This window comes from Pseudorca crassidens, chromosome 11 (assembly GCF_039906515.1).
Source record: "Pseudorca crassidens isolate mPseCra1 chromosome 11, mPseCra1.hap1, whole genome shotgun sequence".
Taxonomy (NCBI): Eukaryota; Metazoa; Chordata; class Mammalia; order Artiodactyla; family Delphinidae; genus Pseudorca; species Pseudorca crassidens.
The window spans coordinates 59,171,476-59,293,371 of NC_090306.1; the positions used below are offsets into that span (position 1 = coordinate 59,171,476).

At 37.3% G+C, this 121,896-nt stretch overlaps 1 protein-coding gene, 1 non-coding gene and 1 pseudogene across 5 annotated transcripts; 1 reads left to right on the forward strand and 2 right to left on the reverse strand.

Annotated features, from left to right (window-relative positions):
- Nucleotides 1-25,836: 25,836 nt before the first annotated feature.
- Nucleotides 25,837-28,052, reverse strand: LOC137202926 (E3 ubiquitin-protein ligase MARCHF6 pseudogene; annotated as a pseudogene).
- A 15,055-nt stretch (nucleotides 28,053-43,107) lies between these two features.
- On the forward strand, nucleotides 43,108-121,570 carry FRS2 (fibroblast growth factor receptor substrate 2). Of its 4 annotated transcripts, none has more exons than XM_067697297.1 (9): nucleotides 43,121-43,203; nucleotides 44,092-44,134; nucleotides 47,168-47,272; nucleotides 105,896-105,990; nucleotides 111,489-111,580; nucleotides 113,112-113,298; nucleotides 114,331-114,489; nucleotides 114,850-115,013; nucleotides 116,386-121,570. In XM_067697297.1, the coding sequence occupies exons 5-9, from the start codon at nucleotides 111,515-111,517 to the stop codon at nucleotides 117,334-117,336; spliced, it is 1,527 nt and encodes a 508-aa protein (XP_067553398.1). In that variant the 5' UTR covers nucleotides 43,121-43,203; nucleotides 44,092-44,134; nucleotides 47,168-47,272; nucleotides 105,896-105,990; nucleotides 111,489-111,514; the 3' UTR covers nucleotides 117,337-121,570. The 4 variants fall into 4 exon arrangements, with proteins under 4 accessions (XP_067553395.1, XP_067553398.1, XP_067553399.1 ...); XM_067697298.1 differs by lacking the exon at nucleotides 47,168-47,272 and adding an exon at nucleotides 91,557-91,660 and having other exon boundaries at nucleotides 43,141-43,203; XM_067697295.1 differs by lacking the exon at nucleotides 47,168-47,272 and adding an exon at nucleotides 59,688-59,759 and having other exon boundaries at nucleotides 43,180-43,203.
- Nucleotides 111,914-112,040, reverse strand: LOC137203051 (small nucleolar RNA SNORA25). The gene has a single exon (XR_010932881.1). It is a non-coding gene; the product is annotated as a small nucleolar RNA SNORA25 (small nucleolar RNA).
- Nucleotides 121,571-121,896: the final 326 nt, after the last annotated feature.

A 121,896-nucleotide genomic window follows, 5' to 3' on the forward strand; every position in this document is an offset into this window, starting at 1 on the left:
AACATGTCGAAGAGTGGTAAAGGATACAGCCAGAGTTTGGGGAAACGAGGGGCCACGGGGCAGAAAGAGTTAGCGACCAGCCCGGGGGCGGACTTGCGGGAGCCCTCGGAGAAGCCCAGCCCCTCCCCGCCCCGCCCCACTTCGCTCCGCCCCGCCCCGCCCCGCCTCGGAGGCCCTGGCAGCTCCAGCCCGGGAGCAGTTCCGGTGCCAAAACCCTTCCCTCCCCCGCTCCCCCGGAAGTGCTTTTCCAGGGTTCGGGCCGGAGAGAGGCCTTGTAGGTACAGACGCTGAGGCTCGGTCGGCTCCGAGGAGGGCCTCTTTCCCGGGTGGGAGTCCGGGGTTCCGCGCCCGCCAACCCGCGCCTTGCCCCCTCCCAGCTCCCGGGCCGACGGTGAGTGGCCGGCGGAGTGAACTGCGACGGCCGCGGGCCGCGTCGGGGCTGGCGCTCTCGGGCCCCCGCTGCCCGCTCCGGGCTGCGGGCTGGGCTGTCGGGGTTCGAGAAAGGGGGTTGTCGACCGTCGCGGTCTTCGCCCAGCCCTCGGGGCGGGAAGGAGCGGGCGGTGGGGCCGTGGGGTGGGCGGGGCGGAGCCGGGGAGGGGGTTCCCGGAGCTGTTGTTGCTGTTGGGACTTGAAAGTAAGAATGGGCTGGGCCTCCGTCCATCCAACCCCCTCATTTCTGCTCCCCCAAATCGTCCCGCTGCCTCTCGGATTTGGTTTTCTCTGTCCGACCCGGGTCTGGGAATCTGGACGTCAGACCCAGTCTTGGGCTCTAGTTCCCGACTGCCGCGACCTCTGGGTCTGTCCTCGGGCTCAGTAATTAGCTGGGGTCCCAGAGGTGGTGTCTCCTTGGTCCCAGGGCGGGGCGAAGCGTGTGTAGATACCGGAGATCTTTTGCAAGGCTTTACATCTAGACCCGCTTAGGTGTTGCCTACGGTCGATTTGGACTGCGCTTGGGACGGGTTCTGGATACGTAGGTCAGTGTGGCACCACCGTGCCTCCGATGATCTTTACTCACTCGAAAGCTTACTCAAGCTGTTGTTGAAGTCACTTCTTAAAAAAACAACTTGCTTGAGGAAAATCGGGACCTCAGGTAAATTCCCTTATTTTCTTGGCAGACGTAAAAAATGATGCTTTCTCTAATCTACATTCCTAATTCTGTGGCTCTCAGAAGTCACAGTTGGTTGATGAGCTTAGTCTGCGTTTGTTGCACAAATTGACTGCAAAGGGTTGGAGAATTATTATGCCCCCTCTTTCCCGAATTTTGTATACTTGGAATTGTCATTTTCCTTAACAGTTCATATTTGGAATTGTCATTTTCCTTAACTTTTAAAGAAAAATTGTTCTCTGTAACTCCAAGGAGGTTCCTTAGACTGTTTCAGCTGTTCCTGCAATGCAGAGGTTCACACAGGTGGGCAGAGGTGTTTTGTTTTTTGTCTTTAGTTGTTGTTGTTTTTTAATTTATAGTATGAGGTGTTTACTTCGGATAAATCGAGCATTTCCTAGAGGAGAAAGTGATGTAGGTAGTTGTTTTTAGTGAACAGATTTTAGGTAATAAACTACTCCTGAAAGGTTTGTAGGAATTAGGATTTTCCACATTTAATGGTGATTTTTAAATTATGATCATAAGGGAATGCAGTTACTGCAGATTTTGACTACCAGTAGATGACCATTGTTTTTGCAGTGTAAAGTATATGCACACCATCTTTGTGAAACCAGTGACACTTGCCTGCACTTCTCATCTTGTGCTTATATTAGGACTTATGCTGTAGTTTTTTGGGGGTACTTATCTCATTTTCTCACCTCCCACAACTGGAAGGGGAGGTAGTCTCATGAATTAGGGAAAATAGACTGAAGTGACAAGTTCAGGGAACTCTCTTATGCAAAAGAAGATTTATTTCAGGGTTGTTGATCTTCAACAGGCAAAGGGTGGATGATTTTTAAAGTCCCTGGAAAAAATTGTGGAGTGAAGATTAGTTGCTCAACTTTTAGATTTAGATGAAAACTGTAGATTCTTAGCTATTTGAAATGCTCTAATTGTTTAGAGCCTATGGTTGGAATATTGGAATTGAGAGAATCTGGAAACGGAGTCAAGTTAGATACGGTTGTGGATCTGTACTGAAGGTATGATAGTTAATGTGTTTTGAAGGGAGGGATTTCAAGAATTGTAAGAACAGAAAAAGGTAATTGGGGAGAATCAGAAACCCTTAGTAAATTTAATTACGTTTAGTTCAACAGATACTGAACATTTACATTGGAGATTATATCATTCAAGTCAATTCAACAGATATTGCTATGTTAGGCATCAGGCTATGTTAGGCAACCATGTAGGAGCAAGTAAAGATACAGCCCTTACAGCTAAGCTTCATGTTTTTGGCAATAATTTTTTTAACGTTTGTCAGAAATCATGGAGAGCATATTAAATATTTAGGCATATTAAAATATTTTTCTAATTGGAGGTGAGTTCTTTGTGCTTCATGAAAATCACTGCTAGGCATTATAGGATGCAAAGATTAAATCTTGGGTCTTTAGGAATTTGAAATCTAGAAGGGGATGTCAGATATTTGTATAAAAATTTACAGCATATAGAAATATACGTTAATACTACATGAGTGGTTTGATCTAAAGTTTGGAGTTGTACGAAAGGAAAATGGATTCATTCTTAGCTAGAGTAACATGGAAAGTGGTGGAGGTATAGGTATATTATAAATATATATATAATACTTATAAAGTTAGCTCTGAAGCTCTTATTTATTGAGCATTTAGTGTATACCAGGCTCTATGCTAGTTGCTTTACATACATTTTCTAAGCCTCATAACAACATCTAAGCATATTTCTTAATAATGAGGGCACTGATACCCTGATACCTGGGTAACTTATCCAGGCTATGTAGCTAGCAGGTAACTGAGCCCCAATTTGAATCCAGGTCTGCCTGGTGCGAAAGCCTGTGTGTTTTCGCTACAGCATGCTACCTTGCAATAAACCAGCAGCTTGAGTTCAACACTGCAGAAGGTAAGACTTTTCTAAGCCAAAAGTTTAGGGGCTGGGAGTAGGTGGATGAAGAAAGCTTTTTAAATAAAGGTTATGATGTGAGCACAAATGTGGAGGTGGGAGAGTTCATTGTGTCCTCAGAGGAAAGTTAGTGGACCAGATTACCTAGAATATAGGGTTCATTTTTGGGAATAAGCGATGAGGTTTGAAATTTAAATTGGGGCTGGATTGTGGAACATGTTTAAATGCTGTATTTAGGAGTATTTGGGAAGTAATGAGAAACTACCAAGGTCTAATAGTGTAGTGTGTAGAATGATTTGTTGTAGACAGCTGACTTTCAATAGAGTATAAATAATAGGCAAGGGCAGTGGTATTGGTATGATTTACTAGGTGGATGGGAGGAGGGATTGTTGGGAATGGTTTGGAGGAAGTGGAGGTTGAAGATTACACTCATTTTAAGTGTGGGTGATGGCAATGGTGGTACTATTACTAGAAATATGGACAAGGTGGTGCATAATGAGATCAGTTTTGAATATGGTGAGTTTTTTATATACTTGCCAAACACTGGAAATGCTCAGAGATTTTTGGAAATATGGGTTTGTAGTTCATGAGAGAGGTCAGTGCTAGGCATACATTAAACGTGTGTAGAGAATAATATAAACAGATGTATTAGTTGAATCTGTATATGAAGATGAAAGAGCCAAGGGAGAGTTTAGATGGAAAGAAAGAAAAAAAACCTTTATTTTAGATGGCATTTATTTAAAACAGAAGGAAAAGACACTAAATAGATAATTTTATTCAGTGGGTAAAAACTTGATAGTCTGTGTACTGCTCACTCACACTGCAGATTCAGATGGAGTAGAAAAGAATCCGATCATTGAAAATCTAATTGGGAAACAAAACTTTCTTGCCGTTAATAGTAAGAATACTGTGCTATCATTACTCTATTTCAGAGAGGAAGAACTATTTCAGACTCATTTGGTTCAGGGTGTTAGTCTTTGGTTACTGTAGAGCTGTTTGTTTGTTCCTTTTGGACATTTGTTGGCAAGTGATATGGAAGCAATTCTCTGATATTGCTTTTTATTCTCTTTATTCTCTTTAAGTATTCTCTTTATTTATATGTATGACTTTCAATTTTGGTTTCAATATCAAGAACTTCTGATTATTCAAAGATAATTTTTGTGCCTTCTGTTACTACTGGCTGCTAATAGTGCTTTTCATAGAAAATGGTATTTAATTACATATTTTTCTTTCAACTCTCTTTTATAAGTACTTTTGATTAACATAAGTAGTTTTGTCTCTAATGTTTGGACTATTCTAGAGAGATAGAATGATAAGACACTTTTTATCCATCATATAATGATATGTATATAAAAACTATATATTTTAATTTGGAAACTAAGAACTATAGATTTATAGAACTTGGTGTGGTTTTCTGTTTAGATATTTAATTTAAGGGAACCTGTGTATCAATGTGTAAAAGATTGTAATTATTTGCAGAATGAGGCTTAGAGTTGTAACTTTTTGAGGGCAAGTTGATTATTTTTAGACTGAGTTACCATGGAAGTGTTTATTTCCTTCTTGATCATTCATACATTCCTTTTGTTTTTAGGAATATGGCTTTCACTCTGTGAAAGCCAGGCACTTGGGAACACGGAGGAGTCCTGTGTCAGTGTTGTCGGAGGCAGGGGTTTGTGTGTGCTTTGTCTCGGCTGGTTAGCTTAGTTGCCTTGAGCCTGCTATTCATGAGGCAAAGGTCAGGAGTTCCATTTAGCTTCAGTCTGAGTGATGGCCAGGGAGTACACCTCTCACTCCTGCCAGCTGTCTTGGAAATTCCTCGGTTGTCCTTGGTCACAAAGGTGACTGGGTTGGGATGGATCTTTTTACCACTGGAAGAATATTAGAGGAAATTTAGCATGATGGTTAGGAACTCTGACTCTGGAATCAGACAGACCCGTGTCAAAATTCTTGGTCTGTGACCTTGGGAGAGTCCCTAAACCCCTCCAAGCCTCGATTTCCTCGTTATTGAATAGGTTAATATTTGGTTTGGGCATGTGCTACCATTGCTTTCTTTTTCCAAGTGGGAGTTAGCAGCTTTGACCGTGGTTCCCAAATGTTGGACTGTGGAGCGGTGTCAGTCCATGATAAAGTTTTCACTTGTCTGAAGTGAAATGAGAATGAGTGAACTTCTCATAAACCTACACTTATTTAATTTAGAAGATAATATTTTTTTTCTAAAATTATCTCTTACCATTTTTGGTATAAGCATATTAGGTTTTTTTTTTAATGAAATAATGGTGATAGTAATTGGTAGTTATTTTCTTTTTAAGTGTCTTTGGCAGAATAAAAGTTGGCAACTCTGTGTTCGTTCCCCCCGCCTCCCACCTTTTTTGTCACCTAAAGATTACGACTTTGTGAAATCTGAAAATCTTGGTTTAAACAGAGCCAGGGGCTTCCCTGGTGGCGCAGTGGTTGAGAGTCGCCTGCCGATGCAGGGGACACGGGTTCGTGCCCCGGTCCGGGAAGATCCCACATGCCGCGGAGCGGCTGGGCCCGTGAGCCATGGCCGCTGAGCCTGCGCGTCCGGAGCCTGTGCTCCGCAACGGGAGAGGCCACGACAGTGAGAGGCCCGCGTACCGCAAGAAACAAAAACAAAAAAAACCAAAAAAGAAAAAACAAACAAACAGAGCCAGGAGATTTGGGGGAGAGTACTCATCCAACATATTTATGCATATTCAAGTTAGGTTTGGGGTACCTTCTACCCTTCGACTACGCTACAGGGGCTGTATTGTGATTCTCACCTCCATTGCATCTAATTTTGTAAAGTTTTACATTAATACTTATGGCACATTTCAAGGAGCAGTTCAGATTGTTTTCAGTTGAGTTCAAACAAGTTGCTCCAAATTATTTGTTTAAAGCTGTGTTTCTCAACCGGAGTCCCACGAGGAGACCAGCGAACCGTGGGGGCCGCTGCTGTAAGTCATCCTCTGTTGATGAGCCAGGGAGACAAATACCTCGCCTTTGACATAGTGAAGTAGCAGAAAGTGGCTTTCCTTTTCACCTCTCCTGCAGGATCGTTGAAGCTAGAGTGAGAAAATCTTCGTTTAATATAGCATGTAAACCTTGTACACATATTGGTATTCAGAATGCTTTCTAGAGAAAGAGAATGGTTCAGTACTTTGCATAATGGGTTATGTAAGTGAAGCCCCAGAAGTCCTCCTGGGGACACAAAACAATTATTAGCATAAGTGTTTATTGAAATTGCATTCAGCTGTTTAGATGAGAAGCTTATTGACCCCCTGGTTCACTTAGAGTTGGGGGAAAACTTAAATTGCAAACCTAGCCTAAGTGACTGTTAAATTAAGGCTTAATATTTGTTTCCTTCGAATGTTTTTGGTTAGGTAGTTTAAAAAATTCGAGTGCTATAGAAATACTTAATTTGTGTTAGAATGCCTAAAGCAAAATGTTCAGGTTCAGCTGAAACAGCTTAGGCCCTCTGTCCTTTGATTTTAAAGACAGTGGACGTTTGCTGCGTTAGGTATTAAGGATGCTATTGTTTTATAGAGTTTTGTTGTACATCATTGTTTCTGTTAAATAAAAAAATCATGTAGAATTCATTTATTTTAAGAATGCTTAAATTTCTCCTCCGAAGTGCTGCTGATGGCAGAAATGAATGGTATGTTCAGAAGTCTGGAGGTACGGCCCAGAGTGTCCCGCTATAAGTAGAAAATTTCATGATGCCTATAGCGTTTTGTTTTTAAAAATTCATATGAATTTTGCATTTTGCTATTTTATATGTATGTAAACAGTATTTTAAAGTACTGCCAACTAAAGTTGGTGCCCCCAAGAAGGGTCATGTGTTCATCCTGTGGATTTTTGTATCCTTTTGATGTGGCTTGTATTACAATTTAGTAGCACTGTGTTTAACTATTTAATTTTGGCTCATTAAAAAAAAAAATCCTGTGTTCTGATGATTTTGGTGAGACATGGGAGATGGTGAAGAGGTCCTCACACTTTCTACATATTTCTTAACAAACAGCAAACTATTTTAAAATACTACTAAGGAGCTGTAGTTTCATAGAAATAAAATGACTTTGAAAGGAGATTTAATAATTATAAAAGTAAGAACATCTGAAAATTTAAGATTATTCAATTATCAGTATATTTCTAATGTTATGAAAATATAGCAGCATTGTCTAAAACACTTACTGCAGTGATGGAAATATTCTGTATCTGCATTATTTAATATAGTGGACCTCAAATGGCTACTGAGCACTTAAAGTGTGTCTAGTGTTACAGAGGAACTGAATTTTAAATTTTATTTAATTTTAATTAACTTTAAGTGTGAACAGCCCCTTGTGGCTACTGTATTAGTGCCACTCTCTAGGGTTAGGAAGACAAGAGGGGGAAGAGAGGTTAGGAATCTTCATGCCTCCCCTCAGCTCAGTTATAGGCAACGATTAGGCACTCAATAGGTAGTTGTTAAATAAAATAATGAATCTTTTTTAATTCTTTCAATTTTAAATACCAAGGTCTGGGACATATTCTAGATTTTTAGGGAATGATGACTAACCTTTCAGTTTTTTTCTTGTGTTGATTTTTAAGATTTACTTTTATTACAAAAGCATATAGGATAATAAATGTACAACTTAAATAATTATAAAATGAACTACCATGTACCACTAACTAGCTTAAACAGTAGAACACTGCCTCTTTGAAGCCCCTTTGTACTTCTCACCACTTGTGTTCTCTGACATGGTTCCTAAGTAACCGCCATCTGAATTTTGTGTTAATCATTCCCTTGCTTTTCTTTTTAATTTTGGTGAATGTATTTTTAAAAAATCCATTTTCCTCTCTCTTCACATTTGGAAGATAAATTCTGTGTAGTTTTCCTTTATCTTAGTTCTCCCTGACTCCCAACAAATTAGATATTATTGTTGTTTTAAACTGTTGCTTTGATTTGCCTATATATTTACAAGTGTCTTTGCTCCTTTCCATTTGCATCTCAGACTTCCTGTCTGGGATCTGGGATCAGATCATTTTCTCTCTGCCTGAATATCCTTTAGAGGGTCTGTTGTTGAAAAACTTTTTATTTGTTTGAAAGTACCTTAGTCTTATTCCTGAAGGTAGCTTTTCTGAGTGTGCATTCAATGCTAGCAGTGTTTTTTTTCTTTATTATAGATCTTATTCCATTCTCTTCTGGCTTTTATTGCTGTTGAAAAATTGGTAATTCAAATGTAATTTGTCATTCCTTTAGAGATACAGTTGGCCCTCCGTATCTGCAGGTTCTGCATCCTTGGATTCAACCACCTATGGGTTGAAATATTTGGAAAAAAATTCTAGAGAGTTCCAAAAAGCAAAACTTGAATTTGTTGCATGTTGGCAACTATCTATATAGCATTTCCACTGTATTAAGTATTAGAAGAACTCTAGAGTATACACGAGGACATGCACAGGTTATATGCAAATACTCACAATTTTATATAAGGCACTTGAACATCGGAGGGGTATCCTGTGGCATCGTGGAACCGTTTCCGTTTGGATAACCGAGAGACGACTGTATCTGTTGTTTCATTGTAGCTAGTTTTAGAATCTTTTCTTTGTCCTTGGTGTTCTGCACTTTCATTTTGATATGTCTAGAAGACGGTTTCTTTTATTTATCGTGCTTGGTATTCAGTAGGCTTTGAAATCTGAAGATTGGTGTCTTTCAACAATTTTGGAGAACGGTTGGCCATTTTCTCCTCAGATTCATTTTCTATACTTTCTATCTGAAACTTGTATTTGAAGTATGTTAGATCTTTTTACTCTATCCACCAGGCCTCTTAACCTGTTTTTTATATTTTCCATTTCTGTATTTTTCTGTATTGTGTTCTGGATAATTAGTATCTCTTCTTCCCAGTTAGCTAATTCTAACTTCAGGTTTGTTCACCTGTTTTATTGCATTTTTTTCACTTTATTTTAACAATTATATCAATTTTTTTTTTATTGTGGTAAAATATACATAAATAGAATTTACCATTTTAACCATTTTAAAGGTACAGGTCAGTGACATTAAGTATATTCACATTGTTGTGCAATTATCACCACTGTCCATCTCCAGGACTTTTTTCATCATCATAAACTTCATGAAGTCGGTACCCATTCAACGATAAGTCCCTGTTCCCTCTTCACCCAGCCCCTGGCAACAACTATTTTACTTCCATGAATTTAACTATTCTAGGTACCTCATATACGTGGATCATACAATATTTGTCCTTTTGTCTGACTCATTTCACTCAGCATAATGTCTTTAGGGTTCATCTGTGTTGTACCATGTTTACTGAGTTTCTAAAAATTTCATTTACTATGTTGTCTTTATCTCTAGAAGTTCCATTCAGTTCCTTTTTAAGACTGTTTATCCTTTTTTTGTAGTTATTCCTTTTTTAGTCATGTTCTCAAGATATCTTTTATTTCTTAAAAATCTATTAAATATACTTATTTTATATTTGTCTGATAATTCCAGTATCTGAAGTCTTTTTTATTTTTTTATGAAACTTATTTATTTTTTATTTTTGGCTGCATTGGGTCTTTGTTGCCATGTGCGGGCTTTTTCTAGTTGCGACGAGTGGGGGCTGTTCTTTATTGCGGTGCGCAGGCTTCTCATTGCGGTGGCTTCTCTTGTTGCGGAGCACGGGCTCTAGGCACGCAGGCTTCAGTAGTTGTGGCACGTGGACTCAGTAGTTGTGGCTTGTGGGCTATAGAGCGCAGACTCAGTAGTTGTGGTGCATGGGCTTAGTCGCTCTGTGGCACATGGGATCTTCCCAGCCCAGGGCTCAAACCCTTGTCCCCTGCATTGGCAGGCGGATTCTTAACCACTGTGCCACCAGGGAATACAGTATCTGAAGTCTTTGCAGATGTGATTCTGCTGTTTGTTTCGCTGGCTCTTGCTCATGGTGCTGTGTTTTTCTAATTTGTTTTGTAATTGGACTGTGAAGTTCCTTAGAACTTTCTCTCTATTAATTTTGCAGAGTGATTTTTAAAATATAGTGTATAGCTTAGAGCTTATAAGTAACCCCCTGGAGATTAGTATCCTGTGTTCTTAAAACTTTTTATTTTGAAATAATTTCTAACTTACAGTAAAGTTTCAGGAGTGATATAGTAGACTCTTACACCCTTTACCCGTATTTACCAATTTTTAACATTTTGCCATATTTGTCTTACGGCACACACACACATTATTATTTATTTTTGTGAACCATTGAAGAGTATGTTGCATACCTTTTTTACTTCTTAATACCCCAGGGTGTATTTTCTAAGGATAAGGTATTCTCTTATATAATCACAGTACTGTTATCAAATTCCAAAGTTTAACATTGATAAATACTTCAGTCTGCATACACTTTATATTCCAATTCTGTAGATTTGATCATATCTTGTATTTGGTTGTCCTTTCTTTTTAGTCTCCTTTAAAGTGGAAGAGTTCCTTAGCTTCTCTTTGTCTTTTATGCAGTTAAAGAATATAGGTAAGTTATTTTATAGAAAGTTTTTCAATTTGGATTTGCCTGATTTGCCTCATGATTTCAGGTTATTTATTTTCAGCCAGACTACTGCAAAAGGTATGTGTCCCTCTCAGGATGTCACGTGGGGATATACATATGTCCGTTTGCCCCTCATTAGCGATTTTAATTTTGGTCAGGGTGTTGACTGGTTTATTCACTGTATAGTTACTGTTTTTCCCCTTACAGTTAGTAAGCAACCTGCAGGGAGATCCTAGTGTTGTGTTTTTCTTTTTCTTTTTTTCTTTTTTTTTAATTAATTTATTTTTGGCTGCTTTGGATCTTCGTTGCTGCACGTGGGCTTTTTTTTTTTTTTTTTTTTTTTGCGGTGCGCAGGCCTCTCACTGTTGTGGCCTCTCCCGTTGCGGAGCACAGGCTCCAGACGCGCAGGCTCAGCGGCCATGGTTCACGGGCCTAGCCGCTCCGCGGCATGTGGGATCTTCCCGGACCGGGGCACGAACCCGTGTCCCCTGCATCGGCAGGCGGACTCTCAACCACTGCGCCACCAGGGAAGCCCCTTGTTTGCTTTTTTAAACTTAACATTGTATTAAGTATTTCCTGTGCTATCATCATACTTAATTTTTGCTATTAAAAGAAACGTTGCAGAAAACACCCAAGAGTATATATTTTTTCATATTTTTAGTTATTTCCTTATAGCAGATTCCCAGGTGTGTGATACTGAGCCAGAGGATCTGAAGGTTTATTAATCCTGAGACATTCAGTCAAATTGCTTTTCAAAAGGGGACAGTATTACTAGTACTGTTTCACTGTATCTTTGTTAGATTGGATATTAGCGTTACTTTTCGCCCCCTAACTTAATAAGGTGAAAAGGTACTTCATTGTTCTAATTTTAGAGTGCATTTCTTTATGTAACAGTTTTTCCATGAAGAGTAAAATGGATTGTAATGTCAAAATGACATGAACTTTTAAAAAGGTGATTTTGCTTTTAAGTAATTTGGAAAAGCATTTTAATATCTGTGCCAGTGTTCAGCGGTTCTGAGCAGGAAGTTGAATCACCAGATCCTTCTCTTTACCTTGCCTGTAACCTCTTCAGTTTATAGGTTTGTTACCTACAGAATGCTTACCAGTTTCTGCTTTGCTTCCTCTCTTGTTTCTGCCGTTCACCTCCTAGTTACTCTCCTCAATCTGGGTCCTTGACCTTTTCCTCTGTTTGTTCCCTCTTCAGAGAGCTGTTGCTCCCTCCACTGGCACCACACCAGCATCTCATTGACTTTTCCTACTTTCTTGTCAGCTTTAGGTGCCAGGTCACTCTGATATGTTAATACATTACCTGCATTACTGTAATGTTATCCTTACAGTGTAACCCTGGGAGCCTGCAGTCTCAGTAGTATTGGACGTCTTCACTTTTTTTATGGCCACCACAGAGTTATATGGTTAATCATGTATGGAGTATGTATAGTGTACCCAAATAAAAAAATAACAGAATAACAAGGAAATTGTGTGCCTTTTACTTTTCTGTTTTGGAAGAAAGCATTACTGTATTCTTAGAGTAGTAGTCAGACCTTCAGGGTATTAACAAAACCCTTACAGTAAAACAGAAGTTTTAAATTGAATGTCATTAAGTGCCAGCACTGTGCTTAATTTTATTTAGTCGTCATAATATTCTTGTAAATTTTTGAGGTAGCTACATGTGAAGATCTCATATGCGATGTTGAGTAGAAAGTTGGAAAAGTTGATTAGCAGGGAATCATAAAAAATGATATATATTTTTAATTTTAACTCGAATATACATTCCTTCACCGTTTTTTTCCCGCTATAGGCTCAGGGCTTTTCTTTATGGATGGGTCCTTTCATTAGAGTTCTGAGTTGTCTTTTTAGCATAATCCATACCCATGAGGCATTTATCTATTAAGTATTGCTGTCTAATAGAACAGAGAATTTATTTTATTTTATTTTATCTTTTTAGTTTTTTTTATTGGAGTATAGTTGCTTTACAATATTGTGTTTATACTGTACAGCATGGTGAATCAGCTATACGTATACATATATCCCCCCCTTTTTGGATTTCCTTCCCATTTAGGCCACCACAGAGCATTGAGTAGAGTTCCCTGTGCTATACAGTAGATTCTCATTAGTTATCTATTTTATACATAGTATCAATAATGTATATATGTCAATGCCAGTCTCCCAATTCATTCCCCCGCCACCCCACCCCGGTATCCATATGTTTTAGAACAGAGAATTTTAATGTATTAAATAAAATCCTTCTACAGTTTTATGCTTTTTCCGCTATTCTCTTAAAGTTGTTTTACATATATACAACTATAATAACTTCCAAAAAATAAGTAGCTTTTGAATCTTCTTGAATTTTTCAACATAATTTTCGGAGAAACAACCCCTTTCACGCTCATAATTCATCAGTTTACATAATCTTAAATTACATAATTACAGTAACAAGTGCAGTTGGCATACATGGGTTTGGGAACAAACAGCTGGCTCTTGTTAAGCCTCCAGCTCATTTGGTGAGAGTAGAAGGGTGAGGACACAGTAAGAAAGTGGTTGACTTAGAGGACTACCAGGTGCAAGTGGTCAGCCTGTGATGGACATCAGGAAGTGATTTATGGAGGAATTTAAGCTCTTTATTTCTCTAAGTTGATAAAGTAGAGGTCCTGTTAGATGAGTTTCTATTGAATTATTATTCTCATTTCTGTTTTATAGAGGAGAGCACTGAGGCTTCAGAGTTAAGTAAGATTCCCAAGGTCAGGCAGGTAATAAATGATAGAGCCCTAGGACTTATGAATAAATTGGACTTAGGAACGTGCTCTCGGAATGGAACTCGTTCGTATGTAGGGGACTTACTGTACTGTAATAGGTTTATAATACTTTTTCCAAATTAATACATAAAAAACAAAAAATAAAACATTTTTAATCTTACAGTACATTACCTTGAAAAGTACAGTAGTACAGTACAACAGCTGGCATACAGGGGCTGGCATCGAGTGAACAGGTAAAAAAGAGTTACTGACTGGAGAGGGAGATGAGGAGGGAGATTGTAGAGCTGAAGGATCGTCAGCAATAGGAGACAGAGGGCAAGCTGCAATTTCACTCACATCCTGGGCTTGAAATACAGATACTGTACTACTGTACCCTGTACAGTAAAGTACACAAAAACACAACCACTTGTAGAGGATGCACGTACGTGACAATGTACGCACATGACAGTGTACGCCAGTTACATGAACTAACTTATGTGATTGGACGTGTGAACGCATGTTCATATCTTTGAACGTTTGGAGCTTGAAGGTTCGTATGTAGGGGACTTACTGGATTTGTATCTAGATCTGTATAAGGCTCAAATATAGCATGTCCTTTTGCCTCCTGTGCAGGTGCTAGATGCCTTTTAGGTCATCTTATTTACCCAGCCATTAAGTACTCTCGAGTGGTCTTTAGGTATGTTTGGGGTTGTGTTTTTGCAGTTATCCCACATCTTGGGCCCTTCTTTCATTTTCCTCCTTAGTGTTTCTTTTGTACTAACTATGTAAAGAATGAGGGTGCATCCCAAGGTGAAAATTAGGCTTACAATCATTTGTTTTTATTTTATATTGGCTATGTATATGTGAGAACAAGACTAAGATCTTGCAGTGTTTTAACTGCAAGATTGTGAAATAAAAGAATGTAAAGGGGAAAAATGGAGTGGGGAACAGACATAAACTTTGCTCTTCCTTCTGTTAAATTTCCTTCTTAGTTTGGAATCTGATCAATCTTTATCTGTCCATTACTTGTTATTTCATGAAGCATCAGTTGAGCCATTAGGATCTAAAGAAATGGATATGTATACAGTTAGTGTAAAAAGTTATATTTCAGACAGTATGTGAGGCTTTTAGGCTATTTAAATCTTGAAAATAGCTTAAAGAATTCTCAGTTCTACCTTAGGTGGTACTCGACTCAGGATTGAAAACCATTGATATGAATTTAAATGTTCATTTGTGTGGTTGTTAATCTGTAACTTTGGTATGATTATAATTAATATTATGATTAGTATTACTCTTTAGTTAAGTTTATCAAGTACCTTGGACACTCTTGAGCCATAGTAAATGGTTTACTAGTAAATATAAAATAAAATAGAATAAAAATGAAACTTATCAGTTGGTAACATTCTTCTCCTTTCCCTTTGTAAATATCAAGATATATGAACTCCACATATTAATTCTAAGGCACTTTTTCCTCCTACTTTCTTTTTTTTTTAAAATAAATTTATTTATTTATTTTTGGCTGAGTTGGGTCTTTGTTGCTGCGCGTGGGCTTTCTCTAGTTGTGCCGAGCGGGGGCTACTGTTCATTGCGGTGCGCGGGCTTCTCATTGAGGTGGCTTCTCTTGTTGCAGAGCATGGGCTCTAGGTGCGCAGGCTTCAGTAGTTGTGGCTCGTGGGCTCTAGAGCACAGGCTCAGTAGTTGTGGCTCACGGGCTGTAGAGCGCAGACTCAGTAGTTGTGGCGCCCGGGCTTAGTTGCTCCGTGGGTGGGACCTTCCTGGACTAGGGCTCAAACCTGTGTTCCCTGCATTGGTAGGCGGATTCTTAAGCACTGTGCCACCAGGGAAGCCCTCCTCCTGCTTTCTTAAGTGTAACTTTATTTCGTGATTTTTATTTCTTTTTCTTTTTTGACATTAGTCCAGGTGAATCTGGCAAAGGAATATACTAATTTTTTTTGATATGCCAGCTAGCATCTTTCACTTACTGAGATATATTCTAGCCTTCAGAATACTGTAATCGGTTATGACAACAAACCTTTGAGCTACATTTTTTAAACAAGTCATTAAGTCTGTAAAATTTAAATTGTACATAGTGATATAGCTGTGTGATTAGAGGCTAAGTCATAAATGTCATAGTGTTGTTAACAAGAGACCCCAGGGCTTCCCTGGTGGCGCAGTGGTTGAGAGTCCGCCTGCCGATGCAGGGGACGCAGGTTCGTGCCCCGGTCCGGGAAGATCCCACATGCCGAGGAGCGGCTGGGCCCGTGAGCCATGGCCGCTGAGCCTGTGCGTCCGGAGCCTGTGCTCCGCAACGGGAGAGGCCACAGCAGTGAGAGGCCCGCGTACCGAAAAAAAAAAAAAAAAAAAAGAGAGACCCCCAAAATGGTATTGTTTTTCACAAAAAATAAATACGATCCTCTTCCTAAATGTTACCATGTTATGTACCCCCCCGTCAAGATTTTTTTTCCCCTATTTTCCTGGTTTTATAATTGGACTCGAATCAGCGGAAGAGGGAACCAGATTAGTATTAGCTGCTGTTATATTAATTGTTCTCTTTAGCAGCAAAACCAAAAATCATATGAAATAGTAACATTTAAAAATAAGCTTGAAAAAGAGTTTGAATTGTTTCTTTCAATTGCTTGAGTTTTAATTACTGAGGGACTGCTACGTTCAATCTTACTTGGAATTTAAGAGATAAAGAGAAAAATTCTGATAGAAAAATACCATAAACGTTCTTTTGACATTTGAAACATTGCCCATGACTTTGTCCTCCCCCTTCCCCTTGTTTTCTAGCCTTTTGGATTTGAATGATTTTGGCCCTTCTTAGGTTCTTTACAAAATATTTCTGGTGCATGTACCCATTTGAGATCTAGACCCTAACCAGAAATTCCAGCCAGATAGTTTTTTTTTCATTTTGGCGAAGCACGGTTTTCAGAGTGCTGACAAAATTATACTGCATCCAATTTTATTTCTGTAATAAAGGTTGCTTTGGGTAAGATAAATTCTTCACCTCTTTCTTCGCATATTATACTTCGTTTTGATTGATGCAGAGTTGCCATAGTTGTACCTCTTCTTACTAAAGAGGAAATGAGCCCTCTACCCTGTATATTGGTTATTGGTAACCTCTAGTAGCCCAGATTCTCAGTCCTGATTAACGTTGCCTACAGATGAGGAAAGTAGAACTGTTTATGCATCAGAGGATTGGAGAGAATTGTCTAAATTCTTTAACAAATTTTTAGCTTACTCATTTTTAATAAAAGGGTAATATGTGTACATGATTCAAAATTCAAAGGTGCAAAAGGGTATATTGTGAAAACAAGTCTCATTTCCCATCTCCCTGTCTACTGGGTCCTCTTCCCTGAGGCAACTGCTGTTTGTAGCAAGTTTCTTCCTACATTTACAACCATATCCACTCTTTTTATTGGTTACATAGTATTCATTGTATTGAATATACTATACATTCCATTTTTGGTTGATATGTAGGTTTTTTCTTATCTTTTCCTTTTATAAATAATGCAGCAGTGAGTATTGTATACATATATCACACCTGTGTAAATGTATCAGTACTTTGAATTTTAGAAGTGGAATCTCTGTGCCAATAGATATATGCATTAAAAATTTTAATAGGTATTACCAAATTATTCTTCATGGTATATTCATTTCTAAAGTTAGAATATTGGTGTTATAATACATTCTTTGCAAAAGTGTGATCGCTGGTTGGTAATATGCTGTTTATAACCAGATTTATTTTCTTTCCTTTTATTAATTATGTGGTTGTAAGCTCGGTTCACTCATGTTGCACAAGCTACTGGCATTCACTTGTTTACTTTGTCACAAATCTATTGTTTTAATCACTAGCAGTCATTGTAATTTGACTCTTTTATATAGGTAGCCTCTATCTTGTAAATGAATTTTTTTTTTTAATGAATTGTTTTAAAAAAGATTGTGGCTAGAGGCTTGGGATGGGGGAAATGGGGAATTTAAAAAAAAAGGAATTTGGGATTAGGAGCCTGTTTTTCCAATAAGTCATAAAAATGGTATTTAGCTTATTACTAGGTCAGGCAATAAAAAATGTTGTAACTCATTATATAACAATATATTCGAATCACCCTTTATAAGACTGGTGGAAATTCATTCATCTTGTTGCATTCCTCTCTTAGGGAACTGGGTCTACCCAAAATCTAGGCCCTTGTTTGTGACTTCCATTACCTGGGACAGGAGAGTAGGGGTTAGATAGGGTGATGCTTGGGGAGCAGTGAATGAGTTAGGGCTAAAAGAAGGAGAGATAGCAATAGAATGAGCTTAAGGTGCTTTTATTCCTTCCATTTGTTGCTACTCTGCAGTGCTGGGCCAAGATAAGGGAGGGAGCCAGGAAATGGGAAAGATGGGATTTTTTTCCCTTTCTTTCGAGTATCAGTACTTTCCTCTTTTACTAGTCCCATTCACAGGATCCTGATACCTGGGATTCAGGTGAGTTGAGATGAATTATGATTTGACAGAGGTGATGGAGAGGGATGAAAGTGAAAATACCTGTACTTGTCAGGAAGGTTTATAGAGTCTGAGAATAGGGATACAGAATGTAAAAGAAGGTTTCTAGTGATAAGACAAAGAACCATCTGTATGTCAAGTATTTATAGCTTGTTTTTTTCTTTCTTTTTTTTTTTTGGAGGCAAGTGGGTGGGCAGTGTTGAGGGCATTTTAAGCATTGTTTTTGGGGGAGAGGCTCGTAACATCTTGGCTCCATGTGTATTTTTTTAAAGAGTATTCTAACCATTTTTCCCTAAAGTGAAAACATACACAAAGGCTCTGATTTAAAGAGAATGTTCTATTATATCTCAGTTGGTTTAAAGGTATCTGTGCTGGTCTCACTTGAAGTGGTAGCAATAATTCTCTTTCTATTCAGTTCCATGGTGGGGCAAACCAGAGTTGACTATACAGCTGTTGTCCTTAAGACATGTCTAAATTTCTCAGTCTATTTATGAGCATCAACAAACACTTTGTGCATACTTTGTGCCATGGGTTGAATGGGTTTATTTTCCTTTAATTTAGCTTAAAACTAGTAATGGAATTCCTGAGGTTTTGAGAGGAACAGTGTTAGCAAACTTAGTTTTGAAACTAAAGGCAAATTAAGACACCAAGCAAAACAGAAGGAGACTATTGCTTTAGAAAGGGATCTTAAAACTCTGCTGACACTTGCAAACCCAGTGTCTTATATTTATATAAGCTTTAGATAGGAACTGCTGTTTTTCTAAAATTGTTGGTTTAAAAATAATTGTTACATTAGTGCATTTAAAAAGTTGCTTCTAACACACTTTTGGTATGCTTGAGCTCAGCCTTTTCAGCAGTGTATTTCAGACATTTGAGCATCAGCCTTTTTGGTCTTATTCTGTCTCAGACCATTTAAAATAATTAAGATGGATTGTGGATGTCAGGAATTTGATAAGCTTCCATTAAAATCTAATGTATTTTTAAAAATTGCTTAAAATGGCCTTTGAACCTGTTAAAATATGCTACCATCATCTGAATTATGAAATTTAGCTGAGTACTGCTAAAATGACAAATGATAGCACTTGACATTTTGATGTTTGTTCTTTAAGTGTACTGTTTCATTGCCTTTGGAAGATATTAGCAGCATGTACTCTGAAGGATTATAGTAATTAAAAATAGAACTTTCCCTGATTAAATCTATATAATTCTAACTTTTTTTGTGCATCCCACTAATATTCATTTGTGACCTCAGCTCTTCATGTGAATTTTACCCATGAGATTTTTTTGAGTGCCTGCTATGTGTTAAATCTCTCTACATATTTTGTTTTGTTGTTAGATATCTCTTACTATTTTAAAACTTCTCCAGGACAAGAGTTACATTTTCTTACATTCTTTGGTAATTCTGTACTGTGCAATGCGATGACTGCTTTGTTATGGTGGGTAGATACTTAGAGCTTATTTACTCATTTGGCCATTTAACAGATGGTATCCTCAGCCTCTACAACTCAGTGCTTCCTTTGTTGTAGAGGCTGAGGATACCAAGTCCAATAAGAACCTGCCTTCAAGTTGGTTAGACTTTGATAGGAGATTCAGAAAATAAATCAGAGTACCATGTGTCATTCATAGTTTGAAGTTATCTTTGAGAGGTCCACAGCTCTACCTCTGATAGAGAAGATTTTTGTACTCACTCTGAAGAATGGAAACTAACATTTGTAAAGTGTCTAAAGGTTTCTATATCAATTTATACTCCTAAATCCTTCAACATGAGCATGCCATCCATTTTAAACATGAGGAAACTTAGAGAAGTTGCATAATTTGTTGAAAGTCATTTAGATAATAAGTTGTAAAGGTGGGATTCTAACTTAGTGTTCTTTCTTTTATACCAGGGTTTCTTAACTTTAGCACTATTGACATTTTGGGCCAGGTTATTCTTTGTTGTGGGTGACTGTCCTATGCATTATAGGATGTTCAGCAGTATTCCTGGCTGAACTCCGGGCCGGGAGTAGGGTAAAGAAAGGAGGCATCTGGAGCACAAAATTTAAGGAATCACTCACTCTCAGGATCTTTTAAGTGCTGACTCAGCATTTAATCCTCACAACATTTGAGAAAGTTCTCCCATACCAGCCTGTTGATTCTAGGTTTTCATTCAGTATTCTCTGGTAAGGACATGAGGACTAAATGGCATTTAGATGTTCCTTGGGAGGTGAAGAGCAGTGATGAGCTGGGGCTTTTTGCCTAATTTGTCTCTCTCATCCCAGAACATATACTCTTGGGCAAAAATGACTAATAAGAAATGGCATTCATAAGTGCTAAGTAAACACCTTCTAAGTAGTACAGAGCTTAGAATCTTTAGGTGATATGTTACAGAACAAAGAAACTAGTTGCTTCAAACTAATGAAAACTTAGAGCAAAAATTGTACATTGAATACACTCAGTCTAATTAATTTGGTGCTGGTGGTCTAGCACTTACCTGCTGGTATTGATTTTATACTGTTAGAAATTGTGTTAATTATTTTCTCATGCCTCTGCTTCAGTATAAGTATATTCTTGTTGTATGGATACATCCATTAATACCTTTTGATTAACTGGACTGTAGCTTGCATGCTAAACAATCTTGGTAGTTTGTGTAGTTCTCTAGAATGGAGTCTTTCAAAACTGAAGGATGTAATAAAAACTTGAATTTTAGGAGAACTGAGCAATAGTGCCTAACAGAATTATTAATAGTATCTAGATTTGGAGTCTTAAGTAGTTAGTTTTAACTTACATTTAACTTTCTGTTAAGCATGACTATTTGACCCATGATAATACTGTTTTTTTCTTTTCTGTTTCTTTTTTGTCTGCGTTGGGTCTTCGTTGCTGTGCATGGGCTCTCTCTAGTTGCAGCAAGCGGGGGCTACTCTTCGTTGCGGTGCACGGGCTTCTCATTGCGGTGGCTTCTCTTGTTGTGGAGCACGGGCTCTAGGTGCATGGGCCTAAGTAGTTGTGGCATGCAGGCTCAGTAGATGTGCTGTGTGGGCTCTAGAGCGCAGACTCAGTAGTTGTGGCACATGGGCTTAGTCGCTCCGTGGCATGTGGGATCTTCCCGGACCAGGGCTTGAACCTGTATCCCCTGCATTGGCAGGCGGATTCTTAACCACTGTGCCACCAGGGAAGCCCATCTTTTCTTTTTATATTGGTAAGACTGGGGCTAGATTACAGAAGTCCTTAAAAAGCTGGTAGAGTAGGCAGCTCTTGCTATTGGGTTGGCCAGAAAGTTTGTTCAGGTTTTTTGGTGCAAGGTTAGGAACTTTTTGGCCAGCGCAGTATTATAGGCAATAGAGAGCCATTAAAAAGTGTCTCTTATTTCTAGACCCAAATTTAAAGGGCTTACGTGGTTAGTTCAGGCCCACTTGGATAATTGTCCGTCATAAGTCAACTTTCTTAAAGTTAACCTAATCATGGGAGTGAAATCCCATCATATTTGCAGTCCCAAGGATTATGCAGGGTAATACACCAGGGAGCAGGGATCTTGGGTCTTTGAATTCTGCCTACCGCCGACAGTCCTCATTGTATAGCTGACAGTAAGTATTGCAGTTGCCTCTGTTGTGTCAGTCCTCCTTAATACATTTATCAGTGGCCACAGATGGTGAGCTTCTGCAGCAGTGGTAATAGATTTCCCTTTGGGCTCCTAAGAGGAGTTTGGGCAGATGTAGTTAGCAGGAAGTAGCCAAGTGGTGGAGCAGTGTCTCTACATTTTCCTTTTCAGTGCTAGGAGGGAGATGGGTAATGGTGGCTCAGATGTATTATATCAGTCATGAGCAATGTATCCCATAAGTTTTAATTTATATTTTAAAATATACAGGTAGTCTAGTTACATCTCAACAAGAATACCACTTAAAAAACTTGTAGTGGAGCATAAAAGTTATTAGACATGGAGCTACGTTTCTGCCAATAACTCGACATTTTGAGGACAGATAGCATCCCTATTCCAATTTGAGATTGGGTACAAAAATATCCTAGGGCTGAGAATAGGCATAGTAAATTGCACCAACAAAAACCTTTTGTGAATTTACAGTGGAGGAAAAGTCTTCATTGAGTGTGCATGGAAAAATGTAATATAAACTCTTCATGCTTTAGTATAGTAGGTGGGACCTCATATTTTATATTAATTACTCTATATAATTAATTTTCAATGCAGATTCCAAAAGTGTTTTTGCACATGAGTTACTTACCTTTTTTTTTTCCTGTTATCTTCATCTTTGGTTACTTAGAATCCTCCTCCCCCTTCTGTTCCAGAAGTGTTGCATTAGTTTTTCTTTTCTTATTTTTATCTTCATATTTACTTTGATTAATGCTTTTACTTTAACCTTAAAATTTCTCCTAGTGCTTTAAAAAAAATTATGAGACAGTAACGTTATCTTCAGATGTCTCTTATTTTCACTCTAGCACTGTTTGAGTTGGCCTTTAAGACATGCTTATTTTGCATAAGTTTCTCTTCATGGAGAAGAGTCACTTTATAGCATTAACATTTCTAGGAATTGTTTCAAAATTTAGTTTATTGTCTTAATGTTAATAAGACTTCCAGAAGTCTGTTTTTTGTCCTATATCCCCAAAGAATATATTTGATTTTGTTGTTTTACTTGGGTTCTGTAGCATTTGGTTTGATCCCAGATATTTCAAAAAATTATAATTAACTTTTAGTCTTCTTTCTGGTTTATCCAGTAATTTAGAATAGTACTGCAAATACAATTATGCTGATAAGTTGGGAAAGTACTGATATGTATTCTTCAGTGGAAATAATTTTAATAAGATATTAATACTGTTAACTACTAAATATATTTAAGGAGATTGCTTAATAAATGTTAATACTGTGTTCAGCTACTAGATAAAACTTTGTGGTGGAAGCAATAAAACATTGTATGAGTTAATTTTTGGTAAGTTATAGAAATTTGTATAGCCTTTTATACAGTCACCAGTGAAATGTAACTGAAGTTAATTAGTGTCTAACCCTGACTATTAGAGTATACAATTTTGATGGTCAAATATTTAACTAGTGTGATCTATAATCATTGAAACAAACTAATAATACATAAAAGTCGATGTTGTGTGTGTGTATGAACTGATACATTTTCAGAGAATTAAAAATAATAGATTCCTGAATGGCTAATAAAGTACTTTAGTGATTGTTACTATTCATTATTGATTTTCTGAATATTATTGATAAAACACTGATACCAATTTCTGTTTTACTCTTGATATCCACTACAATTATTTCCTTGGTGATAGGCTTGTATAATTAAATGTTAATCTAAGGCATAATCAAAGATGTGTGCTAAAGATCACATAACATATCCAAAGGTAAGTAGAAATAGTGATCCATCTACAAATACGTGGCTGCTTAGTGAAGTGGTTTAAGAGCCATGGATATTATCAAAGACTCTACTGAGCTGGACATGGCAGGCTGAATTGCTAAGTGAAAGAGGTCATTCAACTAAGAAATGGTTAAATGGCAGAGCTGGGCTTAAGACCCTGATCCTGCACTTCAGGTACATTGCTTTTGTACTGTGCCACAGCTGCCTTAGAGGGCTGAAGGTAGCTTTCGGCTCTTTTGTGCCTCCATTTAGAACTCCTTTTCCCTCCTCCTCTCGGTCACACATGAAAACACAGGAAAAAATATTGAAAGAAAACTTGGTTACACCCTTCTGTACACTGGATAAATTGGATCAATTAAGTTGTGGATCCTCATGGAAGGGGGAGGGAGCGCCTGGCTACTGCTCAGGGGTTTTAGATGGGAGTGTAATGGGAGAGCATGAGAGTGTTCTGTCTTTGGGTGTGGGAAAAGAGAAAGAAGTGAGAGAGGATGTAAGGAACCATGACTCTCAGGTGCTGGACCAATGAGTGTTTTTCAATTTGTGATGAATATTAATTTAGATTGGGGTACACTAGTGAACATAGTTACCATTTGTAGATGTATAAAAACTAATAGGATCTTACCAATTTAGAGAAGGAAAATTTTAGGTTAGGTGTAAAAAGTAATATAATTCCTGAGAAAGCTTATAATAAGTTTGTGACTAATAACTATATGGCATAATGACTTGTGCATTCCATGATTGTGTTTATTTTGTAGTGTTTCATTTAGATATATTATTTTTCTTTGATTTTCCATCTCTATTTAGGTAGCGATCAGCATACAATCAAAATAATTTAGATAAAACAATGAAAAATTTCTATATATAAATTCCTTGGAACCGTGACTTTAGCTTTGAAATTTGTTGCTTGGGCAGTACCCTCCCATTAGAATGGCCTATTGGCTAAAGGAATAGTCCTGGAATAGTAACATATCTCAGTTTAGTGGGAAGGCCATGGTTCTGGCTGTAAAAGTTCTGTGGTCTTAACTGAGACCCATTTGGCCGTTGTGTATTATAGCATACTTACTTTAAGATGGGCATCTTTTTTTATAGCATCCTAATGTTTTTGGTTATAGGAAATTGAGGTTGATAATGAAGTGCAGTGTAAAATACTTAATACATAAAATAGTGTATAGTGTAGTAATGCATAGATTATAGGACTGGGAATCAGAAAGTCTCAGCTGTCCTTATGTAGTTTATGTCCTTATGTAGTTTAAGTATACAGCAAAATTGAGAGAGAGAACAAGAGAGAGACAGGCAGAGACAGAGACATTGATCTTTCTCCTTTATTTCTTCAAATGTTTCTCTACTTCTTTGAGACCCAGTTCAATGCCTTCTTCCTCTCTCAAGGCAATTGTTATCTTCCTCTTCTCTAAATTTACCCTTTATATTTTGTAGTTTAGTACTTAGTCATTTAGTTTTTTATATTTTTCATGAATTGTTTTCATGTCTTGGTCTTGGCAACCCCACCACACACACTTCTTACCTCTCCTCTTGCACTGCTAAATCTCAAACTCTTTGAGCAGGAGTCTTGTCACATAGGAATTTCTCCGTCATGTTCTATGACACGTGGGCACTCAGTGACAAATACTTGAGGTTTTCTTTGGTTGCTCTATCTCTGACTCTATTTCTTGTTTGATTATATGAGTGTGCAGTATAAACAGTATAACACATATGATTTTAATGCTCTTAAACCTTTGTGATAGTTATTTAAGTATTTATAAATTTGTTATGTAGTTGATACATGAAAATGAACAACTATATGTTGTAGATCAGCATAGGCCATTAGTACTGCTGGAAAAACTAACCAAGGCTCATAGTTTTTATATGAAAAGAACTTTATTAATTAAAAAAAATTCAATAGATTCTGATGTAGTTGCTCATGGTTTTAATCTTGTGCTTTGAAGTATTTTCTTTTTCTGGAATGAAGTTCTTGGTTGCGACTGTGTAGAAGAAGTATGTTAATTAGATTATATTTAGTTGGTGAATTTGTGCCCACAAGAATGTGACTTTTAAAAAGTTGTAAGTTGTGCTGGGTTTGGCAGCACATATACTAAAAAGTTGCAAGTTGTACAGTTCTTGCAGATAAGATTGTTTCCTGTTTTCTTTTGCATGTTTAGTACTTTTATATATTTTTCCATGAGTAGCCTTTCAGTTTGTCCATTTGTATCATTTGACACTCAGACTTTATTTAAGTTCAGCTCTACCATCACTGGGGCTTACAAATGTTAGTCGTTTGAAATGTCAAAATTTGGATTTGATCCAAGAGTTACAAATAATATAAGCCTTTATATAAATATATCCAAATATATATTCTTAGGGGGAAAGGAATAAATAAAATACTGTGTTTATAGAGTGGTTTTAAACAGTTAGGCTTTAGAATTGCTATACGCCCAAAGTATTTCTCCAGTGAATTGCATACTGTATCAGTTCATGAATTGTGCTATAAGAAAGGTGTTTTTTTTTTAAAGTGACAACTAGATTTAATAAATTAATATACGTTTTGTTTAAAGATGTACAGTGCACATTCTGTTTAATCCAGGGTTTTAGGGTATCCAGAAACTTCTGTTTACGCATATACAGACCTCAGACAGCAGTGATGTCAGAAGATGCAGGAAGGGCAGCAGAGCCTTGCACTGCTGCTCTCTGAATGCTGAGAACACAAGTCAGATACATTTAACTTAAAAATAATACTGAGAGATCACTGGGGAAAACCTCCGAAGAGAGAAGTCCACAAAAAAGGACACATAAAGGCAAGGGGAAGCTCAAGGTAGTTGATACAACCACTTTATTCTTGGGATGAATGTGGAGGTGGTGGAGACGTGCTTTGTTTGCCAGATTTCCATTCATAGTTCATGAGGCGTTGGCCCACAGGGTACTTGTCATTTTTAATATGTTCACAAAGGGACTTAAACTGGCAGACCTGGAAGGACAAGATTCCTGTCGATACCACGACTATCAGTAAAAGTGGAAAACCCCGCCAGTGGACCAAGTTTTGCATTTCCGCAGTTAACACCTAGTAAAGGAATGGTGCCGGATGTGATGATGTAAGGTACACGTTAGGAAAGCAAGAGCACAGAGATCACTGGCGCTGCCAGTTTCCGAATGATATAGTGAAGGTCAGTGTTCCGGATGCCATCTGCCTAAACCTGCTCAATTACAGTTTTAAACCACCACTGAGGATCCATCAGTGTTATATAGCTACAGATTCTCACATGCAGGATTCCAGGTGCCCAGTCCTGTGATGGGAAAAAAAGAGGAGTTTGATCCAAGGGAACCCTCAGGGGAGCAGCAATAACCAGCTGAAACAGGAGCCCCAGAAGAAGCAGGACGACTCCAGCCAGCAGCACTGCAACTATCGAAGTCTTCATTATCATGCAGGACTACCCTTTAACCTTCTGAAGATCATTCTGCATCCCTGTGGCATCCATGTCGCCAGCACCGTCCCTGCCTTTATGGTTAGCCAGCAAACGTAGAAACCATAAGCAGCTGTGTAGAGCTCATGGATTTTGGCAGTCCCTGTCCAAAATGACATTAACCGACGGCTGGCAAATACTGGTAGAGTAAGGCAGATGAGCCTGGCCATCAGTAAGGTTCTTGCACGTGAAGAAAATCAACAAAAATATCCTGAGTGGAAAAATTAAAGGCCGACGGTAAGGCTGAAAGCCAGCAGGCCCTCCCTGCTGAAGTATGGCTTGGTGGGCTGCATACACACCTTCCCCCACCACAGGAATAGCGTTACTATTTCAAACAGGCTGGTTATTGTTCACTGGTTGGTTTGCACTGTTCTCATTTTCTTCCTGGTCTTCCACCAAATAGGAATGAAGATCCAGCAAGTTTCCAGCAGTAATGGTCCCTGCTCACACAAGCTCCTTCAGCCACTGCTGTGTGTGTCCCTGTTCAAGTAACACTGGTAAGATAACCTGAAGCAGAAGCAGCTCAAGGGACAGTTCACTCAGTGGAGCATCACTGCGGAGCGTGACGCTGTACGGAAGAAAATTAGGCAGGAGACTCGTAATTACACGAATAGGTAGACAAAGCACCAGGAGCACGATGGAGCCAAAGAGAACCACTGACAAAATAAATCTTGGGAGATGCTTATAAATAGTCAAGTGAATCATTTCTTGTACTGGATTTTTAGAAATCTGGATCATTCAGATTCCTTAGAAACCAAAATACACCAGGTTGAAGTACCTGTCTCAGTAACAGAATGGAGGCAAAGTAGAAAACAGACACCATTCCTACTAGTTAATGCAGAAACATGATCTTTCAGAGAAGCAACAGACATTTCCAGGGAACAGATATCCAGTCACCGGCCACAAATGAGAGGGAACACTTATTTCTACCACCACTAACAAAGAGACCTTTAACAACAATATAGCAGACTCCCAGCTAGTGACGAGACCTGTGAAATTTAACAAGAGTTGCCAAGCCATGATAAATTATCAGTGTTATTGCTAAAAGTACATACCCTACTATGGTTGTGATTAGGCCTTCAAAATGAGATGCTTGGAGGTGTTCTTCAAATCCCAAATGAACAAGGGAGAAATGACCAGTGTGGTCAGGGTAAAATGCAAAACCAAGAAAGAACGGTGTGTATAAAGACACCACCCAGATGACATGTTCTGGAAACACTAGTCATCCATCAAGTCCTAGCATTCTTCCCCATGTAAACTCTTTGTAGCTCTGTCCCATTCTAAAGCATTGCAGTTCATGTGACATCAGCTGCATTTTCCCCACCTGTGTTGTCTTCCTCCTTGTTCTCCTCCTCCTCCTGTTCCACCTGCTCATCCTGGGCATCAGGGTTTTCCGGCATCAGTGCGTTCTTGGCTGGTGGCTTAGCATGCTGGTCGGCGGCAACATTTTCAGCACCATTTCCTCCCGCTGGAGCCTCATTTTGGTGATGCCTGACAGCACTGAAGGGCAGAGCAGCAAGTAGCATGTTGACCTCAATACTACTGAAAATCCTAAGAATTACAGAAAGCTAGCACAATAGTTTGGGGGAAAAAAAGGCGTATACTCAGTTTAGACAATTTCAGATCGTTTTAACAATTTGACAATTTTCTGTTTTGCCTCTGAACATTTTTATTTATTTTAAAATTAAAGTGATATTTGTACATATGTAGTTTTAAAAATCAAATAATATTCAAGGCTTATAAAAATGGCAGGGCACCATCTCTTCTCATGTCCAATTCCCAGCCTTTAGGGGCAGTCAGTTTCAGTTCCTTCAGCTGTTCTGATGTGTCTTTACTTTTCTAAGTCAGTTCTGTTTTTTTGTTGGCTTTTCATTTTAGACAGTAGCTACTCACTTTCCTTCTAAGAAAAATGAGGATTAGTCATCTTAATCTCTCTGCCGCCTGCAAACATTTATACATATTTCCCTTTCTCTCATCTTCCTTTTATAGGATATCAGGTTTGGGGGGTAAATTCTTTAGTATATAAATTATTATAACTATGCAAATATTTTTCACAGCCTTGTCACAAAATTCACTGTGATCGTATTTCCTTTCTTGTCCAACTTAATGTTTTCTGGAATAATTATCTGAGTTTGAAATTTTATGTACTTTGTGCCTATTAATTAATTTGCAATTCTCTGACAAATATAAAATACAATATGGTTGGACACATCAGATAATCTGTCAGTTCCTTTTTCTTCTTGGAGACAGCCTTCTGCCTCCTATTTAGAATGCAGACTTTCAAATAATTCTCCTGTTTTTCTCTAATTATTTTGTCTTGCTTTCAGTGTTGACCTGTGTTCCAAAGATCAGGGTCTGTGGTACACTCTCTCCAGGGATGAGGAGAAGATTGGTTTTGGGGTGAGGCCACTTAAATGAACTTTCAACCACTCATCTCGTTTCCAGCCGCACCCTGCATTTTTGTCTTCATTATGCTACCAATACCTGAATCTCTTCAGCATGAGTCAGCTTGCTGCTTTTTTTTTTAATTGTGGTAATGTGGTAAAATATACATAACTCAAAATTTACCATTGTAACCATTTTAAAGTGTGCAGTTCAGTGGCATTAAGTGTATTTACATTGTTGTGTAACCATTACCACTGTCCGTCAATCTCCAGAACTTTTACATCATCCCTAACTGAAACTCTGTACTTATTAAACAGTAACTGCTTATTTATCCCAGCCCCAGGCCACCATTATTCTACTTTCTGTGTTTATCAGCTTGATGGCTTCTTCCGTTCAGGTTTAGGTTTCGGCTTTCTTGGTCTAGTTAGTTTAGTTACCTCTTTTTTTCCTAGCTTCCGAAATATTGTGCCTTCTCTTATTTGCTGTTGTCTTTCCCCATTCTCTTATCCTTATGGATTTTTTTTTTGCGGTACGTGGGCCTCTCACTGTCGTGGCCTCTCCCGTTGCGGAGCGCAGGCTCCGGACGCGCAGGCTCAGCGGCCATGGCTCATGGGCCCAGCCGCTCCGCGGCATGTGGGATCTTCCCGGACTGGGGCACGAAGCCGTGTCCCCTGCATCGGCAGGCGGACTCTCAACCGCTGCGCCACCAGGGAAGCCCCTTATGGATTTTATACTTCTAAAAATTCCTTTAATTTTTTAAGGTGAGGTTTCAGGAAGGGGTCAGGGCCAGTCATGATTAACCAAAGGTCTACTACTCCCCACCTCCATTCCTTATTATTAGTTTTAAAATTTAGGTTTTTCTAAATTAGAAATTTAAATGTAGGTATGTCAAACAAATAAAGGCAGTTTTGTAGCTATACTGGCTATAAAATTAAGCTGGATAGATAGTCCGCTTCTTATTGCTGGTTCCCATTGTGTTGACGGGGGGTTTGATCACTCAGACCTATTGCAGCCCCATACTCTTCCTCCAGCAAACCTAAGATGGTTCCGCAGTGCTGAGACATGTTTTGAGCTACTGCAGCAGTTTCACAGCAGTGACCCTTCTGTGGGGAGATAGACTGTTAGCTACAAATTTCTGTACAAGTCTGTTATTCAAGGTGTAGTTGAGGTATTTCCTCCTCTGTGCAGCTTCTCTGAGTGCCCTAGCCAGAGTTAATAACGCCTTCTGTGCCATAGCACTTGTAAAAATTCTGTTTTATTCTAGCGAGGTTAGATCTGTCTACACTAGATATCTATCTTATGATGGTCTGTCTCCACCTTTCTTAGACCTAGTATTTCTCAAGGTTAGGAGAATACTCCCAATTTTGATACAGTTTTTGATCCATAATAAATAATTATTTACCTAATGAGTAAATAATCCACCTGGATTGGTTGAATTTCCTATTTTCTGGAACACATACTCTCATTGTGTCCTGTGTCACCAATGTCCACGGAAAGCTGTTCAGTGCTTTTTGCTTGATGCTGTGGGTCAGTTCTGTGTAGTGATTAGAAGTGTGGCTGCCAGAATACCTAGGTTCAAAAAAACAAGCAAGTTTCTTTTTTTTCCGGCTGCACTCGCGTGGCACGCGGGATCTTAGTTTCCAACCAGGGATCGAACCTGTGTCGCCTGCAGTGGAAGCGCAGAGTCTAAACTACTGGACCGCCAGGGAAGTCCCAAAACAAGCAGGTTTCTAATCTCTCTCTGTTTCAGTTTCTTTACCTATAAAATAGAGAGATTAATAATCGTAATATCATGTAATGTCGTAAAGATTAAATTAATACATCTAAAGTGCTGGATCAGTGCCTGCTGATACAATGTTTTGTAGTCAATCTTTTTCATCTTTATGGGGACATTGCCTGCTATGATATCATTAGAACTTGATGGAAATAGATGATATGCAAAATCAAAGTAAAATAGCAACTCTAGTTACTATTAAAATATTTAGCTCTGAATTTTCTATATGAACGTGTTCTGAAATGATTTCCATGGACAATAGTAGATTAAGGCATATAGATAATAAACTGGGAGAAGTAATGTCTTCAGTGTGTTATATACCTACTAAAATACTGTATTCTTTAAATGTACTATAAAATAACCAAACACATGGAAATATATTTTAAACACATGGAAATACATTGAATGGTAATGTTAACGTTCATGTTCTTCTCTCCCTAAGAAGAGTTTTATGCAGCCCACTAATGAATTCGATATGTGGCATAACTGTTGTCTTCTAATTTGGGAGCCTGCTCTGTTTATTTTTCTCTTCTCGAAGTCTCTGACTGTGTGCTAAGGGGAGAGAACCCTCCATTCATTCAGCAGTCATGAGACTTGCTCATGTGCCTAGGCATTGTGGGTAAGGGAGAATAAGGCACAGTTGTTTTTCTTAAGGAACCATAATCTCTTCATCAATTCAGTAATATTAAAATCAGATGTTCTGGCAGAATATATTCACACTGTTTGACCAGAATTCCATTTATAATATTTTATAAATGGAATAAAAATGTGCACAGAGATTTATGTACAAGGTGTTCATTAAAATACTAATTATAAAAGCAATAAAAAAGATAGGACTTTTGGTACATCCATTATATTTTCCAGACTTTCAATTAGAAACATGCTAATACTTAAATAATTAAACTTTTACTTAAAAAAAATCTGTCCTGGTGGATTTACATGGGAGGATGGATAGAGGGTTAGGTCAGTTGAATTGCCCGATCCATTAAAAGGAGTGGTAAAGTGCTCAGGTCCATGTTAGGGCTCCAGTACCACCACTAGTGTATGTATGACTCTGGCAAGTTGGTTGTTTAAAATTCTGTAAACCTCGGTGTTTTTCCTGTCTGTATAGTGGGTGTAATAGTAGTTTTGAAGTTTGTCGTGAGGACTAAATGAAACAGTGTATGTAACCTTAAAAATAAAACAAATAGTTCAGTAAATATTTGTGGCTTACTGTTATTGTTTTTCCTTACACTCCTTTCCTCCTTAATAGTTTTTCTGAGTAACATTCTTCCAGTCAGTCTAAACAAGGAATGGCAATATTTTGCTTGGTCTGATAATTCCCATTGCTTTGTAATAGCCATCTAGAGGTTTTTGAGGCCTTTGCTAACCTCTACAGAGCTGTCACCTGTTACTTGCGTAGGCCAGTTTTGAAGAAGGGGAAATAGCAGTACATGTGCCTTGGGTTTGCCATTTTTGCGGTAAACCTTCTTTGTCTCTTTATACACATACTTATTCCCTGTTCTCTTCTGGGTATCATGTACTTTTTGTTCTTGCACTTTATTTTGATGGGGAGTCTGTTGGCTTCCTTTTTTTTTTTTTTTTTTTAATGTTTTGGCTGTTAACGGTAGTTTCATAGCATAAGTTACTCTTCATAACAGGGTAGTCATCCAAAGCTAGCCTTAGTTCTTTTTTAGACCTGCTTCTCCGAGGCCTCTCATGAAATGTAAATATAGCTAGTTTGTGAGACTGACTTGGACATGCCTCATTTAAAGAAGAGTTTGATTTTTTGTGAACTTTTTCTTCTTACTCTCCTGAGTACAGAGCTCCTTCTGTGTTTAATATAATGTGACCAAATACAAAGGAACTTTTCCATGAGGGATTATGGTGTCTTTTTAGAGCAGGTAGATTATGACCAGAAAATTCTTTTTTGTTGTTGTTAAATGGCATAAATTTAAATACGTGGTGTTTAGTATAAGTTATGTTCCGACAGAATCCGGGAAATAACAGCCAATAAATTATGACTGGTGATTAATGGAATAGCCCTCAGCACTTAGGCAAAAATGATTTTACACACCTTGGGAGTTATGGATACTATGAAAAGTTTTTACATTTCTTGATGATTTTTTCTACATTGATAAGTCCAGGGTATTTATAAATTATCGTAAGTCAGAACTTTATATTAAAAAGAGTATTAACAGTTGAGTTTTGAAATTACTTGCCTTGGATTTAGTACTTTTTGTCATTTTAAATCCAGGAATTAATACCATATGGTGTGCAACGTGCAATTAACTTTATTTTGAATCTGTTTGAAGAACAAGCTGAAGGTGTTTTAATGACATCACTCAGCTAAATCAGAAGATAGGTTCCTTGGGTAAGTTGCTTAACTCTCAAGGTCCTGTAACATAGCTCTAACGTATTATTGTCATGAGCCCTACAATTTTGTGGCCTTTTTAATTTTCTTTCACAAATCTCTGTCGAAATTCAGTTTTTTTCTTACTGAGTTTTTAATATGATAGCTATAGATTAGATGTCAATATACATTTCTAAATGCTTGATTCTTTTTTTTAAAATTTTAATCTGAAAAGACTATCACTTTTTAAAGACTGCTCTTTTGTTTAGATTGCTCTTTTATTCATTAAAACATTCAACTCTATATGGTAACTGGCTCCTGGGGTTAAAAAAGTACATATTTAACCCGCCATTTTCACACTCCCCACAAACCTTATATTACATTTATATTGACAAGTAATAAAATGAACAGATTTGAGTTTTAACATTCTAAACAGTGGAAAAAGCATTACTGAACTATAAAATGGCCATGCAGAGAAATCTGGCAGAGGGAGAGGAGTGTATTTTACATACTGAAAAATCAGCCTGTGGCAATCAGGCACTGACTTGCTCTGCACTGTTTTAACAGAGAATTGAATGGTTTTGTTATACAAATATTTTAGAGTTATTTGCTAAAACAAAATAGGAATGTTTAAGGCCTTTTGATGATAATTAAAATTTTTTGGACCTTAAAATAACCCTTAAGAGGAGGAGGGACTCCTTGGTTATAGAACCCCAAGTGAAAAGCTCCTGCTGGGAAGAAGGCGCTTGGGAATACAGTGAGGTTGATTTCAGGCATGTTGGGATAATTTCTCTTAACCTTAATGATACTTACTCCTTGCACATACGTATTTTCCTGTGTCATCACTTCTCCTTGTCTGTGTTCCTTTGAAATAAATCTAAAACTGATTAGACATTTCTCATATTCCAAATTAGGAAAATTATTATCCAAAATTTATAGAAATAAGGTTTCCAAAACTTCACAGGATAAATCCGTTGGTTGAAAGTGAACATTACTTTTGTGTTTCTTTGGAGAGATTAAAAACAGAATCTTTTTCCCCTGTGGGGGTAGGGTAGGTGAGAATGGATGTTCCCCCTGCCTGATTGTTTCCGTCACAATTCTTGGTGGCAGTAAAAACCAGTAAAAGCATATCGTGTATTTTAAAAGGATATTGGATAGAGCTCAGTGGCTCATCAAATTGTTTTGAGAGTTAGAGAACCAGATTCAGGGCTGAGCAGCCAGAAACAGTGCCCGAAATCACATTGCACAACGATTCCCATGAGGTTGCCAGTGCCATCTAGAGACAGACTGACAGACGCCACAGCCTGCCCCAGTGACACGGCTAGCACTGGTTGACTATAAGTGCTGTCACCTCTGCCCCAGACTTGACCTTCCTGCAGTTGCTCCACCATTAGTATGAGAGAGAGTTCTTTCTGGTCTCTTATTGTCCTGCTTGTTAGTTGCCCATTTCTTCTCTGGGCTGGGCATGTGTGTTTGGCATAGCCCGTGTCGTGGCCGTGTAGGACATGCGGAAAAGTGTCTCATCTTCTGAAATCATGAGATGGTGTGAAGTTCTTAAATTTAAGATGTGGAAAACTCTTTGATCTTCTGAAAACATAAGGTGGGGAAGTTCCCAGACTTAAGAAGGGAAGTTCAGATGCTAGGCAGACAAAAAGAGTGATAAACATTGACTGCATGTTTTAGATGTAATGTGTGCTGAGCCCTCACTATGTGCTAGGTACCACGCAAACTGTCTTACAGGTGTTATCACAGGCCATCCTCACAACATTAGAAATGAGGTAATAGGCTGAGAGAGTAAGTAACGTGCCCAAGATCATACAGTTAGTGTCGAGCTAGGACACGAACTCAAAGCTGATTCCAAAGCCAGTGCTCATAACTGTTGTATTAAACTAACTCTTTTAATACCCCCTCTCCCCATATATTTAGCTCAAAATCCTGTAAATAAATCTGCTAGATAAACTCTACTAAGTTTATTAAAGTCATATGTATGGTATATCTATGTATTTAGGCATTTTAAAGGAAATGAAAATTTGTGGCTTTAATTTTATCTATTTTCAACTAATTGAATGATTTTTTTTTTCCATTTTGTGGCTATTTTTCTAATTCACTTTGCCACAGGCTACAATCTGATAAAATGCTTGCTTTCTGAATATCAGTGCTTAGAAGCCAGTTAATAGAGTGTAATAGAAGTCAGCAAGAAGGAGAGGGGACATAGAGTGACCAAAATAGAGGCAGGGAGGAGGAAACATCACACACATATACACACACACAGCCCTGGGAGAGGGAGAGACAGAGACAAATATATATGGAAGGAATGGGGGGACACATGCATGTTATTCTATATAAATATTCTATATAAAGCAGCATCCTTTATAGCCTTTTTTATTTGCATTGGTAAGTTGAAAACGATGAAATTCCTCCTCTGCTTTAGGAAAGTCATTAAGGCCTTTTTTTTTTTAAAGTTAGAATCAGTGCTTTCTTTAAACAATAAGTTTTAAGCCTTTATACCAGTTTGCATTTTAAATTGACTTACGTACTTCTATTTTAAAGCTAAAAAAAGTGATATCTAGGAGTGAAACAGGAGCTGTTATTTAACTTGGGACATATCCAACTTGGTTTGGGGGGAAAATCATAAAGGCACACTCTCGTAGTTACCATGATGTCACCGAAGCTAGAGTATTTCTTCATGAACCACAGCTCTTGTTAATTATTCCTTTAGTATGAGTCTGTCTGTTCTGCATATTTTTCTTTGCTACCAAGACAGCACTTTATAATAATGTTATTTTGTTCACTTGTGCCTTTGGGACTAAATGGGAGACTGTAATTTTTGTGAAATTGAGTAGATCAAATGCCCTTCCACATACATACTGTTGTAAACAGTCTAAATGTGAGTTGGGTGATAGAGAAATACTTAATGTAAGGTAAATGTCCATGATGTTGAAAGTGATTTTTATTCTCTAAGTATTATATTTTTAATATTGAATATACTATGCTTTTTGTCCTTACCCTAATCTGATCTTTCCTAGAATATAGATTTAAATTTGAGAACTCTTATTTCTCTGTGAATTTTTTTATTTTTGGTCCAGTGCAGGCTGTATACAATGGGTTTTTGTATAAATGCAATTGATGTTATATATATACTCTGCTATTCCACTACTTAACTTTGAGATTTATTCCTCTTTTATGAACTGGTTTAGTGGACCAGCAATCGTCAAATGGGCAGTAGTCCTTTTATTAAGCTAACAGGTTGAAAACAGGATATTGGCATATACTTTCTTATCTTTATGAACATTAGCTAATGGTGCATTTAATTAGTCATCTAAGTAAGAAATGCCATAATGGGCCAGAGCAGTGATCCATCCGGCACAGACTGTCCTAAAAAGCTGCACCAAGGAATCAGGTTACTTATTGGAATTCTGTCATCACTAAAGTATACATAGGCCATTTCTAATTTCCCTTAATTTATATACTGTACTCAGAATTCATGCATTCATTTAAACTCTTCAACATTGCGATCCGTTCTGATTACATATGCTATGTATGTATTAAGCTAAAACACCTATTTTAGATCTGTTGGAATTGGTAATTCTAGGGTAGAATACCATTTATAATATGAACTTCAGTTCTTTCCTTGCTCATATGCTTCTTCAAGTTTCTTCACCTATAAAATATAAAATGATTTCAGTTTTTTTTCCCCAGTCTCAAAATCTGTTATTTCTAATATGGCCAAATTATGAGATTTTTCACCCTCCTTCTTACCATTTTTTCTTTCTACGTGCAGTTTAAATATAGGCAAGTTCTTTATGTATAATGAAGGAGGACCAAGTTATAGAGGGCCACTGAATTCCTTTGAATTATCTGATGTGGATTTTAGGAGAAACAATATTTCATAGTTGTAGTTCAGAGAAAACAGGTGTAGCTTATATTGATTGCTTTGTGATATGGATTTATTGAAAATTCTTTCATGAGACATGAATTCTACTTTTAATTTTGCTGGAAACTAATTTCCAGTTTGAAGGCATTTGTCATTCTTTCTTTCATTGTTCTTTGTGCAGTGCTTACCATGAGAAATTAGAGTTTGAGTGTGGCGAAAAATTGTATCTGTTACATTGCTGAAAAATATTTAGAGTCTATCAGAACTACTAAAGAATGAAGATAGTATTTTCCTCCTAGCAGATAAAGGAGGAATTTAGGGAAAAAAATGTAACTCTTCTAGGTTGACTTCTATTTTTGAAGTTATTGGTTATCCCCTAGAAAATGAAAGGGCTGAAGTGAGCTTTATAAAAGTTGTTTCCACTTTTGAGGAAGTTAATGCAGTTGGGTAACAGTTTGTGGGGCACATACATATTACAGCATCTTCAAGAAGAGACTATCAAGTACTGAAGTCTTTTGGTATTCAAGTAACTCAACCCCCTGGAATAGAGTCAAAGTAAATCTGCTTTAATACCAGGTTCCTCTCCATAGTGAATATTTTATTGTGTGTGGTATTAAAATTCATGAAAAACAGTAAAGCCACAGGTTCTGTGTTATTTATTTGTATATATCTCTTCATTACGTATAATGTTGAACACATAGAAGAAAACTAACCCAGGAGATATTTACCTTAATGTTCTACATAGACTCATATGTTAAGAGGCTTTTTTTTTTTTTTAACTAAGAAGTATATTTTATTGTCATAGCCAGAATGTGAGTAGCATGTTTATATATAAAACAAAGTTTAAAAAAGTAACAGTTATTCATATTGTGTGCAAGAGGAAGGAAGGGAAGGAGAGAGAGAAAGAGACAAACACTAACTATAGGGAGAGGAGGTGTGTATGATAAAGTTTCAAGAAACAATACATACTCCATACGCTGTGTACTTCCATTTTGTTAAAATGCAAAACAAAACAGCAAACACCATAGGTGAAGGTTGCATTATTTATAATTGGTATCCTGGAAGAGTGTGTCCTTACCTTCCCTCCCCTTTCCTTCATCATTCTTAACCATTAGTGCAATGATTTGAGATTGTGAGGGAGGTTTTTTTTGTGTGTTAATTTATGCTGAAAATTCCCAGGACACAATCAAGTATTTAGAAGACTAGCATAATGTATTTAGGTCTTTGGGGAACTTTTTAATCATGAATCTGTTGAGTCTCTGCTCTGTGTAAAGCAGTAAATTATTTAAATGGCGTGTCTTTTAGTCAATAGGGATAATTTGTTCCAAGCAGTCTTCACTTTCTCCAAATAACTGAAGACATTAGTATAGTAAGGCCACAGTTCCTGGGTAATGTGTCTTTTAAAAAAAAAAAAAAAATTTATTTAGGCTGTGCCGGGTCTTAGTTGTGGCATGTGGGATCTTCATTGCGGCATGGGGGATCTTTAGTTGTGGCATGTGGGATCTTTAGTTGCAGCATATGGACACTTAGTTGTGGCATGCATGCGGGATCCAGTTCTCCGACCAGGGATTGAACCTGGGCCCCCTGCATTGGGAGCATGGAGTCTTACCCACTGGACCACCAGGGAAGTCCCAGGGTAATGCGTCTTGACAGTTAGGTAATCACCTTGATTTTTTATTTTGGAATAGGTATGTTACTTTCATTGTACGATAAGCAGTGGGTGCATCTAGTAACAAATTAAATGTACAGTTTAGAAAGAAAATATTCCTACAAAATATTTTCTGATTAATGACATGTTAAAAAATCAGATTCTGTTGAGTATAAAGAACTGAAGCCAATAAGTGTTATCTCATAGTGTCAGGAACTATGTTCTCTCATGTTCCACATGAGAGAATTTTCCGGAAAAGGAAAATTAGGAATTACAACTAATAATTTTATTGTAAATTTTAAGAAGTTAATGAAAAACTTTAATGTATGTATGTGTATGTACATATCTATACATCAGGAGAGAAAGAGAAGTATTTCAGACATCCAGAAAACTACAGAAACTATTTTGGTAAATATCTGTTACCCACTGTATTAAGTCTTAACATTTCTTCCCTGACTTCTCAGCGCATATGGAATAGCCATCAGTCACTTAAGAGTTGAGTCAGGTTAATCATTATGAATGAATACTAATTAGTGAGCTATGCTGTGCCTCACTTACTCTTACTCAGTTCCCTTAGAGCTAAATGTAGCATATTCTTCTGATTCATCCCTAATGCTACATGTTTCTTATTAATGTACAACAGTGAACCTTCCTCTTTTGTCCTCTTATTTAAAACAGCTGTGGAAGAATGGAACAAATTTCTCAAATGAGCAGCCTGGATTTACATGTTACTCCTATGGGGCAAATGTGGTATTTGTGACTAATAGTTTTATTCCAGTTTACTGCAGATTATAACAGTGAAAAAGAAAGACTGAGATTTTGCATTTTGGAGCTGTCTTTTTCTGGTTTGGACAAGTTATTTAACCACTCTGTTTTGTCAATACCTTTCCCATAGGGAAGCTCTGAGAATTAAGCAAGCTAATGTAAATTTCTGGCATACAGAAGTTGCTCAGTAAAAGGTTGCTTTAATATCACTAGCCTTTTTTCAAGTGGTTGAACTTGCTGAAAGTCTGATTTCCAGATGAATGGGGTCATTTCTGCACAACAATATTCAAGAGTTCTCTTCACGTCCCTCCCCCAAAAAGCAGATTTAACATTAGATTCATCATCTAACTCTTAGAACCCCAGCTGATTGTTTTCATAATACTTCTGGTTTATTTTTTTACGTAAGGTCTGATAGGCACATAACAAATGCTTTGTGAGCCTTAAACTAAGTGAAAATAGATTGTTCAGATGAAAGGTATGTGGATAAGTCAGTTTTGGGGCAATTCTAGAGAACTCTTGCCAGAACTGGTATCTTTGTTTTGGTCTTCAGAGACTATTAAATATGATCACTGAGTCATACTTGCTGTTTTCTCTGTCCCCTGGCTATTTCTCTTAAGACCCTGAAGCTTGGCCACCACACGCAGGATGTTTAAAAGGCAGCGTAGGCCTTAGCCCAGGAGGAGTTTGTTTATTTAAAGAAAAATAATTAAGTTCAAACATCCCTACCATGTCATAGCTAGTCTAGTCATGTTACAGTTAGTGAGTTCTTTTGATTCTCTCTGGTGGTCATGGTGCCTAAAAGGTAACAGATAAATGTGGAAGTAGTTAAACTTTTTCTGAGATTACTTGGAATTTTATAATGTAATCTCAAACAAATCCCTAAAGGAGTGGGAGGAAAGGGAATGCCATTTATTTTGCTAGTTGTTTTTTAATGGGACTCATATAATTCAAATCTTTCACCACTTCTTTCTAGGGTTATGATACAGATGATTTAAAAACAAAAGAAAAACTGAAAAAAAAAAAAGCCACGCACACTATGGTAGCTATATCTTCATTAATTCTTTGAAGTTTGGACCATAAGAATCTTTTAAAAGAGACAGTATAACTTCATAGATATTTAGATACAAAGATACGAAAAGTGATTACATTTGTGTTTCAAATGATTATCATCTCCAAAATTTATGACTGACTTATCCTTACATATTCTCTGCCAGATGAGGAAATCCGAGGCAGATATTTTGGGCTTGCCTGGGGTACCAGGGTGTATCTCTTTAATTAGATAACTTTTAAAAACCAAGTCCTAAAGGAAGTGAAGGAGGAATTAGTACAAGTCCTGAGGCACTGAAGTGAGAACATGCTTGATGTGTTTAAGGAAAGAGGTCAATGTGCCTAAAATGGAGTGAACAAGAGGGAGAGTGGTAGGAGATAAGGTTAGAGTTGAGGAAGGTAAAATCAGATCGTGGTCCTTATGGTCTTTGTAAGGATTTTGGCTTTGAAACTGGTGAGATGTACTCAATTAGAGGGTCTGAGCAGAAGAATGACATGATCTGATTTTCTTTTGAAAAGGACTATTCTGACTGATTTGTTGAGGTGAGCAAGGGAAGAAGCTAGGAGATCAGATGGAGAACTATTACAGTAATGCGGATGAGAAATAAGGTGGCTTGGACCATCATACGAGTGGAGGTGGTAAAAGTGGTCATATTATGGATATCTTTTGAAATTGGAGCTCCCAGGATAAATACCTAATGAATAGTGATGAATACTTCTGCGCATGAACTCTGGTTGATCCTTTTTTAATGATGTTAAGGTTAATCACTGGGTTCAGGTTTTGTAGCCTGATTATCCATTATAAAGTTTCCCATCAACCTTTTATCTAATGGTTTTAGCAACCATTGATCAATTTTTAGATTTATTATTTCATTAACTATTACAAAATGGGTATTCTCTAATTCTGTCATTCCTTCTACATTTATTTTTTGGAATCCTATAAAAGAGGGCTTTCACTTACTGACTGCCTGGTTACTCTGGGGGTACCTTTCATATAAGAAAGGCTGGATAAATACTTGATTCTTTTCTATTATCAATTTTCAGGATAATTAGTTCTTGCTCTAGTGACAACCAAAGATGATGGATTTTTTAAAAAATACATTTAATGTTTCAGTCAGTGGTAGTCATTATCATTTTGATGTTCAAAATGTCATTATCGTTTGATGTTCATTTGACTTTAAAACGTGTCTTCAAAGTAGAAACTATGAAACAAGATATATTCTGAGGAGTCTAACTTGCATGCCTGTCCTTTCCAACTTGCTTTCTCTTTTCTCTGTAGACAACCATTTAAAAATGATTTTGGTTTATTCTTCCACCGCTTGTTGAAAGGAAGAAAAGCAGTTCTGTAATAATATTTGTATTCCTCCCCCCAATTTTTTTTACTAAAAGAGCAGCATTTTGTGGAATATTAATTCAGCTACAGGATGGGAAGTAGGGGGTACTACTGGGTTGCTTGAGGGTTATTGTTGAGATCAACTTTTCACTCCTTATAATAGATTTATTCTTATATTCCTAGCTGTCTCCTCAAAGAACATACATGTTTGCAAAAGAAAAAGACCCTCACCCACACTATTTGGCAATATTTAGGAAGATCACACGTCCAGCAATTCCCCTTCTAGGAGTCTTTCCCAGAGGTTGCACTAATAAAATTACAAAGTAATAGATGCCTTTATTCTGTTCCTTGAAGTTCGGGGACCATGTCTTGATTGTCTTTTATTTATTTATTTATTTTTTTGTGGTACGCAGGCCTCCCACTGTTGTGGCCTCTCCCGTTGCGGAGCACAGGCTCCAGACGCACAGGCCCAGCGGCCATGGCTCACGGGCCCAGCTGCTCCGCGGCATGTGGGATCTTCCCGGACCGGGGCACGAACCGTGTCCCCTGCATCGGCAGGCGGACTCTCAACCACTGCGCCACCAGGGAAGCCCTTGATTGTCTTTTAATTATGGGCTTTGTTTGTTGGCGAAAAGAAACAATACTGATGATGTAGTTGGCATTAACATTAATGGTGTATGTGTGGAAGAAATGGCATTTTGAGACTGCCATTTTGACATACTGTCAGGTTAAATATTTCATCAATTAACATTAAATCATTCATAAAGTTATTCATTCTTTCGATGAATATTTACTGAACACTTAGGGCATGGCAGTCATTGTCTTAGGTGCTCGAGAGATACCAGCAAATAAGACAGAAAAAAATCTCCTTTGGAGCTTAGATTTCTTATAGATGTGAGGGAGAAGCAGACAAGCATAATAAATAAGCAATTAACTTACTGTTTTCAAATGTGCAATTTTAGGGAATTCCCTGTCAGTCCAGTGGTTAGGACTCGGCGCTTTCACTACCTGGGCCTGGGTTCCGTCCCTGGTTGGGGAGCTAAGATCCCGAAAGCTGCACGGTGCAGCCAGAAAAACAAAAAACAAAAACAAAAAGCCAAATGTGCAATTTTAGGGTTCCTTTTCTATGTCTTCCTTTCCTCTTTTTCCGGTCTGTAAGTGGCATCCTTAGGAATTGCAAGAGTGTGATGGGTGAAAGGGATTGAGGACTGAAGCGGTTGTAGATTTTTATACTGAGAATGTGTAGCATAACTGTATAATTGTGGTCCCTCCCACCTCATTCTCAGCCCAGTTAATGTTTTTTATTAGAAGGTTGCTTAAGAACTGTTTTGATAGTTCCCTCTAGTCACTAATATTTAGATAATTGTCCTTAAAGATTTTATATTTTTGTTATAATATGTTCTTAATTACATCTTTATTTCAGAAATGACCATTAAGAAGTAGATGCCCAGATGCCAAAGTAATGAAACAGTCAATTTGTCATAAAGTAAGATGCAGCTGTGGCTTTTCAACCAGATTAGTAAGTGTGGCCAAATTTTTTTTTTAACTTTATACTTACTTTATCTACTTTGAAAAACATTTAATAAAAAATATAGTGGACTTTTAAAAAAGTGTCAACTTGTATTTCTGTTTTTCCTTTGGGTTGTAGAACAAATTCTAGCATATATCTCTAGAAAATGTATGTTTTTGCTTTACTTTTTTAAGAACTATAAAGTTAATATTATAAAATTTTAGTTTTGAGGAAATATATGAAAAAGAGTCACTATAATAATGCTCTCCAAATACAGCCACTCTTACAGTTTTTGGATATTTGTTTTCCCTTCTGGTCTTTGTTCTACACATTTTAAAAAAAAACAAATTATGATCATAGTGTTGTAAAGAGTATGCTTCTTGTATATCTTTTAAAATTAAATTTGTTAAGATGTTTCTTCCTGGGAATAAAAATACCCTTCAGAATAGTGTTATTGGAGTGATGAAAATGTTCTAGAATTAGGTGGTGGTGATGGTTGTGTAACTGAATTTTACACTTTAAAGGGATGACTTTTATGACATGTAGAATAGCTAAAAAAAAAGGTACCCTTCAGAATATCAAATCTTGGCAAGAGTAAAACCCAATTAAGTACTAATGTCTTAGAATATGAAAATGTGCCACTCATTATTATGTACTTAGCAAAAATGATTTGATAGTAGAGTATTTTTATAATACAATAATACATTTTATAATAAATATTTTAATGAAGACAATAACATACTTTTATTATTTGAGACTTAATATTTCTTAAACTTTGTTAATACCAAATGTCATAATAATCTAAATGTACTATGCTAGCATTTTGTAACTTTTCATTTTCAAAAGGCTTTCTATTTGAAACTAACATTTCAACTTTTCTACCTGAAATTTTTTTAGGGACAAAATTGTATCTATTTTTCTCAGAAGAGAATTCCACAAGGTAAGACATTGTTAATATAGTAATAAAACAAATATGGTTGAATATAGGCTTAATTGCTCTGGCTTTTTTTTTTCTTTTTATCCTTTTCCCTTACTTATATCTTTTCTGGATTATTACAAGATTCTCACAATTTGTTAGCTATTCCTTTACTACCTCAGAATTTGCTAGCAAGACACAAGTCATCTTATTTGAAGTTAGGATTAAAAGGGTATGATTAAAGTAGTCACCTTGAAACTCAAATACTGCTTTTCATAGTCACAGCTTATTCCTAGCATCCTTAGGAGTGGGTTTGTCCATTTTGAGAAAAAAGTTCTTTTCTTTCATTGAGGCCCATTTACCTTTTACTTCAATGGATAGTACTATCTAAGTGACATTAGGGAGTAGTGGGTTCATAGAAGCTCTCTTAGAGGCTTTAAGTTAAAGGAGATTATTTTGCAATGCTTCCACCTATGGAAATTGTGTAGCTCCTATATTTAGTTTAAAAAGTGGAATGCTTCCTACCAGCTAGATAATAAGAGATTGAGTAACAGGTAGTATTAAAGAAAAAAATCCTGAATGATCACCTTGACAATGGATTTTAAATCATCATTGATGTACATTATTATTCTCTTTAGACTTCTGAAGGATGAAATGTTCAAGTGAGTAGATAGTAAAATTTCCTTATCAGTGTGCCTACCCTATGCCAGATACTTAAAATCAATTGCTTGGCAGCATTAAGAGCTTACTTTGGTTAAGTTTTCTCAGGAACTTTTGGCATAGGTAGTAGTGGTCCTTGCAGAGTAATTCAGTCTGTCAACTGGAAATGCTTATAAAGTGAATTATTCAGATCAATAACTTTCTCATTTTTTCTCCTTTTTCAGTATCCTATGTCTTGAGGGTAACATTCACCCTCAAACACAATTTTTCCACCTGCTTTTGAAACTGCCACAGATTTAGTTAATCAAGTCAGTTTTTATCCTGATAACTGAAAATAAAGCGTTAAAATAAAGGGGACCCACTAGCTGATAAGGAGGAAGGGAGAGCAAATTTCCAAGCTTTCATTTACAAGTTTCTTGTGAAACTCTTTTGCCCTATTTTTTTCTTCTACTTAACAGGGGGTTAAGGGAGGGGATCCTAGAACCTGTGTATAGCACTATCTGATCTTCCAGGGCACTACTCAAAGGCATTACTTCAGGAGAAATCCAGATCCTTCTTTTCCTGGACCACAATGCTTAAAGTAAAAACAAAAACTTCAAAAAATTTAATCTTAGTGAACTTGATCTGTTACATCTTTGTCACTGTTCTTTTGGCAAATAAAATGTAAATCTCAGACATCAGTACAATGTATGTTATGATACAATGATGATGAATTATATTGTCTGTACCCTTAGGGTTCCCCTCTACCTGTTCAATAAATATATATTTTTGTACATACCAGGTGCTTTCATAATTTTTTTAGAGTAGAAAATAATCTAAAAAAGATTATTCACGTTTATATAGTATTACCCTGCTACACAGTTAAAGGTATTAAAGGGACAGTGACAACTTAAATTATTGTTAACCCTACACTTAAAAATGGCTGAAATGGTAAATTTTATGTTATGTATATTTTATCACAATTTTAAAAATTACTGTTTAGAATTTGGGGCAGCTTTGTTTGTTATGAAAGACGATGGCTTTGTCTGAAGTACCAGTTTGTTGTTGTTGTTTTTGCCTCTGTCAAGAGGCCCTCTCCTGCCACTATTCTTCTAGGTCCCAGTAGCCACACTTCCCTTTACCCTTTGGACTGTGAGGTGGTAACAGCTCTAGCTCTCCACTGTTGCTAAGCTGGGGGAATTCCCCCTTAACCCTACCATAGTTGTGTAATACAGGTTTAACTTCTGGTATCCACTATTGACAGTTCAAAGACAAAGGAGTAAAGAAATGCAGAGAATTTCATGTTAACTAGTCCAAAATTGTATCTCAAAACATGTTGCTGCTTATGAGACACAATGTAATTTAGATGCATGCAGAATTTAAAATGCACAAAAATTTGCATCTTTTTATACTAGCTATTGTACCTTGTTTTGGAGTGCCATTTAAAAAGAAAAATATCAAGCTGAGAGTTGAAGAAAAAGTAATCCTTACAAAATACTACTATACTCAAATGGGAACATGGCCTGAAGTGTCAGGGTGATGATAAGGTCCCACAGACAACCATGGATTTAAATAAAGCAGTAAGAATTCCATAGACGGGAGAAAGGCCAGGTATCTAAACAGTCACATGATTATCTTCTCCAATATTGAAGTACCAGTTTTTAACCTCAAGTACAGGAGTATTGAGTTAATGATATTCCTCAGTTTGTGTCATACCCATTTATCACTGGTTCGTTAAAGGACTGTTCTTCCATTTTCTTTTATAACTAGTCCCTATACAAATGACCTTTAAATGTGTTTGGTGTGTATTGTTTTGTTTATATCTTATAAAAGGTTTTATTATTTTATGTGCCTGTGTTTTAATTATACATTAGGTCTTAATCTAATTCTTATAGTCCCCTCCACCCTCCTCCGTCTTATTTTTTTCTAAGATCTGACCATGTTGCTGAGTGTTCTTCTAATTTGTTTTGTCCATCTGGTACACTGTATTCCAGGTTGTTTATTAAAACGAAGCTATTAAATGTAAAATTTCTTAAATGTGTAAGGCACATAAAATGAGCATTTACGAAAAGGTCAATTTGTGCTTATTTCTTAATATTAGAATTGAAGTTGAGGAATGCGAATTAGATCCTGTGGAAGATTAGAGGAAATATAAACATCTGTTTAGAAGGCTGTCTATCTAGGAGTCTGTTAGAACAGTCAAAGAAAAGAACTGTAGGGCCTAACAAAAACATATTTTTTGTCTAGAAACAATATATTAAAATGCTTAGGTCTCAGTGTTAGCTGGTAAAAAGCCTTATGGTTGAAAGATAATACCAGTAATGTTAATAGAACCGCCCCATTATCTGTTGCTTGTTATTTTCTCCATTAAATTATATATGAACATTCATCTTATTTCTTTCTATTACTTCACTGAAGCAGAATCATGTTCTGTGAATTTCCATCACTGAATCTAACACAGAGTAAGAACAGTACAAATGCAAGATTCTAAATTTGGGATGCAGAAAGACAGTTTCATCTATGGTAAGCACAGTATCAGCAGAAGTAACTTCTCTCGGATCCCCTAACTAGAAATTGTCAGAAAGTGGGAAGTTTAGAATGTCCAAGTCTGTGGTGATGATATGCCTTGTAGTCGAGAAGAGGGGAGAGGGGAAAACTCCTAGGAGAGGATAAAGTGGGCCCTGACATTACATTAAGGAGGATAATGACAGCACTGATCAGATCAGGGATGGGCTTCTATCAGGTCGAAAAAGCTAACAAGGTACCTTCTGGGAGTACTTTCTTTTTGTGGAAGGGGGATCTTAGGGGCACTTAGTTCTGGAGGCCAGGCAGAAATGTGGAACTGATTCAGTAGTAGTGGAATGGAAAAGGGTAAGGGAATTCACATTTGCTAAAAGCCAGTGTTGAGGCTTTTTGAAAGAAGTAGTTATTTACATGTCAACACTTAAGTATTTGTAAAATCTTTGCTGGGAAGACTGGACCCTCTTGATATTGATTTGGTATCCCATGCATTGTTGAATACTCCCCACTCTTTTTAAAAATAACAATTCAGGTAACATAGTCCCTTTCTCTGATTTCTTAAATTTTCGAGTATTTTGTATGGCATAATAATTTCATGATTTTTACTTTGTTATGTTAACACATGCCGTAAGTAGGACAGATAGTATTATCATTTTACAAATGAGGAAACCAGTAGCAGAATTAGCTTTAGATTCTTTTTACTAATCTACACTGCCACCCTATCAATGGATATTTGCTCCATATAGAAGGTGTAATTACAAGGATAGTTTTAACATGAAAGAAATGTTTCTAACCAAAAAGAACCTCATAGCCTGAGAAGTTTAAAAAACACACATATACAAACAAAAATAAAACAAATAAGTAATGTAGATGGTATTCACTTAACCTTAACATTCACTGAAACAGCACTTAATAAATTAATATGGATTTTGTCCATCAGTTATATAGAAAATTATTTCATAAACTTTCCAACTTATAACAAATACCATAAATTTAAATTTTTTTAGTTTTGAACATGCCTGTTAACTATACTTAAAAATTAGGTGTTTAATTTTAACAAGTGGGGATTAGAATCCTTTTGTGGGTATGGAACAAGCAGTTTGATCTCACATTATTTCAGAATACGGTAATCCCTCCCTCCCAAATAATTTGTTTGCAGTATGAAAATCAGGCAAACTGTATTATAAACCTGTATCTTTTATCCTGAGAGACTTACTTTGGTTCAGACCCAGCTTTAGTGGTACAAGCACAGATCAAGATTGGTTTTGAGTAATCCAGTGCTATCCTAGGTCATTCTAAGTCTGGAGGGTCCTCAGATATACTAATCATTTGGTCTCAATACCTAGTTTACTTTAGAGCCTGTGGAAAGATTTCACATGTAGATGGTGGGATAAAGGGATACAGATCAACTCATAATCTATTAAATAGATTGGAGTCATAGCACTTCGAAGCTTAGCAATGTTTTTGTTGTTCAGAAATAGGCTATGACAGGTCTTCTGACTGATTTCTTATTATATATTAAGGCTTCAGATGTTACAGTTCAATTTAAGTAAATTTTAACTTTCAAAAATGTGGATAGCTTCATCATTTTATAAAAGAATACAGTTATTTCAGATACATTTTTGTTTCATGTTCCATTCTTCCTTAGAATTCCATATGAGCTTCCTTGATTTTATTTTTTAGCCATTTGCTTTTAGATTAAAAAAAAAAATAAAAGAAAGAAAACCTCAAAATAGGTTGAAACTCGACACAAATTGCTGCCACAGAACAAAAGTGCTGATCAAGTTAAATCAACCCCTGCAATGTGTATTGAAAGGAAAACCTCTCCTCTCTCCCCCAATTTGAAGAACAAGCATATTCCCTGCCAAGAAGGGCTGACTTTAAATGGAGCAGCTGTCCATATTAGGAGCATAGGGTTGCTAAGGTGACCATGGCTGTTTGGAGAAGAATGCAGCTGAGAGGGCAAGTTCTTGATGTGTGAGCTGAGGGAAGGAATGTGGTGTGATTGTGCATCATTCCTCGTAATCACATGCTCACAAAGTGCTGTGTGGGCAGCATGTAGAAACTACAAGTCTGAGTGCTGGAGCTTGTGTGTGGTTAAAATCGTTTTGTTTTCATGTGAGCCAGAGACTTACAGTTTAGGTTGAAAACATTTATCTTGTATATATATGTGTGTGTTTTGGGTAAAGGGAAGGATGTTTTTGATGGTGGATGAAATGGGAATGGATTTATTTTCCTTGATGGACATATACCTTCATATTGTTAAAAAAATTTATCTTGGGATAAATGTTCTTTCCAACTCATTCCTTTCAGTCATATGTACAGTGTTAATAGTTTCCCAAGTGCATGAGGTGTTCCTTGTAATTGCGTTTATTTCTTTTCCATTTTTAATTTCAGAATTATTTGGAAGTCCTAAGAATATGTTGTCTATTTGCTCCATTTCTTCTTCTTTTTTAAAAGTCCTTACTATTTCTCCAAGGGATATATTATCTTAATGTTTCTTCCCTAAAGCATCCAAAGATAGGTTCTGGATTTTGGTAAAAAATATGATTGAAGGAGCAGTGGGAAAGGTCAAAGAAACATCCCACTTACCTGAAACACTATTTAGATTTTACCACGGGCATCATTGCTAATATTTGCAATGAGATACAGACACAAATGTTGATGCAGACACTTACTGAACCATGAGAGTGTGTTTTTTAAAATTCTTGTTTCCAAGTCCCTACAATAACGTGTTGATCTTAAGTGACACTATAAATATAATATTTAAGATGTGAAGTAGTTGGAACATTGACAGCTCTGTGTTACATTAGCATTATATTATTTTGTTCATATAGTCTACTGGCTTTGACATGATTGCTCAATTGAATTATTTTTAAAATATGGAGGGAAATTAAAAGATTAAAACATTTGATCTTTGGATTCAGTTGGTTAGTTGACATATTTCATGTATATCTTGATAACTTTTGATGACATTCTCTATAAGCTGTATCCTTTCCTCCCAAACACAGTAGAATATAATTGGTTTACATATATACCTCATAATAGTCCTTAACTTTAATATAGTTAAATATATGTTTTTTTTCTTTATAGTTTATCTTAATCTTTCCTTAACTTTAATATAGTTAAATATATGGTTTTTTTCTTTATAGTTTATCTTAATCTTTTCCTATTCAGAGGTCATAAAGATATTCTTCTCTATCAACTAAAAGCTTCATGGTTATACTTTTTACATTTAATTCTTTTTTTTTTTGTGGTACGCGGGCCTCTCACTGCTGTGGCCTCTCCCGTTGCGGAGCACAGGCTCCGGACGCGCAGGCTCAGCGGCCATGGCTTACGGGCCCAGCCGCTCCACGGCATGTGGGACCTTCCTGGACCAGGACACGAACCCGCGTCCCCTGCATCGGCAGGCGGACTCTCAACCACTGCGCCACCAAGGAAGCCCTACATTTAATTCTTTAATCTCTCAATAATTGATTTTTGTGAGAGGTATGGATTATGAATTGATTCTTTCTGTATGGATAATTGGTTATTCCAGCACTGTTTATTGAAATAGTTCTTCATTTCCTTCCTGATATGCAAAATTCTCTGTTTCATAAATCAAGTTTTCATATATGGGTGGTTTCCTTTCTGTACTCTTTCTTCTGTATCTTTGGTCTGTTTGTCTACCTCTGAATTATTACTGTACTTTCTTAGATATCTTCAGATGCTCATGGTTTTGTTTCCTGTCTTGTTTCTGATCTCAAAGGAAATGCTTTCAAATGTTACCATTTAAAATTACACTTGTAGATTCAATAATAAAAAAAACAACCCAATCGAAAAATGGGCAAAAGACCTAAATAGACATTTTTCCAAAGAAGACATGCACACGGCCAGTAGGCACATGAAGAGATGCTCAGCATTGCTAATTATTAGAAAAATGCAAATCAAAACTACAATGAGGTACCACCTCACACCAGTCAGAATGGCCATCATTAAAAAGTCTACAAATAACAAATGCTGGAGAGGATGTGGAGAAAAGGGAACCCTCTTACACTGTTGGTGGGAATGTAAATTGGTATAGCCACTGTAGAAAACAGTATGGAGGTTCCTCAAAAAACGAAAAATAGAGTTGCCAGATGATCCAGCAATCCCACTCCTGGGCATATACCCAGACAAAGCTATAATTCGAAAAGATACATGAACCTCTGTGTTCATAGCAGCACTGTTTACGGTAGCCAAGACATGGAAACAACCTAAATGTCCAACAGATGAATGGATGAGAAGTGATGTATATATATATATATATATATATATACACAATGGAATACTACTCAGCCATACAAAAGAAGGAAATAATGCCATTTGCAGCAGCATGGATGGAACTAATGATTATCATACTAAGTGGAATAAGTCAAAAAAAGAAAGACAAATACTGCAGGGTATCACTTATATGTGGAATCTAAAATATTACATAGATGAACTCATCTACGAAACTGAAACAGACTCAGATACAGAGGACAGACTTGTGGTTGCCAGTAGGGAGAGCAGGTGGGAGAGGGAAGGAGTGGGAGTTTGGGATTAGCAGATGCAAACTATTATATATAGGATGGATAAACAGCAAGGTCCTACTGTATATATCGCACAGGGAACTATATTCAATATCCTGGGATAAAGCATAATGGAAGAAAATATAAAAAAGAATATAACTCAGTCACTTTGCTGTATAGCAGAAATTAACACAACGTTATAAGTCGACTATATTTCAATAAAATTAAAATCAAATTACACTTGTAGTTTTTTTTTTTTAAGAGAAAAAACCCTCCTTTATCAAGTTAAGGAGGTTTCATTGTATTCTTAGCTTGTTAAGGGTTGTATTTTGATTGTTTTAAATCATGAATAGATGTTAAGCTGTATTGATAGGCTTTTCTGTAACTCAGAATGATCAAATGTTTTTCCCCTTAACCTGTTAATGTGGTCAGTTACCTTGATTTTCAAATTAGGCTAACTAAGCATTCCTGGGATAAACCCAATTTAGTCACGCTGGATTATCTTTTTTATAAATTACTGGATTGATTTGCTTATGCTTTGTATAGGATTGTTTTTTACATCAGTGTACATGAGTCTAGCCTGTAATTTTCTTTTTTCATATTGTCCTGGTTGGATTTTTTAAAAAATCTCTTTTTTAATGATTATAATTTTTTTAAAATTGTAGTAAAATACACCTTACATAAAATTTACATTTTTAATCATTTTAAAGTAGTTAGTGTTAAGTATATTTACATTGTTCAGCCAGTCTGCAGAACTTTTTGCAAAACTGAAACTCTGTGCCCAATAAAAAACTCTTCCACATTTCCCCCTCCCCATGTCCCCTGACAAACACCAGTCTACTTTTCTTTTTATGTGTCTGGCTGCTCTAGTTACCTCTTATAAATGAAACCATACAGTATTTTTATTATCTTTTTGTGCCTGGCTTATTTCACTTAGTTCATCCAAGTTCATTCATGTTGTAGCATGTGTCCAAAATTTCCTTTTTAAGGCTGAATAATATACCACTGTATGTATAAAACATTTTGTTATCCATTCTTCTGTCAATGGAAAGTTATGTTGCTTTCACCTTTTGACTATTCTGAATAATGCTGCTACGAACTTGGACGGGACGTGCATATATCTCTTTGAGACTCTGCTTCAGTTCTTCTGGATATATAACCAGAAGCAGTATTGCTGGATCAAATGGTAATTTTATTTTTAATTTTTATTTTTTATTTTTTTTTATTTTTAATTTTTTGAGGAACCATCTTCCTGTTTTTCACAGCAGCTGTACCATTTACCTTATACCAGCAATGCACAAGGGTTCCAGTTTCTCCACATCCTTGCCAACACTTTGTGTTTTTTTTCCCCCCAATTTCCTGTTTTTTTGATAGTAGCCATCCTAAGGGTGAGAAGTAATAGCTCATTGTAGTTTTGATTTGCATTTCCCTAGGGACTAGTGATGTCGAATATCTTTTCATGTTCTTGTTGGCCATTTATACATTTTCTTTGGAGAGATGTCTAATCAAGTCCCTTGCCCATTTTTAAATTGGGTTATTTGTTTTTGTTGTTGTTACGCTGAGTTGTAGGAGTTCTTTATGTAGTCTGGATATTAACCCCTTATCAGAGATACGATTTGCAAGGATCTTCTCCCATTCCATAGGCTACCTTTTCATTCTGTTGTTTCCTTTGATGCACAGAAGGTTTTAATTTTGATGTAGTCCAGTTTATCTGTTTTTACTTTTGTTGTCTGTGGCTTTGATGTTATGTCCAGGAAATCCTTGCCAAATGCAATGTCATGAAGCTTTTTTTCTGTTTTCTTCAAAAAATTTTATAGTTTTTAGGTCTTATGTTTAGGTCTTTAATCCATTTTGAGTTAATTTCTATATACGGTGTAAGGTAAGGGTCCAAGTTTATTCTTTTGTGTGTGGATATACAGTTTTCCCCGCACCATTTGTTGAAAAGACTGTTTCTTCCCCCACTGAATGGTCTTGGCACCCTTTGTCCTGTTTGGATTTTGATATGATTTAGAAAGTGTTATCCTTTTTTACTGTTCTCTAGAAGAATTTGTTTAAGGTTGTAATTATTTGTTGTTCCTTGACTATTTGGTAGAACTTACCCATAAGAAAATCTGGGCTTGATACTTTTTTAGTGGAAAGATTTTAAACTATGGCTGCTTAATTTTTTTTTTTTTTTTTTTTTTTTTTGTGGTACGCGGGCCTCTCACTGTTGTGGCCTCTCCCGTTGCGGAGCACAGGCTCTGGACGCGCAGGCTGCGCAGCATGTGGGATCTTCCCGGACCGGGGCACGAACCCGTGTCCCCTGCATCGGCAGGCGGACTCTCAACCACTGCGCCACCAGGGAAGCCCAGCTGCTTAATTTTTTTAATGATTATTCATCTATTCAGGTTCTCTCTTTTATTTTATTTATTTATTTATTTTTCTATTTCTTTCTTTATTTTATTTAATTTATTTATTTGGCTGTGTTGGGTCCTCGCTGCTGCGTGTGGGCTTTCTCTAGCTGTGGCGAGCGGGGGCCACTCTTCGTTGCAGAGTGCGGGCTTCTTATTGCGGTGGCTTCTCTTGTGGAGCACGGGCTCTAGGTGCACAGGCTTCAGCAGTTGCAGCACGCAGGTTCAGTAGTTGTGGCTTGCAGGCTCCAGAGCGCAAGCTCAACAGTTGTGGCGCACAGGCTTAGTTGCTCTGCGGCGTGTGGGATCCTACCGGACCAGGGCAAGAACCTGTGTCCCCGGCATTGGCAGGCTGATTCCCAACCACTGCGCCACCAGGGAAGCCCAGGTTCTCTCTTTTAAATGGTCAGTTGATTTGTCTTTTAAAAATTGATATATAATTCATATACCGTAAAATTCACCCCTTTAAAGTGTAAAATTCAGGGTTTTTTTCCTAACGAATAATCACAAAGTTTTATAACTGTCACCACTATTTCCAGAACATTTCCGTCATCCCAAAAAGAAACCCCATACCCATTAGCAGTCACTCCCCATTCTCCCTTCCCTCATCCTCTGACAACCAGTAATCTGCTTTCTGTCTCTATAGAGTTTTCTGTTCTGGGCATTTCCTATAAATGGAGTCATATATGGCCTTTTTTGCCTGGTATCTTTCACTTAGTGTGATGTTTTCAAAGTTCATACATGTTGTCACTAGTGTTAGCACTTCATTCCTTTTTATGATGGAATACAGTTCCATTGTGTGGATATACCACATTGTGTTTATACATTAATCAGTTGATGCATATTTGTATGGTTTCCATTTTTTGGCTGTTATGAATAATGATGTTGTGAACCTCCATGTACAAGTTCTGTGTGCACATATGTTTTCAAATTTTGGGGGTGTATACATAGGAGTGGGCCTCCTGGGTCATATGGTAGTGCTATTATGTTTAACCTTTTTAGGATCTACCTACCTGTTTTCCAACTCAGTTACATCATTTTATAGTCCCACAAGCAGTTTATGAGGGTGTTTCTCCACATCCTTGCCAATGTTTACTGTTGTCTGTGTTTTTGATTATAGCCATCTTAAAGGGTGTGAAGTGGAATCTTATTGTGGTTTTGATTTGCATTTTCCTAATGACTAATGATGAGCATCTTTTCTGTTCTTTTGGCCATTTGTTTATCTTCTTTGGAGAAATGTCTATTCAAATATTTTGTCCATTTTAAAATTGTATATATATATATTTTTTTAATTTTTGGCGGCGTTGGGTCTTCATTGCTGCGTGCAGGCTTTCTCTAGTTGCGGCGAGCAGGGGCCACTCTTCATTGCGGTGTGTGGGCTTTTCATTGTGGTGGCTTCTCTTGTTGCCGAGCATGGGCTCTAGGTGCATGGGCTTCAGTAGTTGTGGCTCATGGGCTCTAGAGTGCAGGCTCGGTAGTTGTGCCACATGGGCTTAGTTGTTCCGTGGCATGTGGGATATTCCCGGACCAGGGCTCGAACCCATGACCCCTGCATTGGCAGGCTGATTCTTAACCACTGCACCACCAGGGAAGGCCCTGGATTTTTTTTATTGTTGAGCTGTAAGATTTCATTATATATTCTGGATGTTAGACTCTTTCCAGATATATGATTTTCAAATATTTTTTCCCATTCTTTGGATTGTCCTTCCACTTTTTTGATAATGTCCTTTGAAGCACAAAAGCTTTTTATTTTGATGAAGTGCAGCTTGTCTGTTTTTTCTCTTGTTGCTTGTGATTTTTTTCTTTTTTTTTTTTTTTTTTTGCGGTACGCGGACCTCTCGCTGTTGTGGCCTCTCCCGTTGCGGAGCACAGGCTCCGGACGCGCAGGCTCAGCGGCCATGGCTCACGGGCCCAGCTGCTCCGCGGCATGTGGGATCTTCCCGGACCGGGGCACGAACTCGTGTCCCCTGCATCGGCAGGCGGACTCTCAACCACTGCGCCACCAGGGAAGCCCTTGTGATTTTTTTTTTTAATTTATATTTTTATTTTTGGCTGCATTGGGTCTTTGTTGCTGTGCGGGGGCTACTCTTTGTTGCCGTGCGCGGGCTTCTCATTGGGTGGCTTCTTTTGTTGCAGAGCATGGGCTCGAGGTGCACGGGCTTCAGTAGTTGTGGCACTCAGGCTCAGTAGTTGTGGCTCACGAACTCTAGAGCGCAGGCTCAGTAGTTGTGGTGCACAGGCTTAGTTGCTCTGCCGCATGTGGTATCTTCCCGGACCAGGGCTCAAACCCATGTCCCCTGCATTGGCAGGTGGATTCTTAACCACTGCGCCACTGTGGAAGCCCTGCTTGTGATTTTGGTATCATGTGAAAGAAACTTTTGCCTAATTTAAAGTCATATGATTCCTAACTCTTAAATATAGGTCCTTTATCCATTTTGAGTTAATTTTTGTGTATAGTGAGGCAGAGGTCCCACCTCATTATTTTATAGTTGGAAATCCAGTTGTCCCAGCACCAGTTGTTGAAGAGACTATGCTTTCCACATTGAGTTGTCTAGGCAACTCATTGAGCTGTTTCTTGTTGAAAATCAGTTGACTAAAAATGTATGGGTTTATTTCTAGATTCTCAATTCTGTTCCATTTGATCTCTATGTCAGTACCACACTTGCTTATTTGATGCTTGATGATGGTAGCTTTGTAGTAGTAAGTTTTTTTGTTTTTTTTTTTGCGGTACGCTGGCCTCTCACTGCTGTGGCCTCTCCTGTTGCGGAGCACAGGCTCCGGACGCGCAGGCCTAGCGGCCATGGCTCACGGGCCCAGCCACTCCGCGGCACGTGGGATCTTCCCCGACCGGGGCACGAACCCGTGTCCCCTGCATCAGCAGGCGGACTCCCAACCACTGCGCCACCAGGGAAGCCCTTGTAAGTTTTGAAATCAGAAAGTATGAGTCATTTCTTTTTGAATCATTTTTAACAGATTGTATTTTCTATATTTTTTCAAAATATTCCTAATTCAAATTTATTGCTGTAAAATTGTCCATAATATCCTCTTATCAGTTGAATCTCTATAGCATCTGTAATGACGTTCCCCTTTTTTTTTTAGTTTGTTTTTTTTTTTACTCAAATAGTTTTTTCAGAGGATTATCATATTAATCATTGTTTTAAAGAATGAGCTTTTGACTCTGTTGATCATCTTTTTTGTAAATGTTTTCATACTTCTAAGTCCTGCTGTTTATTATTTCTTTCTACTTTCTCTGAATTTTTAGGCTTGTTTTTTGCTGACCTTTTAAAAAAGACTTTTAAATTTGCATTTTTAGTCTGTAAATTTGCCTTTAAGTAAATTTGCCTTCTTACCTGCTTCCCCACATGTTTTGATATATAATATTCTTGGTTTTGTTCATTTAAAAAAATTCTTATTTGCTCCATGAATTATTTAGAAGTGTATACTTAATTTCAAAATATATAACTTTTAAAATGAAAACTTTTATTATACAGTTCTAAGTTGATTTCATTATGGTCAGAGACCATAATAAAATTTGAGAGACTAATTTTAAGACCTAGTATATAGCTAGTTTTCATAAATGTTCCATGTGCATTTGGAAAGAATGTGAATTCTCCAGTTTTTTATTACAATACTATGTAATATGTCCATGAGCTTATTAATTGTTCAATTCACATCTTTAATGTTTGTCTGTCTATATTTTGTTTTGGATTTTGGTTTGGTTTTATTTTGGAACTTTTCTATCAGTTTCTCTACTGAGAAAGACATGTTAATGTCTCTCACATAGTAGTAAGTTTGTCAGTTTCTCTTTGTTGTAGATATGTTAATTTTTATTTTATTTATTTTGAGGCTATGTTATTAAGTAATTACAGATTTAGAATTGTTCTTTTTGTTGAATTGAACTTTTTTATCATTATGAAAAGGCTTTCTGCGTAAAGACATTTTTAGCCTTATGGCTTTATTACTGTTGTTGGCTATTTGCTTGGATTAATATAGCTATTCTAGCTTCCTTTTGATTGTTAGTATTTTCCATTCGTTAGTTTTTCATTGGTTCTGAGTTTTGGTTTGTATTTTGTAAATAGGGTATGGTTGACTTGTGTTTTGGTTCTGATTGATAATCTTTATTTTTTTACTGGAGAATTTCAGTCTTTTGTGATTGCTCTTAGATTTGGATTTATTTCTGTCTTTGCCTGTAGTTCTTATGTTTGTCCTACTCCCCCTTTCTCCCATTCTTCCGGTTTTTTGTGTTGAGCTATGTGTGTAATGCCTTCATTGAGCATGCTTTCTTCTCATTCCATCCCACCCCACAGCATCTTGCACACATGCATGCTTATTTATAAGTTAATATATTCTTTATTCTTTTAGTGTTTTTATCTGTATATTTTAACATGTATCCTTTTTTTTAAGGAAAAGTCTAAATCAGTATCTTTAACCTGTTCCTGAATAACATAATTTTAAAATGCTGATTGTCCTCCCAACCTGGAACACCATCCTCTATTGTTATAGTTTTGGAATATTTCTCTCCTTCATACATACATATTTATAGACAAATTATTGTTTTAGGTAGTCAATCTTTGTTTAAATTTATTTACTCTTTTCTTGGTTCATTATCCCTTTTTGTATTTGAGACCTTCCCTATGAGGTAATTTTTTTCTACCTGAAGTACATCCTTTAGAATTTTCTTTAGTGAAAGTCTTTTAGTGAAAAGGACACTTTTTTGTTTGTTATCTGAAGATTTCTTTATATCGAAATATCCCCGTTCTTGAAAGATAATTTCTCTGATGTCTCTGTGTGTAGAATTCTAGGTTTTCTCATTACATTGAGGTCATTATTCATGTCTTTTGACTGTCAGTGTCACTGTTGAGAAGTATTATTGCCCTTTCTTTGCATATCTCTTTTATTTATTTTTATTTATTTATTTATTTTTGATTGCATTGGCTCTTCGTTGCTGCGTGCAGGCTTCCTCCAGTTGCAGCAAGCGGGGGTTACCCTTCTTTGAGGTGCATGGGCTTCTCATTGCGGCGGCTTCTCTTGTTGTGGAGCACGGGCTCTAGGCACGTGGGCTTCAGTAGTTATGGCACGTGGGCTCAATAGTTGAGGCTCGCGGGCTCTAGAGCGCAGGCTCAGTAGTTGTGGCGCACGGGCTTAGTTGCTCCACAGCATGTGGGATCTTCCCAGACCAGGGCTTGAACCCTGGGATATATACAGGCAAGTCCCTGTATATATCTTTTATTTGACTGTTTTCAAGCCTTTTTGCCCCCCTTTGGTGTTCTGCAGTTTTATATAATGTATTGAGATGTTCTTTTCTTCTACTTCATTATTTTATTTTATTATTTATAATCCTACATGGGATTCTTTGGGCTTCCTGGATCTGAGGATATCTTTGAATAATTATGTTAAATTCTTGACCTTTATCTCTTTGAGTAATGCCTACTATTTTCTTTATTTTTGCCTTCTACAACTGTTTTAAAAGGTATAATTTTCTCTTTTTTTCCCCCAAAGGACAGGTTTTCTTCAGTCCTTAAGGATTCAGCTCCTTACATGGGCTTTGGCAGAGGTCATGAGGCAGCATCTGTAAGTCTAAATCAGGATGGGGTTTATGGTTTTTCTGGGCTTTATTAGAATGACTCTTGACTTCCCTGTTGTCAGTTATACAACTCACACAGCAGTGTAGTTTCACATACAGTTTGGAAACCATGTAGGTATTATAGACTCTCACTTCATAAATGTCTCTCATGCCTCTTCTTTTTTTTTAATGTTTCATTTTATTTATTTATTTAAAAATTTTATTTATTCATTTATTTATTTTTGGCTGCATTGGGTCTTTGTTGCTGCGTGCGGGCTTTCTCTAGTTATGGTGAGCGGGAGCTATTCTTTGTTGTGGTGCGTGGGTTTCTTATTGCAGTTGGCCTCTCTTGTTGCGGAGCACGAGCTGTAGGCATGGGCTTCAGTAGTTGTGACGCGTGGGCTCAGTAGTTGTGGCTCCAAAGTGCAGGCTCAGTAGTTGTGGCGCATGAGCTTAGTTGCTCCGCAGCATGTGAGGTCTTCCTGGACCAGGGCTCGAACCTGTGTCCCCTGCATTGGCAGGTGATTCTTTTTTTTGTTTTTTGTTTTGTTTTGTTTTGTTTTGTTTTGTTTTTGCGGTACGCGGGCCTCTAACTGTTGTGGCCTCTCCCGTTGCGGAGCACAGGCTCCGGACGCGCAGGCTCAGTGGCCATGGCTCGTGGGCCCAGCCGCTCCGCGGCATGTGGGATCCTCCCGGACCGGGGCACGAACCCGTGTCCCCTGCATCGGCAGGCGGACTCTCAATCACTGCGCCACCAGGGAAGCCCTGGCAGGTGATTCTTAACCACTGTGTCACCAGGGAAGCCCCTCTCATGCCTCTTCTATATTTCCAGTGATCAGCTTCTTAATGGCCTTGTCCTTGGGTACATATCTGGTGCAGTTAGTACAGTGAATATGCTGCAAGAGGCAGCAGCCCTTTTTGGCATGACCATTGTTCCTTCTTTCCTTGGTCATTGGAGATGAGGAGTTTATAATTCCAGTTAGACATACATTAGACCTTTAATTTGTTTTCCATGTTTCTCACCCCTTTTCATCTTTTTCCTTCTCCACAAACTCATATAAGAACTGGCTTGTAGTTATAAATTCTCACAGGAGATTTTTCTTCTTCCTTTTACCAGCACTAAGATTAAAGAAGGCAAGTTTGCTTGCCGTCACCTTCTGCCAGATATGTTTACTGCTCATTCAGTTGTATGCCTTTTGGATTTTCAGCTAAATGCAAGGTTCTTTGATTACATCTCCGTATTCGGAGTCTCAGAATATGTATCCTGTCTCCAGCACTCTGTAGTTTTCAAAGCGTTGCTGTGAGGTAACATTAAAGTCAAGAGCCACCTTCCATAGTGTCTGTATGTTTGTGCCAAATTAAGAAGTTTAAAAATATTAAAAAAAAAATTTATACAGCATTTTTTTTTTAATAAATGTATTTATTTATTTATTTATTTTTGGCTGTGTTGGATTTTTGTTTCTGTGTGCAGGCTTTCTCTAGTTGCGGCGAGCGGGGGCTACTCTTCATCGCGGTGCACGGGCTTCTCATTGTCATGGCTTCTCTTATTGCGGAGCACAGGCTCTAGATGCACAGGCTCAGTAGTTGTGCCTCACGGGCTTAGTTGCTCTGCGGCATGTGGGATCTTCCCAGACCAGGGCTCGAACTCATGTCCCCTGCATTGACAGGCAGATTCTTAACCACTGCACCACCAGGGAAGCCCTATACAGCATTTTAGATTCAGACAGTCCGGGCACCTAATCTACCATGTTGCCCGAAATGGAAATCCTTGATCCATTTGAAATAAATATACATTTTAGATAAGGTTTATGTAAGAAATATGGCACTCCAATCATCAAGCCTCCATTAAAAAAAATCCTTGGCACTAAGTTTGGATAATTCATCCCCTTTTACTTGCTCAAGCTAAAATAAAATGTTTAAGGGGTGTGTGTTTGTGTGTGTGTGTGTGTGTGTGTGTGTGTATGTGTAAGTAATAGTCATATATATGATACTTAACATATTTATTTTTAACATTTTTATTGGAGTATAATTGCTTTACAGTGGTATGGTAGGTTCTGCTTTATAACGAAGTGAATCAGCTGTACATATACATATATCCCCATATCTCCTCCCTCTTGCTTCTCCCTCCCACCCTCCCTATCCCACCCCTCTAGGGTGGTCACAAAGCACTGAGCTGATCTCCCTGTGCTATGCGGCTGCTTCCCACTAGCTATCTATTTTACATTTGGTAGTGTATATATGTCCATGCTGCCACTCTTTCACTTTGTCCCAGCTTACCCTTCCCCCTCCCCGTGTCCTCAAGTCCATTCTCTATGTCTGCATCTTTATTCCTGTCCTGCCCCTAAGTTCTTCTAGGTTTTGTTTTTTTAGATTCCATATATATGTGATAGCATACAGTATTTTTCTCTTTCTGACTTACTTTACTCTATTTGACAGACTCTATGTCCCTCCACCTCACCATATTATATAATATATTTATATTATATAATGTTAAAATATAAAATAATGTGTATATTTGATTTCCTGATTTAACCAACTACAGCTAACCTCAGGTCTGTTTTGATTTAGATAAGATGGTTTCTGCTAGGCTTGCTTAATAACTGTGCCAGTGGAAACAGTAGTACTTATTTTAGGTTGGGAGCCCTGCTCAGGTAGTAGTGAGGTAGGGGAAAAGGTAATTATACCCAGGTATTCTGAATTATGATAAAAGAATAGTTTTTCCATTCATCTCCTTTTTAATGCAAATGATTAAGTGGTGGGGAGGGGGAGGGGGGCGTTGGAGGGTGGGCAGGGCAACATTATAGGCCACCTTTGTCTTACAGATTGATTTTACAAGAAGTTTGTTAGTGGACTGTCAGAACAGCTGTATGAGGACACATCAACCATGACTGCATTTGATATGAAACATAAAAACTTGGTTAGGATTCTTCACCTTAAGTTTTTTCTTTTGGGAAAGGTGATACTGGTAGCACCTTTGTCTTACAGAGGCTTCTGCTTTCCTTGAGTATTGCAGCTTGCTTTGTCCTTGAATCCACGGAGCTGAGTCTCCCAAAACAGCTTTATAGCTTTCCTTTTCTGTTGAGAAAAACCTCTGAAAAGATTCCTCTTCTCTGAATCTGTTAACAACGATATGATTTTTTTCTTCTTTTGTTTATTAATATGGAGAATTACTTCATTTTTCCTAACATTAGACCAACCTTTGATACCTTATGTTACCGGACTCAGTTTGCTAATATTTTAAGAATTTTGCGCTAATATTCATGAAGGATATTAGCCTATAATTTTTTTTTTAATATAGGCTCTGCTCTTTTTTGGATTTTAGTGTCAAGGTTATACTAGTATCAGAATGAGTCAGAGAGTCTGTCATACACAGTGAAGTAAGTCAGAAAGAAAAAGACAAATACCGTATGCTAACATATATATATGGAATTTAAGAAAAAAAAATGGCATGAAGAACCTAGGGGTAAGGCAGGAATAAAGACGCAGACCTCCTAGAGAACGGACTTGAGGTTATGGGGAGGGGGAAGGGTGAGCTGTGACGGGGCGAGAGAGAGTCATGGACATATACACACTAACAAACGTAGTAAGGTAGATAGCTAGTGGGAAGCAGCCGCATGGCACAGGGATATTGGCTCGGTGCTTTGTGACAGCCTGGAGGGGTGGGATAGGGAGGGTGGGAGGGAGGGAGACGCAAGAGGGAAGAGATATGGGAACATATGTATATGTATAACTGATTCACTTTGTTGTAAAGCAGAAACTAACACACCATTGTAAAGCAATTATACCCCAATAAAGATGTTAAAAAAAAAAAAAAAAAAGAATGAGTCAGAGAGGGTATCTTCTTTAACTGTTCTTTGGAATACATCATGGAAAATTATTTTTCTTGAACATTTGACAGAATTCATCTGTTTAAGCCATCCAGGCCTAGAATTTCTTTACTGGAGGATTTTTTGATTCCTGATAGTTTTTTTTTTAAGATTATAATACTATTCATATTTTTATTTCTTCTTGAATCATATTTGGTAAGTTATTTTTTTCTAATTTAACATGTTTTGTTACAGTTTTGCTTGTAATATTTTCTTATCTTTGGAATCTAATTTGGAGCAGTTTTCAAAGTATGTTCTGCAGACCTTTGTGGGTCCCTGCGACTGGGTAGTCTGGGAGGTCAAAACTATTTTCATAATACAGATTTTTTTGTATTTTTTCACTTTGTTGACATTTGCAGTGATGCTGCAAAAGCAGTGGTGGATAAAACTGCTAACACCTTAGCAATGTTAAGGCAGTGATACCAAAGTGAACAATTATATTCTTCATTGCCATGTATTCGTAGTTTGTTGTTGTTTTTTTTAATCCAGTTTCATTTAAGAATGTCTTTGATGAAGCAGTAAAAATATTAATTTCATTTCATTTTGCCTTTGAGTACACATCTTTTTAATATTATGTGTGATGAAACGGGAAGAATTCATAAAGCACTTCTCCATACTGAAGCAAGATAGTCGTCTTCAGAAGAAGTTCCTGTTCAGTTGAGTTTTGAACTTAACTACCTACTTTTTTCTGTAACACCCCTTTTGTTCTTGAAAGAACAGAATAGGAAAACTTTGGTTATTCGAACTTATGTATTTGACATTTGTTTTTCTCAAAAACGAACTTAAGTGAGCCTAACATTTCAAGAAAAATAGCTGTATTTGTAGCCAATGGTTAAAAAAACAATCAAACTTTCAAATGGAATTTGCAAGTATGGAAAACTTGTATCTAACACCATGAGCTTGACAGCTTCCCGATACTTAAAGACCTTCTGGTGAGATGGATAATGATATTAAAGAGTGTGATTTTTTTTTTCCCACCTTGATGTTGTATTCTGACTTGTGTCAAAAATCTGAAAACCAGTTATTTTCCAAATGACCAATGTATGATGATACAAAGTCACATATGCGTAAAAGATCCATTAAAAGTGCAAGATAAACCAGTGAATTTTAATTTAACAGAGTGCGAAAAGTTCATTTATATAGTTTTAGCAACCACATTGTAATTAACCTTTAAGAAGGTTATTTGTTGAGTTTAGGTATAATATCAAAAATACCAACAGTTACGTGATTTTTTAAAAGTTATTAAATATTCTTTTTTCTGATTATATATCTGTGTGAGGCTAGATTTTCTTTATATGCTTATATACCTTAACCAAAACAGCATATCACAGAATCAGTCATAAGAATCCACCTGTCTTCTCTAAAGGCAGACATTAAAAATATTTGCAAAAGTATAAAATAGTGTCACTTGCCCTACTAAATTTCTTGGAAAATAGGTTTTTTAAAGTTATTTTTTAATAAAATATTTTTGTTAATGTGTAATAGGCTTATTCTTTTAGATAAACTAATATTTTAAACATTTTCATATTTAATTTCTAATTTGGTAAATATTAATAGATACAACACAGCTAAACAAAACCTGTTTTTGAAAAATCCTCAAATAATTTTTAAAACTGTAGAGGGTCCACAGACCAAAAAGCTGGTGAACTGCTTGATGACCTGTATACAGAATACGTAATGATGTTTCTTTTTTATGTCTGATATTTTACATTTGTCTCTCTTTCCTTAAAATAAAAAGGGAACAAAAGAAGATGGCATGTCCCAATTGTGTATTTAAAAAAAACTGTCTCCCTTACATTTTTCAGATTGTTTTTCAAAACATCTGTAAAAAGTGATGATAAATACATCTACCATCGTGTTGATTAATTTTAAAATGTCATAGGCCTACTCTAGTCTCTGCATGAATTTATTTCTATATTTTGTTATGCAAATCCCTACAAAATAACATATAAATTTCTTTTAAAAACTAAGGCCCTCTTGGGACTTCGCTGGTGGCACAGTGGTTAAGAACCCACCTTCCAGTGCAGGGAACACGGGTTCAAACCCTGGTCCGGGAACATCCCACATGCCGCAGAGCAACTAAGCCTGTGCACCACAACTACTGAGCCTGTGCTCTAGAGTTTGCGAGCCACAACTGCTGAGCCCATGTGCCACACTACTGAAGCCCACACGCCCTGAGCCTGTGCTCCGCAACAAGAGAAGCCACCGCAATGAGAAGCCCGCGCACCGCAATGAAGAGCAGCCCCCCTTTCGCCACAACTAGAGAAAGGCCACACGCAGCAATGAAGACCCAATGCAGACAAAAATAAATAAATTAATTAATAAAAAAACTAAGGCCCTCTTAGAAACAATGACAGCCCAATAAGCAGCACACCTGATGCCCAGATTTTGGTTTCTAATACAGTTCTCCAGTGAAGGGAACCAGGGTTTCTTGGAGAAATGTCTGCTTCTACGACTGGGGCAAGAAATACATAAGACCAGGCTGGGGACTTCCCTGGCAGTCCAATGGTTAAGACTCTGTGCTTCCAATTTGGGGGTCGTGAGTTCAATCACTAGTTGGGGAACTAAGATCCCACATGCTGCTTGGCCAAAAAAAGAAAAAAAAATCAACTTGGAGCATCTTGTAGTGTCAGAAAGTAAGAAGGTGCTTCAACAAACAAACCCACGGTAATGGGAACATGACAGAGGGCTGAAAGAGCTCTCAGTGGCCAAAGTTGGAATAATTTGAGCAAGAAAATAAGTATAAAGTAGTATTGGATTATAACCTAAAGTATAAAGTCAGTATCCTTGGTTCCATACTAATACAAATAAATGATTGAATAAAGAAGTGGAGAAGAGAAAATCTGTGCAGAAGACCTCTAAATAATTTAGGTTGATCGTTTATCTTCAACAGGGTAGAAAATAACTCCCCACTCCTTAAGTGTGGGCTAATGACTTTCAAAGAGTACACTAATGAAAGGATCTTGGGAGAAGTAATTTTACAGTGGAGAAACGGCAAACACTACCTCAGCCAGGTGATCAGGATCAATATCAATAGTGATAACTCATAGTGATAGGATACTTCCAGGAATATGATATGATGAAAATGGTACTTTATCTCTGTGTTCTTCTCCCCTAAACCCCATAACTCTTCATTTAATCATGAGAAAAACATTATACAAATCCCAGGAGAGGGCCTTTCTACAAAATACTTGACCAGTATTCCCCAAAACTGTCAAGGTCTTGCCATAAACCCTGCCCTCAGTGTGATATTCTACAAGTGGGAGGGAACTCAAAAACCAGAGCCTCGCCCTGAGGAGTGAAGGTTTCAAATCCAACATCAGGCATCCCAGCTTTTAAGAGATACATTTGAGAGATGAGACCCGAAAACATCTAACTTTGAAAACCAAGAGGGCTCATGTCCAGAGACCCACAAGGCTGTAGCAGTCTGAGAAACTGCTGTTAAAGAGCTTGTGCACTCGGACTCACCTACTTCAGGAGCCAGCTCAGAGGCAGCTGACTTGTGCCCAGACTTGCTAATATTAAAGCGCTGGCCTGAGAGGCAGGCATCTAATTTAATGCACACACCTAGGAGCCTGCTGGAATGTTCTCTGAGGACAGAGGCTGGCAGGTGCCATCTTCATGCTCTCCCTTTGTTGTGCTCTAGAGCACCAGTATTTCCCAGAAAGGAGCATTCACATGCTGGTGCCTCGATTTTTGTGGCCACTGCCTTGGGGATTCCTCTTGATCGCCTGGCTCTAGAGGACAGGGGAGCTTGTGTCCCTGGTCCCATGAGACTGTAATAATGTGTCTCCCAGAAACCCCTGTCTGTTACTCAAACTTTTGTAGCTGCTGCCAGGGGACACCTCTACATTATGTGGCACTGGTGGCCAGTGGGGCTTATGTTCATGAGTCTCACAGGACTGTAAGCAACGGAGAAAGAGTTCTTAAACAGTTCCAGGGCACAGCAAGAATTCAGAGCATAGCAAGAGGCAGCAGACCCAGGAGCTCATCAGTCTTTCTGTGAAGGAGACCTATTAGCTAGTCATCATGACTGTGGCCTGAAGGGTGGGTCTCTAATTAAACACACATCTTGGGACTGGCTGTAATCCTTTCCAGACACCTCGGAGGGTGGATACTACCTTTGAGCTCATCCTCTGCCATATTCCAGAGCACCAGTGTCTCTTGGAGGAGAGCTTTACACATGTCTGGTACCCTGGTTTTCGGAGCTGCTGCCCAGAGGACACCTTTTGATCACCTGGCTCTGGTAGCTGGGGGATGGGATGGGGAGGCTTTCATTCCTGGGTCCCACAGGACTGTGGTATTAGGAAAGATGGTTTTTGGCAGGCTGCCAGCCACTCCCAGAGCACTGCAGAAACAGTGGATTGAGACACATACACACCCATCTCCCTGACCCTGGCTTTCTGTGAAGGAAGCCTCTTGTCCTGGAGCTTTGGCCTGAGGGGCAGGCTTCAGATTTGGTACACATTTAGTGGCCTGTGGAGTGGCCTGTGGCCTGTACTCTCAAGGAACGTATGCTGTAGTTGCCATCTTTGTGCTCTTTCTCTGCCTTGCTCCAGCTCACTAGTATCACTGAGTAAAGAGCATCTACCCTGTCCTGGAGCTTGAATTTCTGCAACTGTAACCCAGCAGACACCTCCAGATCGCCTGGTTCTGGTGGCCAGCAGGTGTTATGCTTGTAGTCCCACAGGATTGCATAGGTATTCATACTTTTAAAAGCTGATGCCCAAGTTTCTGACTTCAAGTCAGCCTGAGTCTAGGTGCTGAAATCCTCCCCTTTGGGATGCTGGCAGGTCTTGGTACATCTTCTACTACTGGGAGCTATTAAAAATACGATAGGCTTCTTAGAGAAGCACAGAGGTTTGAGGGACAACCAAGAGCCGAGGCACAGTTGAACAACAAGTTTCATCTCCTACACAGGACCATTCCTTCAAGACTGGGAGAAGTGGTTATTTCATCTGCTGTATAGAAACCAACACAGAGAGTCAAGCAAAATGAAGAAACAGAGGAATTTGTTCTAAATGGGAAAATAAGATAAAACCTCAGGAAAAAACCTTAATGAAATGAAGATAAGTAATTTACCTGATAAATTATTCAAAGTAATGATTATAAAGATGCTTACTGACCTGGGGAGAAGAATGGATGAACACAGAATGTTAAAGAGATGGAAAATATAAGAAAGTACCAAATAGAAGTCACAGAGCTGAAGAATACAATAATCAAACTGAAAAATACACTAGAGGGATTCAACAGCAGACTAGATGAAGTAAAAGAAAGGATCAACTAACTCAAAAACAAGGCAATAGAACTCACCCAGTCAGAGCAGCAAAAAGAAAAAAAGAATGAAAAAATGAGGATGACTTAAGGGATTGATGAGACAACATCAAATGGACTAATATTCACATCACAGGGCTCACAGAAGGAGAAGAGAGAGAAAGGGGCAGAAGTCTTAAGAAACAATGGCTGTAAACGTCCCTAACCTGGAGAGGGAAACAGACATCCAGATCTAAGATGCTCAAAGAATTATTAAAAAAAAAAAAAAAGATCCTAAGGAGACAGACCCTAAGACACATTATAATTAAGATGTCAAAAAGTTAAAGAGAGGGAATTCCCTGGCAGTCCAGTGGTTAGGACTCCACACTTCCACTGCAGGGGGAATGGCGTTTGATCCCTGTTCGGGATACTAAGATCCCCTATGCTGCAAGCCGTGACCAAAAAAAAAAAAAAAAAGAGGGACTCTTAAAAACAGGAGGAGAAAAACAACTTGTATGCAGGGAAACCCTAATAAGACTACCAACAGATTTTTCAGCATAAACTTTGCAGGACAGAAGGGAGTGGCATATATTCAAAGTGCTGAAAGAAAAAAAAATATGCCAACCAAGAATATTCTACCCAGTTATCATTCAGAACTAAAGGAGAGATAGAGAGTTTTCCAGATAAGCAAAAGCTAAAGGAGTTCATCACCATTAAACCAGCCTTACAAGAAATGTTAAAGGACTTCTTTAAGCTGAAAAGGGGCACCAATTAGTAGCAAAAAAAGAAAGAATGAAAGAAAGGTAAACATATAGTAGAGGTAATAGATTAATCATTCACAAAGGTAGTGGAAAGTTTAAAAAACAAAAGTAATAATAACTGATTACAATAATTAAGGGATATATAAGATAAAAAGATGTTAAATGTTGGGACTTCCCTGGTGATGCAGTGGTTGAGAGTCCACCTGCCGATGCAGGGGACACGGGTTCGTGCGCCGGTCCGGGAGGATCCCACATGCCATGGAGCGGCTGGGCCCGTGAGCCATGGCTGCTGAGCCTGCGCGTCCGGAGCCTGTGCTCCGCAACGGGAGAGGCCACAACAGTGAGAGGCCCACATACTGCAAAAAAAAAAAAAAAAAGATGTTAAATGTGACATCAAAAGCATAAAATGGGGTGGGGGTAATAATACTGAGCGTTACAATGGGATCAAATTTAACCATCTTAAAGTTGATTGTTATAGATATAAGTTGTTATATGTAAGCCTCATGTTAACCACAAACCAAAAATCTATGGTAAATATTCAAGAAAAAGAGAAATAAGTATACCACTAAAGAAAGTCACCCAACCACAAAGGAACAGAGCAATAGAAGAAAGGAATAGAGAGGAACAGCAAAAACAGCTGGAAAACAATTAACAAAATGGCATTAAATCATACATTTATCAAGAATTACTTTAAATGTAAATGGACTAAATTCTCCAATCAAAAGACACACAGTGGCTGGAACAAGACCCCTCTCTCTATAAGCTGCCTACAAGAGATTCAGTTTAGGTGTAAGAACGTACACAGGCTGAAAGTGAAAGGATGGAAAAAGACATTCCATGCAAATGGAAACCAAAAGAAAGCTGTAGTAGCTCTACTTATATCAGACAAATAGACTTTAAAACAGAAGACTAGTAAGAGACAAAAAGGGAAAAGGACGTTACATAATCATAAAGGGGTCAATCCAACAAGAATAGTAACATTTGTAAATATTTATGCCCCCAACATATGAGCACCTAAATATATAAAGCTAATATTAACAAACCTAAAGGGAGAAATAGACAGCAATACAATGATAGATGGAACTTTTAATATCCCACTGAAACCAATGGATACATCATCCAAACAGAAAATCAGTAAGGAAACATCATCCTTAAAATACATATTAGATCAGATGAACTTAAATATTATTTATAGAACACTCTATCCAGAAGCTATAAAGTACACATTCTTCTCAAATGCATATGGAATATTTTTTCAAGATAGATCATATGATAGGTCACAAACTAGTCTTAATAAATTTAAGAGGATTGAAATACTAAGCATCTTTTCTGACCCCAGTGGTATGAAACTGGAAATTAATTATACTAAGAAAACTGGAAATATCACAAATATGTGGGGATTAAGCAACATGCTACTGAACAACCAATGGGTGAAAGAAGAAATCAAAAGAAAAGTCAAAAATACTTTGAGACAAATGAAAATGGAACATACCAACATTTACGGGATGTAGCAAAAGCAGTTCTAAGAGGGAAGTTTGTAGTGATAAATGCCTACTTCAAGAAGTGAGAAAAGTCTCAAACAACCTAACTTTACACCTCAAGGAACTAGGAAAAGGAGAACAAATGAAGCCTAAAGTTAAAAGGGAGGAAATAACAAAGGTTAGAGCAGAGATAAATTAGAGACTAAAAAGACAATAGAAAAGTTCCATGAAACCAAGAGCTCGTTCTTTGAAAAGATAAAATTCACAAACCTGTAGTTAGACTCACCAAGAAAAAAAAGAGAGGACTCAAAAAAATAAAATCAGAAATGAAAGAGGAGATGTTACAACTGATAACTACAGTAATACAAAGGATCATAAGAGACTACTTTGAATAATTGTCACTAACAAACTGGACAACTTAAAAGAAATGGATAAATCCTTAGAAACATACAGTTTGCCAAGACTGAATCATGATGACATAGAAAATCTGAACAGACTGATTACAAGTAAGGAGATTAAATCAGTAATCAAAAACTTCCCAACAGACAGAAGTTTAGGACCAGACAGCTTCACTAGTGAATTCTACCAAACAGTCAAAGAAGAATTAATACTAATTCCTCTCAAACTCTTCCATACTTATTTTATGAGGCTAACATTAGCCTGATACCAAAACCAGACAAGGATGCCTCAAGAAAAGAAAATTACAGGCTAGTATTTCTGATGAAAATAGATGTAAAAATCCTGAACAAAATATTAGCAAAACAAATTCAACAACATACAGACCATGATCAAGTGAGATTTATTTCAGGGATTCAAGGATGGCTCAACATCTGCAAATCGGTCAGTGTGATACGTCACATTAACAAAATGAAGGATAAAAATCATATGATCGGGGCTTCCCTGGTGGCGCAGTGGTTGAGAGTCCGCCTGCTGATGCAGGGGACATGGGTTCGTGCCCCAGTCTGGGAAGATCCCACATGCCGCGGAGTGGCTGGGCCTATGAGCCATGGCCACTGGGCCTGTGCGTCCGGAGCCTGTGCTCTGCAACGGGAGAGGCCACAACAGTGAGAGGCCCGCGTACCGCAAAAAAAAAAAAAAAAATCATATGATCATCTCAATAGATGCAGGAAAAGCATTTGACAATTATGAAAAGCAAATGAAAAGCATTTAACATCCATTTAGGATAAAACCTATCAAAGGGGCTTCCCTGGTGGCGCAGTGGTTGGGAGTCCACCTGCAGGTGCAGGGGACGCGGGTTCGTGTCCTGGTCTGGGAGGATCCCACATGCCGCAGAGCTGCTGGGCCCGTGAGCCATGGCCGCTGGGCCTGCACTTCCGGTGCCTGTGCTCCGCAACAGGAGAGGCCGTGACAGTGAGAGGCCCGCGTACGGCAAAAAACAAAAACAAAAACAAAAAACAACAGCAAAAAAAACCTACCAAAGCAGGTATAGTGGGAACATACCTCAACATAATAAATGCCATATATGACAAGCCCACAGCTAACATCATAGTCAACCATGGAAAGTTGAAAGCTTTTCCTCTGAGATCAGGAATGAGATGAGGATGTCCATTCTTACTACTTTTATTGAATATAGTATTAGAAGTCCTTGCCAGAGCAGTTATGGAAGAAAAAGAAATAAAAGCATCGTAATTGGAAAGGAAGAAGTAAAACTGTCACTATTTGCAGATGACATGATATTATATGTAGAAAACCCATAAGACTCCATCAGACTGTTAGTAAAAAAACAAAAATAGAATTCAGTGAAGTTGCAGAATATGGAATCAATACACAAAAATCATTGTGTTTCTGTACACTAGTAATGAACTGTCGAAAAGAGATAAAACAGTCCTATTTATAATTGCATAAAAAAATAAAATACCTAGGAATAAATTTAACCATGGAGATAAAATATCTTTATACTGAAAATTACAAGAGATTAATAAAAGAAACTGAAGACGACACAAATAAATGGGATATTTAGTGCTCATAGATTGGAAGAATTAATATTGTTAAAATGTTCATATTATCCAATATACATGTTCAGTTCAATTCCTATCAAAATTCTAATGGCATTTTTTCACAGTAATAGAAAAAACAATTCTAAGATTTCTGTGGAACCATAAAAAACCCCAAATAGCCAAAGCAATTTTGAGAAAGAAGAACAAAGAGGGAGGCATCATGTGCCCTTGTCTAAAACTACATTATAAAGCTATAGTAATTAAGACAGTGTGATATTGGCATAAAAACAGACACATAGATCAATGAATGGAATGGAATACAGAGCCCAGAAATAAACCCACACATACATGGTCAATTATTTTACAACAAAGGAGCCAAGAATATACAATGGGAAAAGGACGGTCTCTTTAATAAATGGTGTTGGGAAAATTGGACAGCCACATGCAAAAGAAGGAAACTGGATTGCTATCTTATGCCATACTTGAGAAGTAACTAAAAATGGATTAAAGACTTGAACATAAGACCTGGAAGCATTAAAACTCCTAGAAGAAAACATAGATGGGAATCTCCCCGACATAGGTCTTGGTGATGATTTTTTGAATCTGACACTGAAAGCAAAAGCAACAAAAACAAAAATAAATAAGTGGGATTACATCAAACTAAAAACTTCTGCATAACAAAGGAAGCCATCAACAAAAAGAAAAGGCAACCTACTGCGTGGGAGAAAATATTTGCAAATCATGTATCTGATAAGGGGTTAATATCCAAAATATATGAAGAACTCATGTAATTCCATAGCAAAAAACCAATCTGATTAAAAAATTGGCAGAAAATCTGAACAGACATTTTCCCAAGGAAGACATACAGGTGGCCAACAGGTACATGAAAAGATTCTCTACATCATTAATCATGAGGGAAATGCAAATTAAAACCACAGTGAGATATCACCTCACACCTGTTAGAATGACTCTTATGAATAAGACTAGAAATAAATAATGTTGGTGAGGATGTGGAGGAAAGGGGACCCTTCTGCAGTGTTGGTGGGAGTGTAAATTGTAGCCACTATGAAAAACAGTATGGAGGGTCCTCAAATTAAAACTAGAACTACCATATGATCCAGCAGTTTCACTTTGGGATATTTATCTGAAGAAAATAAAAACACGAGCTCAAAAAGGTATACTCCCCCCCACCCCCCGTGTTCATTGCAGCATTATTTGTAATAGCCAAGATATGGAAACAATGTAAGTGTCCATCGACGAGTGGTTAAAGAATAAGTGGTATTTATATACAATGGAATATTATTCAGCCACAAAAAAGAAGGAAATCTTGACATTTGTAACATGGATTGACCTGAGGGCATTATGCTAAGTAAAATGAGGCAGAAACAGACACATCAGTAAAAGATCTTTCTTATATGTGGAATCTAAAAACAAACCAATCACCCCCCGCCCCCCAGCTCATAGGTAGAACAGAGTAGTGGTTGCTAGAGGAAGGGGGTGGGGGGGGAGAAATGGACGAACTGTTTTTGTTCTTTTTAGTTTAAATAAATTGAATTTTTAAAAAAGGAAAAACAGACAAATCCTATTGGAGGGCCATTCAACAAAATACTTGACCGGGATTCAAAAACAAGGAAAACCTGAGAAACTGTATAGCCAAGAGGGGCCTACAAAGGATATGACAATTAAATATAATGTGATATCTTGGATAGGATCCTGAAACGAAAAGACATTATGTAAAAACTAAGAAAATTTAAATAAAATATAGACTTTAGTTAATAATACTATGTTTATATTAGTTTATTACTTGTAACAGAGGTTTCATACTAATGTAAAATGTTAATAGGTAACACTGGGTGTGGGGTATATGGGAACCCTACTGTCTTCTCAGTTTTTCTCTGAAATTGTTCTAAAAAAGTTTATTTTTATTTTTAAACATCTTTATTGGAGTATAACTGCTTTACAGTGGTATGTTAGTTTCTGCTGTAGAATAAAGTGAAACAGCTATGCATATACCTATATCCCCATATCCCCACCCTTTTGCATCTCCCTCCCACACTCCCTATCCCACCCCTCTAGGTGGTCGCAAAGCACCGAACTGATCTCCCTGTGCTATGCGGCTGCTTCCCAGTAGCTATCTATTTTACATTTGGTAGTGTACGTATGTCAGTGCCACTCTCTCACTTCGTCCCAGCTTACCCATCTCCCTCCCCATGTCCTCAAGTCCATTCTCTACGTCTGCGTCTTTATTCCTGTCCTGCCCCTAGGTTCTTCAGAACCTTTTTTTTTTTTTTTTTAGATTCCATATATATGCGTTAGCATATGGTACTTATTTTTCTCTTTCCGACTTACTCCACTCTGTATGACAGACTCTGGGTCCATCCACCTCACTACAAATAAGTCAATTTCGTTTCATTTATGGCTGAGTAATATTCCATTGTATATATGTGCCACATCTTCTTTATCCATTCATCTGTCGATAGACACTTAGGTTGCTTCCATGTCCTGGCTATTGTAAATAGTGCTGCAATGAACATTGTGATACATGACTGTTTTTGAATTAATGGTTTTCTCAGGGTATAGGCCCAGTAGTGGGATTGCTGGGTCATATGGTAGTTCTATATTTAGTTTTTTAAGGAACCTCCATACTGTTCTCCTTAGTGGCTGTATCAATTTACATTCCCACCGACAGTGCTAGAGGGTTCCCTTTTCTCCACACCCTCTCCAGCATTTATTGCTTGTAGGTTTTTTGATGAGGGCCATTCTGACCTGTGTGAGGTGATACCTCATTGTAGTTTTGATTTGCATTTCTCTAATGATTACTGATGTTGAGCATCTTTTCATGTGTTTTGTTGGCAGTCTGCGTATCTTCTTTGGAGAAATGTCTCTTTAGGTCTTCTGCCCATTTTGGATTGGGTTGTTTGTTTTTTTGATATTGAGCTGCATGAGCTGCTTGTATATTTTGGAGATTAATCCTTTGTCAGTTGCTTCATTTGCAAATATTTTCTCCCATTCTGAGGGTTGTCTTTTCATCTTGTTTATGGTTTCCTTTGCTGTGCAAAAGCTTTTAAGTTTCATTAGGTCCCATTTGTTTATTTTTGTTTTTATTTCTGTTACTCTAGGAGGTGGGTCAGAAAAGATCTTGCTGTGGTTTATGTCAAAGAGTGTTTTTCCTATGTTTTCCTCTAAAAGTTTTATAGTGTCTGGTCTTACATTTAAGTCTGTAATCCATTTGGAGTTTATTTTTGTGTATGGTGTTAGGTAGTGTTCTAATTTCATTCTTTTAGATGTAGCTGTCCAGTTTTCCCAGCACCACTTATTGAAGAGGCTGACTTTTCTCGACTGTATGTTTTTGCCCCCTTTGTCGTAAATTAGGTGCCCATATGTGCATGGGTTTATCTCTGGGCATTGTGCCCTGTACCATTGATCTATGTTTCTGTTTTTGTGCCAGTACCATGCTGTCTTGATTACTGTAGCTTTGCGATATAGTTTGAAGTCAGTGAGCCTGATTCCTCCAACTCAGTTTTTCTTTCTCAGGATTGCTTTGGCTATTCGTGGTCTTTAGTGTTTCCATACAAATTGTAAGATTTTTTGTTCTAATTCTGTGAAGAATGCCATTGGTAGTTTGATGGGGATTTCATTGAATCTGTAGATTGCTTTGGGTAGTATAGTCATTTTCACAATACTGATTCTTCCAATCCAAGAACATGGTATATTTCTCCATCTGTTTATGTCATGTTTGATTTCTTTCAGCAGTGTTTTATAGTTTTCTGAGTACAAGTCTTTTGCCTCCTTAGGCAGGTTTATTCCTAGGTATTTTATTCTTTTTGTTGCAGTGGTAAATGGGAGTGTTTCCTTAATTTCTCTTTCTGATTTTTCGTTGTTGGTGTATAGGAATGCCAGAGATTTCTGTGCATTAATTTTGTATCCTGCACAACCTTACCAAATTTATTGATTAGTTCTAGTTGTTTTCTGGTGGCATCTTTAGGATTTTCTATGTACAGTATCATGTCATCAGCAAATAGTGAAAGTTTTAATTCTTCTTTTCCAATTTGTATTCCTTTTATTTCTTTTTCTTCTCTAATTGCTGTGGCTAGGACTTCCAAAACTGTTGAATAAGAGTGGCGAGAGTGGACATCCTTGTCTTGTTCCTGATCCTACTGGAAATGCTTTCAGTTTTTCACCATTGAATATGTGGGTTTGTCATATATGGCCTTTATTATGTTGAGGTAGTTTCCCTCTATGCCCATTTTCTGGAGAGTTTTTATCATAAATGAGTGTTTAATTTTGTCAAAAGGTTTTTCTGCATCTATTGAGATTATCATATGGTTTTTATTCCTTAATTTGTTATTGTGGTGTATCATATTGATTGATTTGCGTATATTGAAGAATCCTTGCATCCCTGGGATAAACGGTGTATGATACTTTTAATGTGCTGTTGGATTCTGTTTGCTAGTATTTTGTTCAGGATTTTTGCATCTATGTTCATCAGTGATATTGGTCTATAATTTTCTTTTTTTGTGATATCTTTTTCTGGCTCTGGTATCAGGGTAATGATGGCTTTGTAGAATGAATTTGGGAGTGTTTCTCCCTCTGCAATTTTTTGTAAGAGTTTGAGAAGGATTGGTGTTAGCTTTTCTCTAAATGTTTGATAGAATTTGCCTGTGAAGCCATCTGGTCATGGACTTTAGTTTGTTAGGAAGATTTAAAATTATGGTTTCAATTTCATTACTTCTGATATGTCTATTTATATTTTCTAATTCTTCCTGGTTCAGTCTTGGAAAATTGTAGCTTTCCAAGAATTTGTCCATTTCTTCGTGGTTGTCCATTTTATTGGCATATAGTTGTTTGTAGTAGTCTCTTATAATCCTTTGTATTTCTGCAGTGTCAGTTGTGATTTCTCCTTTTTCATTTTATTGATTTGCATCATCTTCCTTTTTTTTTTTTGATGAGTGTGGCTAAGGGTTTATCAATTTTGTTTATCTTCTCAAAGAAGCAACTTTTAGTTCTATTGATCTTTGCTATTGTTTTCTTTATTTCTGGTTCATTTATTTCTGTTCTGATCTTTATGATTTCTTTCCTCCTGCTGACTTTGGGTTTTATTTGTTCTTCTTTCTCTAGTTGTTTTAAGTGTAGGGTTAAATTGTTTATTTGAGATTTTTCTTGTTTCTTGAGGTGAGATTGAATTGCTATAAACTTCCCTCTTAGAACTGCTTTTGCTGCATCCCATAGGTTTCGGGTCATCATGTTTTCATTGTCATTTGTTTCTATGTATTTTTTAATTTCTTCTTTGATTTCTTCAGTGATCTCTTGGTTGCTTACTAGCGTGCTGTTTAGCCTCCATCTATTTGTGTTTTTTACAGTTTTTATCTTGTAATTGATTTTCAGTCTCATACCGTTGTGGTCAGAAAAGATGCTTGGTATGATTTCAATTTTCTAAATTTTCCAAGGCTTGATTTGTGACCCAAGTTGTGATCTGTCATGGAGAATGTTCCATGTGCACTTGAGAAGAAAGTGTATTCTGCCACTTTTGGGTGGAATGTTCTATAAATATCAATTAGATCTGTCTGGTCTGTTGTGTCATTTAAAGCTTGTGTTTCCTTATTTATTTTCTGTTTGGATGATCTGTCCATTGGTGTAAGTGGGGTGTTAAAGTCCCCTACTATTATTGTGTTACTGTTGATTTCTCCTTTCATGGTTGTTAGCATTTGCCTTATGTATTGAGGTGCTCCTATGTTGGGTGCATAAACATTTATAATTGTTATATCTTCTTCTTGGATTGATGCTTTGATCATTATGTAGTGTCCCTCCTTATCTCTTGTAACAGTCTTTATTTGAAAGTCTATTTTATCTGATATGAGTATTCCTCCTCCAGCTTTCTTTTGATTTCCATTTGCATGGAATATCTTTTTCCATCCCTTCACTTTCAGTCTTTATGTGTCCCTAGGTCAGAAGTGGGTCTCCTGTAGACAACATATATGTGGGTCTTGTTTTTATATCCATTCAGCCAGTCTGTGTCTTTTGGTTGGGGCATTTATTCCTTTTACATTCAAGGTTAGTATCGATATGTATGTTCCCATTACCATTTTCTTAATTGTTTTGCGTTTGTTTTTGTGGCTCTTTCTTCTCTTGTGTTTCCCGCTTAAAGAAGTTTCTTTAGCATTTGGTGTAAAGCTGGTTTGGTGATGCTGAATTCTCTTAGCTTTTGTTTGTCTGAAAGACTTTTGACTTCTCCATAGAATCTGAATGAGATCCTTGCTGGGTAAAGTAATCTTGGTTGTAGGTTTTTCTCTTTCATCACTTTAAGCATATCCTACCACTTCATTCTGGCCTGCAGAGTTTCCACTGAAAAATCAGCTGATAACCTTATGGAGATTCCTTTGTATGTTATTTTTCCCTTGCTGCTTTTAATACTTTTTGTTTGAATTTAATTTTTGGTTTTTTGATTAATATGTGTCTTGGTATCTTTTTCCTAGGGTTTATCCTGGGACTTTCTGTGCTTCCTGGACTTGGGTGACTATTTCCTTTCCCATGTTAGGGAAGTTTTCCACTGTAATTTCTTCAAATATTTTCTCAGACCCTTTCTTTTTCTCTTCTTCTTCTGGGACCCATATAATTCGAATGTTGGTGTGGTTAGTGTTGTCCCAGAGGTCTCTGAGATTGTCTTCAACTCTTTTCGTTCTTTTTTTTTTATTCTGCTCCTTGACAGTTACTTCTATGATTTTGCCTTCCAGCTCACTTATTCATTCTTTTGCCTCCATTATTCTGTTATTGATTCCTTCTAGTGTGTTTTTCATTTCAGTTAATGTGTTGTTCATGTCTGTTTGTTTGTTCTTTAGTTCTTCTAGATCGTTGTTAAACATTCCTTGCAGTTTCTCAATCCGTGCTTCCATTCTATTTCCAAGATTCTGGATCATCTTTACTATCATTACTCTGAATTCTTTTTCAGGTAGATTGCCTATTTCCTCTTCATTTATTTGGTGGTGTTGGTTTTTACCTTGCTCCTTCATCTGTGACATATTGTTTTCCATCTCTTTTTTTTTGATGATGATTTGGATTGTGTTCCTGTTTTACTTGTTGTTTGGCCTGAGGCTTCCAACACTGGAGTTTGTAGGCTGTTGGGTAGAGCTGGGTTTTGGTGCTGAGATGAGGAACTCTGTGAGACTTTACTCCGATGAATATTCCCTGAGGTCTGAGGTTCTGTGTTAGTCCAGTGGTTCAGATTCGGAGCTCCCACCGCAGGAGCTTCTGCCCGACCCTGTGCTTGCAAATTAAGACCCCACAAGCCATGTGGGGTGGTAAAAAAAAACAATAACAAAGCTAAAAATAAAATTAGACTAGGAAACTAACAGATATGTTAGAAAGGACTTAAAAATAAAAATATAGATGACTCAGCAACCAGAAGGTAAGTCAGTACCACAATAATAAAAAGAGGAGGAGACAAAAGAAAAAAACAAGGAAGAAAAAAGGAGTGGGGGAAAGACCTTGTCTTTGGAGAGCGGGACCTAAGCAAGGGTGAGGTTTAGGCTTAGGCTCAAGGAACAGAAGGGGCCCTGGCATGCCCCCCACCCCTGGTATCAGAGGGCAGGGGACCTCCTCACTTGGGAGCCCAACAGGCTTCCTGGGTTTGAGTGGGTGGGGCAAACACCCTCCTCTCCTCTCCTGTTCCTCCGGTTTACAGTCTGGGAGCACCCCTCCCGCCTGCCTGTCCTGATCTCCCGGCCTCCCTCCTGTGCCCCCAGGACCAATGCAGGGGTCAGAGGGTCCTTGGAGGGCAGGGAACCAGCCTGCGAGCTCAGCAGGCTCCCTGTGTCCGAATGGGTGGGGCAGTCAACCTCTGCTCCTCTCCTGCTTCTCCCAGAGGGCCCCTCTCCTATTCTCCCCTTGGCCTCCTTCCTATGCCCCGAAGGACCCATCTGACCTGGAGGGGGCTTTGGAGGGCAGGGAACCGGCCTGGGAGCTCAGCAGGCTTCCTGAGCCCGAGTGGGCAGGGCAAGCACCCTCCATTCCTCTCCCACTCCTCCTGGATGGCCTGTCCCGTCTGCCACTCCTGATCTCACTGGCCTCCCTCCTGTGCCCCCAGGACCCATGCAGCCTGGATAGGGCTTTGGAGTGGGGGGAACCAGCTTGGGAGCTCAGCAGGCTCCCCATCCCCAGTGGGCCAGGCGATCACCCTCCGCTCCTCTTCCGCTCTTCCCAGAGTCCCTCCCCACTGCCTCTCCTGATCTCCCCCACCTCAGGGATGCCGATCTTGCCTGGCCTCCACTTCTCCTCCACTGTCAGTCCCCCAGCATCCTACCAGTTTACTCTGGGGTTCCTCCCATCTGCTTGGGGGTTAGAGTCCCCCACCAGCGGCCTGCACGCACCCTAGTTGTGGGGAGACGCTAACTCCGCATCTTCCCACACCGCCATCTTTCTTTTTTTTTTGCTGTACGCGGGCCTCTCACTGTTGTGGCCTCTCCCGTTGTGGAGCACAGGCTCCGGACGCACAGGCTCAGCGGCGATGGCTCATGGGCCCAGCTGCTCCGCGGCATGTGGGATCTTCCTGGACCAGGGCATGAACCCGTGTCCCCTGCGTCGGCAGGCGGACTCTCAACCACTGCGCCACCAGGGACACCCCCGCCATCTTTCTTAACACATTTTTAGTAATTTAAATAGAGATGTTGATTTCAAATAAGTATTTTTTTTCTATTTTCAGAAAAATTTTGCCTTGGACACTTGAATGATTATTTGGTTATTTTTTTTATTACTAAAGCAAGTGTCACCGGGGCCATATGTTAGGAAAACAGCATTTATTGCCTCCAATCCAGATATTTTATTGGCTGGCAACAAGGAGGGGTAATATGTTATGAATACTTTCCCTTACTAACAGTCATACTTAGTTGTGACAAATAAACATATTATTTTGTAGCAGTTTAATTAAAGTGAAAAATGTGTATGGTAGCAAACCCAAGCTTAAACAATTTCAGCCTTATCAATAGGAGGAATTTAAAGCCTTACTTTTTTAGCTTTATTTTTGGCTTATTTATAGACGAAGGGAAAAAAATGAGCTCTTTATTCTTTGAATTTTTAGACAGATTTTTGGATGAACTAGTGTAAAGAAAGAAAATATTTGGAGAAACTAATATGTTGTTAATAGCTAAACCATTATTTCGGTAGCCTGTGATTTTCCAAACTTGTGTTTTCCACTTATGTAACCACATTCCTCTTTTAGCTGAAATAACTCCCAAGTAACTAAATCATAGAAATGTCAAATAATTAGACCAAAGATGTTGGTTTTGGAATTTCACACAGCAGGTAGTTCAAGTGATAGTCAAAGATAATAGTAGTTAATATTAGGAACCTTTTAAGGTTAAAAATTAATAGCTTAGGGAGCGGTTTAGGATCAGAAACACAATATAAACAGTAGTCTTGGTCCTCGAGTATTCTCCTTCAAGTAGGCCCATACCAAGACTGCAGGAACTTCAAGTAGTGACCTAGCTTGGGGGAATACAGCTTGGATGGTGACTTTTAGGCAATTGGCTTGCCCAGATAGACTCTTTAGGCATCACATCTATAATAACTACAATCTAGATGGCAGTCTTTGAACCTGTGTAGGATGAAAAGGAAGATATCTGATGCCACGTAAATCTTGTGAGTATACTTGCCCACTTTGACAGCCACATGATAGCATTGCTTCTCAGAGAAATCTTCTGGTATTATATGCTAAAATTCAAAGCGTTTTTCCTGAAATAGCTGTCAGTGTTTACGCAAATCTAAGTGATAATTTTAAGCTCTATTTTAAAGAATGAAGGTAGCCAAAATGTACAAACTTTCAGTTAGAAGATAAGTACTAGGGATGTAATGTACAATGTGATAAATGTAATTAACACTGCTGAATGTCATTCGTGAAAGTTAAAGAGAGTAAATCCTAAGAGTTCTTATTTCAAGGAGAAAAAAAATCTTTTTTCTTCTATTTGTATCTATGTGAGAAGGTGGATGTTCTCTAAATTTATTGTGGTAATCATTTCATGATACAAATCAAATCGTTATGCCATACATTTTAAACTTATACATGCTGCGGTCATTTATATCTCAATAAAACTGGTAGAAAAAAGACAAAAAAATCTATTAAGTAATGTAGTAACTAGTGGAAGTATGAGATTATTTGTTTGTAGTTTTAGTGATATGTTTTAATATTGTAGGAATTCAGGGGCAAAATGTATCAGTATGTATGTGCTAATTTGAAACATCATCCAGTAATATGGTATTTATTCATTCAACTAAAACTATTTGAGCATTTAACATAGGCACTCTCTAGACATTGGGGATACAGCAGTGAAGACAACATAGAGTTTATAGTTTGTTCTGGCTTTGGCGTAGAGACAGGGAATCGATAACTTAATATATAGCATGCCAGCTGATAATAAGTCATTTGGAAAATAACATGGCAGTGTAGAGGAAAAGGGGTTACCATTGTGGGGTAAAAGTTTATGTGTTTTCTGTAGAGTGCTCAGGGAAGTCCTCTAAAAATTGATTTGTGAGCAAAGACTTGAAACAAATGAGGGAGCAAGCTGTGTGGGTATTTGGCAGAAGAGTTTTCCAGATAGAACAACGATTGCAAAGGCCTTGAGGTTTAGTGTATGCAGAAACAGCCAGGGGGCCAGTGTGGCTGGAGCCAAGTGTGAAGTACCTGTGATCACCACTGGAGCCAGAAGGGTAGAAAACAATAACAAAGTATTTAGGACCTTGTAGGCCAGCCATTAAAAAGTCTTTAATTTTTACTTTCAGGGGAATAGGGGGAGCCATGCAAGATTTTGTAAGGAAAAATTATAAACGACTTTGAAATGGGCAAAAAATGATGAGTGGGCTTCCTGTCTTGCTCATTCATTGGGTTCATCTCTGTCTCATTTTCCTTCCTTTATCTTGTCTATGTATTTTACTTAGAATTATTTGAATATGGTTTTTAAAATTTCATAGAACCATTACTTTATATTTCTAAGTATTTAAAAGCTTTTTTTCTTATGTCTTTCCCTTTGTTCTTCTTAATGCAAAGTATTTCAGATTTAGTTTAGTTCTTGAAATTTACTTCAATTGAAAGAAACTCAAGTCATCTCATCCAGCTTCTCATCCAGTTGAACATGGGTAGTGATTGAGAACTCAGCATTTAAAGGGAAATCAATTCTTTGTTAGATGGAAGTCTATTTTATTCTCGTAGATGTCTGTGGTTCGGTCCAGCTCAAGTCCATTATTCCATAAAACAGAAAATTTAAGACAGCTGACTTACTCTTCCTTACTGCCAAATATTATCTTCTCCAAACTAACTTACCATGGTTTCTGCAGTCTTACCTTATTGATATTAGACTGTTCTTTGTATCCCATCTCACCTTGAATCATTGTCTTCTCTAGGCCCCTGTGATACCACACTCTTGGTGATTTTCTTCCTGTTTCTTGGACAGTACCTCTCCAGTCTCCTTTGTGGGCTTCTCTTCCTTTTCAGTTTCCTTAAATGTTGGTGTTTCTGAGTTTCTCTAGGTCTTTTCTTCTCACTGGGCAATCTCATCTTGTCCTGTGCCTTGCATCCATAAGCTGATGACTCCTAGATCCTTATCTCCAATTCAGATCTTTCTTCCACTTCCATACTTGTATTTCTGTTTGTCTTTTGAGCATTTCTACTTGGATATCTGACAGGCATCACAGTACGTTCAAAATTGAGCTTATGTGCTTCTCTAAACCTTGTGTCCTTCTTATGTTTTCTAGCTCTGTGAATGGACTGTTACCTAAATGGAAAATGTAGGTATGCTCCTTGACTTCTGCTTTTCTTCCCAGTCTAATCAGTTATCAGGTGTTACTGATGCTTACTTCTGAGTATTGCTCTAATCCATCTTTCTTTCTCCATCTTCATTGCTCACTACTCTAATTCGGACCCCAGATTTCTTCAACCGCCTCCAAACCTGTAACAGTAATATGAGGTAGGTGGTGGTGTTTTTAACTTGCCTATGGGGAAACATAGATTCAGAGATGTTAAGAACTCAGCTCTGTCTGGTTCTAAAGCTCATGATATTTTTACTGTATCATGCTGCCTTGCTGGCATTATCAGAGATTGATACTGCCTTCTACTGGAGGAATTTAGAGTGATTAAAATGAAGCATTATTTTAGATTCTAATGTGGTATTTTAAAATGCATTTAGATAGCAGAGCTGTTGTAGGCCATCTATCCATTACATGAAGATGAAAATCTTGTCTTAGTCACATTCTACCTTCTATTTAGCAGGGTTAATAGTTAGAGAGAATTCAAATTTGGAATTTGCATATGCAAAATTAAAAATTTTAAGGCTTTAACAAGAATATGAGACTAATATTCTTTGTAGCTAACTGCTGAATTAAGTTCATTGTTTTCTTTGGGGGGCGGGTGGGAGTTTGGTTTGTTTGTGTTTTATTTTTTATTTATTTATTTGGTTGTGTCAGGTCTTAGTTGCAGCTTGCCGGCTCCTTAGTTGTGGTATGCAAGCTCTTGGTTGTGGCATGCAAGTGGGATCTAGTTCCCTGACCAGGGATCGAACCTGGGCCCCCTGCATTGGGAGCACGAGTCTTAACCACTGTGCCACCAGGGAAGTCCCTGCTTGTTTTTTAAAGAGAGTTTAAGGTTGATAGCTTTTCAGCCAGCTTTCATGCTGATGAAGAAACATTTGAAAGTGGTACAGAGTAAAACATCTTAGAAATTCTGGCTGTTTTCTGTAGAGATTTGTTTTCTCCACATGTGTCTTAAAAAATGAAAGGAGATATTCTCATCATTGCTTTCAAATTCTATTTCATCATACGTTTTGCTTAGAGGGAATAGCCCCAGTGACCTTAGCTGTACTTTTGAATATAGCTCTTCAGAATTTCCTTTACCATGGATGTTTGATATCCTGAGTTTAAGATCAAGGTAAATCTGAAGGAAAACAAACCATGAAACCTTTAGGGATAGAGTTCATATTATCTTTGTTAAAGTTGTATATAGGGACACTAAGAATTCTAAATTTGGCTTGCAGTAAAATCTTGATTAATTTTTTTCCTTAATTTCCCCATTCGAAGATGGAGAAGATAGTTCCCAGCAGTCTGCAATACGATTGTTCTCTAGACAAATATTTATCATGGTTCAAAAGAATATTGGGTCTTGGACACTCAAATCCTGTTACTTGATTGTAACTGTCTTCTAGTGTATAGGAAGGAGCAAAGAAAAGATATTTTAAACATCCTTTCATTACTGTTATTTGTAATAAGTTGATAGTCTTCGTTGACTATATTTCATTGATTTTCCAATTTTATTCACTGAAATTTGGGTGTATCTTACAGTCAGTGGCATCTCGTAGTTTAATTAACCACTTCTGTTTCTTGGTGGGATATAAAATATCAAGTCTTAAAATGAGTTGTGTCTCGGTTTTGATGAAAACAGTTTATATCTTCATTGGTATTAGAAGTAATAACAGTGATAATATTATAGTCTCCATTCCTGAGAATCACTATTTTGGTAGCCTCTACTTTCTTAAACATGACCAAGAACTGGAAAGTAAGCAGAAGAGGCTTCTGATGTTTACAGTTGCTGTTAAGAAGCTCATGAAGTAAAGACCATGTTCTTGAACGTAAAATATTCTGTGATCTCAGTAGAGGGCCTCATTTTGCACCTGTTCTTAATAGGCATGGGTATCTGATTACAGAGTCCAGGATTCAAAAGAATAAACTAAAAAAAAAAAAAGCACGTACATATTTATTAAGTGACAACTCTAGGACCTGCTATGAACTGAGAATGAGGGTGACCATAAATAAAGTAAAAATTCAAATCTATCTTTAAAAAACAACACAAACCCCAGAACAGGCCACATAGCACTGTTTCAGGAGGGTTAGACAGCCCGACACACACAAATCACCCTGATTACAGCTTGGAAGAGGTTCTTTTTTTTTTAAGATTTTTTTTTTTTGATGTGGACCATTTTTAAAGTCTTTATTGAATTTGTTACAATATTACTTCTGTTTTATGTTTCGTTTTGTTTTGTTTTTCTGGCTGCAAGGTATGTGGGATCTTAGCTCCCCGACCAGGGATCGAACCCACATCCCCTGCGTTGGAAGGCGAAGTCTTAACTACTGGACTGCCAGGGAAGTCCCTTCGAAGAGGTTCTTTATCAAAATTCATTCTGTCTGATTCCACTGGCGCTATCTTTAAGGGACAAATGTATTTTATTTTTTTATTTTGATTGTGGAAACATTTGTTGTTGATTAAATTTTCCCCTCTTATGGTTGAATGAGGTTGTCAGCATATTTTGCCCTGAAAGTATTGAAAAACTTTTGTGATACTCACCTGTCAGACGTCTGAAATAGTATTTGATTCTCTTGTTCTAATGGTCTCTACTCCTGTTGCTAAATGACATCAGAGTACCATTTTTGGTCTTTGGGCTAAAGACTGGGCATGGGCATAGGTTGTAGGGAGGTGTTAGAGAAGAAAAAAGTAGAAAAATTTAGAGAACACACTGTCATCCTGATGTATTTCTAGAAGCTCTCATTGGGCAGTTGTGCATGTCTAGCTGCATTATTTTTGTTTGGAATAAACCCAGGGTACGTATCCCATAAATTCCTAGTGTTAGGGGGACTTTTGGGACATTCCCCTAAGTCATGAATTCTGAGCATAACATTGCTGACTGTGAGCACCTTTAGCCTAAGAGTAGATGTTCGTGTATCATCAGGTTTCCAGCATTTACTAATTAGGTTTTGCCTACTTAGGTTCTCCTGGCAGTTTCTCTTGGCCACTGTGTTCTTCACACTCTGCCCTAACCTGTTTTATATGTTGTCTGCCTTTGGGCTCTGCTTAGACATTTATAGCTTTTCTTTCTGAAGAAGGCTTTAACAAAGTATTGATTTGTATATTCTTTAGTTAACGATTTATTGTTGATTATAAAAGCAATTCACACTATAGAAAATGTGAAGAGAAAAGTGCTTTTCATCCTACTACCGAGTGAACCACTGTTAACATTTTAATGTGTTTTCATCTAGTCTTTTTCTAGGCTTATGTATTTTGTTTAGGAGTGGGAGAGAGAAAAGTGAGTGTGTTATTTTTTAAAATGAGAATCTTCTCAAACTTGCTACTGGGCATGCAAAGTAATTTTTAAAATAAAATTTTTTTTCAGAACAATTTTAGAATCACAGTAAAGTTGCAAAGGTAGTACAGAGATTCTCATATATCCATTATTCAGCTTTCCCTAATATTAATCTTATATAACTAGAGTATACTTGTCAAAACTAAGAAATTAACACTGGTATAATTTTATTAAATAACTACAGACTTTATTTGGATTTTTCCAGTTTTTCCACTAATGTCCTTTTCTGTTCCAGGATCCAATCCTGAATACCATATTGCATTTTAAAACAACAGTTTTGTCTTTTTTTTCTGCTTAACTTTTTATACCATGAACATTTTTCTTTGTCATTAAATATTCTTTAAGCAGTGCTTATTAATGGCCCCAAAACAGTTCATCAAATATTTACTCTGATGTAAATATTTCTGCTTAACTCTTTTTTTCTTGTATTTTGTGAGGGTGGGGAATGTTAGAAAACACACACATCAAACATTTTTATTAGTGGGGTACTTGAGTTAGCTGAGTTTAATGCTAGATTGTAGCAGTAATTTTGAACGCATTGCTCTAAAAGTAGAAAATAAATTATCAAGCTTATATTCCTTAGAGAATTTAAGAGCATTTTAGATTGAGACAAGTGCAGAAAGTCATGAGTGACCTATTCATGAAGCAATTTGTTTTGAGGATTTTTTTTAGAGTTGCTTGGCATTTGGCTTAGTGTATTTTGAGCAAATTGAATGTGTATGTACATTTTATATATACACAGTCAATATTTAGACTGTTAATAAGAGTCTAGTAACTAGCATGATAACCACCTGAGTTTGAAAATGCAGATTTATGGTATATTCTTCTCATACACCGGTATATTCAGTTTTGAAAATTAATCTTTTTATTTACTTTTCTGTTATTCTTCATTAATATTTATTTAGCTCTAGGCTAAGCGTATTATATAAAAAGTGAAGTTGCCTGGAGATTTTCTTGTATGTCTTGTAGTGTTTTATTGATGTTTATAGTTGGATTGATATTGAATAATTTGTATATTCATTTAACATGAAATTGAAGTTCAAATGGTTTGCATTTAGTGTTTTGTTGTTTTGTTTTTTTTGCGGTACGTGGGCCTCTCACTGTTGTGGCCTCTCCAGTTGCGGAGCACAGGCTCCGGACACGCAGGCTTAGCGGCCGTGGCTCACGGGCCCAGACGCTCCACGGCATGTGGGATCTTCCTGGACCGGGGCACGAACCCATGTCCCCCGCATCGGGAGGCGGACTCTCAACCACTGTGCCACCAGGGAAGCCCAGTGTTTTGTTGTTTTAAAGAATAAAGCCATAAAGCCAAATTCTTTTTAAGAACTATTAGGTGTATCATACTAAGAAAAACATTGTAAAATTCATATTTGGATTTTACCTTTTATTGTTAGTCAGGTTAGTAAAACCTCATAAGTTAAATAGTTATTATGCTAGGGTTCAGTGCCTGCTAGGGGACTAGTGTCTATTAGTAAATTTATAAACTAGAGGTTTATTATGAGGGTTAAGCAATCATTGGTTTAATTTGACACAGTTGTAAGAATAATATGTAGAAATGATAACCGAGTTGAAAAATACAAACCTGGAATTCTGATGTATAATACTTAGAGAAAACTGAATGCACTGTCTCCATAAGATCAAATATATGTATTCCAGTTTTCAGAGTTAATGATAAATGCTTTCTGGAGAATGCATATACTTTATTACTGCTACCTTACAATCATGTGTCGTCTTTTTGTGGTGCAATCTGTGAATTTTTAGTAGAGAGAGCTACATGATCTGTCATATAGATTGTTCACCCTTTGATGTTGCTGGAGGACAGTACTTGATTTTCTTGTACATATTTTTATATTGCAACATAGAGCACTTAAACTAAGACTTTCTTTGGGAGTTCCCAAGGCTGATGATATTTTTTCCTGTAATTTAAGGTGCTGGGATTGTTGCCATTGGTACTGATTACATTATTCAATTAGCTAAGGCAGAATGTAACTCATCTGCTGGGTTAGCACATCTGTATGTCTGTTTTTATATCTTAGGGCAGAGATTATGGGCACCCAGATTTAACTGTGTAAATTTCATCACCAGTGTTTCTGGGTATGAGTATGTTCCAAGATTATAGGTGATTCCAGGATTGAATTATGACTGGTGTTATTAAAGGTAAAAGTTGTGTTTTGTATCATAAGCCATTTTAGTACCATTTTCTCAGTATTTGCTAAACACACACACACGCACACACACACATCTTGATTGATAGAAATATAGATGGTAGATAAAGATATACATACAGATTCTTGGATTTCTGTTCTAAAAACCCAAGTGCATGATTGAAAGTGACTTTGTCAGATTCAGTGTGAAATATGAGGTTAAAGTGGGTAATATTTTCCAGAAATGAAAGAAGGGAATCCGAGGTTCAGGTCATCATTTTACAGTGACACTCACTGCAGGTCTGGATACTGTTGGGAGAATGTTTATGTTTATAGATAGATGCTGTGACTTATAGGTTAGACTTTAGGCATCATAGTAAAACACCATTAATTTTATTCTTAGGAATTAGATGTTCTCCATGTATATATTCTAGACTTCATGCTTCTATAGGAAAGTATTTTGGTAGGACATTAGTGGTGTCTTTAAGATTGTAAGGGAAAATGTGAACTGTCCTCAGCAGTGCAAACTGGCGCTTCATGAAATGGCATGAACCTACCTTCCTGCCTATCTTCTATTATTTTCCCATGCATACCATGCATTCCAACTAAAAGGAACTATTTGGTTCTGGAGGCTGCCATGTTTTTTTAGGTTTCTGTGCTTTAGTATGCACTCTTTTTCATTTGGATTGCCCTTGCCCTAGAAAACTCCCATCTGTCTTTCAGGACTTGACTTAGTGGTCACCTTTCCTAGGAAGGCTCCTTGATCACTTCCCTTTCCTTCTGCTCTGAGTTACATGTTCTGATGGCACTGGCACATGGATACATGGATCTGTAACTCTGCCATGTATTCCTTTGCTTGTCTGCCTCCCTCACTAAACAGTAAGCTCCGTAGAATCAGAGAATGTGTATGTCCTCTTTATTTCTTTAACATTTAACTCAGTGCCTGGCAAAGAGAGTTGATACTCAGAAATTAGTTGTTGCATGCTTTAATGTATATGTGGAGAAATGAATGAACTCATTTTTTATTCTCTCCTTAATATTGATAGCTGTTTACAATCATTTTTATTTACTAAGTAAGCTTTTGTTAGCTTAATTCAAAAACTGTGTCTAAAATAAATGTTTCTTTATTAATATTTTAGATTTATCCATAGGAAAATGAATTGATGGCAGTTTAAATATACATAAGCATGTGCTTAATCTTTCTTGATTATCCTGGTTTAACTTGTCTCTTACAGAAAAAACAAAAATGAGAGGAATCTGGTTTAAATTGCAGTACAAGGAATTTAGATTAGACATAAAGAGTTTCCAGAAAATAAAGTACCAGATATTGAAGTGATTTGTAAGTAATGTAATTGATTTTTTTGAGAGTTAAAAAAAGGGGGAGTTCATAGAGGGTTGTGAATTGCAAAGTGGTTCACCAACATTGCCTTTAGTAGAATAAAAAACGTAAAGGAAGAAAATCTATTTAGAGGTATGCAGATACAACCATATTCATGGATAGATGCTTAAAAATACTTGGGTACTTTTTTGGTTTACTGTGTACATATATATTTTTAAATTTCAGCTAACCAAGGAAACTATGTTGCATGTATCCTTACTTTTTACAGAATGGCTCTCGTTTAGTGACTAGCAGAATATACTAGAATCTCCCTCCTTAGCCTTTTTTTTTAACTTCTCTTTCTTAGAGTAATATAAATAATAAAAAATCCTTAGCAGTGTTAAAAATAAACAGAAAACTAAGGTATATCAATTAAAAAAAAGACCTACCCACATAGTTTAAAAACAATCAACCAGACCACTTACACAAAGAACAAGGTTTTTGAATGCTATCCTCTTGATTGTCTTAATGAAATTAAATACAGCAGTTAGCTGTGCCCAAAATATAGAGTTATATTGCTATGCTTCTAACTATAGATATTCTGTCCTGGCTGTATTTGAACAGAACTACTGTAGTATAAGCCAAATTCACCCTCCGTGCTAGTGAACTGAAAGAGCAAATATACCTTCCTGAGCAACAGATTTATAGTCATGCTAGTGAATAGAGTTCAGTGTTCTCTTTGCTTGTCATTCTGCAAGAATCATATTGGAATAATTTAGGACAGCTTTACTAAATTTATTAATGTAACTCTTGTTATGAAGATGGTGTTTAAATTGTAGGCTTTTGTACTTGCAGTGCAAAAGCCTTCTTTGTGATATAAGAGACAGGATTTTACATGTAGTGGTGATAATGCCTGTCTTTCTAAACACTGTATATTTTTCTAAATGCCTTTATAGCCAGAATTTATTTTTCACAATAACTCTGTGAAATAGGTGTCCTAATCTTATAAATGAGAAATTTTAGGCATAGAAATTTTGACTGAGTGCCAAAGGCATACAGTATTGTTTTATAATAAAGTATTGTTACCATTTCAATAGCTTGCATTTACTATATGCTGAGCTCTGTTTTAAACTTTTTACATATATTAATTAATAAGAACTTGGGCTTTGTAGTCGGATCTGGATTTAATTCTGGCATCGTGCCATCACTGCCATTTGCAGCATCGTGGATGAACCTAGAGATAATCATACTAAGTGATATTTCCTCTTCTTAACCTTGGAAAATTTACCTAACCTCTTCAAGCCTTGGTTTCCTCATTTGCTACAAAGAACTAATGATAGTACCTGCCTCATAGGGTGGTTGTATGGATTTAGATAATCCAAGTGAATCTATGTCTGGTATAAAGTAGGGGCTTTAAAATCAGTTTGCTATAATAAATAGAGTGTTAGTAGACTGTATTTACTGTAATTTTTAGCTTTTGGTAATTTTCCTGGTAAAATTGTATTGCTCTTGAGTGTAAACTCATAGTTGATTATATATATATATATATATATATATATATATATATATATATATATATATATATATATATATATATATATACCTGTTTTATAGAAAATCATCCATGTTAGAACAAGATTATAGCTCTATATAGTGGCTATAACTACCTCTTCCCTCTCACTACCTCCCAATCACCTTTCAGTTCTAAGCCTTCCACTAGTCAGAAGAAACCAAAGTGGATACCTGAGGCTTTCATGTTCCAAAGTCAAGACAAGATATCCTCAGTCCACTGGGTTGTGTTCGTTCCAGGAGTGCTGTGGTATATCAGTTGTTTGGAACTCAGAATGTATTTTCTTAGAGAAAGTATCCTTTTAAATAAGGCACATAAATTCTTGTAATTCCTGATATAACTGATATGTGTATATTTGCACTGAAAGCAGTAAAAAGCAAGCAAAAACGTGACAGCACTCTGGCACTGCTAATAAAGTAATTTAAAACAATGAAACTGAATATATACTGATCGCCAAAAACAGGCCTGGAGAGGATTCTGGGAAGATGGAGTAGGAGGCATCAGGAGTCTGCCTCCCCACCTAGATAACAAATACAGTGGCAGAATCTGATGTAACTATTTTGGAACTATGGAGCTGTTGAAGACTTGCAACTGTCAGGAAAAGGCTCAGATGTAAAATTGCAGCCATTCTCTGCTGCCACCTTTGTGCAGCTCTCACACAGCTTTTGGAGCCAGTGGAGGCAGAAAGTACCCTCTTCTCCAAATATCAAGGATCTGTACCTGGATCAGAGATGCTGCTTCTGGTCAGAGAGGTGCAGACAAAGAGGTGGGCAGCTATTGATGTTGCACATACCCTATTGTTGCAAGCCCCTCCCCCACCTGCTAAAGTGACTTCCAGGAAATTTAAAAGACGGGCACCCTTATATGATCCAGCAATCTCACTCCTGGCTGTATATCCAGAGAAAACTCTAATTCAAAAAGATACATGAACCCCAATGTTCAGAGCAGCACTATTTACAATAACCAAGATGTGTAAGCAACCTAAATGTCCATCGACAGATGAATAGATAAAGAAGGTGTGGTATATATAAACAATGGCATACTACTGAGCCATAAAAAAGAATGACATAATGCCATTTGCAGCATCGTGGATGAACCTAGAGATTATCATACTAAGTGAAGTAAATCAAAAAGAGAAAGATAAATCCCATATGATACCACTTATATGTGGAATCTAAAATATGGAACCACCTCAACATATTGAAAGCTGTATATTGTGGGAGTCCTAGAAAGAGAAGAGAGAGAGAGAAAGGAGCAGAGAGAACCTTTGAAGAAATAATGGTTTAAAACTTCCCAAATTTGATGAAAAACATGAACATAAACATCCAAGGAGCTCATTGCACTCCAAGTAAGATTAAGTCAAAGAGACATAGAGCAAGACACATTATAATCAACCTTCCAAAAGACAAAGACCAGGAATCTTGAAAGCAGCAAGAAGAAAGCTAATCATCACATACACGGGATTCTCAGTAAGATTATTAGCATATTGCTCATCAGAAACTTCAGAGGCCAGGTGGCAGTGGGCTGCTATATTCAAAGTGCTAAAAGAAGAAAAGTCTGTCCATCAAGAATCCTGTTATCTGGCAAAACTGTCCTTCAAAAGTAAGTGAGAAATTAAGACATCCCCAGGTAAACAAAAGCTGAGGGAGTTCATTACCACTAGACCTGCCCTGCAAGAAATGCGCAAGAGAGTTCTGCAAGGTGAAACGAAAGGACTCTAGACAGTAACTAGAAGTTGTGTGGAGAAATAAAGATCTCAATAAAGGTAAATACAGCGGGAATTATAAAAGCTAGTACTATTGTAACAAAGATTTATAATTTTTTATTTTCTACATGACTTAAAAGATTAATACATTTAAAGGAAAAAAATTATTAGTATAAAAGCTCATGTTGTTGTAACATTTTCTGGGATAGAACATATGTTAGGCCACAAATTAAGTCTCAAAAGATTTTAAAAGATAGATAGCATACAAAGTATCATCTCCAGCTACAAGAGGATGAAGTTAGAAATCAACAACAGAAGGAAAACTGGAAAATTCACAAAACTGTGGGAATTAAACAACATACTTTTTTTTTTAACATCTTTATTGGAGTATATAATTGGTTTACAATGGTGTGTTAGTTTCTGCTTTATAACAAAGTGAATCAGTTATACATATGTTCCCGTATCTCTTCCCTCTTGTGTCTCCCTCCCTCCCACCCTCCCTATCCCACCCCTCTAGGTGGTCACAAAGCACCGAGCCGATCTCCCTATGCTATGCGGCTGCTTCCCACTAGCTATCTGTTTTACATTTTGTAGTGTATATATGTCCATGCCACTCTCTCACTTTGTCACAGCTTACCCTTCCCCCTCCCCATATCGTCAAGTCCATTCTCTAGTAAGTCTGTAAACAACATACTTTTAAACAACCAATCAAAGAAGAAATCACAAGGGAAATTAGAAAATACTTAGAGACCAAAGAAAATGAAAACACAGCACACCAAAACTTATAGGACACAATGAAAGCAGTTCTAAGGGGATTTTTGTAGTTATAAATGCTTATGTTAAAAAAATAAGAAAGATCTCTAGCTTTATAACTTAAGGAACTAGAAAAAAACAAACTAAAACCAAAGCTAGCGGAAGGAAATAATAAAGGTTAAAGGAGAGAGAAAGGAAATAGAGAATAGAAAAACAAAGTCAGTGAACCAGAAGTTTGTTCTTTGAAAACATCAACAAAATTGACAAATTTTTGGCTAGGTAGACTAAGAAAATAGGAGGAAAGACTCAAATTACTAAAATCAGAAGTGAAAGTGGTGACATCACTATCAAGTCTACTGAAATAAAAAGGATTATAAGAGAGTACTATGAACAATTGTATGCCAACAAATTGAAGAACCTAGATGAAATGGACAAATTCCTAGAAATACAAAACCTACCAAGACTAAATCACAATAGACCTATAAGGTAAGGAGATTGAATCAGTAATAAAAAAATCTCTTGAGTAGAAAAGCCCTGGCTTGGGACCTCACTGGTGGTCCAGTGGCTAAGACTCCACGCTCCCAATGCAGGGGGCCCGGGTTCAATCCCTTGTCAGGGAACTGGATCCCACATGCCGCAACTAAGAGTCTCCATGTCACAACTAAGAGTTCACATGCTGCAACTAAAAAAGATCCCACATGCCATAACTAAAAGATCCCATGTGCTGCAGCTAAGACGCAGTACAGCCAAATAAATAAATAAATATTTTTTAAAAAAAGAAAGAAAGAAGGAAAAGAAAAGACCTGGCTTCACCAGTGAATTCTGCTAGTTAAAGAACTACTATCAGTCCCTGTCAAACTTTTCCAAAATATTGAAGAGGAGAGAACACTTCCTAATTCATTCTATGAGGCCAGCATTACCCTGATAACAAAGTCAGACAAAGACATTACAAGAAAAGAAAACTACAGACCAATATCTCTTGTAAACATTGATTCCAAAATCTTCAACAAAATGCTAGCAAACTGAATTCATCTACATAATAAGGGGATTATATACCATGGTAAAGTGGGATTTCTTTTTGGAATGCAAGGATGGTACAACATGAAAATTGATCAGTGTAATACACCACATTAACAGAATGAAGGAAAAAAACACAATCATCTCAATTGATGCAGAAAAAGCATTTGACAAAGTTCAACACCTTTTCAAGATAAAAGCATTAAAAAAACTAGGCATAGATGGAAACCACCTCAATATAATGAAAGCTATATATGAAAAACCCACAGCAGACATCATTCTCAATAGTAAAAGACTGAAAGCTTTTCCCCTAAGATCAGGAACAAGGCAAGGATGCCCACTTTCACGACTTTTATTTAACATGGTAGTGGAAGTTCTAGCCAGAGCACTTAGGTAAGAAAAAGAAATAAAAGTTATCCAAATTGAGAAGAAAGAAGTAAAATAATCTGTTTGCAGGTAAGATGATCTTATATGTGGGAAACCCTAATGATTCCACAGAAAAAATACTTTCAGAACTAATAAATGGATTCAACTAAGTAGCAGGATACAAACTCAAAATGTAAAAGTTAGTTGCATTTCTGTACATCACAATGAACAATCTGAAAAGGAAATTACAAAAACAGTTCCTTTTACAGTGGCATCAAAAGGAATAGAATACTTAGGAATTAAAAAACGTATACAATGAAAACTGCAAAATACTGCTGAAGAAATTGAAGACATAAATAAACACATCTGATATTCATGGATTAGAAGATACAATATTATTAAAATATCAGTGCTATCCAAAGAGGTTTACAGATTCATTGCAATACCTGTCAAAATCCCAATGATGTTTTTTTCAAAAACAGGAAAACCTATCCTGAAATTCATATGGAATCTCAGGACCCTGGATAGGCAAAACAGTCTTAAAACTGGATTACTCACAATTCTTGATTTCAAAACTTACAACAAAGCCACATAATCAAAACAGTGTGGTACTGGCATAAATACAGACATATAGACCAGTGGAATAGAACAGAGAACCCAGAAATAAACCCTCACATATGTGGTAAAATAAGTTTTGAAAAGGGTACGAAGACCATTCAGTGGGGAAACAAGTCTTCAACAAATGCTTCTGGGACAACTCAGTATCTGCATGCAAAAGATTAACTTGGACCTTTACCTAACACCATATACAAACATTAACTCAAATTGGATCAAAGACCTAAATATAAGACAAAAAACAGTGAGATTCTTAGAAGAAAACATAGGGCAAAAGCTTCACAACATGGATTTGGCAGTGCTTTCTTGGATGTGACACCAAAAGCACAGGCATCAGAGCAAAAGTAGACAAATTGGACTTAATGAAAAAAAAATTTTTTACTTCAAAAGATACTATCAACAGAGTGAAAGAGGCAACCACAGAATGGGAGAAAATATTTGCAAATCATATATTTGATAATGGATTAATATCCAGAATATATAGAGAACTTATGCTAAAAGTCAACAGCAAAAGGACAGCCTGATTCAAAAATGGGCAAAGGACTTGAATAGACATTTCTCTAAAAAAGATATACTGTGGAAAACAGTATGGAAGTTTCTCAAAAAATTAATAAAGTAGAACCACCATATGATTCAGCAGTACCACTTCTGGGTATGTATCCAAAATAATTGAAAGCAGGGTCTCGGAGAGATATTTGTTCATCCATGTTCATAGCAGCATTATTCCAATAGCCAGAACATAGATAAATGTCCATTGACAGACGGATGGATTAGCAAGTGTTGGTATATATTCAGTGGAATATTTTTCAGTCTTAAAAAGGAAAGGAATTCTGACACATGTTACAGCATGGATGAACTGTGAAGACATTATGCTAAGTGAGTTAAGACAGGCACAAACTGATAAATAGTGTACAATCTCAGTTATATGAGGTATTTAGAATAGTCAAACTCATGAAAACAGAAAGTAGAATGGTGGTTGCCAGAATTTGGGCAGAGGGGAAATGAGTTGTTATTTAATGGGTATACAGTTTCATTTCTGCAAAATGAAAAAGTCCTTGAGATTGGTTGCACAATATTGAATATATTTAACACTACTAAACTGTATGCTTAAAAATGGGTAAGATTGGGCTTCCCTGGTGGTGCAGTGGTTGAGAGTCTGCCTGCCGATGCAGGGGACATGGGTTCGTGCCCCAGTCCGGGAAGATCCCACATGCCGCGGAGCGGCTGGGCCCGTGAGCCATGGCCACTGAGCCTGCGCATCCAGAGCCTGTGCTCCGCAACTGGAGAGGCCACAACAGTGAGAGGCCTGCATACCGCAAAAAAAAAAAAAAAAAGGATAAGATGGTAAATTTTATATGTATTTTACCACAATTTTAAAAATTAGAAAAAAGAAAAAAAAGATCTGAAGGTGAGAAAGAGTTTCTAACAGGATTTTTAATATTTTCAAGAGCTTTATAGGTTGGCACACTGATTCTTTTGTATGTTTAACTTCATTTCAAAGCTTTTCCTTGATATAGGATTATAGATGGATTACTCTCACTTCTCTTAATCACATTTACTATGAATAAACTCATTTCAGGATAGGGGTTGTGGGATGCTTACAAGAGGAACAAATAAAAAGAGGAAGAGAGATTTTTCTTAGTCAATTGGCTAAAATCTCTTGAGAGAGCTAGACGAACATCACATAAGAGAAATGATTTATGGTAGAATTACCTGGACAGTTTTATAAGCCAGAGACAAAGCATGATGTATGCTTCTGGAGAAAAAAAAAAGATGTGCTAAGGAAAAGGCAGTGGGTTGCTGCCCACCCTAATATGGGGTGTAGCAGCAGCTCACAAGGGGTGTAAGCAAACACCTGGCTGAACCGCTGATTTTATATACAGGTTATAAGTCCAGAACGAAAAATTTTGTTTGTGTGTGGGTTCATGGTTTTGGAAATGTTCATTTTGGGTATCAGTCATATTTGTTAACTCAAGTTAATATATAGATTAAAATGAGACTATTTGGAGGTCAGACAGCAGAAGCAAGAAGAACTACAATCCTGCAGCCTGTGGAACAAGAACCACATTCACAGAAAGAGAGACAAGATGAAAAGGCAGAGGACTATGTACCAGATGAAGGCAGAGGGCTATGTACCAGATGAAGGAACAAGATAAAACCCCAGAAAAACAACTAAATGAAGTGGAGATAGGCAACCTTCCAGAAAAAGAATTCAGAACAATGATAGTGAAGATGATCCAGGACCTCAGAAAAACAATGGAGGCTAAGATCGAGAAGATGGAAGAAATGTTTAACAAAGACCTAGAAGAATTAAAGAACAAACAAACAGATGAAGAATACAATAACTGAAATGAAAACTACACTAGAAGGAATCAATAGCAGAATAATTGAGGCAGAAGAACGGATAAGTGACCTGGAAGACAGAATAGTGGAATTCACTGCTGTGGAACAGAATAAAGAAAAAAGAATGAAAAGAAATGAAGACAGCCTAAGAGACCTCTGGGACAACATTAAACGCAACAACATTCACATTATAGGGGTCCCAGAAGGAGAAGAGAGAGAGAAAGGACCCAAGAAAATATTTGAAGAGATTACAGTCGAAAACTTCCCTAACATGGGAAAGGAAATAGCCACCCAAGTGCAGGAAGCGCAGAGAGTCCCATACAGGATAAACCCAAGGATAAACACGCCTAGACACATAGTAATCAAATTGGCAAAAATTAAAGACAAAGAAAAATTATTGAAAGCAGCAAGGGAAAAATGACAAATAACATACAAGGGAACTCCCATAAGGTTAACAGCTGATTTCTCAGCAGAAACTCTACAAGGCCGAAGGGAGTGGCATGATGAAAGGGAAGAACCTACAACCAAGAGTACTCTACCCAGCAAGGATCTCATTCAGATTCGATGGAGAAATCAAAAGCTTTACAGACAAGCAAAAGCTAAGAGAATTCAGCACCACCAAACCAGCTCTACAACAAATGCTAAAGGAACTTCTCTAAGTGGGAAACACAAGAGAAGAAAAGGACCTACAAAAACAAACCCAAAACAATTAAGAAAATGGTCATAGGAACATACATATCGATAATTACCTTAAACGTGAATGGATCAAATGCTCCAACCAAAAGCCACAGGGCTTGCTGAATGGATACAAAAACATGACCCATATATATGCTGTCTACAAGAGACCCACTTCAGACCTAGTGACACATTCAGACTGAAAGTGAGGGGATGGAAAAACATATTCCATGCAAATGGAAATCAAAGCTGCAGTAGCAATAGTCATATCAGATAAAATAGACCTTAAAATAAAGAATGTTACAAGAGACAAGGATGGACACTACATAATGATCAAGGGATCAATCCAAGAAGAAGATATAACAATTATAAATATATATGCACCCAACATAGGAGCACCTGAATACATAAGGCAACTGCTAACAGCTGTAAAAGAGGAAATCGACAGTAACACAGTTATAGTGGGAGACTTTAACACCTCACTTACACCAATGGACACATCATCCAAAATGAAAATAAATAAGGAAACACAAGCTTTAAATGACACAATAGACTAGACAGATTTAATTGATATTTATAGGACATTCCATCCAAAAACTGCAGATTACACTTTCTTCTCAAGTGCGCACGGAACATTCTCCAGGATAGATCACATCTTGGGTCACAAATCAAGCCTCAGTAAATTTAAGAAAATTGAAATCATATCAAGCATCTTTTCTGGCCAACGCTATGAGCTTAGAAATGAATTACAGGGAAAAAAACATAGAAAACACAAACACATGGAGGCCGAACAATACATTACTAAATAACCAGTAGATCACTGGAGAAATCAAAGAGGAAATCAAAAAATACCCAGAGACAAATGACAATGAAAACACGATGATCCAAAACCTATGGGATGCAGCAAAAGCAGTTCTAAGAGGGAAGTTTATAGCTATACAAGCGTAGCTCAAGGAACAAGAAAAATCTCAAATAAACAATGTAACCTTACACCTACAGGAACTAGAGAAAGGAGAACAAAGAAAACCCAAAGTCAGTAGGAGGAAAGAAATCATAAAGATGAGAGCAGAAATAAATGACATAAAAGCAAAGAAAACAGTAGCAAAGATCAATAAAACTAAAAGCTGGTTCTTTGAGAAAATAAACAAAATTGATAAACTATTAGCCTGACTCATCAAGAAAAAGAGGTAGAGGTCTCAAATCAATACAATCAGAAATGAAAAAGAAGTTACAACAGACACCACAGAAATACAAAGCATCCTAAGAGACTACTACAAGCAACTCTATGCCAATAAAATGGACAACCTGGAAGAAATGAACATATTCTTAGAAAGGTGTAACCTTCCAAGACTGAACCAGGAAGAAATAGAAAATATGAACAGACCAATCACAAGTAATGAAATTGAAACTGTGATTAAAAATCTTCCAACAAACAAAAGTCCAGGACCAGATAGCATCACAGGTGAATTCTATCAAACGTTTAGAGAAGAGCTAACACCCATCCTTCTCAAACTCTTCCAAAAAATTGCAGAGGAAGGAACACTCCCAAACTCATTCTATGAGGCCACCATCACCCTGATACCAAAACCAGACAAAGATACTACAAAAAAAGAAAATTGCAGACCAGTATCACTGATGAATATAGATGCAAAAATCCTCAACAAAATACTAGCAAACAGAATCCAACAAAACATTTAAAGGATCATACACCATGATCAAGTGGGATTTATCCCAGGGATGCAAGGATTCTTCAATATATGCAAATCAATCAATGTGATACAGCATGTTAACAAATTGAAGAATAAAAACCATATGATCATCTCAATAGATGCAGAAAACGCTTTTGACAAAATTCAACACCCATTTATGATAAAAACTCTCCAGAAAGTGGGCATAGAGGGAACCTACCTCAACATAATGAAGGCCATATATGACAAACCCACAGCAAACATCATTCTCAATGGTGAAAAACAAAGCATTTCCTCTAAGATCAGGAACAAGACAAGGATGTCCGATCTCGCCACTGTTATTCAACACAGTTTTGGAAGTCCTAGCCATGGCAATCAGAGAGGAAAAAGAAGTAAAAGAAATACAAATTGCAAAAGAAGAAGTAAAACTGTCACTGTTTGCAGATGACATGATACTATACATAGAGAATCCGAAAAATGCCACCAGAAAACTACTAGAGCTAATCAATGAATTTGGTAAAGTTGCAGGATACAAAATTAATGCACAGAAATCTCTTGCATTCCTATACACTAATGATGAAGAATCTGAAAGAGAAATTAAGGAAACACTCCCATTTACCATTGCAACAAAAAGAATAAAATACCTAGGAATAAACCTACCTAGGGAGACCAAAGGTCTGTATGCAGAAAATTATAAGACACTGATGAAAGTAATTAAAGATGATACCAACAGATGGAGAGATATACCATATCTTGGATTGGAAGAATCAATAGTGGGAAAATGACTATACTACCCAAGCAGTCTACAGATTGAATGCAATCCCTATCAAATTACCAATGGCATGTTTTATGGAACTAGAACAAAAAATCTTAAAATTTGTATGGAGACGCAAAAGACCCCAAATAGCCAAAGCAGTCTTGAGGGGAAGAAACGGAGCTGGAGGAATCAGACTACCTGACTTCAGACTATACTATAAAGCTACAGTAATCAAGACAATATGGTACTGGCACAAGGACAGAAACATAGATGAATGGAACAAGATAGAAAGCCCAGAAATAAACCCACGCACCTATGGTCAACTAATCTATGACAAAGGAGGCAAGGATATACAGTGGAGAAAAGACAGTCTCTTCAATAAGTGGTGCTGGGAAAACTGGACAGCTACATGTAAAAGAATGAAATTAGAACACTCCCTAACACCATACACACACAAAAAAAACTCAAAATGCTTTAGAGACCTAAATGTAAGACCAGACACTCTAAAACTCTTACAGGAAAGCATAGGAAAAACACTCTTTGACATAAATCACAGCAAGATCTTATTTGATCCACCTCCTAGAGTAATGGAAATAAAAACAAAAATAAACACATGGGACCTAATGAAACTTAAAAGCTTTTGCACAGCAAAGGAAACCATAAACAAGATGAAAAGACAACCCTCAGAATGGGAGAAAATATTTGCAAACGAATCAACAAAGTATTAATCTCCAAAATATATTAACAGTTCATGCAGCTCAATATTAAAAAAACAAACAACCGAATCCAAAAATGGGCACAAGACCTAAATAGACATTTCTCCAAAGAACACATACAGATGGCCAAGAAGCACATGAAAAGCTGCTCAACATCACTAATTATTAGAGAAATGCAAATCAAAACTACAATGAGGTATCACCTCACACCAGTTAGAATGGGCAACATCAGAAAGTCTACAAACAACAAATGCTGGAGAGGGTGTGGAGAAAAGAGAACCCTCTAGCACTGTTGGTGGGAATGTAAATTGATACAGCCACTATGGAGAACAGTGTGGAGGTTCCTTAAAAAACTAAAAATAGAACTACCATACGACCCAGCAATCCCACTACTTGGCATATACCCAGAGGAAACCGTAATTCAAAACAACACATGTGGGCTTCCCTGGTGGCGCAGTGGTTGAGCGTCCACTTGCCGATGCAGGGGACATGGGTTCATGCTCCGGTCCTGGAAGATCCCACATGCTGTGGAGCGGCTAGGCCGGTGAGCCATGGCCGCAGGGCCTGCACGTCTGGAGCCTGTGCTCCACAACGGGAGAGGCCACGACAGTGAGAGGCCCGCGTACCGCAAAAAAAAAAAAAAAAAAAGACACATGCACCCCAATGTTCATTGCAGCACTATTTACAATAGCCAGCTCATGGAAGCAACGTAAATGCCCATCAACAGATGAATGGATAAAGAAGATTTTGTACATATATACAATGGAATGTTACTGAGCCATAAAATGGAATGAAATTGGGTCATTTGTTGAGACGTGGATGTATCTCAAGACTGTCATACAGAGTGAAGTAAGTCAGAAAGAGAAAAATATCGTATATTAATTCATATATGTGGAACCTAGAAAAATGGTACAGATGAACCAGTTTGCAGGGCAGAAAAAGAGACACAGATGTAGAGAAACGTATGGACACCAAGGGGGGAAAGTGGCGGTGGGATGGGGGTGGTGGTGGGATGTATTGGGCGATTGGGAGTGACATGTGTCCCCTGATGTGTATAAAATTGATGACTAATAAGAACCTGCTGTACAAGAAAATAAAATAAAATTCAAGAATTAAAAAAAAAAATTTTAAACTAAAATAAATAAATAAACTGCTCTGACTTTCTGAGCACTCCTTAAGTTTTTTGGTTGGCACCACTCATACAGCTTTTATTACTGTCTCTTTTTTCTCAATAAAAGAAATTCATTTCATTAAAAAATAAAATAAAATGAGACTCTGTAAAACCCCTAACATAACGCCTACTGTAGTATAGCTATTTAGTAAATGCTAGTGCTCGTGCTTGAGTGAATTTGATTTTTTTTCTGTGTTGTAGAAAGTGAATAAATTAACCAGAAAATTTTCAGAAGTATATTGAAATCTCTTAAAACTCTAGATTGTAATTTATTGCTGTAATTTATATCATTATTCTGTGACTATGGCATGCTAGTTCATACTGTTTTCTCATGACTGACTCTTCTGATTTGATTCTGGGGGTGTCTTGTGGATTAGAAGATACAGAGGGTGGATTCTAAAGACAGTCCACTCTTCGGCAGAGGGACAGTGAGGTTTAAGAGATGTGACTGGATATGGAGAATTAGCCTGCCCTTGGGTAAAATGGGGTTTTAGAGCTGGAAAGGAACCTTGGAGGTAGTTTAGTCTAACCTTTCATTTTATGGCTGTGGAGATAAATATAGAGAAGTGTGTTGTCTAATGTCATAGCTGTAGTGGAGAAGCTAAAATCAATGGCTTCTAAAGGTCCTGATATCCAGACATCATGAAACGTAAGCTACTGCATTTTTACTTTTCTTTTGAAAAGGCTGTATTGATGGTACCATGTACACATTATATTAATTTTTAGAATAGATCTTATAAATTATATATATTTTAATCAAAAATTCAGTCTTTTTAGTTTGTTTAAATAGATTAACTGAACTAACTGCTGCCAGAAGTCTCATAAGGAAAACTGTTTTTAAAGAAATAACAAATTCTTGACTTTTTCTTGCTAATTGTAGGTTAAGTCAGCAAACAAAGAAAACATGGTGTTTTGAAGTATGATTAAACTCCTGATGCTGCAGCAGAGGCTAAGACTATTAATGGCCAGATCTAGGTAAGTTGAAGTTTACTTTTAAAAAAGTCATTAAGTGCACCAATTACATTTTTTAAACTAGAGATTTTAATAGTGTTTTCTTGAATGCAGTTTTTTTTTGCCTCCTTATATGTTGTCACCTCCCACTTCCCAAAAATTAGGACAATTGGCTTTAATTAAACATGACAGTGTTTACTAATTTAAAATACCCAACACACTTGTTGCAAGATTGATCTTCCCAAACAGAAGCTACCTTTTGTTCTTGAATGTACCCTTATTACTTTCCTATGTGGCTTTCTTGAGGGAGTATAGTACGTCTTTTTGTGTTTTTGCTGAGTTATAAACTTGACTGGGTAAGATGATGAGATCACGTGGTTTCTCATCAAGTGTTTACAGGTATTTGTACATATTATTGGGTGTTACATAACTCAGACACTCTCCAGGTATTAATCTGATTGTCATAAATGCAGACTATCTAGTGTCTTGCCTTTCCCCCTGCCTGGGAATTCATGCTTCAGGAGGAGGAGTCAGAGATGTGGGTGAAAACTTCACATTAAAAATCTCCTTCTGTGCTGGAAGATTGACTACAACTGCCTGTAGTCCCAGCTGTTTCACAGTCTTACTCCTACTAAGCCTATTCTTCAGCCTTACTGAGGCCTCCTGTTCCTTTTTGCCTCCCTCCGTTTCTCTCATTTCATCAGCCCTCTTCTTTCTTGCTTCTTTCCTGACCAGACCTGATGGCCCATTACTTCAAACCCCTATATTGCCAATATCCTTTAATTTCCTTGTCTTTTTACCTTCTGACCCTGGGTCAGTTGAACTGTCTACCCTCTGGACTGCTGAGTACAGCTAGAAAAATAGCATAATCTTACTCTCCAGCTTCTGCTAAGTCTCAGCATAGCCTACTTAATAATCCTGCTACCTTTCTTGGGTAGCTTCTCAGAGAATAATCCTCAAGTCCTTCATTGTGCAAACTTGGCTTCTATTTTACCAAAGAAATTTAGGATGATAGGTGTTACCTATTTCTGCTTCTCTACTGTGTTCCACCCATCCTTATTTTCTGCTCTCTCTCGTCAGAGGACAAGGCACTCCTTCTGTGGGCAGACTTCTTAATCTGGGCCCCGGAACTCATCTTCTCTAGCCTCCCCGCTCCGTCTTGATCCATCCTGTAGCCGTCTATGTCCTTTGTTTTTTTCCTATATTCTTTAACCTTTACTGACATACTGATTACTAACCTGCATAAATCTATGTCACCTTAAAACAATAAGTAACTCAAGCAACATATTTTCTTTTGAAACCATGTCCAACCATACCCTATCACTTTAGGCTTTCCTTTCCAACTGTGTTCTTGAAAGAGCCTTTTCTATTCTTTGGAGGACTACTTCCTTATCTTCCATTTGCTCACTGCTGAATGGCTTCTGCCTCTACCTAACACTCCACTATGGATAGAACCTTCCTTCTTGACACTTTCTTTTCTTAGTTTGTACTATTCTGATTGTTTCTCTTCTCCTTCACTTGTTTTTCTCTACTCCAGTATTTGCGCATTTGTGTTCCCCAGAATTTTAACTGCAGACTGCTCTTTATACTGTCCTTGATCAGGGTCTTCTGTTTTACAGTTTCAAATACCGTGTGTCCCAATATTTTACCTCTTTCCTCAAACCCATTCTGATGTACTTACCTCTCTATTGCAAGTCTTCCTTTGGTAGTTCTCTGGAATCTCAATTTAACATGTCTAAAACTGAACTAACCACCATCACTTCCTCTCGAAGACCTGAGAAAGTTTTTCCTATTTCAAGTAATGGAACCAGCACCCTTCATCTGCCGCCCTGAAAACTGCCTCTTACTTCCTGTATACCTAGCCAGACACTCAGTGCTGCAGACTTGTCTTCCTAAGTATTTTTAAAATTCATTATTTTCATCTTTATTCCTACTATTGCTGCTCTGGTTTTAAGTCTTTGGCATATTCCATTTTTCAGTAGTCTCTCACTGGCTTCCCTTCCTCTGAGCTAAACTTCCACTTAAAATTACCCTGCAGATGGAGGTATCTAAAATGAATTCCTGACCACCTCACTTTCCTGCTTAAAATACTTCATTGGCTTTTCACCTTGTGTAGGATGAAATTCATTCTCTTTGGAGTGGCATACAAGGATTTTGTGTCACATGGTTGGCTTTTCATTAACTATTTTTGTACTGAACTGAAGCATTCAATGTGAATAGAGCCCCCAGGTAGGTTGTACCACCATTCATATATCCCTGACAAAATCGGAGGTGCTGCCTTAACAGGTCGCCTGTGAAGGTGTCAAGTGGAAGAATGCTTTTTCTACTTCTTTTGAGAAATAGTTGAAAAATATTTACTTGAGGCATTATTTTTTCAGGCAAAAGCCACACTGTAGTAACCATTTAGCTCTTTGTATTCAGTGGTGAGGCTGGATAAGTAATTTCAAGAAGACTTTTTGTTTCTATCAATTATCTGTCTGCTTTAAAATTTTTTTTGAAATATTCTTTTGGCCTCCTCATCTTCTAATTTATTAAACATTTACTAATTTTTAAAAATTAAACATTTATTGAATATCTGCTATGTCAAACAGTATGCTTATTGCCTTAGAAAATTCAGAAGACACAGTTCCTATCTTCTTGGAGATCACAGTGAAGTGGGTGGTGAGACAGGTCAACATTACAGTAGAATGTGATAAGTGCCATGATAGAGTCATGTCCATTTGACTACAGGGACATTGGAAGCAGGCTAGCTTCAAGTTAGTTGGAGTCCCAGATCCCTAGGTTGTTGTTCAGGATGCTTTATGGTTTGTCTCATGCTTGTGTTACAGCCTACCCTGCACTCTAGTCGTACTAGATGCCTCACTTTCTCCTGAATACATTGCCACCTTTCATGACTTTTATCGTTGCACCTAATTTTTTATCTTGTCTCAAGTGCCTATTTCTGTTTTTTGCCTAGCACACTGTTTCTGCTCACCTTTTAAAGTACCAGCTCAAATGGTGCTTCCTGCCCTTCCTAACCCAGAAAGTTAGTTGCTTCTTTCTCTGTGCCCACGAAACTCTTCTTATATTCTGATATGAGGTTTATCATAATGCATTATCTGTTGACATCTCTGTCTTTCCCTTTAGATTCATGGCTCTTCAGAGGTACATCCTGTGACTTAGTCATCTTTATACCATGATACTTAACTGGCATATTAAGACACCAAATATGAATCTTGTTTTTCTTTTATGTAACAAGATTTTATTTATCCTTATGTCATCACACATTTTCCCTATATAAATTTATTTGTTTACGTTTTTAATTGAAGTATAGTTGATTTACAATGTTGTGTTAGTTTGTGGTGTACAGCAAAGTGATTCAGTTATATATGTATATATATATAATTTTTCATATTCTTTTCCATTATGTTTTATTACAAGATATTGAATATAGTTCCCTGTGCTAAACAGCAGAACCTTGTTGTTTATCTATGCTATTTATAGTAGTGTGTATCTGCTAATCCCAAACTCCTAATTTATCCCTCCCCTACCCCTTTTCCCCTTTGGTAACCATAAGTTTGATGCTATGTCTGTGAGTCTGTTTCTGTTTTGTAAATAAGTTCATTTATATCATATTTTAGATTCCACATATAAGTGATACAATGTGGTATTTATCTTTCTTTGTCTGACTTACCTCATTTAGTGTGATAATCTCTAGGTCCATCCATGTTGCTGCAAATGCCATTATTTCATTCTTTTTTATGGCTGAGTAGTATTCCATTGTATATGTATATATACCACATCTTCTTATCCATTCATCTGTCAGTGGACATTTAGGTTGCTTCCATGTCTTGGCTGTTGTAAATAGAGCTGCTATGAACATTGGGGTACATGTATCTTTTCAAATTAGAGTTTTCTCTGGATATATGCCCAGGAGTGGGATTGCTGGATCTTATGGCAATTCTCTTTTTAGTTTTTTAAGGAACTTCCGTACTGTTTTCCATAGCGGCTGCGCCAAGTTATGTTCCCAGCAGTGTAATAGGGTCCCCTTTTCTCCACACCCTCTTCAGCATTTATTATTTGTAGGCTTTTTAATGATGGCCATTCTCACCAGTGCAAGGACACCACCAAATATGAGTCTTAATTTAACTTTACTATTTTACTTATCACTTCTTTTGGTTTATACACTAGTATCCTTTTTTATCTGCTTGATCCTTACACCTGCCAGCATTCTTTATCTTCCTTTAGTGCAGTTCGTTCAGCTCACAAGAGACTTAGAGCACCTCCTGTGTGCTAGGTATTGTGTTAGGCACATGGAATGCAAGAATGAATAAACTCCATCCCTGCTGGGAAGGAGCTCAAAGTGGAGGGAAGTAGATAGATAGGTAAACAGTCTATCACAGTTTTTACTGAGTAAACAGTGTGAAAGATGCTGTGATACTGGGAAGCTCAGGGTGCTTTGGGGGTACACAAGGAATATAACTTGCCCAGTTGGTGGGAGTCAGAGAAGGCTTCCTGAAGGCACTGTACTCTGAAGTTGAATCTTGAGAAAGGAGCAGCATGGAAGGGTGTGAGAGAACAAGATGCTCTGGGGAAACTGTTTAGTATGGCTGGGTAGGACTCAAAGCAGAGAGGAGGGAAGAGGTTAGACTGTCTTTGTAGACAGAGACCGAATTGTGAAGGACCATGTGTCATACTGATGAGCTTTGCATTTTTTCCTGAAGGTAGTGAAGATCTGCTGAAGAATTTTAGGCGAATTTTAATCAGATTTATGTTTTTAATGTTTAATAGCTTCTTATGCTTCCTTCTTTCCCCCTTTTTTCAAATACTGTCACATCCATTCTCATTCTTTCTCTTGTTTGTAAGTGAAGTTTTGAATTTTTCCTTTGTTCACTTGCAGTATTCTTCAACACTTAATGTCACTGTAACCACTTATCTCTAACCTTCTGTGGGAAGGGATTAGATAGACACACTCTTTCAGTTTTGCCAGTATTCTCTGTGTTAAGTTACAGCTTGAATTTTGAGTTGTCTTTCTCTCTTAATGAACTATTCCAGATTTGTTTTTGTGTCTTATTAACCAATTTTGTCTGTTGGGATACGTAAAGAATACTACAATGCATGGTATGAATCAAAATACTTGCCAAGCCAGAAGTCTAGCATCCTTTTGGAAATTTATTAATAAAGAGGGACTGAAATTCCTAATAAGCCATAAACGGTTAATTCCATGAATGACTTTATTTTAATAGTGTTATGTGTGAGAACTTAAATTGGTTTCTTTTAGATAATTTTAAAATAGGCAGACCTTTGCAAATTAAATTTGAGATTTCTGTGAAGTCTCCCTCACAGAATTATTCTTCTTGTTGCTCAGTAAAATTCTCCAGCTAGTTGTGTGAAATCTAGCTCTAGCCATTTATTTCCTTAGGCTTAGTTTTCCTCATCAAAATAACGCAGGGCTTATGTTCGATGATTTCTAGTGTCTTTTTCTGTTTTTTGACTTTTGTATCTTACATCTAATAATTTTTTGCAAATTATCTTTCATGTAGTGCTCACATGGTCTTCTGAAGAAGCCATGGGTAGCTGTTGTAGCTGTCCAGATAAAGACACTGTCCCAGATAACCATCGGAACAAGTTTAAGGTCAGTAAAAACTGGTTGAGATGTAGCTCTCACTGCCTACCTGGATGCTCTTCTTTTACTTCACTTAATTAACATGTCTTATTATTTCCTCACTTTTGTATTCAGATCCTTTTATTTTCCTTTTTTGTCCATTCTGCCTTTTCTTGTTTTAACAAATGATGACAACATTTCTTACTGACAGTGTGAAATCCTCTTTTCCTTTTCCTTTGGTCTTCCATATCCAGTTAGAGCCACACAATTCTGATAATACTGTCTTTTTTTTTTTTAACTTGGAAGACATTTACGTTTATTTTTACCTTTCGACATCACCAATCATGGATATGAGTGCCTAAATCTTGTATCTCCATCAGGAAAACATAGCACTAATGAGTGACTGTTATATCCTCTGAAGAACTCAATCTTTGGTCACAGTGATAAGAGCCCCTGGATTTGGTCCCATCAGCCCTCTTTGAAATGACCTACTGATAATATTGTCTTTAAAATGCCACTTTGTAGGTGCCTCTTCAGTCCTGTCACCAGCTCCCAGTCATTGTTTAATGCTTGGACAATTTCATAACTGAACTCTATCTTCAGTCACCTCTGTGATGCATCCTGCAGTTGACATCAAATTAATCTTCCTCCTTCATCATTCTAAAACTTCAGTGGTATTCTGTTACTTAGATGCTAAGTGCTCTATTCCTTACTCATCCACAGTCATTAATCTCTCATATTGTGACCTCATTCTGCTGTAAATCATAGCCACTGGATCACACAAACCTAGGTATAAGTCACAGCCCTCTTGCTTCATAGCTTTGTTACCTTTGGCAGGTTACATTATCACTAAGTCTTTGTTGATTTGTGTGCAGTGGAGAAAATACTGTTACCTGCAGTTTAGGATCAGTATTAAATGACAAAAACACAAGTAAAGCACTTTGCCCAACCCAGGGGTATAGTGAATTCTCCCTAAGTGTTATCTGTTCTTTATAGTCTCTGGCCATTTTCTGAAACTGAGCAGTGCAAAGCCTTCCCTTACATGAACTCAATGCCAGTCCTGTCCTGATCTCTCTGAAACATACCTTCTTTGTCTCTGCTGTAGCACTGCATCTTCAGGATGTGCCCCCTAACTCCTGACCCACCAGTTCTCCTTCTTAACTTTATTTCCTGTCTAAATTTAATTATACCCAAGGCCCAGCTAAAGTCCCTCCTCTTTTTATGTGAAGGCTTCTCCAACAACCCTCCGCCACAGTTCCTGCATTTCGCAGCCTCTGTTGCACTCATTTGTTAGTTAAGCATTTACAGTTTTGTGGTGTTTTTCGTGTTTGTATATCTTATCTCCTCAGTGGGAATGTGAGTTCTTTGTGGATATGAACTGGGTATTACAATGCTACATAATCCATGCCCTAAACACACAATTGGTTGTTGAATGAACTAACAAAGGAACCAATAACTGAACCAATAAGCAATAGTACATTTTCCTGACAAATTAGTGAAGTATGTGCATAACTGTCAAGTGGGAGCATTAAGTTAGCACTAATTAAACTTTATTTTTTAGGTCATTAATGTGGATGATGATGGGAATGAGTTAGGTTCTGGCATAATGGAACTTACAGACACGGAACTGATTTTATACACTCGCAAACGTGACTCGGTAAAATGGCACTACCTCTGCCTCCGACGCTATGGCTATGATTCGAATCTCTTTTCTTTTGAAAGTGGTCGAAGGTGTCAAACTGGACAAGGTAGGTAGAGCCTTTATTTTTTTTTTTCTCCAAACATTATCATATTTGAAATAGCATTCTATAATTCAGTTATTCTATATGTAATGTTTAATATTTTACTTTTATCCAGAATAAAAAAATTCTCAAATAAGTGGATTATTTAAAAAAGAGACATCGGGCTTCCCTGGTGGCACAATGGTTGAGAGTCCGCCTGCCGATATAGGGGACACAGGTTCGTGCCCCAGTCTGGGAAGATCCCACATGCCGCGGAGCGGCTGGGCCCATGAGCCATGGCCGCTGAGCCTGTGCGTCCGGAGCCTGTGCTCCGCAACGGGAGAGGCCACAGCAGTGAGAGGCCCGCGTACTGCAAAAAAAAAAAAAAAAAAAAGAAAAAAAAAGAGACATAGTACACTATGTATTCATTTATCAAGCATTTATTAAGCATGTTTTCTATGTCCAGAATTTTGGCTTATATTAAATTTAAGATTTGCAGTAAGTAAATGATTAGTCCCAGTAAATTGCCTCTATGTCTTTACTGTTGTAACTCTGGGAAAAGAACCTAAACTTTGGAGTCAAACAGAACGTACTTTTATTTTTTGCTACCTACTTCTTGAAAGTCCTTGGGCAAGTTGCATGACCTCTGACGCATCAAATTTCTTCTGTATCAGAGGGCAACGGTAATCCAATAATTAAACAAGGTAATGATTGTAAACCACAGAGCAAGGGCCTGTCAAGTGATAAGGAATTCCCTTGGTAATGGTAAGTTGGGCTCCCCCTGCTGTTAAAAAGCAGACTAGAGTAAGTTTGCAAATCTTGTTTTTGTCTTCCTTATTTTGAGCCATCACCCATGGACAAATGAAAATTATTCTGTGAACTTTTGGGTTTATGTTTTGAAACAGGGAATATAATTAATTTATCAGACATTTATATTACAGCCTTTTCTTGCTATTGGTGCATGGAATGCTTACTTTACAAGTTTGTTCTTCGACAGGTGCTCCTGTGTCTTTTTTAAAGATGCAGTGACCATTTTTTTCTTCTGGTTTGTATTTGTAGGAATCTTTGCCTTTAAGTGTGCTCGTGCAGAAGAATTATTTAATATGTTGCAAGAGATTATGCAGAGTAATAGTATAAATGTAGTGGAGGAGCCAGTTGTTGAAAGGAATAATCATCAGACAGAATTGGAAGTCCCCAGAACACCTCGAACACCTACAAGTAAGTGTCCATTTTCCTTCTTCTATTATAAACTATAGATTATGGTTTTTTAATCTATAAATTGTTAGGAATTACCATTGGCTAACGTAAGTATAGTGGTTGTGAGTTTTAAAAAACTTAGCTATAATTATAAACATTTTAAATATTTTAAATATGAAAACATTAAATGTTTCATATTATTTAAAATGTGAGTGGAAAGTTAGAGTGGAGGTGGTATGCTGTTTTGCTCTGGTTTCTCATATGTCTTGCCAGAAACACCTTCCTTAAACCTCTCAGTGCTGATTGTATTCTCATTCATTTTTATTCTCTGTGCCCTACCCCTGTATCCTTTCTTAAACCAATAAACAAACAAAAACTCAGCTCCAGGGTTTGCTGCTCAGAACTTACCTAATGGATATCCCCGATACCCCTCATTTGGAGACGCTTCATCCCATCCTTCAAGCAGACATCCTTCTGTGGGAAGTGCACGCCTGCCTTCAGTAGGTGAAGAGTCTACACATCCCTTGCTTGTGGCTGAGGAACAAGTAAGCATGTCCTACTGTCTAACATATTGTGTGGGGTTAGAGTGTTATTGTGCCAACACTTGAAGGTTTTAGTTTGAATTTTAGCTGTCGCTATTTGTTTATGACTTGTAGTGAAGACTCAGAGGAAATAGCATGTATTTTCTGTCATATACCCAAATATATATAGGTGTTGAGGGAAACCTAGCATTACAGTAAGTTTGTGGGTTCACAGGAGAGGTGCATCTATAGATAAAGACGGACATAACCAATGGCCAATTCAGTTACAGTAACCTCCAATGAAAGCTTTTTATGTTACAGTTTTTATAGTTAGTGGACTACTAGCAATAAGGCAGATTTTGTTGTGTTTTAACAGAGCAATTTAATATTCCTGACTATTATATTTTCATTTTAGGAATGAAGTTAGCTGGTTAACATTGTCTATGTATTACTTAGTTATACTTATCTTTTGTCAACAATATGGTTGTTTATCATGAAGAAATTTTTACTGTTTTGAAATCCATTTGGTTGTGTTCTTTACTTGTTAAATGAGTTCTTATTTACTATAATTAAATTTCCCTTAGTTTTGAATTTTATTTTTGAGGTTTTCAAATGTTATGTATAGACTTCTGAACTTTTTTTATATTGTCCCCCCCCGCAAAATACCACAAACTTTTCTAAGTAGCATTAATTTCCTGGTATCTATTTTATATCTATGCATTTTACAGAACTCTTATTGAATCTAGTAGGGTCTGTTTCTTTGTATAGTCAGATCATCTGTAAATTATGATAAATTTCTCTCTTCCTTTTTAATACTTGTTATTTCCTATTTCTAAATCAGGTTTTAATGCATTGATGAGAATTTTAAAACAACATCAAAGTAATAATCCCCATTTGTTCCTGAGTTTTTATTTTTTCTACAGAATGCTTATCATGTTTCACCATCACATGTATTTTGTTTTGTTTTGTTTTGTTTTGTTTTTGTGGTACACGGGCCTCTCACTGTTGTGGTCTCTCCCGTTGCGGAGCACAGGCTCCGGACGTGCAGGCTCAGCGGCCATGGCTCATGGACCCAGCCGCTCCGCAGCATGTGGGATCTTCCCGGACCGGGGCACGAACCCCTGTCCCCTGCATCGGCAGGCGGACTCTCAACCACTGTGCCACCAGGGAAGCCCCATCACATGTATTTTAAAGCAGTTATTCTTTTATCAAGCTAGGAAGACATTTCTACATTTCTCCCACCTCCTCCCAACCTTTTTGTTGGTTAAAAAAACAGGTACAAAAGCTTTGAAGTAAGAATATACTTAGAAAGTTAATAAAATTAATAGATATAGTCAGGCAAATTTTTTTTCTTTTTAAAGCAAGTTTACTGATTCACTTTCTTCTTTTGTTTTAGGTACATACCTATGTCAACACTACAGGTGTACAAGAAGAACGGAAAAACCGTGCAAGTGTGCATGTCCCATTGGAGGCGAGGGTTTCTAATGCTGAAAGCAACACACCAAAAGAAGAACCAAGTAATATTGAGGACAGGGACCCTCAGATTCTTCTTGAACCTGAAGGAGTCAAGTTTGTCTTAGGACCAACCCCAGTTCAAAAGCAATTAATGGAAAAAGAGAAACTGGAACAACTTGGAAGAGATCAAGTCAGTGGAAGTGGTGCGAATAACACGGAATGGGACACTGGCTATGACAGTGATGAACGAAGAGACGCGCCCTCTGTTAACAAACTGGTGTATGAAAATCTAAATGGGCTATCTCTCCCCAGTGCGTCAGGGCTCAGGAGAGGTCGTCTGCCGTCCACCAGTACCTCAGATACCCAGAATATCAACAACTCAGCTCAGAGAAGAACTGCATTGTTAAACTACGAAAATCTACCATCTTTGCCTCCTGTTTGGGAAGCCCGCAAGCTAAGTAGGGATGAAGATGACAATTTAGGACCAAAGACCCCATCTCTAAATGGCTACCATAATAATCTTGATCCAATGCATAACTATGTAAATACAGAGAATGTAACAGTGCCGGCAAGTGCTCACAAAATAGAATATTCAAGGCGTCGGGACTGTACACCGACAGTCTTTAACTTTGATATCAGACGCCCAAGTTTAGAACACAGGCAGCTCAATTACATACAGGTTGACTTGGAAGGTGGCAGTGACTCTGACAACCCTCAGACTCCAAAAACGCCTACCACTCCCCTTCCACAGACCCCTACCAGACGCACAGAGCTGTATGCTGTGATAGACATCGAGAGAACTGCTGCTATGTCAAATCTGCAGAAAGCACTGCCACGAGACGATGGTACATCTAGGAAAACTAGACACAATAGTACTGATCTGCCCATGTGAGCCCAGAAACCATTACATTGTTTGCACCTTTGTGAAGTTTTAAAAAATGAAGATGCAAGTGCTTCATTTTTATTTCTAAACACTAACTCCTTTTATAGACTGATAAAAAATTTTTTTCTGACTATTTCATGTGCTTCTTTAAAGGGAAATTAAAATGTAGAGCAGGTACTCATAAAAGAACACTAATTTCATTCTATACTACTCATTACTGTACAGCAGCATTCCCATTTTCACAGTGCCTATTTAAAATGAGAATTGAAGTGAGTGACATGCTGGTCAATTTTTATTAAGATTCTGGACTCATGCATATCATTCACGTCTAAGTCATGGTTGGCATTTAAAGCATATTATAAAGCCTCTTGATAATGTGCATTGCTAACAGATAACTCTAGGCTTTGAAAGTACTATTTGTAGATTTACTATTCATGGTATGTGACCTCCAGCATGTAACATGAGGAATCCTTTATTTCATTAATTGTAGGCTTTTTGACTTGAGCCAGGACATATGTATGGAAATAGAAGTACCACACCTCCTATGTACCAGTCAGTTCCTTAGCCTTCAGCGTTTCTAGAAAGAGCCCTACGTTCGTGAACATGGTTTGCTGTTGGTGTGTTGAAAGGCAGGAAAGAGACGAGGTTTTCTCTTTACTCATCTCATGGTGTCATTTGAAAGGCATGCCCAGATATCTTAGTCAGAATTACACATAGGCTCAAGAATCAGTCTCAGGTGACTTTATCCAAAAACATTTGAAAATCTGAACCATGATCTCTTGAAAGTTTCTCTCCTACAGATTATTAACAGTAACATTGTTTTCTGGAGGCATTTGTGCCATTAGATTGCCATTTACCTTCAAGTTTTTCCTTTGGTGTTTGGGATGTCTAATTTTGTTGCTTCATGTCTTTTTCAATTTAGGATGTTTGAGTTTGTATATAGTTTTGAAATTGGATTATGTGTTCATTTTTGTTTAGTTTGCATTTTTGTCAAATTGTGGTTTTGAAGGTTCATTTGGAACTTACTGTTATTCTATAACAGGGTTGCCCTTGTCCAGTATTTATTTATATGCCGTTTACTTTTCAAGTTGATAAAAGCATTCTCACAATTTTAAATTTCACTTGTGTTCATAGGTGATCTCTTAAGCAGCTGAGAAGAAAAAAAAAAGGAAGCTACTTTTAACATGCAAATTTCCCTAAAGGTACTGTGTTTTCTCTGTGGGCACTCTCCCAGCACTTTAGCAGTGATCCCCTCAGTCACACGGCTGCAGCTGTACTTTGCCCACTGTCGTGCTCCTCAGCTCTGCTGTCCTTTCACTCATAGCTGGATCTTGGGTTATCCCTTGATTTTAATAGAATGTTAAAATTGTTGCCAGCATAGCAGGTACAGTGGAAGTCTTATAGCAATGACATTGTGTCATAATTTAGGATTGAAAATGAATTGAAGTTTATATAAACTGATGAGAGTCCATATGTCTAGCTCTTGGAAAATCAAGAAGTTTCCAGTTTCCCAAATCCTAGAGAAGATAAGAGCAGGTAGAGTGGAAAGAAGGTTAGATATCCTTGCAAAATACGTCGCTGTCTCCTCTAAATATGAGGAAATTTGAGATTTTGGTCTGGATCTACCAGATGTAACTAAGGTTAATTTAGCATGAAAAATTTCAGTCATATAGCATCCAATCTGTTCCATAAATGACCTAATTATAGGACAGTGAATGGATTAGCAAAATAATAGGGTGGGACCATTATAAAGAAAATAAATTATTAAAGATGTCTTTATCATTTTTAGTGCCACTGGTTTATGTGCATAGCAGAATCTTCTTTCTTTTCTGTGAATTTGGTGCTTACCAAAGTGTTCACTGTTCTCTAAAAAGAGAGCAGTGGTATAGGTATGCAGTTTCCATTTTAATATATTGTTCCATTTATGCTTTATTCTGAGTAGATTGCTAATTGTGCCAAATTTATGTGATGATTTTTGTAATGTGGAATAAGAGTTATGATGGAACCAGTGCACATGGTTTTTTCCGAAACAAGCAGTCAAGACAGAACGTTAACCTCCAAACAAAAGGGCTGACCTATTTACTCATTTTGGAGGTTGGATACTTTCTTTTCTTACTTTTCCTCAGCCTTTTCATTTTTCCTTCCAGATTCTGATTAGTTTTTATATTTTTTTAAGCAACTATAATATAACCATTGCAATTTATTCTTTCAATACTGTGTGCTTTAAAAATGAAAATGGGACCAATTTGTCTGCTAAGAATTTGAGTTTTAGGTACTACGAGTATTAGGGAAGATGTATACAACTGGTATTAATTTCTAAATGTCTCTGGAAATCACCTGTGTTCCTATTTAATTAAAAATAACATAGAACACTATTTGTCCTCTGCAGTAGTCTAGTAATGGGCATTAAGCTCTGTCCTGGAAGAATTGTACCAATTACTGGGTGCATTTTAGAATGAGATATTTTATTGGGATATAATTGTGGCCATATGTTTCAGATTTTCTGAGACAGACCTAATTTTAGATATTCTGTTTTGTTGATAGATCATGTGATCCCACTTTTTGGTTTTGGAAATATAGTCATTGATCATATGCTTTTCCCCTAATAGAATCCTGTTTTATCCATATAGAGCGTAACAGCTTTTATCCCAGACCAGGGCTGGAAACTGATATGGGTATTACATGTGTTTTTTCTTAGTGTGTTTTATTTCCCAGGTTCATCTTCCTTTCAAAATGAAAATATGGTGCCTTCCCTCCCTCCAGGAAGATTGGCAAATAGTTCCTTTTATTTACTGCTGCTGTGGAGTGATGAGATATGCACTTTACTTTTGAAGACTCAGCAAAAAGCTTTTCACTTCTCAGTATATCCAGAATAGATCACATTTTGGACTTCAGAAAATTTGCCAAGCAGTCTTTGTTTTTACAGATATTAATGTTGACCCCACAGTTCAGTGCTGTGAGTCAAGCTAGTGTTTGTGTATCCCTCCCCCACCAAAAAAAATCCGTGGCGCAAAGTATAAAAATGTACCTCAATAATGTTCTATTAAAAATGGGACAGGGGCCTTATGTTTTCATAATTTCCCAATAATGTGCCACCATATTTTTGCCTCAAGGTAAAGGTCTTAACAAGCTAAAAAATACATCCCATTTCCCCTTGTGCTGTTCCTAACCCATAATGTCCAAGTGTTTTGTGCAATGTGTAGTGTGTGTGTATAAATATATATATGTATATTTGTATATACATATATATATATCTATATATATATATATATCCTTGAAATAGACATACCATCAGAGACAACATTCAGAAGTAACTGATGTATTGGCATCTCTTTCTAATCTCTGATATGTGAGGTATATGGTACTAAATTACCTTTTCCCTGATGTTTGCCAAATTTGAATAAAGGCATTGGTACAAAATCACAGAATGTATAGGAAATGATTTTGGCTTGAAAAATTAACAAATATTTTATGACATACCACAATATACTCTGCCCAAACCAGCACCCTATTTTTCCTGTTCTTTACGTCCCTTTTCCCCATCCCTACATCCTCTTTTTTTTCTTTTTTGGTGTAACACAATTCTTTTGTAGCATCATTACAATTGCAGTTCTATGACAATTGGACAATAGCAGCATGGAAACGGACTGGCATTAATAGTACAGTAGTCACCAGTGTGCCACATTTGCATTGGTAAATGCAAAATACACATTTTATAAAGGACAAATTTTGTGTTATGTTTTTATTTTCATTACATTGTATAATATTGTAAGATTATGTATGTCCTAATTTGCATTATAAATGTTTTTTTCCTACGTAAAGGCATAAATATAGCAACTTTGTATAAAGGTAGCTTATTAGATTTTTAATTTTGTCTTTTATAAAAAATTGTCTAACAGTGGGACTAAAAAATTGTCTAACATTGCCAAATTGTAAATGAAATATGAATTTTACCCCCTATAGTTAATTTCGTTTATAAGCATTCCATATTTCTCTAATAAAAGACATAAGTGATACAGTACTATGCATAAATTGTATTTTAATGCTGTTTCATATCAGCATTTTAAATTTTGGTTTGCATTTTTAATATTGGCAAAATTTACCACTGTTGATTAAACCTTGTTGTATATGTAACAACATCTTTTGCCCTCTAGCCCTCCCCACCCTTGTTCTCTATTTCTCCCTGTCAGTGCCAACTTCATACATTTTGTAGCATGGCAATAAAATATAACTTTTACACTGAGGCCAAGTGTGGCTTTTTGGAGGATGTGGACATGGGAGGATTACCCTCTAGTTGTTCTTTGCATATGACTTTTTGCCATATAAGCCATGTTTCCAGGCATGAGGAAGTTATCTCGTATATGATGTGAATGTACTTTTAAGGACAAGTGTGAATGTCCTTTTAAGCTTAATTTTTGTCCTAACAAATAAGAACTAATTTTTTATTTTTGGAAAAGTCAGAGTTCTTGAAGTACAATCAAACCTTTATTAACTGGAGTACTTAAAGAATAAGCTAATAATTGAATTTAGTTCAACAACGGCTAAGCAACACTTTTTAAAAATCCTTAT

Bases quoted from the DNA above. Each gene is read 5' to 3' on its own strand.
- FRS2 (XM_067697294.1), top strand. From the start codon at position 111,515: ATGGGTAGCTGTTGTAGCTGTCCAGATAAAGACACTGTCCCAGATAAC. The intron at 113,299-114,330 runs GTAGGTAGAGCC...TTGTATTTGTAG, and splicing joins AAGGTGTCAAACTGGACAAG to GAATCTTTGCCTTTAAGTGT. The intron at 115,014-116,385 runs GTAAGCATGTCC...CTTTTGTTTTAG, and splicing joins TGCTTGTGGCTGAGGAACAA to GTACATACCTATGTCAACAC.